The sequence below is a fragment of the Prionailurus viverrinus genome, chromosome E2 (genome assembly GCF_022837055.1).
Source record: "Prionailurus viverrinus isolate Anna chromosome E2, UM_Priviv_1.0, whole genome shotgun sequence".
In the NCBI taxonomy this organism is placed as follows: Eukaryota; Metazoa; Chordata; class Mammalia; order Carnivora; family Felidae; genus Prionailurus; species Prionailurus viverrinus.
Window position 1 is genome coordinate 3,744,560 of NC_062575.1, and position 139,357 is coordinate 3,883,916.

A 139,357-nucleotide genomic window follows, 5' to 3' on the forward strand; every position below is an offset into this window, starting at 1 on the left:
AAACAAGCAGCCTGTGAGACTTGGGTGAGATACCATTTTCAAGAGATAGAGATCTTGTTTCTAAAGCCACAAGACCCACATGATTCTGTTCCCAATTACAACCTGTGGGGCTTTCCCCCACACCACAGGAAATTCTGAGACACCCACTGGGCATCCCATAATTCAACTTAATTCTGACATTATCTCCCTGGAGATAATGTCAGATCCCATAGGTTAGGAGCTCAGTCCTATGCGACCACCCCCACTTCAGATGCCAATCACAAGCCCTTGCTGTCACCTGTGCTTCTGACGGAATGGCTATAAATCAGAAGTTCCCAGAACTCCTTCCTTGGGTTCACTTAATTTGCTAGAATGGCTTATAGAACTCAGGAAATCAGTTTACCCACTATATCACTGGTTTATTCTAAAGGATGAAATCAGGGACAGCCAAATGGGAGAGATAAATAAGGCCCAGGTGCCATATCCTTGTGCCCTGCTCTACCAGTACCTCCTTGTGCTTCCCAACCTGGATTCTCTCCTTTTGGGTTCTTATGGAGGCTTCATTACATAGGCATGATTGATTGAACCTTTGGCCATTGGTGATTGATTCAATCTCCAGCCCCTCTCCTCTCCTTGGAGGTAGTCCAAAAGTTATCTCTTTGACATAACTTCAGGAGTGGTCAAAAGGGGGTTGTTAGGAATATTAAAACATCTTTGTCATTCATATAACTCAGGAAATTCCAAGGGATTTAGGAGCTCTGTGCCAGGAACAGGAATGAAGACCATATATATAGTTCTTACTATAAATCACAATATCACAAGCCACATGTTAAGGAAAAGGGCGGATAGTATCCAAAGAATTTGAGGAGCTATGTCAGGGACAGAGAGAGTCGACATTATGTAAAAAGAATGTCAGCAGGTAGAAATTCAGGGTGGACTCTTCTAGAAAAAAGATGCTTCTAGAAGCACAGGGTCAAGCCACCTTGAAGAGAGAGAGGGCTTAAAACCAAGGGCTGGATTCATGCAGGGAGCATAGGGAGCATAACTATCTCACCTGCCTCAGGTACAGGCTGCATATAATGATTTCCTTCCATATGGAAAGGGTTGGGAGAGAAACCTGCCTATGCCACCTCAGCCAGGTGCTCAATCTCAGCATCAACAGCCATATTCATTTGCATGGTATGTACCCTCAGTGTGATGTGGTGAAAATGTCACTGTGCTTCTGTGGTCTCCCTCACAGTGATCCAATGACCCCAGCAACTTCCAGACAACTTCCAATATTGGGACATTCTGCAAAATACCTGACCGGCACTCCTTAAAACTTCCACATCCAAGGGGAACCTAAGCAGACATGATAACTCTATGCAGCGTGGGATAGGATCCTGGGACAGATGGACTCTGGATAAAAGCTAAGGAAATCTAAATAAACTGCGGACTTCAGTGCATGCTACGTTATCCATATTGATTCATTAATAGGAAGAAAAGTCCGTACTAATGGAAGATGTTAACAGCAGGGGAGAGTGGGTGACAGGTCTATGGGAATGCCTTTGTCTTATCTTCTCAACTTTTCTGTAAACCCAAACTGTTCTAAAAGTAAAGCCTTTGAAAGAATAAGAAAGAAACAACACCCAAGGGCTGGAGACGCTGGATGTGTCCTCACCTGTCACCACCAGCTCCAGGGTTTTGCTGTGCTCCGATAATTTGTACTCTTTTCTATATTGGCACTGATAATGCCCTGCAGTGTTGGTATTCATGTGGCTAATGAGGAATTCAGCCTTCTCCTGAAATCCCAATTTCTTCTCTACCACCTCAAATGTGGGGTTTCTCAGGATTTCCAGTTGGTACAAGTAAGACTCAGGAGTCCCCCAACACAGGATCTTCACAGACTCATTCCAGGGAATCACAGAACCAGGTGTGGCAGATATAATAGGAATGGGAAAATACCCTGGAAGAAAATAGAGCCCAGAGTTAGGTGCCGGCCATGGAGAAACTATAGTGCTTTTCTTCTCTGTGGGGGAAATGCAAATAAGTTAAGGTCTGAAAGACCCAGGATTCCTTTCTTTTTAAAATCTTTTCTTTTTTTTTTTTTGGCATATTTCAATTGTAGTAAAATATATATAACATAAAATTCACCATTTCAATAATTAATTTTTTTTTTATTTTAGAGAAAGTGAGAGCACGAGTGGGGCAGAGGGGCAGAGCAGAGAGAAAGAGAATCTCAAGGAGGCTTCATGCTCATCATGGAGCCCAACCCGGGGCTCAATCCCATGACCCTTGGATCATGACCTGAGCTGAAATCGAGTCAGCTGTTCAATGCACGGGGCCACCCAGGTGCCCCTCGACCATTTTTTAAGTGTACAGTTCAATGGAATTAATTACATTCATCATATTGCACAACCATGACCTCTATTTTCAGAATTTTTTCATGACTCCAAACAGAAACTCTGTAACTATTAGGCAATAACTCCCCATTCCTCTTTCCACATCTGATCTACTTCCTGTCTATGAATTTGCCCATTTAAGGTACCCCGTATCAAATACAGTATTTGTTTTTCCATGTCTGGTGTATTGCACTTATCATAATATCTTCGAGGTTCATGCATGTGTACCACGTGTCAGAATACCCTTCTTTTTGATGGCTAAGTCATATTCCCTTGTATGTGTAGACCACATTTTGATTATCCACTCATGCCAATGAAGATTTGGATTGTTTCTATCTTTTGCTATTGTGAATAATGCTGCTGTGACCATTGGTGTACAAATCTCTGTTCAAGTTCCTGTTTTCAATTCCTTTGGTTGTATATGTAGGAGTGGAATTGCTAGATCACATGATAATTCTGTTTAGCCTTTTGAGGAACTGAACCCCTTCCTTTTCACATGTTCATTTTCTTTTTGAGGTGAAGTTCACATAACATACAATTAACCATTTTTAAAGTGTATGATTCTGTGGCATTTGGCGCATTCACAATGTTGTCCAATCATCACCTCCATCTTCTTGCATTTTTATCACCCCAAAGGAGACCCTGTATACACCAAGAGGTCACTCCCCACTCTACCTTCCCACAGCCCTTAGCAACCACTAGTCTGCCACAAAGTCTGTTTGGTGTTCCGTTGCCATGGCAACCCTCATGAACAACTCCAACCCTGCTGGTTCCTTTATCAAGATGTATCATCTCTTTTAGATCTGATAGTGGTGTGCTCAACTGCAGCTCTGTGAGGAGGTGTGGGGGGTGGAGGGTAGAAAGGGGATTTGCCATTCTCATGAGGATTGCTGTGAAGGAAGACCAACTTGCTACAGGTGGCTGTGGAAGGTGTTGACTGTATTTACCAAAAATTGCAGGACTTCCTTTTATTTAATAGTATTCGCTCACCAATACCTCCATGCTTTTGTTCTTCCAAAACAGATGAAGAGATCATGGATATCTCCATTAATGCAGATACAATGTTTATTTAATATAATGACCTAAACCAGTGGTTCTCAACAGGAGGCAATTTTGCCTCCCAGGGGACAATTCAGTAATGCCTAGGGACATTTTTGGTTGTCACATGGGGGCAGAAGGACTGTTGGCATCTTCTGGGTAAAGGCCAGGGATCTTACAATGCACAGGACTTCCCTCCAAACAACACCTGCTCCCAACTGTCAATAGGACTGAGGTTGGGAAACCCTGACCTAAACAACCTGGTTAAGACCTTTAGGGGAATGATAATATGGGAAGTGTCAGGTACTACTTTTAAAAATAGACAAGTGTTCGGGGCGCCTGGGTGGCGCAGTCGGTTAAGTGTCCGACTTCAGCCAGGTCACGATCTCGCGGTCCGTGAGTTCGACCCCCGCGTCGGGCTCTGGGCTGATGGCTCAGAGCCTGGAGCCTGTTTCCGATTCTGTGTCTCCCTCTCTCTCTGCCCCTCCCCCGTTCATGCTCTGTCTCTCTCTGTGCCAAAAATAAATAAACGTTGAAAAAAAATTAAAAAAAAAATAGACAAGTGTAGGGCCACCTGGGTGGTTCAGTTGGTTGAGCCTCCGACTTCAGCTCAGGTCACGATCTCGCAGTCTGTGAGTTCAAGCCCTGTGTCGGGCTCTGTGCTGACAGCCCAGAGCCTGGAGGCTTCTGATTCTGTGTCTCCCTGTCTCTCTGCTCCTCTCCCATTGTGCTCTGTTTCTCTCTCAAAAATAAACATTAAAAAAATAGGCAAGTATATAATCACAGGTCATGACATACAGTCTGCAGTACAGAGACACAGATCTTGGAAATCTGATAACAGATGTGAGAGTTCAGCTGATACATGAGGATGAGTAGCCTAGGCGATGTGGACAGACAGGTTAGGAGCATTGTGGATCACAGGAACAACAGGAGAAGGTCCTGGATAATAAAGTACAAATAAGTATGGGACACATGAAAACAAGGTCAGAGTGACTGAGGAGCAGAGACTCGGTGGGAGAATGGAAAATGGGCTTGGGGGAGCAGAAGCAGCCCAGCACAGCTAGGGAGCCACGGCCATGGCCATGTCAGTAGGTTTATCTGAAGTTAGACCCCTGATGGGTTCTATGAAGGTGGTAAACATACTTGTGTTTTAAACACACAAGTAATTCAGACTACAGTCTTTAGAATGAACTGGAAGAGAAAAGACATGGATAGATATGGGATTCCATCCAAGGCAGTAACAGAGGTGACTGAATATACAGTTGTAATTGAGAGCTATTTCATACTAGTACACAGACTGCACAGGAGGGAAGGACTAAGGCAACATCTTGCTGAGTGAAGCAAAGTGGAGAGAGTGGAGAGAATCAGGTTGTGAAAACAAGTAGGTCTGACATAGGAACAGATATTGGGCAATCACTGATGGCTCCCAACTTCCTCACCCTTGCAGTTGTGAACATTCAGTGAAATACATGTCTTAGATATGGAACAGACAGCCTCATGGAAGCAATCACTAAACCCAGGGCTGAGTATGATGCTTTTGAGGGGTCTGGAGAGGGGGGCACAGCAGAGATGGCTTAAATGGGGAATAAAATTGGAATTCATTTGGGCTTTTGACTGTCTTTTCAACCCTTCTGTTCCAAAGTAGAAGGTGTCTGGGAAAGATTTAGGGGAACACTTACCTTCCTGTGCCCAAAGCTTCTGGCTCAGACAGAGCACTGGAAGAGAAAGATTCACAAAAGATCAGTTTTCCAGTTTCAACAGTAGTCCTTGTTCCAATTCATGCTGACTAATGACATGCAGGGTGTCAATTTTTTCCCCCCACAGAAAGGATAGTTTTAAGGTTCATCTTTTAGTTTTACCTCCTAGATTCCAGGCCACAAGGCTCTCATCTATAGGAACTCTGGACCCACCATGGATCTCTAGACAGCATGATGTGGGTTGAACAGGCCCCACAAGCCACTTGGACTTGAGCAGACACAGTTACAGACATCTGAACAAGGCCCAACTCTCTACTAAGGAGGCCAGAATCTCCTTGGCAGCCACTAAAGTCACTGAGTCCTCATAGTAAGAGGACATGGACAGTTTTGGGACATCTTCCCCCCCTGACCCAGTTGCATTACAGGACTCACCGAGACAGAGATGGATGGTGTCTCTGGGGGCCATGATTCTGTCAGAACCTCAGCCCAGTTAGTCTCTTGTTGGGGCACATTAGCAGAATGACAGATCCTCATAAAACAGTAAGATAAATCATCAGGAAGTATGAGGTAAGAGTTCCTTGTCAGAGAATTTCTACATCTATTGCCTCACAAGTAATGGTTCCTTCCTAAAGAACTTAGCTCTGGATAGCTCTTGGGTGGGGTCTGAAGGAGACCAAACGTCCTGTTTAAGTTTCCCATGAGAAGTGAGTGTTTTCCTTGACCAATGTCTGATGGGCTCAAATCCTTATTCAAACCAGATCCCACAACCAAGTGGAAGGCTCTGGGGCAGAATGTAAGATGGTGCCATAGAGACAGAGGTTCTTCTCCATTGGACCATTAGTCAACAGCCATGTGGCCTTGCCTGTTATGGACCCATGTACCTTCTCTGGAATTCAGGGACTGAGTTTATCCACTTGGGCTTGACTAGCAAGAGAGTATACTCTTGCACTGGGATTTTCTCAATGCTAGCATGTAGGGGAATCTTTTCAGGAGCTATTCATCATCTGTAAAGAAAGAAACTCCTATGCCTATACTTATCTGTATATCCATATCTCCATCTATCTATATATCTAGATACAGATCGTGGGGTATATAGATAGTTAGATGTAGACTAGCTGTAGTTAGCTGTAGACTCCTGGCATCACTAATTCTTCAAGGATGGGAAGCCAAATATTCCAAATCAAATTCTCTACCATGTACACTTCATTTTAACTGTAATACATCACTCTTGCCTTTCAATACACCAAGTATCCTGGGCCTCTCCCATCTTTTGGAAGACACCACTGACAGATTTTAAAAATAGTGAAAATGAGTCTTTAAGAGAAGTGACTTTGCCAAAGACACTGCACCTAAGAAAGCATAAAGCAAAATCTAAATGCTAAACCTCCAAAAAATATCCATCTCTGAAGCATATTTTGGACCCTTCAGGGGAGATGCTAGGGTTACTTGGTCACTTCATCCTGGGACAAAATGAACATGACAAACACGTTATATTCCAGTGATAGACAGATAGTGAATTTGCTTATTTGTCTGTAGTAACAGAGCGACAGAAGTCAGAACTTACTCTTTTTTAAAAAATTATTTTATTTTTTAATATGAAATTTATTGTCAAATTGGTTTCCATACAACACCCAGAGTTCATCCCAACAGGTGCCCTCCGCAATAGAACTTACTCTTGAGGGAAATGCGGGACTGAAAAGAGATGAGGGATATGTTTTGAGAAATGGCAAAACCTACTTTTCTTAGTATATTCTGATATGTGAAATATTTGATATTGTATATCAGAGGGTACATGGAAATGTTACTATACACACACACACACACAGAGTCACTGTCTAATAAAACATGGCTTTGTTGCTGTAAAAAATGAGTTTATCTCAGGGTATAACACATTTTCCAGGGGTTCATGGTACATTTTTCAGCTAGTTTTTGGAAATGGTGACCAGCATTGCATCCTAGACAAGGTTTTGGTTTTTTATTTTTTTTTCAACTTTAACATTATTGACAGGGTTAGATAGTGATTCTCTGCTGTGTGTGGGGGGGGGGGGCAGGGAGCACCATCCTGGGCATTGCAGGATGTTGACAACCATCCCTGGCTTCTGTCCACTAGATGCCAGTAGAACCCCCTCCACAGTCGTGACAACTAAAAATGTCTCCAGACACTATTATAACGGTCCATGTGTGGACACAGCCACGTTGCCCCAGCTGAGAACCAGTGTCCTGTGTTGTCTGCTGGCATGTATGGGCTGAGGAACCAGAACTTGCTTTGGGACATTACTGAACTTCATGCATTCCACAGCATCCTTTCCTTGAGGAATTCAGGTTCTACAGAATGTAGACCCCACTTAGGGTCACAGAACCTAGATCATTCCAGTGGGAAGGCCTCTAGAACATCTTTCTAGGCACAAATCCCCAAAACCTTTCTTTAATCTTCTCTTCCCTGGGATCTCAACAGCCAACTTGTGCTCAGAATCAAACTTATCCCTAAACACCTTTTTTTTTTTTTTGCCTCCCAGGTGCCCTGGAAGGAGCTTCTTACTTCTCTACTGAGAAAGAGGACATTGTGGTCTGGGAGAAGGATTCGCCTTCCCATATTCATTCATAACACTGTAAGAGAAGTCACATGGAGACTTAAACTCTTTTCCAAATTCTTGCCTTAACCCTAGCATCCAAGCTGAAACCTTGTGTTCAAACTGAGGTTGTGGAAAACCTCAGTTGTCCATGTGATTGCTATGGGTCCATGCCCCAGTCTCTGGGGAGTTCCAGGTAACTCCTCCATGCCTCCCCTTGTAAATCTCAGTAGGACCTAATACACTTACTTTCCTTCCTTGGCTATTGTACACCTCTGTTGTGCAGAAACCAGGAGCCCCACAGAACAGACCCATGCACGGGTACTGTCTGTTAGGTCCTCTCATCCTTGTTCAGGTCCCTGTACAAACTTTTGATGATAGAGAAAGCTGAACGACTTCCTTTCTCAATAATAGCTTTGGTTTCCCCGCAACATGTGCCGAACAAAAATATCTGACTTCCTGGAAATATTTTTGAGCCAAGCCCAAAGTCTCCCCTGGTTCCAAAACCCAAGTGTGTCTTAAAGCCCATACCTGGACCAATCCCCTAAATCCAAGGTATGATATATGTTTACAGGAGGTGGTTTCACCAGACAGTGGTTGGGTTCAGGGGTCTTCTTTTTGGGGCCCCATCATGGTCAACAAACACGCCATGTTGTGTGACCTTTGACAAGGTACTTAATCTCTTTGAATTTCCCTACTTAGGAAAGTGCAGATAACATGGAGCCCTGATAAATTTTACAGAAAGATTCATTGAAGAAATATATGTGAAACAGATTTTGTTGAAGAGGTGCTCAAAAATGTGAATTCCTGTCATTGCTGCACAGAAACCTGTCATTTTCACTGTTGTTCTCTAACAAGGTTAACTTTGATGCTAGTTCTGAATCCAAAATATTGCTGAGTCTCCCAAACTCTGATGTCTTAATTTCTTGCACTGTTTTGTTTTTTCCAGAATTATCCTGATAGATCCACATCCTGCTACTGGATTTCCTTGATTGAGCCTTGGGGGCAATCGTCTATACTAAATTGAGACATGGGGTACGTGGGACTCCCTAATGTGCCCTGAAGGAGTTAGCTGCAAAGGTGATGGGCGAGAGCCAGACTCCATGCTGGGGACACCAGCCAGGTGCTCTCTGGCCACCAGAGCTTCCAGTATCTCTCACTTGAGGATGCCTGGGCCTGCCCCAGCATGGCTTCCCAGATTCCAGTAAGATTGGGTAAATCTATCTGGATGGTTCTGGAAGGACATAAGAATGTGAGAAATTAAGGCATCAGAGTTTGGGACACTCATCACAACTAGATACATAATTGTGACATAGTCACACAATGGATTCTTACACAGGATGGAAAATAATTTTTCACATGCAAAGATGTGATGAAATATCAAACATATAATGTTGAACGAAAGGTGCCAGCCACAAAAATACATAGTATATGGTTCCATGTAGGTGAAATTCAGTAATAGCTAGGAAGAAAGATGATTAATAGTAGATAGATGGTAGCTTTGTTTATTTGTTTATAGTAGCATAGTAACGGAAGTCAGAACTTACCCACAAAAAGGGGCAAGAAAGTTTTCTGGGGTGTTAAGAATAGTCTACATTTTGGCACAGGTGGTGGTTGCAAAGGTGCAAATGCGTAAAATTCTGTCGAACCACACACGTGAGTACTTTAAGCCAAAATTAAAGCAACAAGTGTTTAAAATGATTATCTGATGATAAATTTATTGGTGATTTTTCTTTTTTCTGTATCTATTTTCCAACTTTTATACAAAAAATGAATGTCTTTTCTGTAATGAGAAAAGACCATCAACATTAAAAAAAAAAAAAAAAACACATCTCTGACCCCCTAGTGTGTTTCACATTTTAGCCTGTGAGAGCAATACAGTTGTTTACCCTGTAAACAATGAAGAACAAAATTATTTACAGTCTTAGCCTGGGGACACATTACTTCACACTATACATCGTGTCTTAATTCATGGGTAAGATATTTGGTCCTGTCACAGGCAAATGGTCTTGGAGAATTCTTAATATCATAATTCTTGATTTTGGCAGTATGTAGATAATTCACTTTAAGGTGGAGTTATATAAATGGTAGCAGTTAAAGATAGCACTAAGTAAGAAGTTGACTCAGCATAATTACAGGGAGGTCTCTATTGACAGGGTCCAATGGAGCCAGACAGCAAGGAAGCCAAAGTCAAAATCAATAGGGATCAGCTCCTACCCTTTACCATAGCAAACCATAGCACAGAGCAGGGCAGAGAACTTAGGGAATAGATGGTAGAGATGAGAATAACAAGGACAACAATCCTACGCATGTTTTCTAGGGAGTCCTGAGGTTTTTATCTCATCTTAGGGTGAGATGAATCTGAAGACATAATTTGTTGTTAGGACGGAGTTGTCAAGCGAGGTTTCAGAAAGAGCTATGGTGTCCATGGGTCTAAAGCCTCCTCAGGGTCTTTCTGGGTGTGCTCAGGCATAGGATTCCAGCCTTGATTGGCCTTACAAATTCCATGTATACACTGGCATCACTCGAGTGTTCCTTGGGCCCCTGGGAAGTGGGGGTGGTTTTTTGCTGTGTGAAAATGCAATGACCCAACTCCGTGTATGTCACCTCCTGTGCGTCTTCTGCTGGAGGATCCTGCATAATGGGAAATGGGAAGGACGGTGTGCACACATTTGTGGGCAGTAGGAGGAAGTGAGACTGCACTGAAGAGGGTGAGCTGAGGAGGACCTACCTCCCTACTCACCATTCTGTCCATCTCAGGCTCTCTGTTCATTATAGCAGCATCTGTAGGGAATAGAAGTCATCAAAAACACATGGAAGGGCATTTCTGGGTCCTCATTTAATAGATACAGATACCCATGCACAGAGGTGCAGTATTTTTTTAAATATAATTTATTGTCAAATTGGCTTACAAAAAATACCCAGTGTTCATCCCAACAAGTGCCGTCCTCAATGCCCATCACCCATTTTCTCCTCTCCTCCACTCCCCCATCCACCCTCAGTTTGTTCTCTGTATTTAAGAGTCTCTTGTGGTTTGCTTCCCTCTCTCTCTGTTTGTAACTATTTTTTCCCCTTCCCTTCCCCCATGGACTTCTGTTAAGTTTCTCAAGATCCACATATGAGTGAAAACATATGATATCTGTCCTTCTCTGACTGACTTATTTCACTCAGCATACACAATGGAATACTACCTGGCAATGAGAAAGAATGAAATCATGCCATTTGCAGCAACATGGATGGAACCAGAGAGGTGCAGTATTGCCTGGAATTACTACCAAAAAGTAGAGTCAGAAATTCTACCTCTGTAGGGGCGCCTGGGTGGCTCAGTCAGTTGAGTGTCCAACTTCAGCTCAGGTCATGGTCTCACATTTCATGACTTTGAACCCAGCATCGGGCTCTGTGCTGACAGCTCAGAGCCTGGAGCCTGCTTCAGATTCTATGTCTCCCTCTGTCTCTGCCCCTCCCCCGCTCATGCTCTATCTCTCTCTGTCTCTCAAAGATCAATAAACGTTAAAAAAAAAAAGAAATTCTACCTCTCGAAAGGTTCACAGACCCATCCCATTAATATCTCCCTATTTCCATTCCATTGATAAGGACGGAGGGCACTGGTGTTCTCTCTAGAAAACCTGACCTCTGTGGCTCCTGCCTTGAACCAGACATCAGCCTGCAAACAGAGAACTCACACCTGAGCACTCTCATCCTAGCTCCCCGCTCTGCTTAGATGGAAACTGGCCTCTTCTTCCCAAGACTCACTCTTTGTGGCATGGCACCAGTGATGAGTGAGGAAAAAAAGAAGGATGGTGAGGAAGATGATGGCCACTAAAGGGCCCAGCCAGAACATGCAAGTGTCTGGGGTTACCTGCAGGAAGATGTGAATCTAAGGAGAAAATCACAGTAGCTCTCCTTTATTGATTGCCTCCCATTTATTGATTGTTGGATAAATGCCTACAGTATCTCTACCTCAACCCTGAATCGAACAACGTTCTTTAACAAAAGAAAGACTAAATTCTTTAACAAAAGAAAAAGTTGAAACCAAAGTCAAAGTAAGTAGAGTTATTTTATGTTGTACAGGCAGGAAATGATAACAAAATGGGTGAGCAAGGGCTGCACAGTGCGATGTGTTTGCTTTGCGTGGTCTCATGAGTCATATATTAGGTTACTGCTCGTCTGATCCTCTCTACCAGCTATTCCTGAACATATTTTGTTGTTGTCCATTCACTGTCCCAACAAAATTTTGGGAATTAAGAGGAAAGTTGACTCTTAATTAAGCACTCTTAATTAAATAGTGCTTGTTCCTGTCTCTAAGATTTGAACTGACTCAAAAGGGTATTGGTATTCACCTCCAAGGGATCTATCATATGTTCACAGATGACTGGACGCAGGGGTGAGGTAGAGGTTTGAGGTGAGCGGAATGGAGTGGGGCAATTTACATCATGTATACAGCACTTTCTCTGTTGCAGAAGCATGTGAAATGCTTTCACGTTTTTGTCCTGACCTCATCCACACAGAGAACCTAAAACGGGGAGATTTAACCTCATTTTATTGTGGATAAAATAGAAGATAAATGAGCTTATCATACAGAAGTGGAAAAATGACTATTTGAAGCCAAGTGCCTTTGTCTTTCTGGTATACTATATTGTTACACTAAGCATCCTCATTTGTACACACTTCCCCCCGCATGATTCCTCTCTCCTGACAAGTATAGGTTTAGTTGCAGTGAAAATTAATTGCACAAAGAAATGAATGAGTCCAAAAGCAAGCAACTAGGAAAAACCAGATCCAACAGAACCTCCTCCAAATGGTTCTACCTCAAGAACATGTCTTGTATTTATCTACTTCATTCATTTGGTGTCTAACTTGGCACCACATTTCACCAGGAGGGTGGCAATTGCATTTTCTGTGGTCTCTTGGCTCCCAGTTATACGCCTTACAACCCATTTTCATATAAGTTACTATTAATCATATATGGATTCCCAGTAGATGCTTAGACGATTTGCAATGGGACTGAACATGTAGCACACATTCCTTGTTCCTACTCAGCTCCTTTATACAATCTGGTTCCTCTCTGTCTCCTTCCATTGATCTTGTCATTCTCTCCACCTCCCCTGCAGCATTTAGACTCTTCCTTGAGCATAAGATTATTCTCACCTTAGTGTCTTCTTGGGTGATAGCTCTGGGATATCTTTCCAACAATCTTCAAAGAATTAAACACTTCTTGTCATTAAGGTCATGACCTAATACTGCCCAAAATTGAGAGAGTCTCTGCCACTCACTCTAAACCATCCACAAAGCACTATCTATCACTTTATTTAAATTTTCATGTATAGTTTCCTCACAACTGATCATTCATCCATTCATGCTCTCATTTTCTGCCCTTCCACTTAAGCTGCAATACCAGCTTACCAAGATGCATTCCCAAGGCATCCTGTTTACTATTGGCAGTAGGCAGAAGAATGCATCCCTCAAAAGTTCCATGTGCTAATTCCCATAACTTGCAATTATGTCATGTTACATGACAAGGAGGAACTATGGTTGCAGATGTAATTAAGGTTGCTAATCCACTGGCTTTAAAATTGAGAGGTTATCCCAGATTATCTGGATGGCCCCAATGTAATCACAAGAGTCCTTAATAGAGAAGGAGATGTGATGAAGGAAGGGGGGGGTCTAAGTGGTTCAATGTGAGTTAGACTTGACCAATCATTGTTGGCTTTGAAGATGGAGGAAAGGGACCATGAGCAGAGGAACATGGGCAGGCTCTAAAAGCTGGAAAGGCAAGGAAATGGATTGTCCCCCAGAGCCTCCAGAAGGCACACAGCCTACTGCCATCTTGGTTTCAGCCTCATGAGACCCATTTCAGAACTATGAACTATAGAACTATGAGATCATTTTATCAACTGTGTTGTTTTGGGGCGCCTGGGTGGCTCAGTTGGTTAAGCGTCCAACTCTTGATTTGGGCTCAGGTCATGATCTCACGGTTTGTGAGTTCAAGCCCCACATTGGTCTCTCTGCTTTCAGTGCAGAGCCCGCTTTGGTCCCTCTGTGTCCCTCTCTCTGCCCCTCCCCTGTTCGTGCTCACTCACTCTCTCACTCTCTCTCTCTCTCCCTCTCTCTCTCTTTCTAAAAAAAAAAAAAAACTGTGTTGTTTTAATGTACTGAGCTTGTGGAAATTTGTTATAGCACCAATAGGAAATGACTACCTATGGCATATCCAGCACATGGACATACATGTGCACTGGAACAGTGCATGAACAAATAAATGAAGGAATCACATGTATGGGTGAGAGACTGGGTTCTGAGTTCTCCCTCACTCTACTAAGCATATCCGTGTTGCATTCAGACAGACAGGAGCTCATTTCTTGGCAAATGGAACTTCTCTAAGCACTACCTACCCCCACCAGCTGTTCTCTTCCTTTCTCTCCTCCAAGATCCCATGAATCTTGTGGGGGGCCGGGCCCCAGTGCCAGGCTGAGACCGGGTCGAGCAAAGGCTCCCTGTCGACTCAGCCAACCTGGTGGTTCCCCCTGCCATTCATGTGGGAGGCCGGGCCCCAGTGCCAGGCTGAGACCGGGTCGAGCAACGGTTCCTTGTTGACTCAGCCAACCCGGTGGTTCCCCCTCCCATTCCCCCACTTTCAAGGGCATACGAAAGCCTTGTCAAGGCTGAGAAAGTTAATTCCTGAAGCCTGTGGTCTGCAGGTGTTGGCAGTAATGCTACCTCCCTTTTTCTACCCCGAGTCAGATAGAAACAAACATGGGAATTGTGTTTTGCTAGCAATCTTATCAACAAGGTCTTGTTGTGACCCGTCTAGAAAATTCACAAGAAACACAGAACTAAATGTTTTGGTTGGCAGCGATTATGTGAAACCTGATTATTCTTAGAATGACCTGATCCATAAGAGTCTTATATTATAAAAGATTATGTATAGCAACAATACAGCCATCACTTGGGCTGTCAGCCCAGGGGACCCTCCTGTTCCCAAACTTTCTCTTCTCTCTTTTTTTCTTACATTCCTCTACCCTCAGGACCCTGATATCGGTGTTTGTTGTGCCGGTCGCAACAGATTCTCATCTCTATTTAGGAATGGGGAAAGAGCAGGTATGGTGTTATTCCTGGCAAGTAGATCAGGTTTATTTTCACTCTCTTCTTTTGGAGGAGGTCTCTGCTGCAGAAAATTAGAGTTTAAGAGTCCTCACTGGCCTCATGCTGACCCCAACCCCTTCTGCCATTGTAGTCTGGGGATCAGAAAGGCATGGTAATGAGCCCAAGATCACAGAGCTGGAAGGTGGCTGAGCCAACACTCAAACCCAAGGCTTCTCTTTGTCTACAAACAAGGATAAAAGAGATCCTTCACTTACCAGTTTTGGAGTTTGGTTCTCTGTATGGAAGGCAACTACTTGACAGGTTTCCTAGAAGACAAGTCAGGAGAGAGGTGGGGATGTGGAGTTGCCCATATTCTACCCACTGAAGCTCATTGCCATCTAACGCTGAGTTCCTGGGAGCTCTTGGGACCCCTCCCCATAATCCCTGGGGACTGAATCCCTGAGACTTCAAGATGCAGAGAGAAAACAGGAGAGGTTGGGGATGAAAGGGGCCTCTACTTAAGAGGAGGTTTCTTCAACGTTTTTTTTTTGTTTGTTTTTAATTTATTTTTGGGACAGAGAGAGACAGAGCATGAACGGGGGAGGGTCAGAGAGAGAGGGAGACACAGAATCGGAAACAGGCTCCAGGCTCCGAGTCATCAGCCCAGAGCCTGAAGCGGGGCTCGAACTCACGGACCGCAAGATGGTGACCTGGCTGAAGTCGGACGCTTAACCGACTGCGCCACCCAGGCGCCCCAAGAGGAGGTTTCTTGATCTTTCCCCAAAGGCACCTGTACCACCTTGGAGATCTCTCTGTGGGTGGGAGGTCAGGAGGGGCTCCTGGGAAATGAGTAGTGGTGAGGGGCCAATGCAAGCTATGATATCCCCAAACTGAGCCCCTTTTCTCCCCCTCCTGGGCCCGCCTTGACCCCTTTCCATCTTCCTCTGTACACAGACCCCCCAGTGTGAGTCTCTGTGCAAGATGCACAGGAGGAGGCTGGAGGTGAGTCCTCAGTCTCTCCTTCCCTGTTTCTTTATCTATGTTTCTCTCTCTCCAGAACTCCTAAGCATCCTCCCATTATCAGTAGGACACCCTTCACATATAGCCTTCAGATATATCCTGAATCACTGGGCACAGAGCAGGTTGTGTGCTTCCTCACCTGTGACAGAAAGGTACAGTGGGTCACTTGGGCCTGACCATTCACAGGGAGAGGAGTTGAAAGAGCCATGGCATATGTAGGTCCCACCCAGGGCTGGTTTTGCGGGACCCAGAAGGAAGTGGGCCCAGGATGCACCATCGTGCCTCTGCCCCTCAGCCAGCTGGTGCCCACGGAGCTGCCCGTCCCTGGGTAGATGGTACACATCAAAGTTGCTCTCTGAGCAGCAGAACAGGGTCATGTTCTCTCCTGAACTCAGCACAGCACCCAGCTGGGCCCAGAGAGAAAGTTTCTTATGTAGACCTGGAGGAAACGGAGGCAGTTCAGTTAGAGAGGCTTTTCCTTGCTCACAGTGTACTTCACACCTGGACTGTGAATTCTCTTTCCCTGTTCCCAGAGCCTAATGTCCACTTTGTCCCCTCGTGTCCACCTCTCTATTTCCTGTTCTTGCCTTCCTCCATCTTTCCCCTTTTTGTGTTGGTTTACTCTCTCTGCCTCTGTGGGATCTGTCGGTTTGATCTGTCTTTTTCTTTCATGAGTCTCTTATTTCATCTTGTCTCTTTCTGCATTATCTATCTATCTATCTATCATCTATCTACCATCTGTTTATTATCTATTATCTATCATCTATCTATCTATCTATCTATCTATCATCTATCTACCTGTCTGTCTCTATTACCACCGTCTTGGTGACTTTCTCTGCTTCTATATCCCTGGTTCTCTTTTGGGATCTCTGTTATCTACCCCACATTACCGTCTTTCTCTATCTTTGTGCTCCCGCTCAGGTCTCTGTCTTTTAGGGCTTTTATCTGTCCCCTCCATCTTTATGTCTACTTCTCTATCCCTTTTTCTTTCTTCTGTTTTATGTGTCACTGAACCAGTGTCTATCAATCTGTCTGTCTGTCTCTCTCTGTCTCCCCTCCATTCTGTGTGTGTGTGTGTGTGTGTGTGTGTGCACATGTACACATTGCATTTCTGTGTCTCTTTATATGAAAGACTTTATATGGCCATTGATGTACATTGACTCTGCTTTCTCTCTGATTGCATCTTTCTGTGGGCTTTGACCTCAGTAATCCTGTAGCATCTCGAGCAACCTTGAACATTGGCCCAAGAAACAGCTTTGGGAACCCATAAAACATACCACATATAGGAGCTAGTGACTGTCTCCTCCACCTGGGACCATAGTATCCAGGGTCACATTGTGGTTCAACTACATGGGATGAAGTCATGTAGGAGGGAATACCACACCTGTGGGTGCCACATGAAGAGAGGACCCATGGCCCATGGGGAATCAGCCTGAGAAAGGCCAACCTGGCCTCAAAACTTGGTCATATACGTGGTATGTCTTTAGGTTCTCCTGGTAGAGAAGAGGGTGTGGAGAATAACTGGAAACCACGTTCTAAACTGTCCCAGGTTTCTGAACAAAGTCAGAGTGGAAGGGCACCTGTCTCTGATGTGAATGTACCCATCTGTGTCCCTTCCTTCACTCTTTGTCTCCACTACTGACTCCCTATTTCTGCCCCTTATCTGTCCTTTATGTTATAACTAATGGTTTGTACTGTCACCCTTCTGTCATTGTCTCTCTAGGTGTAGCTCTTGCCAAGGCTATCTCTCTGCATAAAAACCCATGTGCGTGTCCCTCATCACCACCCGGGGCTTCCAAGTCTTAGAACACCCTGTCTGTATCCCAAAGAGGATGGGAGCAGGACATTCTCACCTGTGATCATGATGTCCAGGAGGTCGCTGGGGGTAGACCACTCATAGAAGGAGTGATTCAGAAAACCGAAGCACCTGTAGGTCCCTGCATGGGCAGCTGTCACAGGACCCATGATGAAGCTAGCATGGGAACCCTCACGATGGGACTGCCCAGGAAGGTGCCAAGGGGCCTTGGATAGCTCCTCACTGTGAAGAACAAAGCTTTCAAACTGGATCTCTGAGCAACAATGCAAGGTCATGTTCCCTTCTGATTTCACCAGGGGACCTGGCTGAGCTGAGAGGGAAAGTTTTCTGTAGACTCCTAAGAACATGGACATTGTAAGTTTACAAAGAGCGACCCTGCCTCACCCCATTCCCTGGGACCCTAAATGAGTGAGGGTGCCCCGTGTCTGTATTTCGCCTCCTTCTTTGTGTCTCTGTGTCTTTTTCTGTCTGCATGTCCCCCTCTGTCTCTGCCCCTCCTTTGCTCTGTTTCTCCATCAGAAGAAACAGCACCAGATTCCATTACCACTGTTCTCATCCTTGACACATTAACTGTTGCCCCTGTTTCCCATAGACCCCTTTTCTGCTTTGTATGGTGGGGGTGGGAGAATGACACTGCAGCCTGCATTTCCAGGCTCTTTTATCAGACCAGTTCCTGCTCTGTTTGATGAGTTGGAATCCCTGGTAGGAGACAGGAATTAAGCAGTAAAGCAGGTACCACAGTAACTCCCAGTGCCTACCAAGCCTGTGCCTAGTGGGGATGGGCACATCTTCTACCATGTCTGTGACTTCTCCAAGGCCCCAGCTTCCACAGAGCAGTTTGGGAACACTCCCCCCAGTATGTCACTGCAGTCTAGTGGTGGCATCAACATCCTGCCCTTACCTATCGCTGGGAGTAGCTTCACTTTCCCTGTTTGGCGTCCTAATTTGTTCCTCACCTAGGTATCTTTATTGATTACCTGTTGTTGCTGTAATAAATTGCTACAAACATAATGGCTCAAAAGAGCACCAATCTGTTGTCTTATAGTTCTGGATGTCAGAAGTCCAACATGGGTCTTATGGGCTGGGATCAAGGACAGCGTGGACAGGACTGTTTCCTTCTGAAGGCTCAAGGGGAGAATCTGCTCCTGTCTTTTCCAGCTCCTAGGAGCTGCCTGTATTCCTTGTCTTATGACCCCTTCCTCCAACGTCAGAGCTAGCAATGGCTGGTGGAGTCTTTTTCATGCTGCATGACTCTGAAGCTCATTCTCCTGCTTCCTTCTACCCTTATAATTACAGTAAGTCCGCCTGGATAATCCAGGATAATCTCTCCATCTCCAGGTCATCGGCTTAATGACCTTCATTCCATATTCAACCTTAATTGGCCTTGGACTATTCATAGATTTGGAGTATTATGGTGTAGACATAATTGGGGGCCATTATTCTGCCCACATACATTAAACGCCCTTGGAGCAGCTCCTATTGTTATAATTGGACCTGACTGACACTCCCACCAGGAAACTCTGAGACTAGGAAGATCAGGACAGGAAATAGTTCCTCTAGAGAAGCACTCTCTGACCTGTGACCACAATCAACAGGGGGTCACTGGGTGGTGACCACACAGAGGAGGAGCCAAGGTAGGATCCATGACATCTTTAAGTTCCTGCATGTGCTGGGGTTACAGGGCCAGCGAGGAAGCTGTCCTGCAACATTATGCTGTGGAGTTCAGGAATGAGGGCACCAGTGACCTTGTATAGTCTGAACATGCCAAACCTGCAATGAGAGTGACACTGAAGAGTCACACATTGTCCTTGAGGAACCACTGGGCTTGGCCAGGCAGACAGGGAGGAGCACAGCACAGGAGGACCACCTGGGGGAGAAGGAAGCACAGCATTGGTCTCCTCTCCCTAAGCTCAGAGGCTCCCCCTCCTTCCATGTCTCTAAGGCTCCTTTCCAATCCAAGGGTGCCCATGCACACAAAGACTCCCCACACCACAGAGACACGGCATCTCTTACAAGTAACCTGTTGACCGAGAATTCTGAGTGAGCACTGAATAGTGGGCTCTTAGTAGGTGTTGATAGTGTGAAGTTTGTTACATAAAAGAAGACAAAGTAGACACTGAAGAGGAGAGTAATGACCTATGTGAATGCCACGTCAGCGAACACATGAGGCATGTTACACGACAGAGCCATGTCAGAACATGCTGGAATTCCAGGGGTTCTGGCATGTGGATTTTGTACCTCTGCCATGGAACAATGTCAGCAGCAGCATGGGGCTCCTACTCTCATGGGCGTGCTGAGAAGCTTTAGTGGCTGTCTTGTCCTCAGACATTCTGTTATTCCTGTCACCTTTTGCATCCCCTGCTCTACAGATGGCTTCTCCCAGACATCTCAGCCCTGAGCAGCAGTGTCTTCCAGATGGCTTTAGAGCATGGCTCAGCCAAGGAGAACAGAGTCTAGGAAGGGTCTCTGGACCAGAACTAAGACTAAGGTTTCCCTGGGCCCCCACTTTCTATTCCACAAGAGATTCTCCCATAAGGCCTCCTGCAGTCAACCCATCACCCAACCTCGTGTGCCATCTGCCCTCCTGTTATAGGTATACTCTTATCCTGAGTGCATGGCAACCCAAGTTTTGGAGGGAAAGACTCACCCACTTGTGCCCAAATCCTTTGGATGAAGAACTCTGGAAAGAAAGACTCATGATAGGTGGTCCATCTCCATAGAAGACTTGGCCTCCCACTCATTCCCCTGCCTGGCCTGAGCCTTACCATCAAGGTCCACCTTGCCTCCAAGGGAGCAGTCTGCTGTGGGGATGCCCAGCCTTCCAGGCCAATATTTCCACCATAGCGTCCCCTCCCTTCCTCCCCTTCCAGGACTTACCAAGACATGCCAGGCTGATGACTATGGGTGGTATGGCACTGCTTCTGCTGAGCGGTGACCCAGCAAAGTTGAGAAGTACACAGGATGCCATGAAATGGGGCCCAGCTCATGTTTATAAGTTGACTGCAATAAGGAAAGGTGATGCATACAGGCTCTTTTTGCTTTGCTTATGGGTGGTGCAGGGCGGGGGGGGGGGGATGGGGTGGGGTGGTTCAGCTTAGGGTAAAGCCAGGCTTCCTGGAAATTGTTCAGAGCTGTTGTGTCGCATCATTTACTGTGGTCAGACTTGAAACACAGACACAATCCCTCATACTCAGAATGACGAAATGATAGTTTTTTTTTTAAAAGTCTAAGCTACAAAACCTTCATATGTAATGTGCAACATTTGTAGTAGATACTATCATAAAAAGAATTAGGGCCCCTGGGTGGCTCAGTCGGTTAAGTGTCCGACTTTGGCTCAGGTCATGATCTCACGGTTCGTGAGTTCTAGCTCCGCGTTGGGCTCTGTGCTGACAGTTCAGAGCCTGGAACCTGCTTCAGATTCTGTGTCTCCCTCTGTCTGTCCCTCCCCTGCTTGCACTCTGTCTCTCACACTGTCTCAAAAATAAATAAACATTAAAATAAAAAAATTTAAAAAAGAATTACACTGTATAAATCAAAATGATGTTCTAAGATGATATTTTTAGTATTGAGCTAATACTTGTCAAAAATTATTTAATTTCCCTGTAGAAGGAATATGCAGTTATTTATTTATTTTTTAAAAAAAATTTTTTTAACGTTTATTTATTTTTGAGACAGAGAGAGACAGAGCATGAATGGGGGAGGGTCAGAGAGAGAGGGAGACACAGAATCCGAAACAGGCTCCAGGCTCTGAGCCATCAGCACAGAGCCCGACGTGGGGCTTGAACTCATGGACTGTGAGATCATGACCTGAGCCGAAGTCGGACACTTAACCGACTGAGCCACCCAGGCGCCCCTGCAGTTATTTAGAGTCATAGAGTTTCACTTTATTAGCAAAGAATAATGCATGTAAATTCTGGATCTTATGGTTTTATCTGAAATTCATCTTATGACCCAGAAATCCAAACTCAGAGATTCATCTATCTGTATCTCTCTGTAAATTTTATATAAATATATAAATATCCATTAACATGATGCTATAGGAAATTCACTTTCTAATAGCCAATTAAGAATGTCAAAAAACTCACCCTAAAACATTTTATGATCAAAAACCCAAAACAGCAACACTCTCCAACTTAAAACAAGAAGGTTGCAATGACCACATAACCTAATCCATCTACATATTTTCCCTTATGCCATCTCCTCCTTTAACTTCATATCTTGATATTTGTTGGAAATACAGTTTTAAGGCACTTACCTCTCCTTGTAAAATATGTAATTGTGAATATGGTTTTAAGGCACTTGTCTCTCTTTGTAAAATATGTAATTGTAATAAATGTAAACATATATATTTTCACACACATACATACATATATGCACCCAAATACATAATTCTTTCAAATTTTTTAAATTACCAGCTTCGCATCTATCTTTTTTGTACTTCAGTTTATATTGCTATGATATACACATAATGATTTTTTTAGCTCTATTTCATTGGATTGCAATATAAGATTTCTTGCATAAATATATCAACATGTATTTATCCATTCTCATTATTATAGACATCTGGCTAACATGGACATCTGGGTAATATGGGTGATATATAGGTATCTGAACAATAATATTCTTCCAGTCCATGAACATGGGATATCTTTCCATGTGTTTTCATCTTCATTTTTTTTCATCAAAGTCTCACAGTTTCCAGAGTACAGCTCTTTCACCTTTTGGGTTAAATTTATTCCCAACTATTTTATTATTTTTATGTCATTGTAAATGTAATTATTTTCTTTTTTTTCCTCTCATCAGTACAGCTTTTATTGAACCTTTAAAATATCACAAAAAAGTCTGAAAAACAATCTGGTATCTTGCTGTTTCTGTAGCTGGACAACTTAGATATTGTTCATCAGCCTGCTGAACTGTTCCTTTTTCAGAAACATAGATATCATCCAAAAATTTTCTGATAATCCTTGTTTCTAACTATTGTGGCTCACTGAATCAAAGCAACTACATTTGATGATGATATTGTCCTTCCTTTCTTATAAGACTATTCTCAGTCTTTCTGTTCTGCTGTGTCACTAAAACTTCCTAAGTGGACTCTACAGTCTCCCAGAGCTGTTTTGTTCACGGCATTTACAATGCCCACAGTTATTGATTGGGGTCTACTGTCTTGTTCTGGGACCTCAGAGAACCTGGTTATTCTGGAGCTCAGAGCATCCCTCTTTCCATAGGTGTGGAGGGTCACATGATCACTGCCATAGAAAGGGACCAGCACATCTGGGACCCTGCTGCAAGGAAAGCCCAGGAAGGAATGGGAGCCTCTCTTCAAGGGGCCCTAATTTTTTTCTCTTCTCCACAAGGAAGGTCAATAAAGGAAGGACTACTGTCTGTGGAGCATAAATTATTTCAAAAGCCTGTCATCGGAGATTTCCTTGTGTCAGAAACTCTCCACCACCAAAATATCATTTCCACTTTTCATGACAACACTGAGGCTGAGGGAATCTACCTCTGTTTTCAAGGTCAAGCCTCCAGTAAGTTTCTCCTGGGAATGGAGTGCAGAGACCCTGTCCCCATATGCCAGCATCCCTGAACACAGCTGCCTGCCCTAAAATTACTGAGACTGAGGGAAAGACAGTCCACAAATGAGCTGGAAGTGATGGTTCAGCTGAGCCAGCTGCTCAGGAAAGTGCTTGGATAGGTCAGAGGGGGAGGTAGTGAGGTGGAACAGGCAGACTCTTAAGGACAGACCTATATGAAGCTCAGGCATTTATATGGTTACCACCATAATGGATTGCATAGGAAGTTTTTCCTTCCATTCTTTATATGGCTGAAGTTAGTCATGCCTGCTTAAATAATAACTGTGGTCTCTTCTTGACATTAAGTATGTGATAGAATAATCCTACATACAGGCTTCTTGATGTTTTCTTTCATTTATTTAATGTGGTGTTTGAAACTGTTGATTTGTGGGGCGCCTGGGTGGCGCAGTTGGTTAAGCGTCCAACTTCAGCCAGGTCACGATCTCGCGGTCCGTGAGTTCGAGCCCCGCGTCGGGCTCTGGGCTGATGGCTCAGAGCCTGGAGCCTGTTTCCGATTCTGTGTCTCCTTCTCTCTCTGCCCCTCCCCCGTTCATGCTCTGTCTCTCTCTGTCCCAAAAATAAATAAACATTGAAACTGTTGATTTGTTTGTATGGTTTTATCTACACTAAATGACACCCTTGTCAATATTCTCATGCATATATCAGCATGCATATGCACACGGTTTCCTCTAGGGCATAGAGTTGTGGGACAGAGCTGTGTCTCTTCCTTTGACCAGGTGAATCTGATCTACTCCCCAAATTGAATGGAACAATTTATACTCCTACCAGTAATGTATTGAAATTCTAAGTACACGGTATTTTCTCCAACAATTGATTTTGCAATTGTGTTCTCTTGCCTCTCATGTGAATGTACTAGGAGTGGAGATTACAATTCACTGAAACTGTGGCATTACACTGAAGTGGTAAATCCAAGGATCTTACAAATAGAAGGAAGCATACGTACATGCTGGGGTTACCAGTGAGGTGTCCCACATCTGGATCACACTCACCTGTGAAGGATGACTGTGTCCATGCTGGGCACACATTGCATTCACATGACATCTTGATGTTGGCCATGAAGGGCGTGTTTACACCGAAGAAATGGGCAAACGCCGTGGGAAGCAGCTTTCTAAAAAACGATTATTTCGTGAACCAGTGTAGCAGCACAGCACCAGGCTGTCACTTCAGACAACCCTGTGCTCAGTCCAACTATGGGTATTTCTGGAAAATACCCCGGGAATCATTGGATGAGGAGCAAAGAGCTTTATGAGTCCAGAGGGAGTTAAGGCATTGGTTTTGGATTTTTCTGTCACAAAGTGGATCTGATTTTCACCCACTTACTCACTTATTAAAACAGATATTTTGTTTGGTGCTGAAGGAATGGAAGTGGACAGCACACATTAGGGAATGTGAAAATTGAAAATAAAGGAAAATGTATCCCAGTAAAGTGGACCAGAACATGACACTGTAGGAAGGTATGAACCTAAACCAGTGTGAGATGTACCCTCCTGTCACAGGGATGAAAAAAGACAGGGTGGCAGTGAAGGGAATCCATCAATGGCAGGAGGGAAAGTACCACAGTTCATGGACGAAGAGTCCTGGCCAGGCAACAGCCCAGACAGTTTCTCAGCGGACAGTTCTGCTGGCAAAGCTGCAGATTTTCTTCCAGAACCCCCTGGACCATTAGGTTCATTCCTAGAGCTCTGCCACACGGAATGGTGGGTTGTCTCCATTTTCTCATTGTGTTTGTCTCCTGGTTGCATCTGGGGTTCTTCTGTGGCTGTGTCGAGGCTGAAATAGCAGAATCCCGAGGACCACCAGGACCAAGCCTGCCACACCCATGCGGATGAGATTCTCCAGCGTGTAATCTTTGGGGTTGGAGGCTAGGAATGAGGACCAAGAGGTTACAGAGGTCAGGGGAGAGCCAAATCACCCCGGATCCTGGATGCCCACCAAAGTCACCCACCTCCCCTTGATAGGACTTTACCCTCCATGCCAGTCCCAAAACTGAGATTTTCTTCTACTCACCAATGTGGGGGTCTGACTTGTTTTGGGGTGGGCTGATGGTGTCAGCTGCTACTGTGGGGAAAATAGAAGCAGATGCTCAGGAGCCTGAGACCACTGTCCAGCCTGTCTTCTGACTCTGTGTTCTATATCCCTCATTTCCTCATTACATAGTTTTTATACAGTTCCTGAACAACCCCTTCTCTGCAGTAATGGGGTTTCCTTTGGCATACTCATTGGATTTCTTCCATCTCCATGTCTTCTTTGAATTCAGACTTTGCTTATGAGTCACTCTGGAGTAGATGCTACCTGTGCCCTAGGAGTTCAGGGTTGGGGAGAAAAATATCCTCCCAACACGGAAATAATTGTGTCCTTATATGTCCCCTGTTCAGTCTGGGATACAAAACCCCCTGTGCTCATGTCCCCACAGCTGAGAGTTCCCATTTATTCAACAGCCAAGGATCCAGCATCCATGGATGAGGGGTTGGTATCAGGGGCTCCTGAAAGTTAGGAGCACAGAGGGACTGGATATTCCGGGGCAGGGTCTCCTTCCCTCCATCTCAGCCAGCTCCCATCTTTCTGGGACTGCATTTTAATCTGTACCTGGAACTTTACATCCTCATGTGCTTCCATTAATTCATTTTTCATATAATTAGAAATGCCCACACTGGTTGATAGATATACACATAGATAGGTGCACACATCTATACAAAACACATTAGTATGTATTTCCTAAAGGTGATGTTCATTTACTGGGTCACATAAACACCATTATTCCTTGCTTGTGTGTGGGTCTAGGCAGGGAGATCCTATTGTGAAAAGCTATTGAATGAAGAGTATGGCCATGAGGATGAATATCTGTAGATATATATATATATATATATATATATATATTATATATTCATAGATCATTTGTATATACATATATAACCATATATATTTATATTAACAGAAATAGATATATGAATACATAATCACGTGTATTTGTATGGATATATAGATCTTCCTGTCTAGAGAAAGGGAGAGACAGAGAGGTGTGGTCTGTCTGTTCCTCAACAGAACTCCAGTCATGTCTGTGGCCTGGGGCAGGAAGACTGACAGGAACACCTGGTCTCAGGCTTGGTGAATGGAGACAATTCAGGGAGGCATGCCCATAATGGGAGGCTCCATCATCATCTTGGTGTTTTGGGACAAACTCTAGAAATCTGGTGATGTTTCCAGTAAGGATAGCTAATCATTTTATTTACATTGTCAAAGACAAACTTTGCTCCCACTATCTCACAGGGTCAAACTGAGGAAGTCCCTATGTATGGTTTTCAACTTCAAGGAACAGAAAAGTTCAGTGGAATTATAATATCAAGTGAACACAAAGACAAGGAAATCATGAAAAGCTATTACCTAATTTTAATATGAAAATCAAAATAGCAAAAAAAATAAATAAATAAAGAGAGAGAGACAAAAATTACAGACCCCAAATACTGAAAGTAATGTTGAAAAAGAAACCAAAGTAGGAGGCATCACAATTCTGGACTTCTTGCTGTACTACAAAGCTATAATCAACAAGACCGTATGGTACTGGCACAGAAACAGACACATAGATCAGTTGAACCCAGTAATGGACTGACACATTTATGGCCAACTAATCTTCAACAATATAGGAAAGAGTATCCAATGCAAAAGAGACAGTCTTTTCAGCAAACGGTGCTGGGAAAACTGGACAGCTACATGCAGAAGAATGAAACTGGACCACTTTCTTACACCATACAGATAAATAAATTCAAAATGAATAAAAGACCTAAAGATAAGACAGGAAACCATCAAAATCCCAGAGGAAAACACAGGAAGTAGCCTCTTTGACCTTCACCACAGCAACTTCTTACTAGACATGTCTGGAGGCAAGGGAAACGAAAACAAAAATGAACTGTAAGGACCTCATCAAGATGAAAAGCTTCTGCACAATGAAGGAAGCAGTCAACAAAACTAAAAGGCAACCAATGGACTGGGAGAAGTATTTTCAAATGATATATCATATAAAGAATAGTATCTAAAATCTATAAAGAATGCATCACACTCAATCCCACGAAACCAAATAATCCAGTGAAGAAATGGGCAGAAACCATGAATAGGCAATTTTCCAAAGAAGATATCCAGATGGCTAACAGACACATGAAAAGATCCTCAACATCTCTCATTTCAGAGAAATATAAATCAAAACCAGAATGATAACCACCTCACACCTGTCAGAATTGCTAATGTTAACACCTCAGGAAACAACAGATGTTGGCCAGGATGGGGAGAAGGGGGAACCCTTTACACTGCTGGTGGGAATGCAAACTGTTGTACCCACTCTGGAAAACAGTATGGAGGGTCCTCAAAAAACTAAAAATATAAGTATGTTAGACCCAGAAATTGTAATTGTAGGTGTTATCCAAAGAATAGAAAAATGTTGATTCAAAGGGGCACATGCACTCCAAGGTTTATAGCAGCACTATCAACAATAGCCAAATTATGCAAAAAGCCCAATGTCCATTTTCTGATGAATGGATAAAGAAGATGTGGTGTGTATGTGTGTGTGTGTAGGATACACACACACACACACACACACACACACACACGGAATACTACTCTGTGATGGAAAAGAATAAAATCTTGCCATTTGCAACAATGTGGATGGAGCTAGAGTGTATTATGCTAAGGCTAAATACGTCAGTCAGAGAAAAACAAATATCATATAATTTCACTCACATGTGAAACTTAAGACAGACAACAGATGAACAGAGGGGAAGGGAAGGAAAATAAGATAAAAATAGAGAATGATTTTAAGTGATACATCACTGGGTTCTGCTACTGAAGCCAATACTACATAGTGTGTTAACTAACTTGAATTAAAAAATATTTTTAATGTTTATTTATTTTTGAGAGAGAAGGAGAGACAGAGTGCAAGCAGGGGAGGGGCAGAGAGAGGGGGAGAGACAGAATCCAGAGCACGTTCCAGGCTCTGAGCCATCAGCACAGAGCCCAATGTGGGGCTCACACCCACGAACCACGAGATCATGACCTGTGCTGAATTTGGACACTCAACTGAATGAGCCACCCAGGTGCCCCAATAAATAAATTAATTAGAAAAAAAAAACAGCAATGGGAAGTCAGAGAGTGCATAATGAGTTAACGGCACATAAAAATATGCCCAAACCAATAGCTCCCTTAGGTATACTTAACTATTATTCAGACAACTTACTTTGTGGTATTAAAGTAGTTAACCAATTCTTAAAACAAGCTATGAATTGACACCATTTTTACGAATAAGGTTGAAAAGCTTTGAACCTGGTATCAGGTGTGCACCCAGTGGCAGTGAGGCCCCCAGGTAAGCATAAGGGGCAGCAGAGCAGAGCCCACAGGTATAGAGACTTCCCTCTAGGGGAGAGTCCATGGGGCCTGACACCACAGTTCAGATTCTGATATGGAGGCATCAGGAAGAGAGTAGGAGGCCTCTGTCTACTCGGGATCCTTCACCCACCCCTCACCCACACCCTACCTCTCATCTCTGCTGAGACTGAAGGATGGGGGAGCCTGGGTGGAGATCCCTGCTCTTTCCAACCTCTCCTGGGCTGGACCCTACTTTACAGAGTCCCCTGAACCCTTTATTTGTCACTGTCAGGTTTTCCTGAGGGTTGGGCCCTGAGCTGATGGAGTCAGTAAGGACAGGGTTGGGGACCCCTCACCTGAGACCTGGAGCTCCAGGGTCACTGGGTGTGACAACAGGTAGGGGGAGGTGCTGTATGAGCCGTAGCACCTGTAGGTCCCCCCCTGGGCTGAGGTCACAGGATTCATGGAGAATTTGGCCTGGTAATGCCCATCTCGGTACTCTGATCTAAGACACAGGGGGGGATCGGGTGCCCCCTCCTTGGACAGAAGGAAAGTGTCCACAGAGCTCCAGGACTGACACAGCAGGGTCACATTCTCTCCTGAGGCCACCATGGGTCCTGGCTGCACTGAGAGGGAGGGTGTGGAGGGGAGCTGTCCTGGAGAGAGGAAGGCAGGTGAGGGGCTGTCCATCCTTGCTCTGAACTGAGTCTGCCTGTCTGTCCTCTGAGTCTCTCCCCTTCCCCATCCCCTATCTCTCTGTCTCTCTCCCTCCCTGGGGACCCCACACCCCTGATCCCAGCCACCACCACCTGGGACACCCCCAGCAGGGCCTGTGCAGAGTCGGCGGCCCTGACTGAACCCGTGTCCCCTCACCTGTGACCAGGATGTCCAGGGGGTCCCTGGGGGCCGACCACTCGGAGGAGAGGTTGTGTCCACCATAGCATGTGTACCGGCCCCCGTGGGAGCCGCTCACTGGGCCCAGGGGGAAGTCGGCCCCCGAGAACCCAGCCTGGGGCTGCAGGCTAAGGTGCTGGGGAAGGTCACGTGCCGCCTCCTTGTATAGAGAGAATCTGTCATAGCCGACATCAGAGCGACACTGGAAGGTCAGCCTCTGTCCAGGGGTCAAGAAAGGGCTCTGCTGGGTCAGGAGGGAGGGCTTCCTGGACACACTTGGGAGACAACCAGTCGTGGATTGAGGAGCAGATTCTCCCCAAACGTCTCTTCTCCTATCCTGGCCCCCAGGTCTCAGTATCTCTCACATTCTGTCTCTCTGACCTGTGAGATCCCCATGTCTCCTCCCCCCACCCTCTGATCTGGGGCCCCCCTGGGAGCAAAGCCTCCATAACCTGTCTGGTGGTCAAAACACGGATGCAACAAAAATCAGACTCCCTCACCTGAGACCAGGAGCTCCAGGGCGTCACTGGGGTGTGACAACAGGTAGGGGAAGTTGCTATATGAGCCGTAGCACCTGTAGGTCCCCCCCTGGGCTGAGGTCACAGGATTCATGGAGAATTTGGCCTGGTAATGTCCAGCTCGGTACTTTGATCTAAGACGCAGGGGAGGGTCGGCTGCTCCCTCCTTGGACAGAAAGAAAGTATTCACAGAGCTCCAGGACTGACACAGCAGGGTCACATTCTCTCCTGAGGCCACCATGGGTCCTGGCTGCACTGAGAGGGAGGGTGTGTAGGAGAGCTGTCCTAGAGAGAGGAAGGCAGGTGAGGGGCTATCCATCCTTGCTCTGAACTGAGTCTGTCTGTCTGTCCTCTGAGTCTCTCCCCTTCCCCGTCCCGTCTGTCTCTCTGTCTCTGTCCCTCCCTGGGGACCCCACACCCCTGATCCCAGCCACCACCACCTGGGACACTCCCAGCAGGGCCTGTGCAGAGTCGGGGGCCCTGACTGAACCCGTGTCCCCTCACCTGTGACCAGGATGTCCAGGGGGTCACTGGGGGCCGACCACTCGGAGGAGAGGTTGTGTCCACCATAGCATGTGTACCGGCCCCCGTGGGAGCCGCTCACTGGGCCCAGGGGGAAGTCGGCCCCCGAGAGCCCAGCCTGGGGCTGCAGGCTAAGGTGCTGGGGAAGGTCACGTGCCGCCTCCTTGTATAGAGCGAATCTGTCATAGCCGACGTCAGAGCGACACTGGAGGGTCAGCCTCTGTCCAGGGGTCACGACGGGGCTCCGCTGGGTCAGGAGGGAGGGCTTCCTGGACATACCTGGGAGACAACCAGTCGTGGATTGAGGAGCAGATTGTCCCCAAAACTCTCTTCTCCTGTCCTGACCCCCAGGTCTCAGTGTCTCTCACATTCTGTGTCTCTGACCTGTGAGATCCCTATGATCCCCTCACCCCACCCTCTGATCTGGGGCTCCCCTGGGAGCAGAGCCTCCATAACCTGTCTGGTGGTCAAAACACAGATGCAACAAAAATCAGACTCCCTCACCTGAGACCAGCAGTTCTAGGGGGTCACTGGGGTGTGACCACACCTGGGGAGTGTTGTTGAAATAGCCATGGCATCTGAACGTCCACCTGGCGCTGGGGGTCACAGGGCCCACAGGAAACAGGGCCTGGAACCGTCCACTGGTGGGTTGCTGGGAGTCCAGGGTCCAGGCGGGTCTGGGTTCTCCTTCCTTCATCAGGACGAACCTATGGAATCCCATCCATGAGGCACACTGGAGGGTCACCTTCCCTCCTGAGGTCACGACGGGGCTGGGCAGGGCTGAGAGACGGGGTTTGCCATGGAATCCTAGGAGAGGAGGGGGCATGTTAAATGGGGCTCAGATTCCACCCCCCACAATACCCCCAGGGCTGGACTGTGAGAGGGAGATGCTCTGGGAGCAGACCCCCTCCCTGAAGGCAGAGCCTGGGGCGGGGACCCTGAGGGGGCTCGCACCTGTCACCACCAGCTCCAGGGGGTCACTGCGCTCTGACAAGCCAGCGGGGCTCCGATAGGAACAGTGATACCGTCCTGCATGTCTATCTGTCATGTGTGTGATGGAGAACTTGGCCGTGTTCCCAGGCTTCTTTGGGAAATGAACATCCCGAAGCCCTAATCTTCCCTCTTCATCCAGAAGGAACACTTGGGACTCCTGAGTCCCCTGACAGCAGATGGTCACAGGTGCCCCCCAGGGGACCACAAGGCCTGGCTCAGCCCAGATGGTGGGTTTGGGGAGGGTCCCTGGAAGGAAACAGGGCAAAATCACAAGACCTTCCCCACCCCCAGTTCTCAGCTCAGACCCAATCCCCCAGACGTCCCCTCTCCATCCGCCCAGAACTGCTGTTCTCCATTTGCAGCTGCCTGGTAGGTGACCCCTGTCTCCAGCGAGGAGGAGACATGCTCCTAGGGACCCCTAGGGACACACTTACCTGCCTGCCCTCGGGTCCTGGGGCCCACACTCATCCCTGGAAGAGAGTTCCTGTGAGAGGATGGCCCCAAATCCTGAGCAGAACCCCTCCTCCCCATGAGCCTCCTGTGCCTGGGGTCTCTGAAACCCCAGGGCCTGGCTGAGACTGTGGGTCCCTCCCAGACTAGGGCATCCCCTCCCCTCCTGAGATCTCACCGAGGAGAAGCAGGGCTGTGAGGGTGGGGGTCATGGCGTCTCCTGCCTCTGTCTCTGGTTGTGCAGATGGAGGGATCTCAGTGCCCTCAGGACAGACAGAAGCACAGGGTGTGGCCACTTGGGGGCTGGTCCGCCTGGTCATGGGGTTGTCACGTCAGCAGCCCCACAGGAAGGAGAACAGCCTGTCCCCAGGGGGTGGCTCTGGTGTCCATGAAGGTGCAGTAAGTGGACCCCGAGTTTTCCTGAGATGCCCTGTCTAGGTGAGGAGACCAGGGCACGTCCTTCCCTCCCAGAGACTCCCCTATGGGTTCTCCGTCATTCTCACCACATCCTGGGGGTGCCACCACACATGGGGTTCCCAGGCTCCGGAGATGCTGTAGGTGACGAGGGTTCTAGATCTTCTGTGGCCTCATGTCAGTGCAGACATACCTGTGGCATTTCTGCATGATTCAGGTCAAGGTCACCATGGCAATGAACACAGAGGAGAAATACAGGGAAATAGGGAAGGAAACACAGCCCTCTCCTGGCCTTAGAGTGTGGGCTTTCTTTCTGTCACAGCCTTCATGGACTTCTCTATTTTCCTGTGTCATCATCCACCTCCACTTCCTGGGAACATGCCCATGAGTCCCTCCTGTCTCTCAGTGCCCCTTGTGTCTGGGGCAGAGTCCTCCTTCCCATTCTGGGGCCCTGCATGCAAGATGTAGGGGACAATGCATGGGTGAGTGCCCTGATCTGGGGGACAAAGCTAATTCTAATGTAAATATTACTCCATCATCTGCTGCTCATGTGACCTTAGCAGAGGGACCTGGTCTGTAGCACTTTGTCCTGAACCCCACTCCTCACAATGGGTGTGGGGTCAGGGGTACCTGGAACATGGCAGAATCAATCATTGTTAGTTTCCCAACCTGAATAAGAGGGGTGTGGTTGGGACAGGAGAGGACCAGGTGTTGGGCCCCACAGTCAGGTTGGACCAGGGATACACCCTCTCTAGAGAACCCATCTGCTTCTAACATGGAGAAATGCTATTTATGATGTTTCTGATGTAGCTGGCATCCGTCAACTGCAAGAAAGGGGAAGCAAACGTTTCTAGAATTGACAGGACCACAAGAGAAAAAGAGGCCAAAGCCAAGTGACCACCAGTCCCTGGGATCCAGGTGGGGGTCATCCAATTTGATTTCTGCCTCTGTGTGGCCAGGAGGGGCAGCCAGGTGTTCACAGGCAGGAAGGGCATGTGCTTTCTGGGTGACTGTGGAAGCTTCATGACCTTCCACCATGTGTGGAGTGGGACCTGACATGTCTCTGCCCACTGATCCAGCCCAAGGTCAGCACTGAGCCATGTTCCCTCTGTCTGTGTGTAAAGTGCTTCCTTCCGTTGGAGCCCCACATGGGTGTCAGTGCATGTGTGAATGTGTGGCTCCCATGGGAGCCATCACTGCCCAAATTTCCCTCATCAGATGCTATGTTGGGAGAGTGGAGGCCACAGGACAAGGTTTCCATGACTATCCACCCCTTACAGCTTCAAGACAGCCCTGGGAGCAACTGTCTCTGGAAATAGGTGTGTGGAGGTGAGTGTACAATATGAATGGACCTCAGACTCTCTATAAGTCATTTATCATAGCCGAGATTATACAACGGCAAGAATATAGGAAACTCATTATGTTATCCATGTTACACATCTGAAAGAGTAGAGAAGAAAACTGAAGTTTTGAAGCCATAACAGAGATTATATTATAGAAGATACATAAATTTAGAAATGCATTAGTGAATACGTTGGAGGTAAAAACCTATAGATCAGCTCTAGCTGTTTTTGGTGGAGACTTTCAGGTTTTCCATGAAGACTATCATGTCATCTGCAAAGTGCAGGATATAAAATCAATCTACAGAAATCAGCTGCATTTCTTTACACCAATAATGAAGCAGCAAAAAGAGATATCAAGGAATTGATCCCATTTAGAAATTGCACCAAAACCCTTAAGATATCTAGAAATGAACCTAAGCAAAGAGATAAAAAGATCTGTTTGCTTAACTATAGAAAGCTTATGAAAAAATTGAAGAGGAAACAAAGAAATAGAAAATTATTCCATGTTCATGGATTGGAAGAACAAATATTGTTAAAATGTTCATACTGCCCAAAGCAATCTACTCATTTAATACAACCCTATCAAAATAATACCAGCATTCTTCACAGAGCTAGAATAAAGAGTTCTAAAATTTGTGTGGAAACAGAAAAAACTCTGAATGGCCAAAGGAATGTTGAAAAAGAAAACCAAACCTGGAGGCATCACAATTCTGGACTTCAAGATGTATTACAAAGCTGTAATCATCAAGACAGTATGGTACTGGCACAAAAAAACAGACACATAGATCAATGGAATGTAATGGAGAGCTCAGAAATGGACCCACAAGTATATGGCCAACTAATTTTGACAAAGCAGGAAAGAATATCCAATGGAAAAAGACAGTTTCTTCAGCAAATGGTGTTAGGACAACTGGACAGCGATGTACAGAAGAATGAACCTGGACCCTTTCTTACCCCATACACAAAAATAGATTGAAAATGGATGAAAGACCTAAATGTGAGACAGGAAACCATCAAAATTCTACAGGAGAAAATAGACAGCAACTTCTTTGACCTAGGATACAGCCACTTCTTATTGAACATTTCTCCAGAGGCAAGGGAAATAAAAGCAAAAATGAACTATTGGGACCTCATCAATATAAAAAGCTTCTGCACAGCAAAGCAAACAATCAACAAAACTAAAAGGCAACCGACAGAATGGAAGAAGAAATTCTCAAATGACATATTGGATAAATGGCTCATATCCAAAATCTGTAAAGAACTTCTCAAACTCAACACCCAAAAAACAAATACTCCAGTGAAGAAATGGGCAGAAGACATGAATAGACACTTCTCCAAAGAAGACATCCAGATGGCCAGCAGACACATGAAAAGATGCTCAACATCACTCATCATCAAGAAAATACAAATCAAAACCACAATGAGATACCATCTCACACCTGTCTGAATGCCTAAAATTAACAACTCAGGAAATAACAAATGTTGTAGAGGATGTGGAGAAAAGGGAACCCTGGTGCACTGCTGGTGGGAATGCAAACCAGTGTGGCCACTCTGGAGAACAGTGTAGAGGTTCCTCAAAAAATTAAAAATATCACTACCCTACAACCCAGCAATTGCATTAATAGGTATTTAATCAAAGGATACAAAAATGCTGATTCAAAGGGGCACATGTACCCCAATGTTTCTAGCAGTACTATCAACAATAGCCAAAGTATGGAAAGACTCCAAATATCCACTGACAGAAGAATGGATAAAGATGTACTCAATGGAATACTACTCAGGGAACAAAAAAAATTAAATCTTGCCATTTGCCACAATGTGGATGGAACTAGAGAGCATTATGCGAAGTGAATTATGTCAGTCCGAGAAAGACAGATATCAAATAATTTCACTCATATGTGAAATTTTAAAAAGACAACAGATGAACATGGCAAAAGGGAAGGAAAAACAAGATAAAAACAGAGGGAGGCAAACCATGAGACTGTTAAAAACCAAGAACAAACTGAAGGTTGCTGGAGGGGAGGTGGGTGGGGTAATGGGCTGAGTGGGTGATGGGTATTAAGAAGGGCACTTTTCAGATGAGCACTGGGTGTCATATGTAAGAGATGAACCACTGGGCTCCTCTCCTGAAACCAAAACGGCACTGTATGTTAATTAACTTGAATTTAACTTAAAAAAAAAAGACTAGATGGAACAGTCTCAAACTATTTTTACCATCATTGAGAAGACACAGATGAAGAGCAGAATATAAAATTGGAAAACAATGTTGAGGCCACTTTGTCAGATGCAATGCACAGACTGAAGTACTTGGGGAACAGGGAGTCTGGTGGATATGGTGAGTTCTGGAAGGAGAGCAGTGGGGAGGATATTGGGCAGCCATCCAAGGGGTCACTGGCTGGGAATTTTGCAGAGATGGAGACAGGAGACTGCTGGTGTGCACAGTATATCCATGACATCTGTGTCTTGATATTTTGTGGTGGAGTTCATAGTGAAATTTCTCAGTTTTTCCTCATTGAGGATGATATTAGTTGCGTGTCTTTTGCATATGGCCTTTATGATCTTGAGGTATGTTCCTTCTACCCCTACTTTCTTTTTTATATATTAAATATAATTTATTGTCAAATTGGTTTCCATACAACACCCAGTGCTCATCCCAACAGGTGCCCTCCTCAATGCCCATCACCCATTTTCCCCTCTCCCCCACCCTCCATCAACTCTCGCTTTGTTCTCAGTATTTAAGAGTCTCTTATGGTTTGCCTCCTTCCCTCTCTGTAACATTTTCCCCCCCTCTTCTGTTAAGTTTCTCAGGATCCACATATGAGTGAAAACATACGTTATCTTTCTCTGCCTGACTTATTTCACTTAGCATAATACCCCCCAGTTCGATCCACATTGCCGCAAATGGCCGGATTTCATTCTTTCTCATTACCAAGTAGTATTCCATTGTATACATAAACCACATCTTCTTTATCCATTTGTCAGTTGATGGGCATTTGGGCTCTTCCCATAATTTGGCTATTGTTGAAAGTGCTGCTATAAACATTGGGGTAGAAGTGCCCCTATGCATCAGAACTCCTATATCCCTTGGGTAAATTCCTAGCAGTGCTATTGCTAGGTCATAGGGTAGATCTATTTTTAATTTTTTGAGGAACCTCCACACTGTTTTCCAGAGGAGCTGCACCAGTTTGCATTCCCACCAACTGTGGAAGAGGGTTCCTGTTTCTCCACATCCTCGCCAACATCTATGGTCTCCTGATTTGTTCATTTTAGCCACTCTGACCAGCGTAAGGTGTTATCTCAGTGTGGTTTTGATTTGTATTTCCCTGATGAGGAGTGACGTTGAGCTTCTTTTCATGTGTCTGTTGGCCATCTGGATGTCTTCTTTAGAAAAGTGTCTATTCATGCCTTCTGTCCATTTCTTCACTGGATTTTTTGTTTTTAAGGTGTGGAGTTTGGTGAGTTCCTTATAGATTTTGGATACTAGCCCCTTATCTGATATGTCATTGGCAAATATCTTTTCCCATTCTGTCCGTTGCCTTTTAGTTTTGTTGATTGTTTCCTTTGCAGTGCAGAAACTTTTTATCTTGATGAGGTCCCAATAGTTCATTTTTGCTTTTAATTCCCTTGCCTTTGGAGATGTGTCGAGTAAGAAATTGCTGCGGCTGAGGTCAAAGAGGTTTTTTCCTGCTTTCTCGTCTATGGTTTTAATGGTTTCCTGTTTCACATTCAGGTCTTTCATCCATTTTGAGTTTATTTTTGTGAATGGTGTAAGAAAGTGGTCTAGTTTCAACCTTCTGCATGTTGCTGTCCAGTTCTCCCAGCACCATTTGTTAGAGAGACTGTCTTTTTTCCATTGGATACTCTTTCCTGCTTTGTCAAAGATTAGTTGGCCATATATTTGTGGGTCCAATTCTGGGGTCTCTATTTTCTTTTTTTTTTTTTTTTTTCAACGTTTATTTATTTTTGGGACAGAGAGAGACAGAGCATGAATGGGGGAGGGGCAGAGAAAGATGGAGACACAGAATCGGAAACAGGCTCCAGTCTCCGAGCCATCAGCCCAGAGCCTGACGCGGGGCTCGAACTCACGGACCGCGAGATCGTGACCTGGCTGAAGTCGGACGCTTAACCGACTGCGCCACCCAGGCGCCCCTCTGGGGTCTCTATTTTATTCCATTGGTCTATGTGTCTGTTTTTGTGCCAACACCATACTGTCTTCATGATTACAGCTTTGTAGTAGAGGCTAAAGTCTGGGATTGTGATTTCTCCCACTTTGGTTTTCTTCTTCAATATTACTTTGGTGGGGCACCTGTGTGGCTCAGTTGGTTGAGGATCTGACTTCGGCTCAGGTCATGATCTCGCTGTCTGTGAGTTCGAGCATCAGGCTCTGTGCTGACAGCTCAGAGCCTGGGGCCTGTTTCAGATTCTGTGTCTCCCTCTCTCTCTGCCCCTCCCCCACTCATGCTCTGTCTGTCTCTCTGCAAAAATAAATAAACATTAAAAACTTTTTAAATTTAATAATACTTTAGCTCTTCGGGGTCTTTTGTAATTCCATACAAATTTTAGGATCGCTTGTTCTAGCTTTGAGAAGAATGCTGGTGCAATTTTGATTGCTATTGCATTGAATGCCACACACTTCCAAAACTCAAAGGGAAGAAATAGAAAATTTGAACAGATGCATAACCAGTGAAGAAATGGAATCAGTTATCAAAAATCTCCCAACAAATAAGTCCTGGACCAGATGGCTTCCCTGGGGAATTCTACTAGACATTTAAAGCAGAGATAATACCTATCCTTCTCAGGCTGTTCCAAAAAATAGAAAGGGAAGGAAAGCTTCCAGACTCATACTATGAGGCCAGCATTACTTTGATTCCCAAACCAGACAGAGATCCAGCAAAGAAAGAGAACTACAGACCAATATCCCTGATGAATACAGATGCAAAAATTCTCAACAAGATACTAGCAAATCGAATTCAACACCATATAAAAGGAATTATTCACCATGATCAAGCGGGATTCATTTCTGGGCTGCAGGGTTGCTTCAATATTCTCACATCAATCAATGTGATACATCACATTAATAAAAGAAAAGATAAGAACCATATGATCCTGTCAATTGATGCAGAAAAAGCATTTGACAAAATACAGCATCCTTTCTTAATAAAAACCCTCGAGAAAGTTGAGATAGAAGGAACATAGAAGGAACATCATAAAAGCCATTTATGAAAAGCCCACAGCTAATATCATCCTCAATGGGGAAAAACTGAGAGCTTTCCCCCTGAGATCAGGAACACAACAGGGATGTCCACTGTCACTGCTGTTGCTTAACATACTGTTGGAAGTGCTAGCATCAGCAAACAGACAAGAAAAGGAAATCAAAGGCATCAAAATTGGCAAAGATGAAGTCAAACTTTCACCTTTTGCAGACGACATGATACTGCACATGGGAAACCTGACAGACTTCACCAAAAGTCTGCTAGAACTGATACATGAATTGAGCAAAGTCGTAGGGTAGAAAATTAATGTAAATAAATCAGTTGCATTTTTATACACCAATAATAAAGCAACGGAAAGAGAAATAAAGAAACCAATCCCATTCACAATTGCATTAAGAACCATAAAATACCTAAGAATAAACCTAAACAAAGATGTAAAAGATCTGTATGCTGAAAACTATAGAAAGCTTATGAAGGAAATTGAAGAAAATACAAAGAAATGGACAAACACTCCATGATCATGGATTAGAAGAATAAATATTATTAAAATGTCAATAAAATATTTTTAAAGGCAGAAGAGGAAAAATAGAAGAACAAACAAAAGAGGGGACAAACAAAAATAAAATGGGAAATCTAATAACAATCTTATCAGGAATTACACTATATGTAAATGATCTAAATACAACACTTAAAAGACAAAGATTTTAAGATGGGCTTAAGAAAAACAACTATATTAGTTTTGCTCCCCAATATAAACACTGGGAGAGGGACAAAACATAAGAGACTCTTAGATATGGAGAATAAACAGAGGGTTACTGGAGGGGTTGTGGGATGGGGGGATGGGTTAAATGAATAAGAGGCATTAAGGAATCTACTCCTGAAATCATTGTTCCACTATATGCTAACTAACTTGGATGTAAATTAAAAAAAATTAAAGATGAAAAAAAGAAAAACAACTATAAGCAAAACTCTATTTGCAGTCTATAAGAAATTCACTTCAAATATAATGGTGTAAATGGGTGAAAAGCAAAAGAATGAACAATGTGGATGAATCTTGAAAACATTGTGCTAAGTAAAAAATCCAGACACAAAAAGTCGCATATTGTATGATTCCACTTAGATGTACTAAGTAGACAAAGTCACAGACATAGGAATTGGAACAGAGATTGACAAGGGCTGGTGGCAAAGGGACATGGGAGTAATTATTTAATGTGTAGGGAGTTTCCATTTGGTATAATAACAGTGTTCTAGAAATGGATAGTGGTGATGATTATCTAAGATGGTAAATATACTTCATGCCACTGAATTATATGCTTTAGTGATGGTTAAAATGGTGAATTTTATGTAATGTAACCACATGAAAAGGTAGAAGAGGGGTGCCTGGGTGGCTCAATTAGTTGAGCATCTAACTTTAGCTCAGGTCATGATTTCACAGTTCAAGTGAGTTCAAGTCCCACATCGTGGTCTGTGCTGACAGTGCAGAGCCTGGAGCCTGCTTCAGATTCTGTGTTTCCTTCTCTCTCTCTCTGTCCCTCCCCCACTCACACACTATTTCTCTCTCTCAAAAAATAAATAAAAACATAAAAAAGTAGAAGAATGAAAAATGTACTATGCAAACAATCAAAAGAAAATTTAAGTGGTTGTATTAGTTTCTAATTGCTGTTGTCATAAATGACCACAAACTTGGTATCTTAAGATAACACAGATTTATTATAATTCTGGAGGTCAGAAGTAAATAATCAGTCTCACCAGTATAAAGAAATAGGGGGGCATCCACCTACTCTATCTTCATCCAGAACTGGAACTCTGAATGCAACTGATTTCTAAATATTGACCATGTATCCAGTAAATCTGGAATTAAAAAAAAAAATTTAGTTAACATACAGTGCAATCTTGTTTTCAGGAGAATTTAGTGATTCATCACCTACGTACAACACCCAGTGGTCATCCCAACAAGTGTCCTCCTTAATACCCATCACCCATCTAGCCCATCCCCCACCCACCTCCCTCCATCAACCCTGTTTGTTCTCTAAAGAGTCTTAATGGTTTGTTTCCCTCTCTTCTCTCTCCCCCCTCTACTTCCTATATGTTCATCTGTTTTCTTTCTTAAATTTCACATATGAGGGAAATCATATGATATTTGTCTTCTCTGATTGCCTTATTTCACTTAGCATAATGCATTCTAACTCCATCCATGTCACTGCAAATGGCAAGGAAACTTTTTAATTTGGATAATACATCTTTATATTATTTTTTATCTTCTGTGCACACACCTGTATAATCTTGAAGCAATACAATTATTATTCTTATCCATTTCAGTGCTTATCACTTTGTTTTGCTTCATTTAATTGGTTGGTACCTCCAATTAAATAAATTCAATGCCATGCTGAATACAAATGGTCATAGGAAACATACTTGCATCATTTCCAATCAGAGAGAGGACTTCAAGTTCTCACCTTTAAAAATGATTGGCTAAGTGGTGATTGCTAAATATGCCTCTGTAAGTTCTAAGAAACAACCTTTTATATCTGATTAGTTTTTATTTTCATGATGAATTGTTGGTGTATTTTATCAAAAGCTTTGTCTGCACCTGTTGAGATTTCATTTTTTAATTTTTAACTAAAGTACAATCATCTACATTGACATATTAGGTTCAGGTGAACAGTACAGTGATTCAACAATTACATGCATTATGAAATGCTCACTATATGAAGTGTAGTTATTTAGTGTCAGAAACAAAATTATTACAATATTATTGACTATATTCCCTATGCTGTATTTTTAATCCCTGTGGCTCGTTTATTTTATAGCTCAAAGTTTATGCCTTTTAAGCTCTTTCATTTGCTTCACCCATCCCCACCCTCTTCCCCTCTGGCAACCACTAGTTTGTGAGATGGTCTTTTTTTTTTAACTTATTCTGTTAATGTATTGTATTATATTGATTGATTTTTAATACTTTAAGCTACTCTGTTCTTCCTCTCCCCTGCAAAATCCAGTATGGTCATGATGTATTGTTCTTTTTATATACTGCTGAATCTTATTTGTGAATGTTTTGTTTAGAGATTTACATCTAAGTTTATGAGAGACATCGTTCCGTGCCTTTCCCATTCTATAAATTCCTTTCCAGGCTTTGGTGTCAATATTTTCCTAGCCTGATAAAATATTACTTCCTTTTTTATTATTATTCTCAAGAAAGGCTTGTGTAATTCTGGTGTGTGTGTGTGTGTTTTGTAAGTGTTTGGAGGAAATTGCCAATGAAGCCTCCTCAACAGACACATGTATATATTACAAGATGATTATCACTATGGCATTAGCTAACACTTCCATCCCATAACATAGCTGCCTTTTTTATATGATGAGAACATCTTAGATATACTCTCTTTGCCACATTCAAGATGATACAGTATAGCTATGGTCACCATGCTGTACATTAGATCCCCAGAATGTATAATCTTAGAACTAACTATATTATCTCTTAATCTTATACCTATAACCTTGACCAACACTTCACCATTTCTGCACCCCCAGACCTGACAGCCACCATTCTGCTCTCCTTTTCTGTCAGTTTCCTCACACTTCAGTTGGGGGGTGATTTTTGATCACAGAGTCAATGCATTTAATGTATACATAAGGTGATACATATTTTCTACTTATCCTTCATCATTTTGGAAACTTGTATTTTTGGGGATTGTGTTCATTTCATCTACATTTTCTAATATATTGGCATACAATCGATCATCATGTTCTATTACTGATTTAAAGTCTGTAGGATGTGATGCCCTCCTGAAAATGATAATGGGTGCCCCCCACTCTTGGCCATTTTGACTAGGATTTATAAATGTGATTAATGTTTTAAAAAATGAACATTTTGGGGCGCCTGGGTGGCGCAGTCGGTTAAGCGTCCGACTTCAGCCAGGTCACGATCTCGCGGTCCGTGAGTTCGAGCCCCGCGTCGGGCTCTGTGCTGATGGCTCAGAGCCTGGAGCCTGTTTCCGATTCTGTGTCTCCCTCTCTCTCTGCCCCTCCCCCGTTCATGCTCTGTCTCTTTCTGTCCCAAAAATAAATAAAAACGTTGAAAAAAAAATTTAAAAAAAAATGAACATTTTGGGCTTTATTGATTCTTCTTTATTTTTTGTTCGTCCTCATTAGTAGCTACTCTTATCGCTATAATTTCCTTCCTTCTACCTTCATTTGGAATAATTTGCTTCTTTCCTCCTCTAAATTCTTGGTATGATAACTTGGATCATTGACTTTTTAGGCTTTTTTCTTTTCCTTTCTTCTTCTTCTTAAAAAATTACACCCAAGTTAGTTAACATATAGTGTAAAAATGATTTCGGGAATAGAATTTAGTGATTCATCACTTACATATAACACCCAGTGCTCATCCCAACAAGTGTCCTCCTTAATGTCCCTTGCCCATTTAGCCCCCCACCTCCTCCCCTCCAGCAACCCTCAGTATTTAAGAGTCTCTTATGGTTTGTCCCCCTCCCTGTTTATTATTATTTTTGCTTCCCTTCCTTTATGTTCATCTGTTTTGTATCTTAAAATTCCACATCAGTGAAATAATATATTTGTCTTTCTCTGACTGACTTAGGTCGCTTAGCATAATACCCACCAGTTCCATCCACATAGTTGCAAATGGCAAGATTTCATTCTTTTTTGATTTCCAAGTAATACTCCATTTTATACACACACACACACACACACACACACACACACACCCCACATCTTCTTTACCCATTCATCTATCAATGGACGTTTGGGCTCTTTACATACTTTGGCTATTGTTGATAGTGCTGCTGTAAACATTGGGGTGCATGTGTCCCTTTGAAACAGCATACCCCTGTCCCTTGGCTAAATACCTAACTAGTACAATTGCTGAGTCCTAGGTTAGTTCTATTTTTAGTTTTTTGAGGAACCACCATACTGTTTTCCAGAGTGGCTGCACCAGTTTGCATTCCCACCAGCAGTGCAAAAGAGATCCTTTTTCTCTGCATCCTCGCCAACATCTCTTGTTGCCTGAGTTGTTAATTTTAGGCTTTTTTTTTTTCTAATATATTCATTCCTGGTTGTTAACTTTCCTGCGCCATAGGTCTGATGTGTAACGTTTGCATTATCATTCAGCGTAAGCATTTTCCCATTTCCATTTTGGGTTTCTCATTTCGCTCACGGATTATCGAGAAGTCTGTTGCTTTTTTTCCAAAATGTAGGGACTCTAGCTATCTTTGATGGCAGAATCCGGTCACTCCCAGAGGGTCCCAGGAGTTCTTACTGGTCTATGTTAGGAGTCCAAGCTGGCTGGGGCCATTAGGCGGCCTCTGTGGGCAGCTCCTGCGCCTCCTGGGGCCCCCACGGTCCCCTCCCTGGAGTGTGGGCTGTGGGCCCTTCCTGGGCTAGCGGATGGCCAGAGCAGCATACACGCTGGGCTCTGCTGGAGGCTCCCCGGCTTGGGAGGAATGGGGTGCACTCGTCTCCCGTCTGAGCGTCAAGCGGTTCAGCTGGGCGTAGGTCACATCTGGGGGGGCGTCAGATGCGGCAGCCTGCAGTGGGCGGAGGGAGAGGGGAGGTGTGTGGTTGGGGTGGGGCGAGCCTGGGAGCCTGGAGAAGAGAGGACCCACCTGACTGTCCATCTGCCTGTCTTCCTCTGCTTGTTTGTCTTCTGTGTCCGGCAATCCCCCCCACAGGGGGGAAGGAGAAGTGGCCGGTCCCCGACTGAGTCTTGATCTTGAGTGGCTCACCTGGGCATACGTCGTTCCTTGGGGGTCTCCATTCTCCGCGTCCTGCTGGAGACAGACAGTGAGGGGGAGATTCGTCTCCTTGATTCCACTCGACAGCCTCGGTGAGTTTTCCACACTGTTGCCAGAGCGATGCTTTCGAACTTTTAGGCAGCTTAGGTCAATCTCCTGGTGGACTCCTCAGGGACTTCCTGAGCCTTGGGGCATCTGGGTGCTTCCTACGGCTCTGAATCTGTTCCTGACACTGTTTCTTGCTCATTTGGCTCCAACCACATGGCCGTCACCCCCACCTTCCTGAAAACGCATGTTGCTGCCTAAGGACCTTGGCGCCAGCTACCCCCACCTCCTGCCTTATTTTCCCCAGCCACACTTTGCACTCTAGGACACTGCCCACTTCCTCGTATACGGTCTGTCGCCCACAAGGTGAGCTCGCCGAGCGTGGGTCAGGTTTGCTCACTGTCGTGCCTGCAGCACTAGGTGGGGCCTGGTAAACGGTGGGCTCTCCGTGCACATTTGCCGGGCAAATGAACGAATGGGGCCTAGAGACCTGCGGGTGATTCCTTTCTTCACGCACCCTCTTGAGACCTGGGCGAGCACCCCAACAACCGGAAGTCCGACGGCGGGTGAGGACCAGTCAAGGGGGGCATGTGGGAGGTCCCGCGAGGTCACGGCAAGAGGCCCCGGGGTGCCCAAGGAGGGAGAGGGCACCCGTGGAACACCGCCATGACCGGGTGGTGTGAGGACACAGGAGTGTCCGTTGGTTTACGTTTGGCACCAGGAGGGCCCTTGGGGTCTACATGGGAGCAGGGGTCTCACCCGCTGGTCCAGCTCCACCCCCTCCTCGGGCTGTGCGTCTTGCACGGCGGCATCTGCTGGGGCAGAAAGGGGGGCGTGTCTCTTGGCAAGGTCCCCTGGGCTCACACCCCACCCCGCGGTCCAGGGGCTCCAGTGGCGGGTGAGGGGCCGAGGCCACACGTGCAGGAACGCCGTCCTCAATCCCAGCCACCAGCCCCTCCCAGCCCCCACCCTCCGGGGCGGCCCCACTCCTCTCACAGAGGGTCTCCTCCTGGGTGGCGGCAGCTGGCCCGGAGCTGGGGAGGAGATGGGGTGTTAGGGGGCATAGACGGGCAGGCGGGTGGGGGCCCGGGGGTCTGCGGGCACGAGTTACCTGTCCTGCAGGCCTCTGTCCTGGGGCTCTGGGTCTGCGGCCCCTGCAGGAAGTTGGGAATCAGCCTCCCCCTGGGCTGGGAGGTTACGACCCCCGCCACGTGATCCCAGAGGAAAGGAACCCTTCACACATATTGCCCGTGTTTCAACATCTCCCGAGACGGAAGAGAAGAAAACACCTTCAACTGGCACATGGGTGCCGACCTTCGGTGTTTTCTTTCTAGCCTCTCCGACGTGAGACTCTGCAGAAGTGTCTTTCCACGCTGGCCTTTCCCGCGTCTGGTTTCCCTCTGGCTGGGGCCCTGAGCCACTCTCCATCCACCCGCGGGAGAGGCACCACCCCCTGGGGCTGGTCACCCCCGTCCCTTCTCACCCGGCTTCCTGCCTTTGCCCTGACGCCGGCGACGGACGAGGAGGACGACGAGGAGGCAGAGCAGCAGGACGAAGGCCCCCGCGGCCCCGATGAGGACGTACAGGTACCGGTTGGGACCTTGGGCAGAGCCACACCGTGAAGGAGCCAGTGATGCCATTTAACTGGGCGCCTGCTGTGTGCCAGGCACGTGCTGGGCTCTGGGCATTCACCTCTGACCCTGTCAAGGGTCACGCAGCAGGGGACTGCCGCCCCCCCCCCCCCCTCCACAGACAGGAAAGTGAGGCACAGGGAGGCTGATCACGTGTCCCAGGTGGCCCAGCGTGGAGGCGGCAGGGCTGGGACTGGAACCCGGGCTGTGGGTTCCCTGCGCTCTCCTCATGCTGACCCCCCAGGCCGACACCAGCTTGGGGCTCTGGGCTCCTCATCTGCAGGCGGGTCTGTCCCAGCGTCTTCGTCTGGGGCCGAGGGTCCTTCCAGATTCCCCTCACTACCTGAAGGCCCCCAGCCATTGTCCTCCCGCCCCTCCCCCTCCAGGGTCATCCTCACCGCTGCAGAGGGCCAGGTCCCCATAGAATCCCGACCCGGAGGGGCTTCCCTGTGAGCCCTCCTCTCCCCCCGGACGGGGCCGGAGCCACGGCCAGAACTGAGGGGAAATCTAATCTGGGCCACGACTCTCTCCTTTACACCTGGGGAAACTGAGGCCCAGGCAGGGGAGGGGCGTGTCCAAGCCAGTGTCTCCAGAGGTGCCTGAACTGACGGTGTAGCCAACCCCTGCTCCCATGGACCCACCCGCCTCCTCCTGACAGAGACCTTCACTTGCCCGCAGAGGCTCCTGGGGTCGGGGAGGGTGGGGGGTGGGCAGAGGGGGCTGCCTCTTCCCCAGCTGGGCCCCCACCCTCTCCCTCTGCCATGACCACCCCAGCCCTCCTCCCCCTGGCCTCAGAGCCCCTGGAGCCTGGTGGCCGCCCTGGCATCTCTGAAACACGGGAAGGAAAGCCCTGGGCAGAAGCCACTGTGACTCACCAGCTGTTGAGCTGGGATCTGTGGCTGGGGGGCTGGACTCTCCAGAGGATCCTGGGGGGAAAGACGGTAGTAGAGGAGGGGGCTGGAGTTTCCCTTCAAGACCCTGTCTCTGCTCACAGTCCTCTCCCTCACGTGCCCTGCGGCCCCCAGGGCCCTCCTCCTCCACCTGGAGAATTGTGGTGACGGGGACAAGGAAAAGGGCAGGGAGGGAGGGGCGTGTTTCCCTCCTGTGCTCTGAGGGGCGGACCCCTCGGGTGACACTTCCCCTGAGCCCCTTCCATTCTGTCTCAGCCCAGGGCTCTCTTGGGCGCAGGGCCCTGAAGACAACATTGGGACACAGAGGGGACAGGGCTGGGGCCCCTCACCTGAGACCTGGAGCTCCAGGGGGTCACTGGGGTGTGACAACAGGTAGGGGAAGGTGCTGTATGAGCCGTAGCACCTGTAGGTCCCCCCCTGGGCTGAGGTCACAGGACTCATGGAGAATTTGGCCTGGTAATGCCCAGCTCGGTACTTTGATCTAAGACGCAGGGGAGGGTCGGCTGCCCCCTCCTTGGACAGAAGGAAAGTGTCCACAAAGCTCCAGGACTGACACAGCAGGATCACGTTCTCTCCTGAGGCCACCGTGGGTCCTGGCTGCACTGAGAGGGAGGGTGTGGAGGGGAGCTGTCCTGGAGAGAGGAAGGCAGGTGAGGGGCTGTCCATCCTTGCTCTGAACTGAGTCTGCCTGTCTGTCCTCTGAGTCTCTCCCCTTCCCCGTCCCGTCTGTCTCTCTGTCTCTGTCCCTCCCTGGGGACCCCACACCCCTGATCCCAGCCTCCACCACCTGGGACACCCCCAGCAGGGCCTGTGCAGAGTCGGGGGCCCTGACTGAACCCGTGTCCCCTCACCTGTGACCAGGATGTCCAGGGGGTCACTGGGGGCCGACCACTCGGAGGAGAGGTTGTGTCCACCATAGCATGTGTACCGGCCCCCGTGGGAGCCGCTCACTGGGCCCAGGGGGAAGTCGGCCCCCGAGAGCCCAGCCTGGGGCTGCAGGCTAAGGTGCTGGGGAAGGTCACGTGCCGCCTCCTTGTATAGAGCGAATCTGTCATAGCCGACGTCAGAGCGACACTGGAGGGTCAGCCTCTGTCCAGGGGTCACAACGGGGCTCTGCTGGGTCAGGAGGGAAGGCTTCCTGGACATACCTGGGAGACAACCAGTCGTGGATTGAGGAGCAGATTCTCCCCAAACCTCTCTTCTCCTGTCCTGACCCCCAGGTCTCAGTGTCTCTCACATTCTGGGTCTCTGACCTGTGAGATCCCTATGATCCCCTCACCCCACCCTCTGATCTGGGGCTCCCCTGGGAGCAGAGCCTCCATAACCTGTCTGGTGGTCAAAACACGGATGCAACAAAAATCAGACTCCCTCACCTGAGACCAGCAGTTCTAGGGGGTCACTGGGGTGTGACCACACCTGGGGAGTGTTGTTGAAATAGCCATGGCATCTGAACGTCCACCTGGCGCTGGGGGTCACAGGGCCCACAGGAAACAGGGCCTGGAACTGTCCACTGGTGGGTTGCTGGGAGTCCAGTGTCCAGGCGGGTCTGGGTTCTCCTTCCTTCATCAGGACGAACCTATGGAATCCTGTCCGTGAGGTGCACTGGAGGGTCACCTTCCCTCCTGAGGTCACCATGGGGTTGGGCAGGGCTGAGAGAGTGGGTTTGGCCTGGAAACCTAGGAGAGGAGGAAGGGACACGTTAAATAGGACCCAGATCCCCCCACAGTATCCCCAGGGCTGGACTGTGAGAGGGAGATGCTCTGGGAGCAGACCCCCTCCCTGAGGGCAGAGCCTGGGGCGGGGACCCTGAGGGGGCTCGCACCTGTCACCACCAGCTCCAGGGGGTCACTGCGCTCTGACAATCCAGCGGGGCTCCGATAGGAACAGTGATATCGGCCTGCATACTGCTCTGTCATGTATATGATGGAGAACTTGGCTTTGTTCCCAGGCTCCAGTGGCTTCTGTCTGTCCCAGGGCACTGGGTGTCCGTCTTTATTCAGATAGAACTCCACGGCCTCCAGGGTCCCCTGACACCAAATGGTCACAGCACTATCCCAAGGGACCACAGAGCCTGGCTCAGCCCAGATGGAGGGTGTGGGGAGGGTCCCTGTAAGGAAACAGAGGCTGTATCACAAGACCTTCCCCACCCTCAGTTCTTAGCTCAGCCCCAAACCCCCAGACGTCCCCTCTCCATCTGCCCAGAACTGCTGTCCTCCATTCCCAGCTGCCTGGTGGGTGACCCCTGTCCCCAGTGAGGAGGTGGGATGGAACACGTGGGGACACACTCACCTGCCTGAGCTCGGGTCCTGGGTCCCACACTCAGCCCTGGAAAAGAGTTCCTGTGAGAGGGTTGCCCCAAATCCTGAGCAGAACCCCTCCTTCCCACGAGCTTCCTGTGCTTGGGGTCTCTAACAGCCCAGGGCCTGGCTGTGATGCAGGTTCCTCCCAGACTAGGGCGTCCTCTCCCCTCCTGAGATCTCACCGAGGAGAAGCAGGGTCGTTAGGGTGGGGGTCATGATGTCTCCTGCCTCTGTCCCTGTTGTGCAGATGGAGGGACCTTGGTGCTTGGAGGACAGACAGAAGCACAGGGTGTGGCCACTCGGAGGCTGGTCTGCCTGGTCATGGGGTTGTCACATCAGCAGCCAGGCAGGAAGGGGAACAGCCTGGCTGTCATTTCCCCAGGGTTGAGGCTGGAGAAGGCAGCCGGCTTTGCAGATATTTTGACCACATCCGAGGCCTCACCTGATCCATAAACTGTTGTCTGCCTGGCCTGCTACCCCCTCGTGACCCAAGCTTCAACACGTATTTGTTAAGTATTTGCAATGTATCTGGCCCAGAAATACATCAGTGGACAGGACTGATTCAAACTAGTTTGCAGAGCTCAGACTACCAAAACAAAACCCCCAGACTAGGGGCGCCTGGGTGGCGCAGTCGGTTGAGCGTCCGACTTCGGCCAGGTCACGATCTCGCGGTCCGGGAGTTCGAGCCCCGCGTCGGGCTCTGGGCTGATGGCTCGGAGCCTGGAGCCTGTTTCCGATTCTGTGTCTCCCTCTCTCTCTGCCCCGCCCCCGTTCATGCTCTGTCTCTCTCTGTCCCAAAAATAAATAAACGTTGAAAAAAAAAAAATTAAAAAAAAAAAAAAAAAAAAAAAAAAAAACCAAAACCCCCAGACTAAAAAAGAAACATAATTTAAAACGGAGTATCTGGTGTATTATTTTCCTGTTGTGTTGTTACCATAACCAGTCACTACAAGCTAGTGGGTAAAACTGTGAAGATTTACAATGGTACAGTTTTGGAGGGTTGAAGTCCAAAATGGACACACCTGAGCTAAAATCTGGGGGTCCTCAGGCTGTGCTCCTAATTTTTTTAATGTATATTTTTGAGAGAGAGAGAGAGAGCAGAGGAGGGGCAGAGAAAGAGGGAGACACAGAATTGGAAGCAGGCTCCAGGCTCTGAGCTGTCAGCACAGAACCCGACGCGGGGCTCGAACCCACGGACTGCAAGATCATGACCTGAGCCAAAGTCGGACGCCCAACCGACTGTGTTCCTTCTAGAGGCCCCAGGAGTGAATCCATTCACATCTTCCCTGCCATCTTCAGGACATCACATCACTCCACCTGCTCTGGGGTCACTTCTTTGGCTCTGACCCCCTGCCTCCTTCTACTCATTAGGACCTTTATGACGACCCATGTCCAGACATTCTGTGTCTACTGGAGTCCAGGAGCACCCCAGAAGGTCTTTCACAAAGGAGACTAGTTCTCTACAGAAATGGCATAGTGTGGTTCCAAAATCTCTAATATCTATGCCCTCCTTCATCCATATAGTTCTCTGCTGAAGGATGTTGACCTCATCTGCCACAGGTGCTCCAAACCCCACTGCATGTCTTGAGTCATGCAACTCAGGCCAGGGCCCACTGCAAGGGTTTCTCTTGTTTCTCACCACTCAAAGCCAACAGCCTCTCAAGACACTCAGTAAGTGGGTGGAGGTCGCAAGCCCAGGGAGCTATATGTTGTCTCCACGTTCCCAAGTTGGCCCACTAGGGAGTGAATTTTTGTCTCCTTAGCAGGAGGATGAGACAGAGCAATGAGTTTTCACCTTGGGTGGGGTATCTCAACATGCCTCAGGCAGCTGTGCTCCTAGAGATTTCACCGAGGCAGCAGGAACCTGAGATTTGAGGAGATTTCTTTCCCACACTCTTACAAAGCACCTAGAAGAGTTGCAACTCCCTGTTTCACATATCCAATCAGCATGGTGCGTTCCTGTGTGATGTCTTGTGTAATGGAGGGGCAGTCACGGTCCCCACAGCCTTGATAACACAGGGCTGGAGACATAACGTGGCCCCGAATGTGGACAGTGACAGCATATAACTGGCCCTGACAGCTAACCGCATACTGAACCTGATGGCTTTTACAGAAAGAGCCAAGAAAATAAACCCACCAATCAGGAGCTGCACAGCAGGTGCCAAGGGGATTGGTGGGTTTTTTCTATGGGTCTTCAGATGGAGTAGAAGTGGAAACTGGAATGACCTGACACACAAGAGCCTGCTTCTCCAAGGCCCGTCTATGCCTTCCCTGAAAACCAAGTAGGCAAGTTGAGTGGGGATGTCTGAGACACCTACCTCTGTATCTTTTTGAGTCCTCGATAGCAGTGCAAATCTGTGCAATCTCTTCAAGAGTGCAGAATTACTGGGGTCCCTGGGTGGCTCAGGTGGTTGAGTGTCTGATTTCAGCTCAGGTCATGATCTCACAGTTCATGAGTTCGAGCCCCACGTTGGGCTCACTGCTGTCAGCCTGTCAGCACAGAGCCCGCTTCAGATCCTCTGCCCCTCCCCTGCTTGTGCTTTCCCCCCAAAAATAAATAAATACTTTTTTTAAAAGAGTGCAGAATTACCTTCGTTCCACTATTTCGGTAGGGAGACGTGTTTCCAGAGCCTTCCACATGGCCTTTCCTTTGCCAAATCTCTTACTCCACGTGTCAGAAAACCACTGCCCGTTGTTGAGGATATCTGTGCCACCTAAAGATTCCAGAACTAGAAAACTAACTACAAGGGTGGGTTCAGGGACCCACTAATCACACCTCCTCTTTATGCCTTTACTCTCACTGGCCCACTCAGACATCAGTAGTTTGGGGGTCTCCAGAAGTAACTGAATATTTATAACCAAATGGTAAGGTCAACAATGCATTTTTAGGAAAAAAAAAATCCGCAGGAGACTAGAGGTTACTATTTTACTAGTAAAGAAGGCAATGGCATTGTTCTTAAGTGAGGGGAGACAAAATGCTCAGAAACCGAAAAGCCTGCACACAGGGCATGGCGATACCGTCCGCTCTCAACTTCCAACACACGTTCCAAAACGTGAATGTGCATGAGGCGCGGGTCCTAACTTCCTCCTCTCTGGAGAAACAGATTCTCCTGGAAAGAGCTCTTCATCCCCATTTCTCCTACGCAGAAATTCTTACTCTGTTACTTCCCATTTCAGGGTAGATACCAGATCTGAATCTGCCTCTCTTGGTGAGTCTCCACTCCTATCTCGGCCTAACTGTCTCCTGAATCCCTCCCCGCTAGGCTCCCCTTCACCTACAGATCCAATATAATCTCACCTGGTGTCTAGGACTTTCATGGAAGTGACTAATTTTGCACTTCAAACCGGTTTTATGCTATTCACACATAGATTGTCTCTCTCTGCCTCGTAAATAATTGTCCCTGACAGGGTAGGGGGTGCATTTCAGAATTTGTTATAATGACTCTGTAGACAAACAAAAGGAATTCAGCAACAAATTGCCCCGTGGAAATCTTGGTTTTTAAATTTTTGGTAATCTTTATTTATTTTTGAGAGAGAGAGAGAGACAGAGCACGAGTAGAGGAGAGTCAGAGAGAGGGAGTCACAGAAGCCGAAGCAGGGTCCAGGCTCCGAGCTGTCAGCACAGAGCCTGACGCAAGGCTCGAACCCACAGACTGTGGACTGTGAGATCGTGACCTGAGCCGAAGTGGGATGCTTAACCCACTGAGCCACACAGGCGCCCCACCCCACCCCCGCCACGGAATTCTAAGCCACATCTTCTCAGTGCTGAATCATCAGCAGACCTCACACTGTGCTCCAGCACGTGAAAGATAATACGTGAACGTTTATATAGCAAACACATTATTAATGCTTGGATAATATTTGCTTAGTTGATCGCCAATGCTTAGTTTAAGACTATTTGTGAATGAATAGTAAATTGGTAACACACCACCAAGAAGATAAATTTGAGGGGAATTTTAAAGTAGAATTCAAGGGGGCGCCTGGGTGGCTCAGTCAGTTAAGCGTCTGACTTCGGCTCAGGTCACAATCTCACGGTTTGTGGGTTCGAGCCCCACATCAGGCTCTGTGCTGACAGCTCGGAGCCTGGAGCCTGCTTTGGATTCTATGTCTCCCTCTCTGTCTGCACTCCCCCTGTTCATGCTCTGTCTCTCTGGGTCTCTTAAAAATAAATAAAAATGTTAAAAAAAAATATATAAAGTGGAATTCAAGGCTCATTCTAAAAGTACAAAGTGATATCATAAATATGACTCACTTTCCTTCCCCACAGAGTACAGCAGTGAGTTTCACAACCTCAGTGACTTTCCTGCCGCCCCGGGCTGTGTGGAGGGGCCAGGGGACAGAGCCTGGAAGGCCACGCTGAGCAAGAGGGTGCGTGAGTAGGCATCATTACCCTCCGCCTCTGTCCACATTTTGACACTGAAATTTTACAGGAAGCAGAACAGCTATTTCCCCATTTGTCAGTCCCTACAGTGGTCCCAAATGTGATGTGGACTTCTCCTTTCTCAGGTAACCATTTCTACCTGTCATAAGCACACAGTTGTGCATTGCAGGCGCTGTCCAAATGTGCCACCAAGTGAAGAGTGCCCGGAGCCAGGTTCGGAGCTGGACAGTCAGAAGGTTTGTGGTTCCTGCCCAGGTGACCGGCTCCCCCGCACTTTGGTGGCAGACATTGAGTACCTTTCCTCGCAGCTGCTGGTCATGGCTGGGGTGGTGAGTGGAGAAGACTGAGGGCTGATGAGAAGGGGTAGGCTCTGCAGAGGAAGAAACCATGGCGCACACAAAAGAATTAGTTTGTCCGACGGCACCTCACATTTAGATTCGGGCTGTACATTTTGGGGTGGAGTACCACTCCAGCGACATTGTCCTCATTTTTTCTTAGTGGGGATTTTTGCTTTCGGAACTTGCTTAACTTTGGCACCCCCCAGGTTTGTCCACAGTGACGCTGCCATTAGCCCTTTGTAATCAGTCACTGATTTGTGGGGAGCTAGTTTGAGACTAGGTACATATCATATTCCCCCATGAAATTTCCACCAGCTGATTCTGTCAGCCACTGACCATCATGCTGAAGCAAATGCCTTCTCTTCTCCCAGAGGTATTCATTTTTATATAAATAATATTGTGGCTTTCACTGTTTTTAAATGCCTATGAAACATAGCTGGAGCTCCTGGTATTTCTTTCTTTTTAAAAATGTGTATTTATTTATTTTTGAGAGAGACCCCAAGCAGGGTAGGGGCAGTGAGAGAGAGAGAGAGAGAGAGAGAGAGAGAGAGAGGGAGAGAGGGGAACCCAAGCAGGTTCTACACTGTCAGCACAGAACCTGATGTGGGGCTTGAACTCATGAACCATGCATGAGATCATGACCTGAGTCAAAATCAAGAGTCGGCCACTTAATGGACTGAGCCACCCAGGGGCCGCTCCTAATATTCCACAATAAGCAGCGGCATCTGGGCTTTCTGATTCCCCCATATCTTCATATTGATATCTGATGTTCTTACAGCACCATTTTTTCTTCTCTTTACTAGTATGTTCTTTTCATTTAACAGTTCACCCTAAAATCCGCTTTATGTAAAGATAACTTTCTTGCAAAAGGGTGAAATTGGACCACTTTCTTAACACCATGCACAAAAATACACTCAAAATGGATTAAAGACCTCATTGTGAGACCTGAAACCATAAAAATCCTAGAAGAGAATGCAAGCAGTCATTTCTCTAAAATTGGCCATAAGAACATTTTTCTAGCTATGTCTCCTCAGGCAAGAGGAAAATTAAATCGTTGGGACCACATCACAGTAACAAGCTCTCATAGCAAAAGAAACCATCAACAAAATAAAAAGGCAACCTACTGAATGGGAAAAGATATTTGCAAATAATGTATCTGATAAAGGGTTAATATCCAAGCTATATAAACAAACTGAGGGCTGATGGGGGGTGGGAGGGGGGGGGGGGGTTAGGTATTGAGGAGGGCACCTTTTGGGATGAGCACTGGGTGTTGTATGGAAACCAATTTGACAATAAATTTCATATATTGGGAAAAAAAAATAATTTACACAATTCAACACCAAAAACACAAATAATCTGATTAAAATGGGCAGAAGACATGGGTAGACACTTTTCCAAAGACGACATCCAGATGGCCAACCGACACATGAAAATGCTCCACGTCACTCATCATCAGGGAAACACAGATCCAAACCACAATGAGATACCACCTCACACGGCTAAAATCAACAACACAAGAAACAACAAACGTTGGCGACGATGCAGAGAAAAAGGAATCCTCACGCACTGTTGGTGGGAAGGCAAACTCGTGCAGTCACGTGAAAAACAGTATGGAGGTTCCTCAAAAAGTTAAAATACAATTACCATATGATCCAGTGATTCCGCTCCTGGGTATCTGCCCAAAGAAAATAAAAACACTAATTTGAAAAGACATATTCATCCCTATGTTTACTGCAGCATTATCTACAAAGGCCAAGATATGGAAGCAACCCAATCATGGATAAGGAAGCTGTGATGTGTACATAGACAGATACACACAATGGGATGTTAGCCATGAAAAGGATGAAATCTTACCATTTGCCACAACATGGTTGGACCTAGAGTGTATTGTGCAAAGTAAAATAGAGAAAGCCAAATGCCATATGCTTTCACGTATATGCAGAATCAAAAAAAAAAAAAAAAAAAAAAAAAGAAATGAATAAGCAAACAGACAAAAAGCAGAATCAGATCTATAAATACAGAAAACAAACTGGTGGTTGCCAGAGGGGAAGGGAATGGGGGTGGGGGGTGGGTAAAAGGGGTGAAGGGGAGAGGGAGGCACAGGCTTCCAGCTGTGGAACGAGTAAGTCATAGAATAAAAGGTACCACGTAGGGAATCTGGTCAATGATGTTGTGATGGCATCATGTGGTGACAGAGGGCAGCTACACTTGTGATGAACACAGCCTATCATACAGAGGAGTTGAATCACTCTCCTGTGCACCTGACACTAATGTAACGTTCTGGGTCAACTATACTCTAAAAAAAAAAAAAAGAAGATAATTTTCTGTTGTCTTTTACCTTTTCAGTTTATCTAGCTCGATTTCCCACTAGTTCACCAGTACAAATAATGCTTCAATTAGTAACCTTGGGATATATCTTCTCATATTTTGGAGGGCATTTCCTGGGCAAAAGCGTAATTTGCCTATGGTGTTTTGGTAAATAATGACAATTTCCCCTAAATGTGAACTGTCCAATTTCTTTTTCCACAAAAAGGCAATCCCTTTATTTTAAGGAAATTGGTATTTCCCAAAGATATAGAACTTTTCCCAAAGATATGAACCTATAGAATCTGGGTTCAATTTTGCATTCCTACCAACAATATGAAAGCATTTCTGTTCATTCTCAGATTTGTAAAACCAAGTTGGCAAGTTTCTATTTTTTGCCAAATAGAAAAAAATAACATTTCGGCTTAGTTTAAATTTGCATTTTTTATAGAAGTAAATCTGAACAGACTTTTGTGTTAAAGTGCCATTTTCTTTTTTTTTTAATTTTTGTGCTGTAAAAGAGTGTTCATTTTCATGGAAAATATTAAAATTAATTTGGAAAAGAATAGAGCACAGGCATTGGATTATTCCTTTTGTTGTTGTGAAATATTCTGAATATTTGTTTTTATTATTTATTTTTAAGTTATTTTTATTTTTATTCTGGTATTTTTAAAAATTCCATAATAGTTAACATACAGTGTTATACTAGTCTCAGGTATACAATATAGTGATTCAACACTACTATACATTACCCAGTGCTCATCATAGTAAGTGTCATTTTAATCTTTTTTATTAATTTCCTATTCACATAGTTTGCCATGTGTCTATTTTTCTTCAATAATTGACATCTATATCTATAATGTTCATATACATGTGTATGCATATACATATAAATATATGCAGCATCTTTGATATATGTTATAGATATTTGATTTTCCACCTATGTTTTGACTTTTTCTTATTTTGTGTGTCATGAAAAGAAGTTTATTTTAATTAAAAAGTTTTTTTAATGTTTATTTATTTTTGAGAGAGACAGAGACGGAGCACAAGCAGGGGAGGGGCAGAGAGAGAGGGAGACACAGAATCTGAAGCAGGCTCCGGCCTCTGAGCTGTCAGCACACAGCCCGATGCGGGGCTTGAACCCACAAGCCGTGAGATCATGACCTGAGCCGAAGTCAGACGCTTAACCGACTGAGCCACCCAGGTGCCCTAAGATATGTTTATTTTTATGTAGCTGTATTTCCATTATTTTCTTGGCACTACATCTGCATTTTGAGTTATATTTTATTTTTTTTAATATTTCTTTTTTATTTTTCTCAGCTTTATTGAGAATTGGCATATAACTGAATTACATCTCGAAAGTCATGTTTACTTCACATGCCTTTGTGGGTCATTTGTTCACCTATTTTATGTTTAGGGTTTTTTTTTTATGTTTGTTATTTATTTTGAAAAGAGAGAAAGAGGGGTTGCCTGGGTGGCGCAGTCGGTTGAGCGTCCGACTTCAGCCAGGTCACGATCTCGCGGTCCGTGAGTTCGAGCCCCGCGTCGGGCTCTGGGCTGATGGCTCAGAGCCTGGAGCCTGTTTCCGATTCTGTGTCTCCCTCTCTCTCTGCCCCTCCCCCGTTCATGCTCTGTCTCTCTCTGTCCCAAAAATAAATAAACGTTGAAAAAAAAAATTTAAAAAAAAATTTAAAAAAAAAAAAAAAAAGAAAGAGAGAAAGAGATTGAGAGAAAGTACGTGAGCACGGGAGAGGCAGAGAGGGAGAGAGAGAATCCCAAGCAGGCTCTGTGCTGTCAGCGTGCAGCCCACACGACCCTGGAATCATGACCGGAACAGAAATCAAGAGTCTGATGCTTCATCGACTGAGACACCCAGGCGCCCCCTAGTTTGCATTTAGATCTCTGTTTTATCTGGAGTTTAATCTGTGTACCGTGCAGACCTATGGGTCTAATTTCATTCCTTTCTGCCCAATCCCATCTTTGCCCCAGTGAGTTGATATACCATCTCGTTAGTATCTATCACATACTAAATTTCCATATGCCCTGGAGTCTACATCTGAACTTTATATCACGTTGCTTTTTTCTGTCTATTACTGTGTCGACAGCAACTTGTTTTAATCACGTGGTCACTTTGGTTGAGCCAGCCCACTCCTACGTCCATACCTGCACTTTGCTTTTTTTCCTAGCTCTTCTTCCATTTTCGTTTATCTGTGTGAACTTTCGTATCAACTTGCTTAGTTTGAGGAGAGCTCCTGGGTATATTTTGGGGACTCAGTCACATTTATAAATTCGCTTACAGAGAACTCACACCCTTACCACGCCCAGTCATTCCATCCAGTGATAAAGACACGTCTCTCTTTTTGTGCAAGTCAATTTTTGGTACCATTCAGAAATGTCTGAAAGGTATATATTTGTGTGTGCTTCAAGTTATGCACATGGCGTAAAACATCCATTCCTTAGAATTTTCTTATCTTGCTGTCATTGGTCTTTAGGGTAAAGTTGGGATTTATTTGTGTGTATGAAAGCTGTTGGTTCCTACAAATTAATTTCATAACAGCTAACACATTTGATATTTTTTACTGCTGGGTGACTTTCACCATCGGGTCTCTAGAGCTTTCCAGGTCACTTCACTTCTAGCTGTGCACTCTCGCTCAATATCTTGCCCTCCTCACCCACATCCTTGCTGTCCAATTCCCTGAGAATTACGCACTCAAATTCTCCCTGCTCCTCAAATTCTTCAAAGAACTGGCTCATCCCGCCTTTCCAACTCTGTTTTCCACCTGATATCCCCACCAGAGTAGAACCACCATAATTCATGTGAGGGCAAGGTCTTGCAATGCAAAAAATTTCAGTAAAAAAAAAAAAAAAAAAAAAAAAAAACAAGAAAAAATGGCTAGAGTCCATTCTAAGTGTTTTAATACCCACCCCCTTGGTTTTTGTTGGCAACCAGCCTGGTTTCCGGGCTCATAGAATGCAATGAAAAATTTGTGGAAATGCAAGAATCGTAAATATATGTCTAATCTGGACAGTGATGTTGCAAAATAGGAATCCAAAAGTACAAAATAGTAAGAAATGATAGGAATACGTGCTTTCTTTCTCTCTCTTTTTTTTTAAGTAATCTCTACACCCAACGTGGGGCTCAAACTTATGACCTCAAGATTGAGAGTCACATGCTCCTCCACCTGAGCCAGCCAGGTGCCCTGTGAAAGTTTCTTTAAGAGCTGACAGAACCCAATAACATGCTGAGGCAGGAGGCCCTTTGGGTATGACCCTTTCTTTACCTTGGCCTTCCAGAAAATTCTTAGCCAGATGAACATGGGTTCCAACGGGGATAGCCTCAAATGATGTGGTATTGTGGTCTGTTCCAGGCTACCGTTCAGCTCTATTCTCCCTAAAGGATGATGGGAATTTCCCATTTCAGAACCGAAACAGAAGTTGGAGGGGAAAGAGGAAGCAGAGCTCAAAACAAAAATGAAATAAATTCTATCTTTGGGTTCAGAAGGCTGTGGAAATCGAGGGTTTAGCTTTCTAGGATTATGGGAGCAAATTCCAACGTCTTTGGTGAAATGACTGGGTCTCTGAAGACATTCAAAGTAAAGGGAACAATTGACCAGTGAGCTCAGTGCAGCCTGAGGTGACTGTTTATGAACCCCGAAAAGTGGAAATGCCCTCAATACTCATCTTTCAGTGAAGATATGGTCAAGACAGCTCTGGATAGAGACAACCTCCAGCCAGTTAAAACCAGAATTAAGGACATTTAAGCATCTGGGAAGAAACACACCATACTGAGCAAAGAAGTGAGGGAACAGAAAGGGATGTGTATTTATGGGTCGTCTCAATTTTGCATTACTCCCATGGAGAGAAAAGACTAGCAACAAATACCAGGATTAACACAGGTCGGTTTGAATTGTAGGATTATCAGGTTTTTATTTCTTCTTCCTACTTTTCTGTGATTCCTGAGTGTTCTGTGATGAACGAACTGTTTATACAATAATAATAAGATACAAATGTATCAATAAAAAAAGGAAATTTGTAGAAGGTCCAGGAGTCCAATGAGCAGACACTGCATGAAATCCCCTGAATTTACATGTTAAAGCAGCCCTATTTCATTTCCCTCTGCTTGACTGCTGACTTCATATTAGATCTGCAGGTTTTAGAAGCATGTCCATGGGTACCCCATCCCAAGGATACTCATGAATCTTCACATTTGGTGTGGGGACTTCCTCTGAAGCAATGTCAACCCCAATCCCTAGCTGGGGAGAACCTTGAAGCAATAGGGGCTGGGAGCCCATAAATATATTCCCAAGTGTCTCATCATTTGGAAGGAAAACTCTGGATGGTATTCTGTTCTCTCTTGGAGATGCTGATAAAGTCTGGTCCACACGACCTACTGTAGCAACCTTAGGAAAGAATCCCTAATTCGGGAACCCCTCTCCCCATCTCATTCTTTCTTTCTTTCTTATTTACTTATTTTTAAATGTTTGTTTATTTTTTTGAGAGAGAGAAAGAGAGTGTGTGTGAGAGGGAAGCACAGAACCTGAAGCAGGTTCCAGGCTCTGACCTATCAGCACAGGGCCTGACATGGGGCTCGAACCCACGAACCATGAGATCATGACCTGAGCTGAAGTTGTACGTTTAACTGACTAAGCCATTCAGGTGCCCCATCATCCTTGATGCCAAAGAAACTACCTGCACTAACATATTTGCCTTAGGCGCTGCTTTTAGAATCACTAACACTAATTCAAGAACTAGAAAATTCCATGAGGTTTCTCCCCCCAGTGACATGACTGCTTCTCTAATTGCTCAAGATTCCTCACCATAACTAGCCCAAGACGTCTTCTTACTGATTTATTCACCCATTCACCATTCAGTAAGTCTTACTCCTGTTCATTTCAGAAATAGCGAAACATGGGGTGCCTGGGTGGCGCAGTCGGTTAAGCGTCCGACTTCAGCCAGGTCACGATCTCGCGGTCCGTGAGTTCGAGCCCCGCGTCAGGCTCAGGGCTGATGGCTCGGAGCCTGGAGCCTGTTTCCAATTCTGTGTCTCCCTCTCTCTCTAACCCTCCCCCATTCATGTTCTGTCTCTCTCTGTCTCAAAAATAAATAAACGTAAAAAAAAAAAAAATTAAAAAAAAAAGAAATAGCGAAACATGTCAACCCACAGCCACCAAATGAAGAGATAATGTTGAGCAAAATGGATATATTCTCTGCCCTCATGGAAGATCTAGCGTCACTGAGAAAGCCCAATTAATAAAACAATTACACGAATAAGTCTAATGTAGGAACCAGGATTAGTCCCATGGTGGAAAGTTTTAAAGCAACAGGACAACATAAGGTAAAGAGATAACCTGTTTTATGGATTCCAGATTGAAGGTGACGAGGGAAAATTATTTAAGTTACAGCTAAATGCCAAGCATGAATTGATATTATAGGAATTAAGTGACGTTAAGAGGAAGAAGAAAGCTCATCACAAGTGCCCTCCTCAGTACCCATTACCCACCTAGCCCATCCCCCACCCACTTCCCTCCATCAACTCTGTTTGTTCTCTATCCTGAAGTGTCTCTTGTGAAGTTGGGGTGGGGGGGGGGGGGAGGACGGCAAGATGGCGGAACAGCATGGAAGGTTTTTGTGCAACCCTGAAATACAGCCAGATCAACGCTGAACCATCCTGCACACCTAGAAAACTGATCTGAGGATTAACACAACAATCTGCACAGCCTGAATCACAGAATTCAGCAGGTACATGGCGCGGAGAGCTGAACTGGGGGAGAAAGTCACCCAGGGCAGGGAGCTGTTTGTGCTTCCGGAGAGAGGACGGAGTCCGGGGAGAGTACAGGACGCTTCCCCCCACCCCCAACGCCCGAAAGCGGCTGGAGAGAAAAGAAAGTTCATGCAAGGGACTGAACAAAAAAGGGAGAAAGGAGAAGGAGAGGGTTTAAATTCCATTAAACTCTGTAAACAGGGGGAGCGCAGAGTCCAAATTTCCGCAGCTGCATACCTGGTGGAGCTCTGATGGGAGGGGCGAATCCCCAGGCGCAGAGAGCGAGCGAGGTCCTCGGGCCACACGGGAGGCGGTTCCCCTTCTGGGAGGAATCCCAAAGGGCAAAGGTCTCAGCGGATCCTGGAAAACAACCACATTCGCTGGTGCTGGAACAAGGCGTTGGGGGGTGAAGCCTGGCGCCAGATGTGAGTTGTGATTTTCCAGAATCCCCGAAATGCTGCTGCTACACGCCCGCATGAACTTTTTCTGGGGCGGGCTGGCACCGGGCTGCGGTCTATGGTCGTTGGCAGCAGCACAGTCTGGAGAACGTTCCCGGGGCGGCCGGCAGGTGAGACCCTCCCGCAGAAGGTCTGAGCGGGGACAAAGCCGCAGTCCCTCAGAAGTGACCGGCGGGAAACAGCCGCGTCTGAGATAAAATTCAGGAGGGAGGAGCTGCCTGGCAACCTGACAGCTTGCTCAGGGACAGTGTGGAAGCAGGGAGTGGAGGGAAGCCGGACACAGAGGATGAGCGCGCGATTGCTGGCCGGAGAGAACAGAGTTCTGATACAAGAGACCCGCTACCTGGGTGACGCCATTTTTGCCCCTCCGCCCATGCGCACACACGCCTAGGTGCGCCGCAACATCTACCCCAGTAAGCTAAGCAGCGCCATCTAGTGGAGAACCGAGGCGTTACACGAAGCCCCGCCCAACTGCCAACTGCGCTCTTCAGGAACAACACGAGTCTTTCCACCTGCTTAGTTTATGGACTACAAAGTGCTTCATAGTTCAACGTCTAGGGGAAACTGATGTAATTTCAATCGTATTTCAGTCTGTTTGCTGGTCCATCTATTCAATTTTTTTTCTTTTCTTATTCTTCAATACAGAAAGAGAAAAAATTTATTTTTATTTTCCACTTCTACTAAAAATATTTTTCTTTAATTTTTTTCTACTATGTTTTTTACTCTTTTGTAAATTTTTCAAATTCTATTTTTTTACTTCCATCATTTCATTTTATTCTCTTTCATTGTATTCATTTTTTTAAATTTTCAAACATTTTCCTTTTTTCTTTTCCTTTTTTAATATTAAATATAATTTATTGTCAAATTGGTTTCCATACAACACCCAGTGCTCATCCCAATAGGTGCCCTCCTCAGTGCCCATCACCCACTTTCCCCTCTCCCTCACCCCCCATCAACCCTCAGTTTGTCCTCAGTACTTAAGAGTCTCTTATGCCTCCCTCCCTCCCTGTAACTTTTTTTTCCTCTTCCCCTCCACCATGGTCTTCCTTTAAGTTTCTCAGGATCCACATATGAGTGAAAACATATGGTATCTGCCTTCCTCTGCCTGACTTATTTCACTTAGCATAATACCCCCCAGTTCCATCCACGTTGCTGCAAATGGCCAGATTTCATTCTTTCTCGTTGCCAAGAAAAAATTTGTTTTGAAGAACCTCCACTGTACCCCAATGTTTATAGCAGCACTTTCAACAATAGCCAAATTATGGAAAGAACCTAAATGCCCATCAACTGACAAATGGATAAAGAAGATGTGGTTTATATATACAGTGGAATACTACTTTGCAATGAGAAAGAATGAAATCTGGCCATTTGCAGCAATGTGGATGGAACTGGGGGGTATTATACTAAGTGAAATAAGTCAGGCAGAGAAAGACAGATACCATATGTTTTCACTCATGTGTGGATCCTGAGAAACTTAACAGAAGACCATGGGGAAGGGGAAGGGGGTAGGGGAAAAAAGTTACAGAGAGGGAGGGACGCAAACCATAAGAGACTCTTAAATACTGGGAACAGGGGCACCTGGGTGGCTCAGTCGGTTAAGCATCCAACTTAAGCTCAGGCCATGATCTCGCGGTCTGTGAGTTTGAGCCCCGCATAGGGCTCTGTGCTAACAGCTCAGAGCCTGGAGCCTGCTTCAGATTCTGTGTCTCCCTCTCTCTCTGTTCCTCCCCTGCTCATGGTCTCTCTCTCTCTCTCTCTCTCTCTCTCTCAAAAATAAACATTAAAAAAATATTGAGAAAAAACTGAGGGTTGATGCGGGGTGAGGGAGAGGGGAAAGTGGGTGATGGGCATTGAGGAGAGCACCTGTTGGGTAAGCACTGGAAACCAATTTGACAAAAAATTATATTTTTTTATATTATAATTCAGGGGTCTGTCCACCAAGAAGATCTACCAATTTTAAACATTTATGCTCCAAATGTGACAGCACCCAAATATATAAATCAATTGATCACAAACGTAAAGAAACTCATTGATAATAATACCATAATGGTAGGGGGCTTCAATATCCCACTTACAGAAATGGACAGATCATCTAAACAGAAAATCAACAAGGAAACAATGGCTTTGAAAGACACACTGGACTGGATGGACGTAACAGATATATTGAGAACATTTCATCCTAAAGCAACGGAATACACATTCTTCTCCAGTGCATATGGAACAGTCTCCAAATTGATCACATACAAATAAGCCCTCAACAAGTACAAAAAGATCGAGATTATACCATGCATATTTTCAGACCACAACGCTATGAAACTCGAAATCAACCACAAGAAAAAATGTGGAAAGATAACAAATACTTGGAGACTAATGACCATCTTACTAAAGAATGAATGGGATAACCAAGAAGTTAAAGAGGAAATTAAAAAGCACATAGACGCCAATGAAAATGATAACACTGCAGCCCAAAACCTCTGAGATGCAGCAAAGGCAGTCATGAGTGAAATATATAGCAATCCAGGCCTTCCTAAAGAAGGAAGAAAGGTCTCAGGTACACAACCTAACCTTACACCTTAAAGAGCTGGAGAAAGAACAGAAAATAAAGCCCAACACAGGCAGAAGACAGGAAATAATAAAGATCAGAGCAGAGATCAATGCTATTAAAAAAACCAACAACAGTAGAACAGATCAATGAAACCAGAAGCTAGTTCTTTGAAAGAATTAAGAAAATTGATAAATCCCTAGCTAGTTTGATCAAAAAGAAAAAAGGAAGGACCCAAATAAATAAAATCAAGAATGAAAGAGGAGAGATCACAACCAACACAGCAGAAATAAAAACAGTAATGAGAGAATATTATGAGCAATTATATGCCAATAAAATGGGCAATCTGGAAAAAAATGGACAAATTCCTAGAAACATATAAACTACCAAAACTGAAACAGGAAGAAACAGAAAATTTGAACAGACCCATAACCAGGAAAGAAATTGAATTAGTAATCAAAAATCTCCCAAAAAACAAGAGTCCAGAGCCAGATGGCTTTCCAGGGTAATTCTACCAAACATTTAAGGAAGAGTTAACACCTATTCTCTAGAAGCTGTTCAAAAAAATAGAAATGGAAGGAAAACTTCCAAAGTCTTTCTATGAAGCCAGAATTACCTTGATTCCAAAACCAGACAGAGACCCCACTAAAAAGGAGAACTATAGACCAGTTTCCCTGATGCAACATGGATGCAAAAATCCTCAACAAGATATTAGCCAACTGGGTCCAACAATACATTAAAAAAATTACTCACCACAACCAAGTGGGATTTATATGTCAGATGCAGGACTGGTTCAATATCCGCAAAACAATCAATGTGATTCATCACATCAATAAAAGAAAGGACAAGAACCATATGATCCTCTCAATAGATGCAGAGAAAGCATTTGACAAAATACAGCATCCTTTCTTGATAAAAAAAACCCTCAAGAAAGAAGGATCATACCTCAAGATCATAAAAGCCATATAGGAAAGACCCACTGCTAATATCTTCCTCAATGGGGAAAAACTGAGAGCTTTCCCCCCTGGGATCAGGAAGAAGACAGGGATGTCCGCTCTCACCACTGTTATTCAGCATAGTATTGGAAATCTTAGCCTCTGCAATCAGACAACACAAAGAAATAAAAGGCATCCAAATCAGCCAGGAGGAAGTCAAACTTTCACTCTTTGCAGATGACATGATACTCTTTATGGAAAAGCCAAAAGATTACACACACACACACACACACACACACACACACAAAACCCTGCTAGAATGGATCCATGAATTCAGCAATGTTGCAGGATATAAAATCAATGCACAGAAACTGGTTGCATTCCTATACACCAGTAATGAAGCAACAGAAAGAGAAATCAAGGCATCGATACCATTTACAATTGCACCAAAAACCATAAAATACCTAGGAATAAATCCAACCAAAGAGTGAAAAATCTATACACTGAAAACTATAGAAAGGTAATGAAAGAAATTGAAGAAGACACAAAAAAATGGAAAAAGATTCCATGCTCCTGGATAGGAAGAACAAATATTGTTAAAATGCCAATACTATCCCAAGCAATCTACATATTCAATGCAATCCCTATCAAAATAACACCATCATTCTTCACAGAGCTAGAACAAACAATCCTAAAATTTGTATGGAACTAGAAAAGACTCTGAATGGCCAAAGGAATGTTGAAAAAGAAAACCAAACCTGGAGGCATCACAATTCTGGACTTCAAGATGTATTACAAAGCTGTAATCATCAAAGACAGTATGGTACTGGCACAAAAAACAGACACATAGATCAATGGAATGGAATGGAGAGCCCAGAAATGGACCCACAAGTATATGGCCAACTAATTTTGACAAAGCAGGAAAGAATATCCAATGGAAAAAGACAGTCTCTTCAGCAAGTAGTGCTGGGAAAACTGGACAGCGACATGCAGAAGAATGAACCTGGACCACTTTCTTACACCATACACAAAAATAAACTCAAATGGCCTTTGATCTTGGCCGCAGCAACTTCTTACTCAACACGTCTCCAGAGGCAAGGGAAACAAAACCAAAAAGGAACTACTGGGACCTCGTCAAAATAAAGCTTCTGCAGAGCAAAGGAAACAATCAGCAAAACTGAAAGGCAACCGACAGAATGGGAGAAGATATTTGCAAATGACATATCAGATAAAGGGTTAGTATCCAAAATCTATAGAGAGCTTACCAAACTCAACACCCAAAAAACAAATAGTCCACTGAAGAAATGGGCAAAAGACATGAATAGACACTTCTCCAAAGAAGACATCCAGATGACCAACCAACATATGAAAAAAATGCTCAACATCACTCATCATCCGGGAAATACAAATCAAACCACAACGAGAGGGGTGCCTGGGTGGCTCAGTTGGTTAAGCATCCAACTTCGGCTCAGGTCATGATCTCACAGTTCACAAGTTTGAGCCCCCCATTGGGGTCTGTGTTGACAGCTGAAAGCCTGGAGCCCAATTTGGATTCTGTGTATGTCTCTCTCTCTGCCCCTCTCCCAGTCACACTCTGTCTCTCTCTCTCTCTTTCAAAAATAAATAAACATTTAAAAGAAATTTTTTTTAAGCTTGGGACACTTAGCAAGGTCACCTCCTTGCTGGGAAGTGATTATCATTTCAACTGTAAATACAGAGACAGTGTCTGCATGGGGGTTCGACATGATCTCAGAAAAACATGTGTGGGATGTTCAGATTACTGAAGGCTATTCATAGCTATTGGCAGTGATGGATCAATTGAGAGAAAGATGAAGAGAGAGAGAGGTCCAGCGGCCCCACAGGCAGAGCAAGTTACATGAAGAAGTGGCCCAGATGCACACGGTCTCCACTCCTGCTACACTATCTGTCTCACAGCCTGCACTTATGCTCGTGGGGTGCTCCGTATGATCAGCTTACAGAGGACGGGAAAGCTTGGACATGTTTAACGATGGTCTTGCACAATATGCGTGCAGCACCTGAAAGTGGATGTTGCGCCACTGTAGCCCCTCCCTGGGACACCCCTGAAGGACATGGTGAAGGAAATCCTCCCAGTGGACAGAATTTTGAGCAGTGCATGTGGTTGTCCACTGTGCTTGGAAAGGGAAATGACCAGAAATAGGATTATATACCAATTCGTGGGCTGTGGCCAATGGTTTGGCTGGATGGTCGGGCACTTGGAAGCAACACAATTAGGAAATTGGTGACAAAGAAGCCTAGGGAAGAAGTAGGGGCAAAGAAAAAAGACCATGAAGATAATTGTGTCCCATCTGAATGCTCACAAAAGAGTGACCTCAGTGGAGGAGAATTTTGATAATCACGTGGATGGGATGCCCCGTTCTGTGGATACCAGTCAGCCTCTTTCCCCAGCCACCCCTGTCATTGGGTGCATGAACAAAGTGGCCACAGTGGCAGGAATGAGGGTTGTGCATGGGCTCAGGAACAGGGACTGACACTCAATAAAGCTGACCTGGTTTTGGTCATTGCTGAGTGCCCAATCTGCCAGCAGCAGAGACCAACACTGATAGGGAATCATTCCTCAGGGTGATCAGCCAGCCACCTGGTGGCAAGATGATTGCACTGAGACTCTCCCGTCATGGAAGGGGCTGTATTTTGTCCTTACTTCAGTAGACCCTTACTCTGGATTCAAATTTACCTTCCATGCACACAATGCTTCTGTCGAAACTACCATTGGTGGGCTTACAGAATGTCTTGACTGCTATCATGCTATCCTTGCATCTGACCAAGGAACTCACTTCACAGTCAAAGAGGTGAGGCAATGGCCTCATGCTCGAGGACCATAGGAGAAGGGAAGGAAAAATAAGATAAAAACAGAGAGGGAGGGAAACCATAAGAGACTCTTAAGTACAGAGAACAAACTGAGGGTTTATGAGGGTGGGGGCTTGGGGTGGAGAAAATGGGAGATGGGCATTGAGGAGGGCACTTGTTGGGATGAGCAGTGGGTGTTGTATGTATGTGATGAATCACGGGAATCTACTCCCAAAGCCAAGACTACATTGTGTACACTGTATGTTAGCTAACATGACAATAAATTACTAAAAAAAAAAAAAAAAAGACTATTAACTCCAGCAATAGTAAAAAGCTGTGCAATAAAGAGGAAAAAAAGGAATTCACTGGTCTTACCATGTTCCCCACCATCCTGAAGCACCTGGCTTGATAGAATGCTGGAAAGGCCTTTGAAGATTCAGCTACGGCATCAGCTAAATGGCAATACATCACAGGGCTGAGACATTGTTTTCCAGGACGCTGTACATGCTCTGAATCAGTGTCTAATGTATGGTTCTGTTTCTCCAGTAGCCAGGATTCAAGACTCCAGCAATCGAGGGCTACAAATGGGAATGACACTATTATTCCTAGTGACACACTAGCTAAACTGTTCCTTCCTGTCTTATGCTTTCCTTCCTGTGACCTTACGCTTTGCTGGCCTAGAGCTCTTATTCCAAATGCGTCCACTAGGAGATGCAACCATGATTCTATTGACCTGGAAGCGAAGAATGCCTCCAGGCCACTTTGGGCTCCTCCTGCCTCTGAATCCACAGGCACAGAAAGGACTTATTGATTACCAATGGGAGACTGGATTGCTGCTCTGTTGTGACAGAGGTGAGAAAGAGTATGTCTGGAACACAGCAGATCCCTTAGGGTGTCTCTTAGTACCACCTGCCCTGTGAATAAGATCAATGAGAAATCACAACAATTTAATCCAGACAGGACTACTAAACAGCCCAGTCCCTTCAGCAGGGTAGATTTGAATCATCATACCAGGCAAAGAACCACAACCAGCTGAAGTGTTTACCCAGGACAAAGAAAATATGGAATGGGTGGTGGAAAAGGTAGTTATAGATACCAGCTATGACCACGTGACCAGTTACAGACATGAAGCCTGCAATTGTCATTAGCATTTCCTCCTAATTTTATTTTAAATTATATTATTATATTATATTATATCTTTATAAGTATCTTTGTTTTCTGTTTTCTTCCCTCTCCTGTCTCTTAGCATCTAACATAAAATGTATTAGTTTATATCATTGTATTTATTTAAGTACTATCAACTTTACGCCATAGTAATGAGCTATGAGATACAAGGAAAAGAGTGAATATCACCCAAGGACTTTGATCCTATTCTGAGGAAAGGATTGGTGTGTTTCCAGCTGTATGAAGGGTGGTTGCATCATATCGGGTGGAAGTATGACCTCATCATCATGTTTATCTGGAGATTAATTATAGTTTGAGATGCATATGGGTGGCAAGTTGACAAAGGGCTTTGTGATAGTTAATTTTGTGTGTCAACTTAGCTGGGCCCATGGTCGGATGTGTAGTAAAACATTATTCTGGATGTTTCTGTGAGGGTGTTTTTGGATGCTTTAACATTTATTTGGTAAGTTTCCATCGAATGATGAATGGATAAAGAAAATGTGGTGTATATACCCAATGGAATATTACTCAGCCATCAAAAAGAATGAAATCTTGCCATTTGCAACAACATGGGTGGAGCTAGAAAGCATTATGCTAAGTAAAATATGTCAGTGAGAAAGAGACAAATACCATATGATTTCACTCATATGTGGAATTCAAGAAACAAAACAGATGAACATAGGGGAAGGGGGGCAATGAGAGAGGGAAGCAGACCATAAGAGACTCTTAACAGTAGAGAAGAAACTGAGGGTTAATAGATGGAGGTGGGTGGGAGATGGGCTGGATGAGTGATGGGGATTAAGGAGGGTACTTTTGATGAGCTCTGGGTGTTGTATGGAAGTGATGAGTCACTGAATTCCACTCCTGAAACCAATTTTACCATATATGTTATCTAACTAAAATTTAAATAAAAACTTAAAATTAAAAAAAATTTTATTTGATGAACTTTGAGTAAAGCAGGTTGCTCTCCATAATGTGAGTGGGTCTCATCCAATCAGTTAATAGAACAAAAACTGATCTCCTCTGAGCAAGAAGGAATTTTGCCAGTGGACAGCCTTTGGACCTGAACATCAGCCTTCCTGAGTCTCCAGCCCGCCAGCCCACCCTTCACATTGTGGACTTACTAGCCTCCATAATGGCATAAGCCAATTCCTTATAATAAAGCTGTTTATATATATACACACATCTTATTTGGTTCTGTTTCTGGGACAAACTCTGACTGATAACAGTGGGAACAGGGCTTCCTTTTGAGATGATGAAAACACCCTGAAACTAATTAGAGGTGACAGCTGCACAAGATTGTGAATGTACCAAATGCCACCGAATTGTACACTTTTAAATGGTTAACGGTCAATTCTATACTATATGAACTTTCTTGCAACAGGAAGAAACAGCTATGATGTAATTAATGTTTGTAAAGCAGGAAGAACAGCCTTGACACTTTATGGGTGCGTGTACTCAGATTGTACACGTATCCAGAAAAGACAACATTGCGACCAAAGTCCAGAGTACTTTCTTTATTGCTGTCTCTCTGCCTGCCCCAGTGTAGACTAGAAATTATGTTCCCCAGACGACAGCATTCTGTGGTCAATGTGATCCGCATCTACATGTTGAGCTTTCCTCTCTCCTGCAAAATTCTGTCTCCTTCTTTGGGTGTCCCCAGCACCCTGGACCTGTGTATAAGCACCCTCCCTATTTCACCCATCAGGACCCAACCTCCCGTGGGTGGGTTCTGTCTTTGCTGTCCATGGTGCTGATCGGGACTTCCCTATTCGGTACGTTTCAGCACCATGGCCAGAATCTATGGGGGGGCGGTGCACAAATTTGCCATATTCTGATACCTCGGTTGGCAAGCTTGGCTTACTGAGCCCTTATCTTTGGTCCTCCTATATAGTCTCCACGAAGGAGTCAAATAAAAATATTCAGTCAGAACTTAAGAGTAAGTTGCAAAAATACAGGGGGATGTCAGTATTTGACATTAACTCAGACCCCCTTGGCAATCCGTGCATCCTGAACAGAGACAGAATTCAGAAGCTCAGAATGTTAGCCCCACACTCAGCATTAATGTTACCTTAAGCTCATTACCGCAGAAGATCCCTTACCAGACCAAGTTCAGGGTACCGACTTTTGAGCATGGCCAAAGGATAACAGACTTGGGGGTACGGCAAACTGGTTAACAGACTTGGGGGTACGGCAAACTGGTTTCAAAACATAGAGCTGCCTCTTGCTAGCTGTGTCCTTGGGAATATCATTTCACCTCTCTGAGGCTCCCTCTGCTTTTCTGTAAGATGGGTGCCTGCTTCGCAGGAATGTTCAGAAGGTTGATTGATGGTCAGAGATTGTTATACTCTGCCTTTCACAGGAGACAAGAAGTTCAGCTAAGTGGGAAAGATCTGGAGCCGGGTAGCCTGGGATTTGACCGTAGGTCTGTCTCATTAACTACATGACTTAGGGAGGGTCACCCCCATGCCTCTGTGTTGTCATGTATACAATGAGGATAATGCTAGGATCTATTTCACAGGGTTTTGGTAAGAAACTAAACAGTTTTATATGTGGTGTGTGGAGTAAGGTGCCTGACATAGAGTTAGCTCTCATGCAGGAATGAGAGTTGTTATCATCAGCATCATCATCATCATCATCATCATCACCCTAGTCATTATGTGCCAAGACACAGCCTGATAAACTGCCTGTGTTCAGGAATGACGGATGCTCTTTGATAGATTACTGTTAGAACCGCTGACAACTGATACAGGTAAAGACACTGAGGCCAAGAGCTGAAAGTGACCAGCCTGGGGTCACATGGGCAAGAGTTGGTGGAAATGGGGCCCGAAGCCAAGCCTGTATGATGCCAGTGAATGGGCTTTTACCACAATCCCACCTGCTCAGCAAGGCAGGAAGGATCTGAGGAATCCCCTCTACCACTCCAGAGGCTCAGAGTACTTGGCCAGGAGTTTGGCCCTTCCCTCCTGCCTCAGATGTTCCACTGGTACCAGAAGAGTTGCTCCTGCAGTGGAATCCCAGGACCTTTCCCTGGGTGGGGCAGAGGAGTAAGGAATTGTACATGGTCTTAGCTGCATGGGAGATACAGGCACTGGGAGATGGCTCAGTGGGAAGGAGGAAGGAGCTGAGACTCATGACAGGGCACTCCAGAGACAGAACAAGGCTGTCCTGGGAAGCAGGCAGACTGGTTGCAGACCACTCCTGGTGCCATGGTTTCTCCTGGGGCTCCCTCTGCTGGCATGGTCCTCACCCCGTCTCTTCTGCCTCCCTTTCTGTCTCCATCTTTGTGGGGCCTCTTCTCTCTGATATAGATTTCTCTCTTTCTCTTTATGTGTGTTTCTGTCTTTCTGTCTCTGTCTCTGTCTCTCTCTCATTCTCTCTCTGTCTCTCCTCTCTGGGCCTCTCTCCTCTCCCTCTGAACCTAGATAGGGGTGTTTCAAAGTCCTTTTGGGTGCTGGAAATCCCTTCTGGTGGCAAAACCCGACCTTGGGCTACCCTGCACCTCAACCTCCCCTGTTCACATCCCTGAGCCGGTGGAGAAACCCCCATAGCTCGTGCATTGGCCACTGCACCCTTATGGCCTCTGACTCCCCTGGCCTCCATTTCCTCATGTGCTGCTCAGAGCCTGGAGCCTGCTTTCAAATTCTGCATCTCCCTCTCTCTCTGCCCCTCCCCCCTCTCAAAAATAGACATTAAATTTTTTTTTCATTAAGTAAAATTAAGTAAATTTTAAATTTCAGTTCTTCAGTTCCACTAGCCACATTTCAAGAGCTCAGCAGCCACACATGGCTACCATATTGTATAATGCAGATAATAGGACATTCCCATCATTCCAGAAAGTTCTGTTGGACAGATCCCTGTCTTCCTTGCTCCTGGGGGTCTTCTCCATCGTAGAACATACCCTCTCTTGTATTTTCCATCACTCCTTCCCTGTCAGGGTCAGCCTGCCTGAATTAAAATCCCACCTGCACACCTTAACAGCTACATTAGCTAAGTTACCTAAAAATTAAAATTAATTTAAAAATGAATTTTAAAACACCTTTCTGTTGTGTGCCTCAGTTTCCTTATTTGTAATATGAGGATAATAATATCAACCTCCACCACCCACCAAACACACAATGCTATTGCAAGAATTAAATGAGGTTACATACAGAGAGGGCTTAGAGCAGTTTCCAGAAGATTCTAAGCACTCGATAGATGTTAGCTGCTGTTATTATTATTATCGTTGTTGTTGTTGTACATCATTTTCAAAATGCAGAAGGGGCGCCTGGGTGGCGCAGTCGGTTAAGCGTCCGACTTCAGCCAGGTCACGATCTCGCGGTCCGTGAGTTCGAGCCCCGCGTCAGGCTCTGGGCTGATGGCTCGGAGCCTGGAGCCTGTTTCTGATTCTGTGTCTCCCTCTCTCTCTGCCCCTCCCCCGTTCATGCTCTGTCTCTCTCTGTCCCAAAAATAAATAAACGTTGAAAAAAAAAAAATTAAAAAAAAAAAAAATGCAGAAATAAGCTCAAGCCTCCTTTTGAAATATGTATGTAGGGGCACTTGCCTGGCTCAGTCAGTAAAGCATGAGATGCTTAATCTCCAGGTCATGAGTTCAAGCCCCACATTGGGCATAGAGATTACTTTTAAAAACAAAGTAAAATAGAGGCGCCTGGTGGTTCAGCCGGTTAAGCCTCTGACTCATGATTTCAGCTCAGGTCATGATCTTGCAGTTCATGAGTTCGAGCCCCACGTCAGGCTCTGTACTGACAGCTCAGAACCTGGAGCCTGCTTCATATTCTGTCTGTCTGTCTGTCTCTCTCTCTCTCCCCCTCCCCTGCTCATCCTCTGTCTCTCAAAAATAAATAAACGTCAAAAAAATTCTTTTCAGTGTTTTCTTTGAGCACCATCTCGATCAGCAGTACTCAACAAGAGACAATATCCCCCCTACAGGGGACATTTGAGGGGAGGCAGGGGTGTTACTGGTATCTAGTGGGTGGGGGCCAGAGGATGGGGCTGCACATCCCACATGCACAGGACAGCCCACCCGTGACAAAGAATGATCTGGCTCCAAATGGCATAGGACGAAGGTGGAAAATGCTGGTCTATGTGTTTGCAAGAACCCAGACCATTTGGGAAGTGTACACCCCAAATTAATTTCAGGGGATACACAAGATGGAGACTGGATTGGAGAATGCCATCGAAACCTTATTAGTTGAGGTCTATTTCTCGATCTTTACAAACAGGATGTGTTCATGTATTGTTCATGTAACTAAAAACTACATTAACAACAAAACAAAATAGTAGCAAATGTATCCAAAGCAACCAAAGAAACAATACTCTTTTTCTGACCCCTATCTGACTCTTATCTCTCCTCCGTTCCTGTCACTGCCAGACTCCTGGGGTCTGCACCTCCTCTCTGCCTCCTCCCCCACCCAGGGCAATCTGGCTTCCATTGCCAGCCCCCCAGCTGCTCACCCAGGCCATTATCAGGTCTCTGGGTTGTTACTGAATCCAGTGAATCTTCTTATCACGTTGGCCTGCTTTTGAGACTGCGGTGAGAGACTGTCTGACTTCCCTGAGCTTCTGGATCCCATCTCTCTCCCCCTCTTCCTCTGGCTGCTGCCAGGACCTTGTCCAAGCAAGTTTCTTTCCTTCTTGCTAGCCCTCCAATGTCACACTTCTCGGATGCTTTGTCCCAAGCCTCTGCTCTTCCTGCACTTCACCCCAGAACCAGCTACACAATCGGGGTGGGGTGTGCATTGCAAATGAAAATGTGGGGTCCCTTGTTCAAAATTGTTAATAATTTCAAGATAGTCACAGGAGATTATTAAACCAAGTGCACAGCACTTCTGAGCACAGGGCCCCAAGCGAGTGTGCAGGTCAGTGGCCCATAAACTCACCTTGCTTCCTGCTTTCCTGGGTACAACCCCCAGCCTGTCTCACTCCCACCCCCTTTTCTCCACCTTGATGATGGCCTCATCATCCCCCAGGACCTGCTTTCTGAGGGTTGTTGAGGTAGACAAAATGCACTTCTCAAGATGTCCAGGCATGAATGCCCGAAACTCACGAATATGTTGATCACAGAGCAAAGGGACTTTGCAGATACGATTAAAGTAACTTACAGACCTTAAAATAGATTATCCTGGTGTGATGGTGAATCTTGTGTCCACTTGGCCAGTCCACAGCACCTGGTTATTTAGTCAAGCACTAACCCAGGTGTTGCTATGGAAACATTTTGTAGATGTGGTTAAATGTCTACAGTCACTTTACTCTAAGTAAAGGAGAGAACATGGCGGGGGGAGGGGTCTCTTCCAATCAGTTGAGCAAAATAAAGGTTTCTCTGAGGGAAAAGGAATTCTGCTCCATCTTCTCCTGACCGACAGAGCTTCCAGTCAGTCCTGTGGATTTGTGTCCTGCCAGCCCTACAAGCACAAAACCCAATTCCTTGCAACAAATCATATATATATGGTGTATATATATATATATATATATATAGTAAATAATCATATATATATTGTAACTAATCATATATATATGCAACTAATATATATATATATTGAAACTAATCATATATATATTGCAACTAATCATATATATATGCAACTAATATATATATATATATAGCAACTAATCATATATATATGATTTGTTAACCGTATTCCCTAGTAATCAGTAGAAATTAATATTTTATATATATCTTAACTATGTAGGTATCTTAATTATATATCTTCTTTGTTTGGTTTGGATACATTTGCTACTATTTTGTTTTCAATGTAATTTTTAGTTACACAACAATACATGAACACATCCTATTTGTAGAGAGAGAAGTAAACTTTGACTAGTAAGGTTTTGATGACCTTCTCCAATCCAATCTCCATCTCACGTATCCCTGTATATCTTAGTACGTGTGTGTATGTACATACACGTAGGTTATGTCCTGGTTCCCTGGAGAACCCTGACTGATACACCTGTGTTACCCAGGTAGGCCCATCTAATCACATGAGCCCTTAGAAGCAGAGAACTTTCTGTGGCCAGAGGCAGGAGAGAGATGAAGAGAATGGGGAATCCAAGAGATTTGAAGCCTAAGAGGGATTCAACTCACTGCCGCCAGAGGGGAGCTTCATGGAAAGCATGAGGAGGCAGACAGCTTCTAGGAGCAGACCAGGCCCCAGCTGACAGCTAGTCAGAGCCAGGAACCTCAGTCCTATGGCCACAAGAAACTGAATTCAGCCAATACCTTGAAAGAGCTTGGAAGAAGATCGCCATATCGACATCTTGATTTCAGCCCTGAGAGGCCTAAGGACCCACCCGGACTCTGACCTACAGACATCGTGGAATAAAAAAATGTGGTGGTTGGCACAAAAACAGACACATAGACCAATGGAATAGAATAGAAACCCCAGAACTAGACCCACAAACGTATGGCCAACTCATCTTTGACAAAGCAGGAAAGAACATCCAAAGGAAAAAAGACAGTCTCTTTAACAAATGGTGCTGGGAGAACTGGACAGCAACATGCAGAAGGTTGAAACTAGACCACTTTCTCACACCATTCACAAAAATAAACTCAAAATGGATAAAGGACCTGAATGTGAGACAGGAAACCATCAAAACCCTAGAGGAGAAAGCAGGAAAAGACCTCTCTGACCTCAGCCGTAGCAATTTCTTACTCAAAACATCCCCAAAGGCAAGGGAATTAAAAGCAAAAATGAATTACTGGGACCTTATGAAGATAAAAAGCTTCTGCACAGCAAAGGAAACAACCAACAAAACTAAAAGGCAACCAAAGGAATGGAAAAAGATATTTGCGAATGACATATCGGACAAAGGGCTAGTATCCAAAATCTATAAAGAGCTCACCAAACTCCACACCCGAAAAACAAATAACCCAGTGAAGAAATGGGCAGAAAACATGAATAGACACTTCTCTAAAGAAGACATCCGGATGGCCAACAGGCACATGAAAAGATGCTCAACGTTGCTCCTTATCAGGGAAATACAAATCAAAACCACACTCAGGTATCACCTCACGCCAGTCAGAGTGGCCAAAATGAACAAATCAGGAGACTATAGATGCTGGAGAGGATGTGGAGAAACGGGAACCCTCTTGCACTGTTGGTGGGAATGCAAACCGGTGCAGCCGCTCTGGAAAACAGTGTGGAGGTTCCTCAAAAAATTAAAAATAGACCTACCCTATGACCCAGCAATAGCACTGCTAGGAATTTACCCAAAGGATACAGGAGTACTGATGCATAGGGGCACTTGTACCCCAATGTTTATAGCAGCACTCTCAACAATAGCCAAATTGTGGAAAGAGCCTAAATGTCCATCAACTGATGAACGGATAAAGAAATTGTGGTTTATATACACAATGGAGTACTACGTGGCAATGAGAAAGAATGAAATATGGCCCTTTGTAGCAACGTGGATGGAACTGGAGAGTGTGATGCTAAGTGAAATAAGCCATACAGAGAAAGACAGATACCATATGTTTTCACTCTTACGTGGATCCTGAGAAACTTAACAGAAACCCATGGGGGAGGGGAAGGAAAAAAAAAAAAAAAGGTTAGAGTGGGAGAGAGCCAAAGCATAAGAGACTCTTAAAAACTGAGAACAAACTGAGGGTTGATGGGGGGTGGGAGGGAGGGGAGGGTGGGGGATGGGTATTGAGGAGGGCACCTTTTGGGATGAGCACTGGGTGTTGTATGGAAACCAATTTGACAATAAATTTCATATATTGGAAAAATTAAAAAAATTTTAAAAATGCGGTGGTTGTCAACCATATAGGTTGTGGAGATTCTTTCCACCATCAATGGAAAAACAATACTCTCATCCTTGCTTCTCTCTCTCCTGCAAATCCCTTTTGGTTCTCAAGTCCAAGTGAACCTGCCTGAATCCCTTTGCGTTGTAATTTCCTCTCCATTCTTGTGGCCCTGGCTCCAACTCAGGTCCCTCTCCAGGGTCCCTGCACCCAGCCTCACAGCTTCCTGGCCAGGGCCGGGAAAAGGACACTGCCAAAAAAAAAAAAAAATTAAGGAAACATCAAAGATTCAGTAACCAAGGTTGACAACGCTGTAACACAACAAACGAATAAATGCGACAAAAAGGATCAATAACACATCCGTGATGAACAAAATATCAAAAACTTAAATGAAGATGGGATCAGAGTGACTGATTTTTTTCCTTTTGTCCCGGGACCCCAAAAAGCTTTCCACCAGCCTGATCCTGTCTTTCCTTGAAGTTTTGACTTTTTTTTTTTGTTCATTTTATACATCCATTTTCAAAATAGGGCATTAAAATGTTCTTTTATGTTAGACAAAATGTGGTCTATCTGTGCCATGGAATATCATTCAGCCATAAAATGAATTAAGCACCAACACATGCTACAGCGTGGATGAACCTTGAGGACACTATGCTCAGTGAGAGAAGTGGAACACAGAAGGCCACATAGCATAGGATTCAGTGTCTGTGAGACGTCCTGAACAAGCAAATCCAGAGAGACAGAAAGCACACTGGTGGCTGTAGGAGCTGCAGGTGGGGAAATAGGGAGGGACTGGCTTAGGGACAAGGGGCTTCCTTTAGAGGGTGATGAAAATGGTTTGGAGCTGGACAGAGGTGGTGGTTGTGTAACACTGGGGATGTACCAGACATCACTTTTAAATAGTTCCTTTAATGTGGTGTGGATTTAACGCCAAAAAAAGTGTTTGCTAAAAATCTATATTTAATTATATTATTTATCTTGGTTACTGAGTTTTGTGTAAACCACCCCCCCATCCACCCTAAATCCAGCCTAAAATGCTGGATTTGAAATGCAGCATTCCTCTTGTGAATCCCAGAGGGAACTTTCTTCTTTCTTTCTTTCTTTCTTTTATTTTTTTTAAGCAGGGCAAAGGGACGGGGAGCTTTAAGGACTGCAATTTTATTTTATTTATTTTTAAGTTTATTTCTTTTGAGAGAGAGAGCATAAAAATTGGGAAAGACAGAGAGAGAGGGAGAGAGAATCCCAAGCAGGCTCTGAGCTGTCAGCACAGAGCCACACGCCGCCGGGCTCAAACTCACAAACTGTGAGATCATGACCTGAGCCAAAGAGGGATGCTTAACGGACTGAGCCACCCGGCGCCCACCCTCCAGGAACTTTCTTTTTTTTTTTTAAATTTTTTTAACGTTTATTTATTTTTTTTTGAGACAAAGAGAGACAAAGCATGAACAGGGGAGGGTCAGAGAGAGGGAGACACAGAATCTGAAACAGGCTCCAGGCTCTGAGCTGTCAGCACAGAGCCCGACGCGGGGCTCGAACTCACGGACCGCGAGATCATGACCTGAACCGAAGTCGGCCGCTTAACCAACTGAGCCACCCAGGCACCCCCCTCCAGGAACTTTCTAATCCCTGGATCCGACCCTGCTATCCTATCCTGGGGTACCCCTTCAGTACCCCAGGCTCCAGGACAAAAATCTAAGATCCCAGTGGCTTTTGAGCTGATCTCTGCATTTTAGAGAGTGCTTTTTGCCTGTGGTCCTCCTCTGCTCACCTGGGCTCCCAGCCTGCTCTGAGTCTTCTTCCTCTTCTCCTCGGCTCTACAACCGGCCCCTCCTTGGAGGCTTTGTTCAAGCTTCACTTCCTTGTTACCTGTGAGATTGACTCTCCTCGCCAGCCCCAGCTCACAACTAAGACAGCCTCCTCCCTGGGCCTCCTCCCAACCAGCCTCCTCTCTGGGGACTCCACTCTCCTGGGAAGGCCCTCACTCGTGTGCCTCCTGGGGGGGATCTTCCCAACATTCAAATCTGAGTCTCCTCTTGTCACCAAAAGGTGCAAATGCTCAGAGTCATGGAATGATCTTTCCATGAGCAGTGTCAGGCAGGGACATTCGCCCAGGAAACTCTCCAAAGCAGGGTCAGAGCTGCTCCTGCGGGCTCAGGGACCTTGTCTGTTTCATTCTCTCACATTCTCTTTCCCTCTCCCTCCCTCTCCCTCCCTCTCTCCTGCCCTCCCTCTACACACACACACACACACACACACACACACACACACACACACCACAGACACTCCTCCAACAGCTGCAATCTGGAAGAAATTACTCTTCTAAACAGCCAGACTTCCCCAGTTTCAGGAAATTCCAAGCTGGGCAGGAGGAGGGGCTGGGCTGGGAGGGGGGCGCGCCCTGTCCATCCCCCCACCCCTTCTGCGTGTCCTCTGTGCGCACCCGGTCCGGCCCAGGCCCGCCCCCACACTCAGCCCGGAGGCTTCTGCTCTTCCACCACCGCTTTCCAGTCCTTTAAATCCTAGAGGCAAAACTTTCGGGGGATAAGGAAGGCGGGGAGGGGCCTGGGCCTTAACCCTCTCTGCCCCGGAGGGACTGGGCTGGACTGGGCAGTGACTTCGCGGCCCGTTTGGGCTCCTACCATGGCCCCCCGAGAGGGGCTGACACTTCGGTCCCCGGTGCAGGTAAGAAGGGACCCGAGGCCAGGGCCTGCCAGGGGTGGGGGCCCGGACTCCTTGGGTCTGAGGCAGGGAGGGTCGGCGGCCTGGACCCCAGGGTCCGAGGGGGGGCGGGGGTGGGACCTGGGACTCCTGGGTCTGAGGAGTGTGAGAGGTAGGAGGCAGGACCCCTGGAACCTGAGAGGGGAGGGGTCCTGAGGAGGAGGACGCCTGGGTCCTGGACCCCCCCTCCAGGTCCCGCATGACACTTTGCCAGGTGTGATCCGCCCGGAGGAAAAAGGAAGAAGGAGCGGACTTGGGACTCGGAGGCAGAGGCGGGCTCCGAACCAAGGAGAGGGGCGTCCCAGTCGGAGCCCGAGAGCGCGCCTGCCCCACTCCGCGAGGGCCACGAGGTAAGGGGCAGCGGGGAGCCGGGGTCCCGGGGCCCCGGCTCAGGTCCGGGGGGCACGCGGGACGAGACGCGCGAAGGGACCGCAGGCGGCAGCCACGTGGCCCCAGCAAGCGCGGCGAGCCCAAGGCGTGGGGGGGGGGGGGGTGTCTCCCACCCGCGGACCCGGCCCCGCCTCGGCCCCACCCGCCTGGCCACCTCTCCCCCAGAGCCGAGAACCGGTCGGGCCGGGTCTGGAGCGGGCGGTTATTTCCGTCTTGGCGGGGCTGGGGCTGGAGGGGACGGAGGTGAACCAGCTGTGCCCTCCTCTCCTGCAGCTGCAGCTGCGGGCCTGCAGGGGCGCAGGGAGGCGGGAGGAGGGCGGCCCGGCCGAGTCGCGGGGCCAGGGCCCCCGGGCTCCCACCCTTGCGCCAGCACTCCGCCAAACAACAGCGCTCTGTACGAGCCTTGGCCGGCTGACGGAGTTTTTCCGAGCATGATCTCATTGTGTCGAGCACTCAGCTCTGCTAGAAGGAGACTAGAGCCTTCTATTTAAGAGGACACCGAGGCTGGAGCCACTTACCCGAGGCCCTCAGAGCTAGCACCAAGAGGCCGCGCTCGAAAACGGTTTCTAATTCATTGCGCTCAGTCTGGAATGGAAAAAAAAAAAAAAAAAAAAAAAAAGCAAAGCAAACAGATATGGTCAAGGGTGCAGGAAATCCCGGGACTTTGGAGCATCTCCGGACGTTGTTTTTTCCATGGGGATAACACACCCACCCGCCCCATCCAAAGGGGTCTGTGGGCAACAGGGTGGCCAGCTTTAGACTCTCAAGTTTAGACTCTGCCTGGTGTCCAAACCGAGCCCCCCACATTTGTTGCCCTGTGACTCCGGGCAAGTTACTCCCTCTCTCTGTGCCTCAGCCACCACATCTGTAAAATAAGGGTCCCCCCCCCCTCACTGGGTTGTTCTGAGGATTGAATGAGTTTGTTTATTTGAGTAAACCATTTAGGCCCCCACCTGGCCCAGAATAAGGACTTAGGAAATACAATATCAGCATCATGAATATACTTTTCAAGTACGCCTAGCAAACAGGCTTTCTGACTCCCATTTTTCAGTGGAGTAAACTGAGATTTAAGGTTGAGGAAGGTAGTTCAGGGTCCCACGGAAAGGTGTGTTTGGCCAGGCACTGGGAAAATGGTGGTAACGTGGCCTGGGAGAGCCACAGAAGGGTGGCATGAGGGACAAGCTAGGGCGTGGGCAGGGCGAAGAGCCAGCGGCTGAGAGCTGCCCAGGGAGGGGTCAGTTCAAGAGGCAGCAGGCAGTGGAAGTGGTAAGTCTGGGCTCCGGAGTCCCACAGAGCTGGTTTTGTGACCTTGGGCAAGTGTGTCCTTCTCTGGGACTTGGGAGAATGATCTAAGGTGGCCACTGAACATTTATTAAACTTCTGCTTTGGCTGTGTGTGCTGGGTCCTGTGCCCAGACTTTATTGGCAACATCTCACCAGTTCTTGCAAAGGGACTGTGACATGTTATGGGATCACCCTATGTCCCTAGGTTCCTTTTTTTTTTTTTTTTTTTTTTTTTTTTTTTTTTTTTTTTCAGGAGGAAATGAGGTCAGAAAGGTTAAGTAACCTGCCTAAGGCCACACACACCACACAGCCAGACCGAAACCTGGGCGGTTGGCTGAGCTGTGATCTTTTTTTTTTTTTTTTTTTTAAATTTTTGAGACAGAGACAGAGACAGAGAGCCTGAGTGGGAGAGAGGCAGAAAGAGAGGGAGACAGAGAATCTGAAGCAGGCCCCAGGCTCCGAACTGTCAGCTCAGAGCCCGACACAGGGCTTGAACCCACCAACCACGAGATCATGACCCCAGCCGAAGTCGGGCGCTCAACTGACGGAGCCACCCAGGCGCCCCCATTCGGTGTTCTTTTCACCTGCAGCTCACTCCACAGTAATGATGGGCACCTACTAGCTCTGGGAGCAGATTTTTTTAATTTTACACTGTGGGTTGAAATTCATTAATGAGAAAAAGTCAGCGTTTAAAACAAATAAAATAGATTAGGATTGAAAACATCTGAGTGCCTTAGCTTGTAAGTCTTGTTTCATCCAATGTTTGTTCCCTTTTATTGGGGGAGTGGTGGGGAGGAAAGGCCATTACGTGCCGGGTTATAATTAGAATATATTTACTCATCTAGGTGAGGTCAGAGGAGTTTGAGAAACACTGCAGAGGTGATAAAATCAAGACTGGTTTTTCCAGGGAAATAAACGTAAAGTGTGTGTGTGTGTGTGTGTGCGCGCGCGCGCGCTGCGCGCGACGTGCGTGTGTGTTTGGGTGGGGTAAAGGACAATCCTCAGAACACATCCAGCCATGGTTATTTTAAATCCTTTTAGCTTTAATTTTTCTCTGCATTTTCAGTGATGTTTCCCAGAGTGCTAGTTACTGAAAGAATAGTGCTGACTGCTTTACCTTCTTCATAGGGTTTTATCAAATCTAAATTGTGTTCTAGTTACTTGGGGGGACACATCCTCCTCCCCACCCCACCCCCCCAACAACTGGCACCACCAATTGGCTGGCACTATTACAAGTACAGTTTTCTTTAATTGAGGTTTTTCTACATGCCCTTCAAGGAAGGTGGTGTTATTTTATCCATTTTTTTTAATGTTTTTTATTTATTTTTGAAGGAGAGACAGAGCATGAGCGGGGGAGGAGCAGAGACAGAGGGAGACATAGAATTTGAAGCAGGCTCCAGGCTCTGAGCTGTCAGCACAGAGCCTGATGCGGGGCTCAAACTCACGAACTGTGAGATCATGACCTGAGCTGAAGTCGGACGCTTAACTGACTGAGCCACCCAGGCACCCCTTATCCATTTCATAGAGAGGAAACAGACATAGAGAAATCACATAATTTATCCCACTCATACAGCTGGCAAAGGGTGGTGCTTCAATTCAAACAGAAAGGCGATTTTTTATGATGATGATAACAGTGACTGTTAAAACAAAAGTACAAGGTCATCAAAGCCCCTCCCAAAAGTTCCATAAAAACAGCCAGGTTCCAGGATGTGGGCAAAGGTTGGCAGGCATTTCCAGGTACCATAGAGCCCAGGGGAGCCACGAGGTAGTAACACAGCTATTCCTGTAGTGCACAAGCAGCCAGCTTCAGATTTGCGCTGTTCTTGCTCATTTTTAGAGAAATTTGCAAAAAGTAAGACATTGTATTGTCTCTTTCGGAATCAAATACTCATGATAAAATGCTGTGCAAGTATACAGATTCCCAGGCCCACCTTAGACCTAAATTTGAGTTTCCAGGCAGGCCTGCATTGGGACTTGCTTGTGCCCTAGGCAAAGGTCTCGTGGACATATATTAATTTATATTTTATAGCTGTGTTGGTGTAAAGGCAAATCTTTCCCACACGTTTTAAAATATATTAAAACATTTTAACATTCTCTTAGGCCTCTCCAAGTGTGGTGGGTCCCAGGCACTGTGCCTGCGTCCCTCCCCTCCATGGACAAAGTCATCCCGCCTTCAGGGAAGGGGCCTGGGAATCTCTGTCGGGCAGAAGCCGGAGTTTCTCCGTCAAGTTTAGGAAACACTCGGAAGAGTCGGTGAAGCACCGTTGCCTGGCCTGTAGGGAGACTCGAATATTAGTAATTAGTGGAATTAGCATGGCGTGGTGGTCGCGGGCCAACCTCCATTGGGGTCTGCGACCTCGGGCCTCCGGGAGCCGCTGTTTCCCCACCTGTCAAACGGAAGTAATCCCTCCTTTGAACCGCTCGCTGCCTTAGGCCCAGGGTGGGAACGCGGCCTCGCTCGCTCACTCGCTCCCGGAGGAGGCAGCGCTGACCCGGCCCTACCCCGCAGATGCCGGTGCTGAAGCAGCTGGGCCCCGCGCAGCCCAAGAAGCGGCCGGAGCGCGGCGCCCTCTCCATCTCCGCGCCGCTCGGCGACTTCCGGCACACGCTGCACGTGGGGCGCGGTGGCGACGCCTTCGGGGACACTTCGTTCCTGAGCCGTCACGGCGGCGGGCCGCCGCCCGAGCCCCGGGCGCCGCCCGCCGGGGCCCCGCGCTCCGCGCCGCCGCCCGCGGTGCCGCAGCCCCCGCCGCCGGTCCTCCGCACGCCCGCGCCCGCCGACCCGCTGCTGTCCTTCCACCTGGATTTAGGCCCCTCCATGCTGGACGCGGTGCTGGGCGTCATGGACGCGGAGCGCCCGGGGGCCGCTGCCGCCAAGCCCGACTTGGACCCCAGCTCCGGGGCACAGCACCCCAGGGCCCGCTGCCACCCCAGCGCGGACCTCGAGAGGGACGACGTCATCGGCCTGTAGGCACCCCTGTTCCTGATGCTTTTACCATCTGGCACCCCACTTCTTTATACATAAATGGCTAAGGTCTCTGCCCCGGGTTCTGCCTGTTTATTTTGCACGTAGGAAGGGAACATGGCGGGGAAGCAGGGGTGTCCGCGATGGGGTCCCGGCGCCTTTAAGGGCCAAGTGTGTCACCTCGACCTCTATTCCCGCAAAGACTGGACCGAAGTCGAGGTCGGATGATTGCCCTGGTGAGATGTGGCCCCTTTAACAGAGGAGAGGCGTGGTTAGACGGTGCCCCTTTTAGGGGCGGTGTCCCCACGTGTGGGCTTTCACAGCCTCATTCATTCATCAATTTTGACGGAGGGCCTGGCCTGACTTGCTCCGGGGAGCAACCTGATTCACTCCAGGAGGGGGCCGCTGACTCGCTCCCGGAGGGGGGATGGGGCACCTGACTTGCGGCCGGGCCGGCGTGACTCGCTGCCCGGAGGCTGCTGAGTCGCTCCCGGGGGGCCACCTGACTCGCTCCAGAGGACCAAGTGCAGTCCCGCGTCTCCAGTGAACCCCCTGGGGAAGCTGCCCTTTATCCTGTGAGTGACCGCACAGGTAAGTGTCCGGGAAGAGGCTGGGTCCTGGTGGAGGAGAGACCCTCCCAGCCCCAGATGCGTCGGCTCGAGGGCGACAGCGGCGTCCCATGTCACAGCTACCTAGTTTGAGCCTGCCGGGGTCCAGTTGTCCCGCTGCAGGCGGGAGTGGCCAGAGCTGGTCGGGGCAACACCTGAAACTCTTAGGCGAAGGGTGGAACCTAGGCAACCCCCCCCCCCTCCCCGAGGGCCCCTGAGGGGGCGGGACCTGCATACAAATCACCAGGCGGGGGCGGAGCCAGACTCTCTAAGAACTTAGAAGAGGCGGAGCTGTACACGCAGACGCTGCGGAGGGCGAAGCCGGGCACCCTGGGGCCCCAGAGGGGGCGGGGTCGCACCGGTAAATCTTTTGGGCTGAGGCCGCAGAGGGAGGAGGATCCGGTTCCTTGAGGGCACTGACGGAGGCCGGCACCCAGGAGGCGGTGCCGAGCGTGAAACCCTTTGGAGCGGGGAGCGGGCCACACACGTGAATCGCTGGTCCGCGGAGGAGGCGGGGGCCAGACTGCCTGAGGGCACCTCCGTGGAGAACTGTCCGCCAGGCCCGGGATCGGAGGCTCCGCGAGCGAGCGTGCGCCGTTCCCGGGGCGGCGGGGGCGGGAGACGTCACGGCCGGGCCTGCGGCGGCCCGCAGACGCTCTCGGCGCACTCCGCTCCCATGGCGGCCGAGCCCGAGTCGCCGCCGTCGGCCTGCCGCTTCTTCCTGGAGGGCCGCTGCCGCTTCGGCGCCCGCTGCCGCCAGCCCCACCCCGGGGCGCCGGCCTCGGCACAGCCTAGCCGCGAGGCCGAGGCCGGGGCCAAAAAACCGCCACTGCGCACGGCCGCGGCCGTCATCCAGCGCATCCGCTGGGACCCGCGCCTCGATCCGGCCGACTTCTCTGTGGGCTACGCCGACCGCTTCCTGGGCGTGCGCGAGGAGCCCTTCTGCGCCTTCTGCTGGGACGAGCCGCTGGCGGCGCTGGGACCCGGCGTGCTGGCTGTGCCGCAGCACCGGGTGCGCTACTTCCGCTTCCGGGGCCGCCTCGTGTGGGACCGCGCCTCGCGTACAGACCACGTCTTCGGCTCGGGCTTGGCGGCCGGTCGCGGGCCCACCATCCTGGACGCGCTCGACAGCGGGGGCGCGCACGACGGTGAGGATGCCCATGTCGGCGAAGACGCCCACGGGCCCCAGGACGTGCACGATGGCGAGGACGCGCGTGCCCGCGAAGACGCCCGTGCCCGCGAAGACGCCCCTGAGGCTGGGGATACGCGTGACAGCGAGGATGCCCATGTCGCCGAAGACAACGCCCATGGGCCCCAGGACGCGCATGAAGGTGAGGATGCCCATGTCTGCGAAGATGCCCACGGGGCCCGAGACGCGAGTGACAGCGAGGATGCCCACGGGCCCCAGGACGCGTATGATGGCGAGGACGCGCGTGACAGCGAGGATGCCCACGTCGGCGAAGACACCCACGGGGCCCAGGACGCACACAGCGAAAAGGATGCGCTCGGCGGCGTAGGTGCCGCCCCTGCCAACATCCGAGTGGAAGAGCACAGAGCACCCCACTGGACAGAACTAGAAGTGGGGCGGAGGCCAGCCACCGCAGCCAGGACCACGGAGCCACGGGGCGGGAAGGAGCAGGCCCAGGCTGCCCCGGGAAGGCCCGCGGGAGATTTCCTGGAAACCGAAGCAGAGTGGGGTCCTGGCGCCTGGCCCTCGGACTGCGGAGAGGCCGCTGGGGCCAGGGCCGCGGGGCCTCGCCAGCCCCGCCCCACGCATTTTGTGGCTCTCATGGTGACTGACCCTGGGCTGCAGGCGAGTGTAGCCAGGGCCCAAGAGGAGCTGGTCCGAGCCACGCCCTCGTGCGCCGCATTCATGGTACCCGCGGGCGCGCTGCACCTGACACTGGCCCTCCTGAGGCTAGCAGGCCCTGGGGAGGTAGCCGCGGCCCTCGGTGCACTGAGACGTGCGCTCTCGGCTCCAGGGCTTCAGGCACCCCCGCAGGTGAGGTTTAGGCGCCTGCTTCTCCTGAGGCACCATGTACTCTGTGCCCCTCCCTACCCCTCCCTGGAAAATATGGCCCAAGTGCTGAGACAGAGGCTAGAGGCAGAGGGGCTCAGAGTAGTTCAGCCCCTAGGCGGGCTACACCCCCACCTCACCTTGGCCAAGGTGCCCCAAGGTTCTCAAGTCTGCCTCCCCGAGCCCAAGTTCATCCCTGGACAGGAGCTAGGGAGCCAGCCCCTGGGGAAGCTCTGGTTGTGCCGCGTGGGCAGGGCAGGAGATACCTACCAGCCCCTGGCTGAGATGCCCCTGAGGTGACCGCCCCTGCTCAGACCTCTGGGGGAGGCAGATCTCCACCCTAAAGAACAGAAGACCCAGTCCACGCAGGAAGGGACAAAGTGCTCTCTCTCTCTCTCTCTCTCTTTAATTTTGGTTTCTCTCAAGCTTCCAAATGGTGCTCAGTGATCCAAGGAAAAGAATGAAGGAAGGAGAAGGGAGGGGAGAGGGAAGGGAGGGGAGGCAGAGGAGGAACATCTGGAAAAAAAGCAGCCTGACAGTCCAGCTGTTTGCAAACTCATTGCACATCCTCCAGTTACATGGCAGAAGAGGGGGGAGGGCCAAAAAGAAAAAAGGGGAGGAAGAAAAATAACTTAAATAAACACACACAAAAAGAAAAGAGAAGGAAACATGACGTGAGCTGGTGATCCATGAAGGCAGGGAGGGAGGGAGGGAGGGAGGGTAACCGTTTTACCTGTGCTGAACCAAAGAAGGGTGGGGAGCAGGAGGAGGAGGGAGGGAAGGAAAAAAAAACCAGAAGAAACACTGGGGTGGAGGGAGGAGGGACACGGAGACAACTTAATACAACTGCAGACGAGGCGGCCCGGCCGAGGTCCCGCGATGATGGCCTCCGGAGTCCTCAGTGTGCAGTGGCGGCGTGGACGTGGCGGCGGCTTGGCGGCGGCATTTCTGGCGTGGGGGGCTGAGGGTGGGGCACAGTCTCTACGCGGCTCCCCTAGCCCCAAACACTGAGGCCCCGGAGGGCTGGGCAACAAGAGTCTGTGGTGAGGCGGGCGGGGGGCAGGAGGCGGGCTGGTGTGCTGGTGCCCCCGCCACAGGCGGGCACGGGCGGAGCGGCCTGTCTTCTTCCGGCCCCCCCGGCATGGGATGGGCCAGGGTGCCAGGTCGGTACCGGAGTACAAGCTCGAGAGAGAGAGAGAGAAAACACTGAGACAGCATTAGTAGAGGTGCAGGTGGACACAGAGCAGCCTACAGACCATGCCCCCGGCCCTCCGCTGTCCCACCCCCTCCTCCCCCAGTCCCGTCCCTCTGAGACAAAAAATAAAAATGTAGAAAAAAATCTCTGTACAGACTCCCCGGTGGGAAAACGGGGACAGGGATGACGGCTCTTCCTGGAGCCCGCTCCCCGTGAATTAATTTACAACCCAAGTCCATGGCTCAAAAACAAAACGGCAAAGGCGGCGCTGGGGAGCCACAGCCCTGCCCCCACCCCGCCCCCATCCGCGCTGGTGCTCAGAAGGCTGATAGCTGCGCCAGGCTGAGGCGGCAGTCGATGCTGGCGTTGTCCGGGCCCGTGTAGGCCAGGCCCAGGGGCTCTAGGAAGGCCCGGCAGGCGGCCTCGCCCTCGAAGGCCAGCTCGGCCTGCAGGTAGGAGACTGGCAGCGCAGGGCGGAAGCTACGGAGACAAGAGGAGAATGTGATGAGGCGGGCGGCGGGCAGGGGAGGGCCCCACGAGCAGGGAGTGGGCGCCCCCCCTTCGGGCACCCAAAGGGCTTCCTCGGCACATTACCTGCTGACCTCTCATCACCACCCCCGCCCGACCTCCCCACCTCCAGGGGCTTGGGGGGGCCCGGGGCAGGGGTGGTGGCCCCAGCCCCAGTTGTGCCCCCCTTCACCCTCACTTACCTGTACGGGGGGACCCAGGAGAGGGGATGGGAGGGAAGGGCCCAGCTGGCTCCTCCGCTGCTCAAGGGCCTGAGCAGGCCCTCAGAAGAGGGCCCACTTTGGCCCAAGGGCAGGGGCCAGGCAGAGGGAGTGACCCGAGGGCACGGGCATGGGCACGGGTGGGAGGTCTGACAGCTATTCTGGGGAACCCGCCCTGCCTGGGTCTAAGTGCCTCGGGAACCCTGGGCACAGGGTCAGCCCCCACTACACCCTTGCACACTGGCAACAGTCACTTGCAGTTGCGCACAAGAGACTTGGCACGTTCCAGAAAACGGCTGTGAACTGGCTGTGCTCGCTCCCAGAAACCGTGTCACCCCTACCCTTTACAAACACACACGAACGAACCCGGAGCTCCAAATCGCACAGGGAGCAAGCGGCAGAGAGGACAGATGCCTCACGCCCATGCCGCATGGTGGCCCTTGATAGCCACGGGGGGCATGAGATGGCCTATTTCTCCCCACATCTGAGCTGGCCTCCCGCACGCCCTGCCAGGACTTGGTTCTGGAGGCTCTGGGAGGGAGGGACGTGTCTGCCAGGGAGTAAGGAAGGGGTGAGAGAGAGCGTCTGGCCAGTGAGAGGCCAGGACCCCTGCTCCCAGGCCCAGCCTGCCCGCATGACACCCTGGGAACGGCTGTCCCGCTGCAGAGGGCAGACGGAGGGACAGCCCCCGGGGCCTCCAGACGTACCACCTCCCCATCACCCCTGGGTACGCAACCGTGTCCTGTGTTTCCTGCCGCCTCCGTGTCTCTGCCCCACGTCCTTGTCTCTCCTTCTGTGGCCTCTGCCCTGGCTCCGCTCTGCCTCAAATCTTCTGGACCCGAACTGGATCCCGGAATGTGTGCATCTCCTAATTTCAGGGTGACTGTGTCTCCTCATTTCCACACCATCCCTGTGGCTACGCTAATGGATGTGGCCCCTTGGACCTACCAACCTCTGACCAAGGGTTTTCAACCCTGGCAAGACTGACACTGGGGCCGGGTAATTCTCCGTCATGGGGCATCCTGGGCACTACAAGAGGCTCTACCCACTAGACACCAGTAGCACCCCCTAGTTGTGACAACAACAAGTGTCTCCTGATCTGGCCCCATGTCGCCCAGAGGCATCTCCGCGCCCTGACCACAGGTTCCCCAGCACGAGCACGCACGCGCACACACACGGCACCAGTGACATCTATTGAACAGAGAACCGCCCTGACCTGGCTTGCCCCCGAATCACACGGGTCTCCCTAAACGCTCTGCACTCTTTAAGGAGCTCAGAAACAAACGGAGTCTCGTCCCATTAGATCAGAGGCTACCAAGAGCAGGGCCGTCCTTCCTAGTCTGTCTCTACCGAGTGGGAGCTCAGTGACGGGAGAGCCTTCAAAGGTGAACAGAGACCTCGGAGGAAGGAAACCAAGAGCCCAGAGCAAGAAGACAAACCAGGGTCCGGGGTGACGTGAGCAGGAGAAACAGAGACTCAGAGGGGTGCAGAGGGCGCCCTGGAGCAGCGAGACAGAGTGGGGGACACAGGAGACGCAGAGGGCGAACTGAGTGAAGGGAAGCAGGAGGGACTGGGGAGCAGAGCGTATGTGGAAAGAAGAGACGGGCAGAGAGGACCACAGGCCCGGGGATGGGAGCCCAGGAGGGTGCGGAGGGCAGAGGGGAGAAGGGGTGGGCGGCGGCGGGGCCGGCAGAGAAGAGGGGGCAGGGAGGGAACCCAGCTTCACATACGTTTTGATCATCGCCTTGAGGGCAGCTCTGCGCTCCCGGTCTGCAAACTTGTCCACCAGGTACCCGGACATGCAGGGTGCGTGAGAGTAGAGCCGGAAGAAGCGGTGGTAGTTGCCCAGAGCCCAGGCTGCCCTCAGTGCCAAGGCGTGGGCCACGCAAGGGTCTGCCTTCAGTTCCCGAGTCAGGTACGCCAGCTCCGTGGTGATGTCTGGGGCCCGAGACAAACGGGGTCAGCAGCACCCAACCCTGGGGGCCTGGGGCCAGCCCGACCTGCAGGCGGCGCCTCCCACCTCCTGAGTTCTTGGTGAAGATGTAGTAGAGGACCCGGTAGGCAGTGAACTCGCCCACGTTGCCGGGTAGGTTCTCGGCGTACAGCGACTTGAGCTGCGTCTGGCACTGGTTGAACTCCTCGTGATCGCCCTGGAGCCCCGCGCGCGGAGAACGAGAAAGAGAGTGAGGCCAGGACAGGGAGCCCCAAAGAGCCCGAGAGGGCCCCGGCACCCCACTCACCTTCTCCAAGGCGATGCGGGCGTGCGTCTCATACACCTCCACCGTGAACTCTGTCCGCACGCCTTGCACCTAGAACAGCAGGGGGGAGCGGTGAGGCCAGGGCAGGCCAGGACTCACCACGGCAAGGCCCTCCCAGCAACCCCCTCACCGTCAGGTCCTGCCGAATCGACTTCATCTGCTCGCAGGCAAAGGCGTAGTCCTGTTTCTCTTTCCAGTGGGACTTGACCATGCACAGTGACTTTTTCAAAACCTGGGAAGGGATCCAAATTAAGGCTCAGTGTGCTTTTAGCAAGGTGAGCAAGGCTATAACTAACACCCGTTACTTCTTTTTTTTTTTTTTAAAGTTTATTCATTTTTGAAAGACAGAGAGAGGCAAAGCACAGGCAGGGGTGGGGTGGAGAGAAAGGGGGACACAGAACCCAGAGCAGGCTCCAGGCTGTCAGCACCAGAGCCCGATGCGGGGCTTGAACTCACAAACCGCGAGATCGTGACCCAAGCCAAATTCAGACGCTCAACCGACTGGGCCACCCAGGCGCCCCACCCATTACAATTTCTTAAACTCCGTGTATAAGAAAAAAAGTGCAACATCAAAGCCACTTAGCATCTTGCTACCAACTTCATAAGGAACCCAAAACACTCGGCAAGAGTGCCAGCTCGCGAGCCCCAGCCGCCCACATCAGCGTGTACCCTGGGCACAGGGTCAGCCACGCTGCCGCTGCCCAGCAGAGAGCACAGTGGCATGATCACCCGTCTCCCAAAGCGCTGGCCTGGGGAGGCGGCTTCCCTCCCCCTGCCTCCTCAACAGGAGACGGCTGCTCAGAGCCGAGGAAGTCTCCCGAGGAGGCCACGTGACCGGGACCCAGGCTCCAGAGCACGTCCCTGCGCAGCCACAGGCTCCTGCCGCCACCCACGGCCCCCCTTCCCAGGCACTTACTGCCACAGGGCGCACAGTGGACGGGTCAGGAGCACAGGTGAGGCGCAGGTAGTGCTTGGTGATGTCAGGGCAGGTGCCCACGATCTGTAGCTCCTGCCAGTCGGGGTCCGCGCCGCTACTCTCCAGGCTGCCCATGTGCAGCACCAGGGGCTCGAGGCGCAGGCGGCGGGAGTGTCCGTGCTGGAAGCGGGCAGCCCGCTTCTGCTTCTTCAGCTCACGCTCAGGGTCCTCGCACTCCAGCGCAGCCATCTTTTTCCGGCTGCGCTTGGTGGGAGCCAGGTCATGCCTGGGAGAGAGGTCACGAGTGAATGCGGCCGAGGTCACCGGCTGCCTCGCCCGATACTCCCCAAGAACACAGCCCTCTTCCTCCCAGGAACCCGGATCTTGGCGCCGCACCCCCCCCCCCCCCCCCGCCACCTGACCCAAGTCTCACCTCTTCCCACGCTGCGCCCTGCCTCGGCCTCGATCCATGTGGGCCCCCCGACCTCCTCGGCCCTTAGGGGGTGGGTTCCGGCGACCCACAGGGTGACACTCATTCCCTGAGTAAGAACTGTCTGAATCCGAGTGGGAGTCACTGCACAGAAGCAGCAAGAAGGTGAGGCCTGAAACGGCTGCTTCCCCCCAAGCCCCGAGCCCCGCCCCCCATCCCCAAGTCCTCGCACCTTCTGCGGAAGTGGCGGGTGGGGGACCGGGAGGAGGAACGGGAGCGCGAGTCCGTGCTGGAGGAGGAGCTGTTGTCCTTCATGAAGACATTGCGGTTGCCAAACTTGGCGAAGCTGCTGCCCCGGGCTCGGCCAGCACCCCCAGCCCCCGGTGTCCCTCGCTGGGACTGGGCACCCCCGCCCCTTGTCGCTGAGCCTGCCCCCCTGGGAGGATGTAGGCTGCTAGGGGCCTCCCACCGCTTCTTCTTGGGACTCTCAGCCACAGGCTCCCGGGTCAGCCTGAGGATATAGCAGGGCAGGGCATCACCAACCCAGTGCCCCCACCGTCCCCAGCATCTGCCGGCCACCCCAGGGACACACCAGCTCAGGCGGGAAAGGAACTTACCCAGGCGACTCAGCTAACACACTGCAAAACCAGGAGGCAAACCCCAGGCTTCCTCTGTCTAGAGAGTGCTCTCCGCTGCTGAGCACCAGACGCCCGGGAGCCCGCAGGACCTCCCTCCCACCCAGGATCTCATCCCCAGCAGCGCCTGCGCCTCAGCTCTCCCCTCCTGGCCTTCCACCCCGGGGTCCGACCTCCCGGCTCATTCTCAGGGCTCCGGGGACCCAGGTCTGCGGGTCTCCGTTCCAGCACCCAGAACCGCCCTTAGCCGCACCCCCTGCCCGGACTGACCCGGGCAGGGGCTCCCGGCTCCAGTCGATGGTGTAGGCGGAGCCGTCCTGCAGCCGGGCCTGCAGCAGCTCCTTGAGCAGCTTCTCGGTCCGGTCCTTGTCCTCCTCCGACTCGCAGGCAGTGAAGCAGCGCTCCACATACTCCTTCATGTCCTGCGGCCAATCGTCAGGCTTCCCGGACAGGCTCCCCCTGGGAAGGGGCACACGTGGGGCTCAGCCAGGCAGCACCCCACAGCGCGACAGACTCCGTCATCGCCGCCGCTTGCAGAGCTGACACGTGCCAGACACGGTTCGAGTGCCTTCTCTCCCCTCTCATTTCCCGCTCGCAGCAGCCAAGAGGGAAGGAGGACCCCACCCCATTTCTGGAGGGGCCGACGGAGTCTGGGTGCAGAGCGCACCGCCGGACCAGAGGCGAGGGAGCGGGGACAGCAGCGAGGAGGCGGCCCTCACCGGTGGTTCTGGGCTTTTTCCGGGTTCGGCTGGGGGCCGAAGCTGCCGTGCTGACCCTCTGAGGTGGAGCTGAAGCTCTGGCTGGTGACCGCAAAGGGCCGTTTCTGAATGTTGAATTTGAGACCGCCAGTCCCAGGGGCTGCTGTGGGGACCGCAAAAGCGGAGTTAGGCCTCACCCCGGCCCACCTCAGACCGCCCCAGCCCCAGGAACGGGAGGCGCCCAGCTCCGGGTCACCTGCACCCAAAGCCTAGGGGTGCCCAACAGCCCAGGACGGACCAGCACACCATGCACCCCATGCCTACTTCTGGACCCCGCGGGCTCTCCTAAGTCTACCGCTGACTTACGCTTCATCCGGTTCCACAGCTGTTGGCCCTTCTTGGGCTTGGCAGGCTCAGAGTAGGTGTGTGGCCCATAGGCCTGGCCGGAGGCGGGCCCTGCCTGGCTGTGCTGTGTGGCAGGGGCTGTTCCAGGCTGGGGGCCGCTGTTCAGAGTATGAGCCCCGTGCGGGGTGTTGGAGGGCTGAGGGGGCTGGGCTGCCGGCAGCTGCTGAGGGGGTGCCTGGTAGGACATGCTTTCTTCCATGCCGGGGACTGGGGGCTGGCGGAGGAAGCAGGCACTGAGGGCGGGAGCAGAGGCCTCTGTGCCGGCCCTCACACTGCCCTGCACGATCACAGCACCACTCAGCCCTCAACCCTGTGCCACGACCCTCCCGCACCTCGCTGTCCCGAGCCCGCAGACAGCTGACAAGGCTCAGGCTCAGACCCGGAGCTGCTCTCCTCCGGCCCCCAGCTGTTGAATGGCAGCAGTAGGCATTAAACCCTGCAGCCCACCGCCACGTGAGCACTGGCCCAACAGCGCATCACCCGGTGGTTCCTGTCTGAGCATATCCCGCATGCCAGTCAAAGCACAGAAGTGATTACACACACTCATGGGAGCTCTGTGAGGAAATGACAGGCCTGGCAGAGATGCAGAGGTATCATGTGGCTCGTAACGACACCACCGGAGGGGGAGCTGGGGTTCTGGGCCAGGCCCACGCACCTCCCCGGCACCAGCTCCACACTCCCCACCGCACGCTAAACGCCAAGGCCAGAGTGCGGATGTGGCTGTGCAGGTATGTGTGCACGCGCTGGGCGGAAATCGGGAAGACGGGCCGCCACGCTGCACACTGCTCCCGCCACCGCCCCAGCACCCGGCCCCAGGCCCCAGGCCGTGCCCAAGCCCTAGACCCTCCCTTTCAAAAGCTACACTCTGCCCTCCTCGTTATCAGATGAGGAGTTGCCCAGCAGGAGAGAAGGCAGGGGGCGGGTGGCTTAAATGATGCAGGTGTGCCCACTGCTCGCCCGCTCAGAAAAACTGTACTCCCCTTCCTCAACATTCCGAGGAGCCGGGTACGGGCATTACCTGGTTCAGAGTCCCCTGGTGCTGGGGTGCCGATGGCTGCTGGGGGGTGGCGGAGCCATAGGAGCTGGCCACGCCGTACTGGGAGGGGGAGCCGTAGCTCTGGTACATGCTCTGCAAAGGCACGGAAAGAAGGGTCAGCGCAGGCGCGGTGCCGTCCCTGTCATCCTGCCCGCTGGGGAGCCACACGCAATCTGTGATGCCCCACTCCCCCTTTCTATTTCTTCCTTTCCGCTGCATAAATGCACCCAATTCTCTTAAAGAAAACTAAAATAAAATGGGAACCTCGATCGATCCCATTCCATTATAGAAAATATTTACTGACCACCGACTTTTCTAAGCACAACAGAGCCCCCTCAAAAGAGTAAATAAATAAAAAACCATGCTCTAACGAAGCCCGCGCTCAAAACAGGTGCAGTCATCATAGGCAAATACGTAGCGTGTCCAGCAGGAAGCACCATGAAAGAAAAAAAGGCCCAGGGAAGATGTGGGGCAGGGGTGGGTGGAACTGCTCTAACTACTCAAGTCTGCCAGAGGACGGGGCTCTGCGAGGCACGACCTGGGCAGCCCTCGGCAAGGCGAGGACGCAGACAGGCACGGGAACGGGGGAAGAGAGCGAAAACAGAGCACAGGTGCACGTCGAGCGTGAAAGACCTAGGAGGTCTCTGCGCAGCAGTGGAATGAGCGTGGGACGGAAGCGGCCAGGAGCAGGGGAGCCAGGTCCCAGGAGGCACCCTGAACTTGATCTTGTGGGCAACAGGCCAGCGGAAGATTTTCCAGAATTTGTCGTTGCTGGCTTCGGGCCGCCGGCTGGCCCCGGGCCCCGTCCCGACACCTCTCCCGCACCCCAGCGCGGCACCTGCCCCGCCGGGCCGGGCACTCACCATGGGGTAGTAGTAGCTGTAAGGGTAGGCGTAGTTATACTGCTGGTACCACTGGTAGTACTGCTGCTGCTGCAGAGCCGAGGCTTCTGCCTGTGACACGTACTGGGGAGAGGGACACACGCCGTGAGCATCGGCAGCAAGGGCCCACAGGCCCTGCGGCCCCCCAAAAGGAGCCCGGACGACAGCGGTTAAGAGCGAAGGAGCGACACCGGGTCCGCCTCTCTCCAGAGAGCCACGGCCCCTGCCAATGATCGTGGGTCACCTCGGAGACCCCGGACACATTCCCCTCTTCAGGCTGGATCCCCTGGGACGAGGACCGTGAGGTGCCCTAAGCTCTCCAAGCAGAACACACTTTGCCCCCCTCACCTGAAGGCTCCCAGGACATCTTCGGGGCACCCTGTCCTCGTGATACCAGAGAATACCAAGCGTGTCCCTCCCCTAGCAACCCCCCCACAGGCTACCCAGGCACTGTGTGCCTCCTCACTTGTGCGCTGGCCACGGGCCCGTTGCTGCTGGCCTTGGTGGAGCTGCCGGCAGCTCCTGCTTTGCTGATGCTGGCCAGAGCCTGGCGGGCCTTCTCCCACTCCGGGTTCTCATGCATAGGAGTCTCCATGCCATTCTCTCTGCCTGCCCCGGCCACCATGCTGTACTGAGAGGACCTGCAAGAGAAGGGACACTGGTCGTCTCTCTTTTCCCTGTGCACGGTGGGCAAGGTGGAGGCAGGCACATACCCGGGCTTGAGTCCTAGATCTCCCTCGCACCACCTACTGGAGCCAAGGTTTTTTTTAATCCAGAATATACTTTCATCGTAATACGCCGACACCTAGTTTCTGCGTCACACCTTTCTGTGAGAGATAGATTAGAGACCCGAGGCGCTACAGGTGCCTACCACACAACAGTTCTTACAAATCAAACAAAAAGATTACCAGTACCCACAAAAGTTAACATAGCATCTGGTGCCTAGTAGGCATAAATGTTTCATTGGTCAGTTCTGGCTGACACCTCCCCAGCCAGCAAGTCATGATCATGCTGTTTTGGAAAAGACCAGGTATTAGCGGAAACACACAAGTATTTGAGGCGTTGGAGTCTGCCCCTTAATCACAGCTCACTGAATGAATTCTTGCAGTTTTATGAAATAAGCACCGTACTGTGAATTTAAAACAGTGCTCAGAGAGGTGAAGACCCGACCCTCTCCACCCTGCAACCCAATGCTTCCCTGACCCTGGTGGCCAGAAGAGGCCCTTATCCCCACTCCACCACACTGTGTGCGCTGCCGTCCCTGAGGACAACACTGGCTCTTGCTTCCTCTCGCCCTCCCCTCTGGCCTCCGCCCCTCCAGCCACACTAACCAATCCGTGCTACGTTGATCACCCACGTTGGCCGCCATCTGGACCTTGGGGCATAAGGGGTGGACCTCAGGAGCCAGACTGCTTTTTCACCGTCTATGAGAAAAAGAGGAGTTAGAGAGACTTGCGAAGACGCAAGAAACAAGTCACAAAGTGGGGGACTGGAGGAGCCGGGCTCACAAGGAGCCCGGCACAAAAGGAGTGTGTGAGAAGTTAGGAGAGAATTCTGGGTGTGGAATCAAAGGGCTTCTGTGTGAGGGGAAGATCTCCACCACCCTGCAGTGTTCTGGCTGGAAAATGAAGGATTTGAAAACAGGGAAGTCTGAAGAAATTTCCCAAAGGGAAAGAGGAGTGGCTGAAACCCACATGGGAAAAGGGAAGATTCGAGGGAAACCCTGAGACGGAAGAAAGGTCCAGCGGGCGGGGTGGGGGGCCTCGGGTAAGGGCTGAAAAGAAATCCAGAGAGGAAGACAGCTTCTGAGAAGCAGCAGAAGAAAAAGGATGCTTGGAAAAACAAAGTCTACATAACTCTGCAGGCTGCAAACAGGGAAGCATCTATGGGAACCTAGAGAGAACTCCAGAGAACAGATGGAAAAAAAATATCTGAGAGAAAGGGGGCTTCTGTAAGTTACTCCAAGAAACAGGGAGAAGTGGAGGATGCCCACGATGGTGGGGGGTGGGGAGGGGGGCGCTAAAACGAAGGAACGTGTTCTCAGAAGGCTTTCAGGGAGCCTGAAGTCAGAGAAGTCCCCAAGGTCAGAGGACAAGCCTATATAAGCGGTTCCTAACAGCGGCCAGAAGAGGCGATCCCCTGTTGCGGTCTGGAGAGAAAGCTTTGGAGATGCCTGAAAACGTCCAAAACGTCTTCAGGAAACTAAGACTGGAGTAGAAAAGACTGCAAGAAAGTGAAGGGGGTGCCTTGGGGGCAAAACTCGAGGGGCTGAGAAGTATAGGGGGCTCAAAGGCAAGTCTCCGCTGGAGAACCCCACAGTCCCACAAGAAGGGAGGGGACAGGAACAGCAATCTGGAGTTGGAAGAAGCCCTAAGAAAAATCTGAAAGAGGAAAGAGATTGGGCGGCGGGGGGAGGGGCAGGAGGTGATGAGTGGGGACAGTGAGCGGGCACAGCGAATGAGGGGGGCCCGAGACAGAAAGGAGGGTGGAACTAAGCCCTGGGGTTGGGGAGGGAGGCTCGGAGGGTCCTGGGCTGGTCTGAGCGGCACCGGCCACGAGGGGCACCTGGCCATCCCGCAGGCCCGGAGGGGGCTAAGGCGTCAGGTGAAGAAAGAGCCCGTCCAGATCCCGGCGACCGGCTCCAGAGCCACTGCCCCGGCCGTGCCGCGCGTGCGCACCGCGTCTCCGGGGGTGGGGGGGGGGGGGGGGGAGAAGGTGCCGGGACCGCGCGTCGCCCGGGGCAACGCCATCCTCCCGGTGGAACCGCCCGGTCAATGGGGATTGAGGGAGGGGGGCGCTCGGGGCCCAGAAATTCCGAGGGCGGGGGCGGGGAGCCGAGGCCGACCGCGCAAGCGCCAGGGTGCGCAAGCGCAGTGGCCTCCCGGGCCCGCCACACCCTGTCGTCGCTCGCGCGCGGCGTCCGTTGGTGCGACGGCCGACCTAGGCCTCAGGACCCGCTGGGTGGAGGGCCGGAAGGAAACGCCGTCCCCGCCCGACCGCCCACCGCTCTCCACACCCACCTCAGCAGTTTGTCCCCTAGAATCGTCAGCAGCGGCCCAAGGCGACAGCGACACGGCCGCAGAACTGCTCGCGACCCGGCTGGTTCTTGTCTTCCTTGGGCTTCGACGTTCTGACCGCAGCGTCCTGACGTCACACGGAGGCCTCGCCCCACCTCCCTCGACACAGCACAGCCAATGGGCGCCTCGAGCTTGACTTGAGCCCGCCCCCCGCTTGCGCAAGGACGCGTGGGCGTTTAAGGCAAGCCGGAAGACTAGGGTGGGGACGGTGGCCCCGAGGGGACACGCCCGGCGGGGTCGGCCGGCGTTGTGCCGGCACACGCAACCGTGTCTTGGCTCAGTGAGTGGTAGCCGCCGTTGTTTCCAGACACAGAGTAGCGTGAGGAGGGATGTGAGACTACCTGCCGTACAGCTGTGGAAGCCCGGGGCAGAGAATGGTGAAGTCGAAGAAAGGGGGTGAGAACAGCCTCCGGGAAAGGGAGCTTCCCTACTGCATGAAACTGCCAGGCGCCCCCGGCCGAGAACGCCTGCAAACGCACGGAGGCGGGCGACGGGAAAGGCCTGGGGACCACCGCGGGAGCACGGGGAGAGCAGGTGGCCGCGGCGGAGTAAACGCGTGCGGGGTCCTGGACTAAGCTGATGGGTCTGTACAGGCGGGCAGGTGGCACACCCTGGAAGGGCAGTGGTGCCACGCTGGGAAATGTGGACCTGGCAGGTAGCAGGGTGCCCTTTGTTTCCATCCTGGATCCTGACCGGTGGCACGATCCAGTCCGGCTCAGGGGCCGCTCAATGTACGCATAGTAGGCAATAGAATAATTATTTCAGAAGCCGTTTCCTTCCCGTGTTTTACTATTAGAAACTTTTCTGTTGATGACTGCGTATCATTTTAATTAGCACAGTTGATCTTTTTCTGTCTTCTCTCTTTAAAAGGAAAACTTTGTTTTAGGTTAATTTGGGGTGTACAAAAAGTTGCAAAGATAATTCAGAGTTCTGTGTATCCTACACCCGTTTTCCCTTAATGCTGTTATCTCGCATTATTGTAGTATATTTGCGAAACCAAGAAACCAACATTGGCACGTTACTGTTAACTAAACTGCAGCTTTATTTGATTTTTACTTTTTCCACTAATGTGTTCTTTATGTGCTAGGGTCTAATCTAAGAGCACCCCATTGCCTTTAGCATCCCTTTGCTCTTTTTACTTTTGAGAGCAAGAGTGAGAGCGTGCATACTTGTAGGGAAGGAGGGGCAGAGAGAGGGAGAGAGAGAATCCCAAGCAGACCCTGAGTTGTCAGCGCAGAGCCCCTTGCCGGGCTTGATGACACGAACTGTGAGATTGTGACTTGAGCCGAAATCAAGAGTCAGACACTTAACTGACTGAGCCACCAGGCGCCCCTAGCATCCCTTTACTTTTAACGGTTATATTTAAGGTGGGTTTCTTCCTTCCTTTCCTTTTCTTTCTTTCTGCCGATAGGTTTCTTGTACATAGCTTATAGTTGGGTCTTTTTTACCCAAGTGAACAATCTCTGCCTTTTAAAAGAAGTGTTTGTAACGACACTTTTAGCAAGATTACTGGTATGCTTGCCTTTATACCTGTCGTCTTGCTATGGGGTTTCTATTTGTCCCATCTTTGTTTCCCTCTTCCCCTTTTGTGGCCTTCTTCTGGTTTGAGATTTTTCTTTTTTTAATAGGCTTTTTTAGAGCAGTTTTAGGTGGGGCCTTTGGGAGGTGTTCTGTCTCAGTCCCCCTTCACTGTTCTGTGGTCAGACTCTGATGACCATGGGCTGTGGTGATTTCGGGACTCACCTGGGTGTTTTCCGTGTCAGGGATCACTCTCCTTTGCCTGATGCTGAGTCTTGAGCCCTGTTGTTGTACATATTTTGTCTGGCCTTTTGGTTGTTTCAGGAAGGAAAGAAAACCTAGTCCCTGTTCCTCCCTCTTGGTTGGAAGTGAAAGTCCTTCTATGTATGATTTTTAAAATAAAAGTACATTTATCTTTTGTAAAGGTTAGACAAAATGTCCTCCTTTCTTGGTTAAAGCTCCCGGGTTACACATCACTCCTGGACCTGTTGGCAGAAAATCAGGCGGCCTGAATCTCAGGCTACTTTTGGAATCTGCAACCCATCAGGGGGCGTTTCAGCTTGCAGGCAAGGACTCACGGTCACCAGAGGGCGGTGTTTGAGGTCAAAGCAGCCTGAGGAGCTGCGGGCAGGCCCCAGGGTCAGCCAGCTCAGCTGCAGTCAAGAGGAGAAAGTGAGTCAACACTTAGGGCCCCCAAAGCTCCTTCACTGGAAGTTGCGGTCAGTTTCTGCTTCCCAGCTTCAGGCCAGTCCACCCTGAAAGCTTCCTTGAACATTCCTTGCAGTGCACAAGATGGAAACTATTAGCAAGACTGGTCGCCTAAGGCAGGCCCTATGCTGTCTGACACCTGGCACTCTGGGCCAACAGGCCCTGACCTGAGACCCTCGGGTATGTGTTTTGAGCTTTAAGGATTTTTCATGGTTTCGAGAGGCAACGTGATCTGTGTCCCACACAATGCCTGGTACCCTCACTACCCTGCACGGCATTTGGAAGTAACCCCATCAGTGTTTCTGGAGGGTAGAGATGAACATTCACACAGGCAGGGGGACTAGTCTGTTTTTGCCGCCCGGTGAGTTAAGGGAGTTCAGGGAGACTTGTGGTCCGGGAGAGCTTTGAATTTTGGAATCGCAGAGGAGGGCCTGGGGACCTGTCATATGTCCCCCGCTATGATGGGTGAGGCAGCTGAGCCCCAACAGGTCAAGTGACTGACCACAGCCATCTGATGGTAAGTAAGCAGCAGGCAAGGCCCTTAATCACAGCCTGCACATTTGTCCTCTGTGCTGCCACCGCCTGTCACACCCAGCTCCGTTCTCTCCTTTCTTAGGCCTTCCCTAAAGTCCCGAACCCAGCCAAGGGCTGTTGTGTTCCGGAGAGCCCTGCCATACGGTTATTTATTGGACTGGCCCTCTTTCTGTGGCCTTCAGCTCCGAATTTAGCCAGAAGCCAAAGTTTTGTTGCAGCAGACAACCCTTAACATACGTCCCTAGATTTAGATGCCTCTGCTCTCCTTCTGTGAAGTGAACCCCCAAAGCAGGCCTGCCTGGTCAGAGGGTCTCCACTGTTTTGATTTGATCACCCGTGAGCAGACTGTTGTCACTGGATGGCGATTCCCAGTGTCAGGAGCCGCGGGTTGAGTGCCCGCACCTCCACAGCCCTGCCATCAGGGAATCTTCACGCTGACTCCATGTTAGCGTCGCTAACACGGGCTGGAAAACCGATCCTGCTTGTTTGCAAATCACACTTCCTAATTATTAGGGTTTGAACATCTTTTTGTCTGTTCACCGGTGTTGAGATGTTCATTTTAGTTGCTTATTTTCAAGTCAAATTGTCTTTTTCTTAGTCTGTGGAAGCTTTGCAGATTTATGTAGTAATAATAACACATTTCTTTGCCATATGTGTTAAAATGACTTTTCCCTAGACTACTAATTTGCCTCTTGGCTTTATGGTTTGTTTGGTTTTTTTTAGTTCCACAGTTTGTCAAATAAATTACCTTTTCCTTTCTAGCTTTAGAGGATCTTGCTGAAAATCCTCCCCTTCCAACCAAGGTATACCAGATACAAAATCTCCTACTTACTCTTTAAAATATTTCTGCCCCTTCCCTTGTCTACATTTAGATTTTCACCTGTCTTGTACGTAGGATGTTTTCTTCCGGGTGGGGGGCCACCGTGTTCGCAGATCTTTGAAAGCAAGCAGCCCCTTCACTCTGACTTGACGTCTGTCTTCTGTCCTATACATATACTCTAAGATCTATTTCTGGGTGGTCTGGTCCATTCCAGGGATGTCTGCCTCTTCCTGGGTCAGGACCTGGGTCCTGCTTTTAGAATCAGGCAAAAAAGTTGTTATCGTCATTATTACTATTTAAAATAACAATACCTCTGGAACCGCCACAGAGCCTGGACGGAAACAGAAGTGCCCGGCAGCCGGGCTGCCGTGAGGGGGTCCCTGGGCCCCAGCTGGGAGGCCAGATCAGGGAGGAGAGAAATAAGGACCCAGCTGCTTGTAAAATAAAGTTTTCCCTTTTATTTCAAATCAACCCATTCCCAAGTTAGTGCCGCAAGTGGAGGTCACGGCCCTAAGCCCCCTGGGGCATGGCAGGGGCCGGGCACTTGTGTCCCTGCAAGGATGGGCCCGTTGGCCAAGGGTGAAGGGTGCGGGGCTAGCTGGCCATCCCTGCCTGCCAGCCCCAGGCCCCGGCCTGCCGCCTCGGTAGGGGCGTGTAGTAGAGGTGCTGTTAGTGGTGAGAGCCCGGTCAGGCTGGGTCAGTGGGATCTTCTCCGGCCGCCAGGGAAGGAACCGCAGGGAGAGGCAGACACAGGGGCCCGATGCAGACGGCAGGGCCGCCCTGGTCCCCAGAGTGAGGGACAGGAGAGCAGCGGCAGCTCCGGGAACCGGGGTGTCGCTCTCTGGAAGCTCACCGGGGTGGGGGTCATGGGCTCCGGTCCGGCGTGGAGGAGGGGCTCAGATGGATGACTGCCACTGCACAAAGCGCTTGGATTCCTGCAGGGAGATTGGGGACAGGGCACGGAGGGGGTCTAGCGCCGTGGTGCAGGCCCCCAGCCCCTCCCCCAGACCAGCGGGTCCTCTACCTGAGGGTTGAAAGGGTCGTCATCATCTGTGTCATCATAGTCGTCACTGAGTGGCAGAGAGGCAGGATGGGGGCTCCATGAGGAGGCTGACCCCCAACACCAGCCGCGGCCCAGGGGTCGTCCCCCCACCACCACTCCTGGGACCACGCCCCCTCCCCTCCTGACCTGGGCGGGAAGAGGGCCCAGGCGCGGGGCAGGCTGCACAAGGCGGTGGCTAGGGCCCCCGCGGACAGGAGGGAGAAGAGCAGCAGGAGGAGCAGGCCTTCCAGGGCATCCTCACACAGGCCCCGAAGGGCAGCGCCGTAGTCCTGGGGTGGGCGGGGGAGGGTGTCAGCGGGCAGCGCCCCTCCCCCAGGTCCCCCCCACACACACACACACAGTGTGCACGGCTCAGACCGCCCACCTGGCTGTGCCCTGATGGGCAAGTCACTTGACCTCTCTGTGCCTCGGTTTCCTCCCCTGTCACCTGGACTCAGTCTAAGCACCCTGGAGGTGCTCTAAGCACAGTCATTGTACCTGGAGGTATAAACCCAAATCGTGGCCTCCTCTCCACTGCACCCCCAGCCGCCACACCAGCTCAGCCTTGGTCTAGTGTGGGGCTGTCCCGTGCACTGGAGGATGTTGGACAGCCTCTCTGGGCTCTATCCACTGGATGCCAGTAGCAGCCCCTCCCCGGTTGTGACAACCCAGACATGTCTCTGTGCACCCCCAAACGTCCCCTGGGGGCAGGATCTCTGGCTCAGAACCTCGCTAAGAAGAGCCACGGACTCAGAATGGCACCTTGCACGCAGTGAGGTCATTTCAGGTCACAGGAAGCCAAGAGGGGACCGGAAGGCAGTGCTGGGCCCTGGCAGCAGTGGGGACGGATCCTGGCAGGAAGGCACGTGCCCGCTCGAGGCCCCGGAGCCATCTGAGGGCTGCTGTGGCCTGTGCGGGGAGGGGGTGTGAGGGGCGGAGGCTAGGAGCAGCCCGGGCCCCCTGCAGGCGAGGCGTGGAACTGGACTTTAATCCGTGTGCAGGGGAGTCGCTGAAGGGTTTTAGTGGAGAAAGAACTTGATCGGATTGTGTGTGAGGCTCAGCCAGCTGTTAGCTGTTTCGGGGAGGACAGATGGGGGGTGGGGGGGACAAGCAGGGGGACAGGGGAAATACTGTGTGGCCACTGGGTGGGAGGTGAGGAGGGTGACCAGGGTACAGCAGGTGGAGTGAGTCGTGCTCAGAGCCCGGGTGGGTTTCAGAGGAAGGGCCAGCAGAACTTGCCTGGGGAATGGCTGCGGGAGGTAATGGCTTGCTGACAGACAGCAAGAAGGATGCTTCTAGAAGGTTTCTGGCTTGAGTCCTTGGCTGGCGGGCAGGGGTGCCTGGTACTGAGCCAGTGTGTCACAAGGGAGGGGCCCGTCAGGGTGGTGGGGCCTTCTGTTTTTACTGTATCAGGCACCTACCCTCCTCATAGCCCTGCAAGGCAGAGATCAGCTCCCCCTCACACTGCTGCCTTTTGCAGTGGCAGAAAGTTGAAGCCCAGAGAGGGCAAGCCACTTGCCCAGAGTCACACAGCCTGGAAGGGGCAGAGCTGGGATTGGAGCCCGGTCTCTGAGGCTCCAGACCCACCCTCCTGGCACTTTATCCCTGATGTCAATCCTGATTTTAGTATGTGGGGACCCTAGAGCCTAGAGAGGGGAAACTGAGGCCGAGGGTCACATGGCACACCAGTGGAAGGTGAGACTCTGACCCACCCTTCTCCCTCCCTTCCTTCCCTCTGTCCACAATGAACCTTGGGAAGCGCAGTCCAGCCCAGTGTTGGCCTGGACCAGAGAGTGAGCGATCTGTGGGGCCCAGTTTGCCCTTCCATGGAAAGTCGGGGTGCTTTCTAGGATTTTGCAGCTCAGGTGCTCAGCAACCCTGAGTATTGCTTCATTGTGTCCCCCATGGCCCCCTTGTTAGAGTGCCAACCTCCGAAGCTTTGGGGACAGTGGGAGCTATGGAAGGGATGTGATCACAGCAAGGGCCTGTTCAGATCCCTGACAGGGTCTCCAGAACAAAGGCAGGATGCCCACTTAGATTTGGGTTTCGGATGCCCGACAGCAAAAAATTTTAGTACAAGCACCTTCCCAACACAGCATGGGACATACCTAACAGTAAAGAGGTTATTTGTTTGGTACATCTGGCAGCCCTGTTGAGGGCCCATGAGGGGGCACACCACAAGGGCCGAGGAGGCACGTGTCCACCAGGGGACAAGAGGCCTGAGCTGCAGTGGGCCCTTGGGATGGGGGTGGGGCGAGGAAATGAGGTCATGACACCGGGTGACTGCCTGCCTGGCTGTGGAGGCTCACAGAGAGAGGGGAACGAGGCCTCTGGGACCCAGCCCTCTGCCCCTCATCTTCCAATGCGTTAGGTGGGGCCAGGACAGCATTTCCTTCCGACCGACAGCGTGACGAATGAGGGCTCAGGGAGCTACCAGCGGTAACGCACACAGCAAAGCCCCGCGCGTGTGGGGAGGACGGCGGTCCCGCGCAGGAAAGCAGGTGTCCTCTCCCTCCTTTCACCGGGGAGGGAAACCGGGGTTCAGGGGTGCTCCCCTGCCAGTGGCCAAAGCGGCCTGAGTCTGCAGGAAACCAGGCATTCTTTCTCTGGGGTGCCCTGCCCACCCCTGCTGCCTCAGTATGATGAGACCACCCCCCCGCCAAGAGCTTTACAGCTGCTGACCCCCTGCAACCTCGGTTTTATAAGCGAGGAAACTGAGGCACAGAGTAGGTAGTGACTTGCCTGAGGTCAGGAGCCAGGACTGGACCCCAGGCATGTCTAGCTCCAGAATTCCCTAACCAGCACAGGCTCGAGGAGGAAGGCAGGGAGCAAGGGAGGGGTGGGGCGAGCGGGGAGGAGGAATACAGATGATAGATGGGTGATAGGTAGGTAGGTAGAGAACAGCTATATGGCAGATAAGTAATAGAGATAAACTTAAGGATTTCTCAGGGTCGGTGGGAGAAAGACCGGAGGGCTCCCTGGAAGAAGAATTTGGACAAAGGGACAGGGCTCACCTTGTGCAGGCCGCGACAGTGCAGCAGAGCCACCAACTGGTGGAAGTTTCCTTCTGTGACATTGAGCGTCTCCTCCAAGGACAGCAGAGGCTTCTGCACGGGAGTGGAGTGTTACCCCACGCACTCCTCAGGCCGCGCGGTCCCCCGGGCTCCGCCCCTCTGGACAGACCCCGCCCACAGGCCGCGAGCCCCCACCCGCCGCCCCGCCTCCTTCCCCTGGGAGCGGCCTGCGCACCTGCGCATCAGGGAACTGGGGGACAGCTTCTCGCTCCAGGCCCTGCAGCTGGGAGTGGATGTTGGCCAGAGCCCGCTGGGACAGAGTCAGCCTCTGCGGGAAGACAGAGGGAGGACCGGGTAGTCCGCGCCCCCAGCCCGCTCTGCATCCTGGCGACTGCATCCCCCCCCAGAACCTGCAGTCCAGGCCCCAGCCCGCCCTCCTCCGCCCGGCTCCCTTGCCCGCACCCCTAACCTGTTGAAAGGGGTTGGAGACTGCCTGGTTGCAGAGGAAATAATAGTTCAGGATGTCTGAAGCGGGAGGGAAAGAGGGGGGAGGCCATGAGCCTGGGTCCCCAGCGCCTCCCTAGGGCAAAGGTGGGAAGGGGCAGGGCCCTGTCTTTCCACCCTCAGGGCCAGGGGCGTCTCCCCAGCTCAGGACCCTCCTGTGGTCCCAGAGGCCTGGCATTCAGGGACAGGCTAACACACCCTCCCTTCTCCAGCCACAGTCAGAAACACGCGGCTCTCCACACTCCCCTGGAACCAGATCTTCTGCAGTCCCGTCCTTGTCTAAGGTGCACTCCCATTTCCTCCCATTCCTGGGGAGGCGGGCCCAACCCCTCCTTCGGTCTCCCCTCTCCAGCTTCTGTATCCCTCTCTTTTCCAGCCCATCAGGAGAGGTGTCGAGAGCTTCTGAGACTGAGCCCCCAACCCCACCCCAGGCGGGACTGGGCACAGAGGCCTGAGGACCCAGGGCCTGCGCTGGGTTGATGGGATCACCTGAATCGAGCCCAGTCTCCTCCTCGGTCAGGTTCAGGATGTAGGTGTCAGGACTGGAGCAGAAGTCACTAAGGCCCTGACAGAAGCATCAGGAAAAAGGGCTCAGACCAGAAACTTTTCTAGTTCCTCACTCGCACAGAACTCAGTGTCTGGATAACAGCCCAGCCCCCAGCCCTGGGAAGCCAGGAGTCCAGGCCCCCAGGCCCTCCTCCCCCAGGCTCAGGGGTCCTGGCCCCCAGCCCCTCCTCCCTCAGACCCAGGAGTCTGGGCCCCCAGCCCCCCCTCCCTTAGAACACACGTATCCAAGGCTCTAGCTTCCAGCCCTCAGGATCTAGACCTCAGAACCTGGGATCCTGGCCCCAAGTCCCTCCTCTCAGCGTCTGCCCCGGGATGCAGTAGCCAAGGCTGCTAGCCCCACGTCCCAGGGCCCAGGGGCCTGGCCCGCAGCACTCACCACAGCTGTAGCCGCCTCCAGGCCCATGGAGCCCCAGCTCAGGACAAGAACTAGGAGACTCATCACTGCCATCCTATAAAGGGGGGGACTCATCACGGTCCATCCCATCACAGCCCCCCTTCCCTACCACCCTCTGGAGCCTGGAGGGGCAGAAGTAGGGGCAGAGAAACTGGGCGGGGGTGGGGAGTGCAGGTTGTAGATCTGTGGTTGTTGACGTCAAGCTGAACAACTTCAGCTTGCTTCCCCGGGGGTGAGGGCGGAAGACAGTGAGAAGGGCCCTGGGCTGGCAAGCCAGCACCCCAGATCCCAGCCCGGCTCTGCCCCTGCCTTGCACCGGGATTCTGGGAGAGCTACCGCCTGCTTCTGGGCTCTTTCCTGGCTTTGAGTTCACAGGAGCCCAGCAAGCCGCAAACGTGCCTCCCAGGTTTGAGCATAGCTTGGTCAGCCTCCTGCTCTGTCCAGACTCCTCCCCTGAGGAGCGGGGACATAGCCAAGGCTGAAACTGCAGCCTGAGTTTTCTCTAGGGATGGGGTCTGGGCGCGAGGGTTAGCACTGGAGGGTGGTCACCGTCCGGAAGCCTCAGGGGGAGCCCGCATGGGACAGTGGCACTTCTTGCCCAAGGTGGGCGTGGAGACCGGGGAGCCCCAGCAGGGCCCCCAGAGGCAGGGAGGAAGCAAGGGCCCCCCTGAGTGGCATAGGCTGGCCTGAGTCGAACACCAGCTCCAGCATTCCCTGGCTGTGCAGCCCTGAGCAGGAGGCCCAAACTCTCCGAGCCCCAGTCCCCCCTGTGTCAAATGGGGAGAAGGAAAGCATTTCCTCACAGGGTCAGCCTGCAGGTTCCAGAAGAGAGCTGGCCGTATTTAACGAGCCGTTAAATTACACAGTGGTACTGAGATTCCCGTGAGCCACACAATGGCCACGCAGCCTCGGATGTGGCTGCCTTCTGCCTCGGTCCCTCCTCTGCACGTCGGGTGCCTGAGGGGCCCCTTGTTCACAGGTGGTTGTGTGTGCACGGCCCTCAGCAGAAGTCAGCAATCACCCCCTTCCTGAGCACGACCGTTACGGGCTTTTGTCTAGGATTTGGAGCACCCGCGTGGCCTCGAATCCTGCGTTTCCAGGTCTGCCCTGTGCCTCCCGGGCTGCTCCAGGCCTGGTTTCTCTGCACGCGCTGGCCCAGCCCAGGACCCTCGGGGGCAAGCCTGTGGGATGGGGGCACGAAAGCAGTACGAGGCTGGGAAGGACAGCAGCGGTCCCTCTCGCAAGAGCGCCGTGGGGTGGAAAGAGGTCCCCTCGTGCTGTGACGTGAGCCCGCCTGCCACGAGGGCGCCCACTCTTACACGATCACCAGCCACTTGCTCTGCTTTGCCAGGCCCAGGAGCGTGAAGAGACAGACCAGCAGCTCCAGCAGCAGCAGGAGGACGTAGGCCAGCCACCTGGAGAAGGAACAGAGTGAGACAAATCCAGCCTTCAGCACCCCGGCTCCCAGGCCAGGACTTGGCACAGGGGGACGGCTCCCCAACATTCATACCCTGCTCTGCCTGACCATGCGGCCCCCCGCCCAGCCACCAGGCCCCCGGGCTGCAGCCGGCTCATCATGAAATGGATGCGCTGGGAGGCGGGCCGCCGTAGCCCTTCAGGGCTCAGGTGCCAGGGCCGGGGCGCCTGGACCCGTTCCGGATGGCAGCGAGCAGAAGCCCGCTAACAGGCACAAGTGATTGGCCTCCTGGAGCCCCACCTGCCTCCCCAGGCTGCAGGGTGAAGTGAGTCATTCCCAGGCGCGCTGAGTGTCACACTGCACGGCCTGGGGCTCGGGGCCAGCCTCTCTCTGCCTCCTAGCTGCACGCAACCCTTGTCTCTGGAACTTTGCCTCCTGTGCCTCGGTTTCCCCGCCTGTACCACGGGGGGAGAACAACAGCACCTACTCCAAGAGCTTGTCGCAAGGCTAGTGGGAGAGCACTTAGAAGGGTGCCAAGGGCGCCTGGGTGGCTCAGTCGGTTGAGCGTCCGACTTCGGCTCGGGTCATGATCTCACAGTCTGTGAGTTCGAGCCCCGCGTCAGGCTCTGTGCTGATGGCTCAGAGCCTGGAGCCTGCTTCCGATTCTGTGTCTCCCTCTCTCTCTGCCCCTTCCTGGCTCATGCTCTGTCTCTCTCTGTCTCAAAAATAAATAAAAACATTTTTTGGGGCGCCTGGGTGGCGCAGTCGGTTAAGCGTCTGACTTCAGCCAGGTCACGATCTCGCGGTCTGTGAGTTCGAGCCCCGCGTCAGGCTCTGGGCTGATGGCTCAGAGCCTGGAGCCTGCTTCTGATTCTGTGTCTCCCTCTCTCTCTGCCCCTCCCCCGTTCATGCTCTGTCTCTCTGTCCCCAAAATAAATAAACGTTGAAAAAAAAAAATTAAAAAAAAAATTTAATAAATAAATAAATAATAAATAAATAAATAAATAAATAAATAAATAAAATAAAAATAAAAATAAAAAAATAATAATAATAAAAAAAGAAGGGTTCCAAGCACGTGGACACACTTAAATACGAGCTCGAACCCTAGCCAGGGAACTTCAAGTGTTACTTACTTAGGTCTCAGTGACTGATTCACTCTGATGGAGCACGGCCCCAGAGCGCGCTCAGCGCACGGCATCGCTCGCAATGCTCCCCACGCGGCGCCAGAGCGCGCTCAGCGCACCGCATCGCTTGCAGTCCTCCCCACGCGGCCCGAGAGCGCACTCAGCGCACGGCATCGCTCGCGATGCTCCCCACGCGGCCCCAGAGCGCGCTCAGCGCACGACACCTCTCACAGTCCTCCCCACGCGGCCCGAGAGCGCACTCAGCGCACGGCATCGCTCGCGATGCTCCCCACGCGGCCCCAGAGCGCGCTCAGCGCACGACACCTCTCGCAGTCCTCCCCACGCGGCCCGAGAGCGCACTCAGCGCACGGCATCACTCGCGATGCTCCCCACGCGGCCCCAGAGCGCGCTCAGCGCACGACACCTCTCGCAGTCCTCCCCACGCGGCCCGAGAGCGCACTCAGCGCACGGCATCGCTCGCGATGCTCCCCACGCGGCCCCAGAGCGCGCTCAGCGCACGACACCTCTCGCAGTCCTCCCCACGCGGCCCGAGAGCGCACTCAGCGCACGGCATCGCTCGCACTGCTCCCCACGCGGCTGTGCCCAGTCTGCGGCCCCAGAGTGGCAGGGACCCTCCTTCCCAGGGAAGGAGCTGGGCCGCGTGGCCCAGTAGACCTCCACGCTTTCGCTGCCAGTGTCCCCACGGCACACGGCGCACAGCACACCGCACGCACACACCGCACATGCGCGCGGCACATGCACACGGCAGCTCACTCTCACTTCCGTCAGGGGCAGCCCAGCCTCCTGCCCTAGTTGTGTGCTGTGAACTCCTGCTCTCAGCCTCCAGGAACTCTGCCAGGAAGCTCTCCCTCCAGGGGCCCCGGTTCTCTTGCAGGAAACTGGCCACCTTCGTTGAGGGACGACTCCCAAGTGCCAGGCACTCTCATGTTGGTGCATCCAGATGTTTCCTGTTGGTGGTGGGCCTGCCTCACCCCGGTGGAGTTCTGCACAGCTACCAGAACCCCTGGAAGGGGGCTGAGGCCTGGTACGTGCGGCCTCTGGGCTCAGCCACAAAGCAGAAGCTGTCCTCACGGGGACCCAGACCCGTCTGACGGCCCGTGGGCCATCCTCGTCACGGGCCGCTTCAGTCCTAGTCTGCCTCCACCTTCTCCGTGTGGCCTTCCCAGGCCTCCCCTGCAGCCCCCAGCCCCTGCCAGCCTCTGGACCCAGCCCACCCCTCTCTCCTGCTCAATTTTCTCCCGAGCTCCCCCCACCCACCACCTTGGAGAAAATGTTTTACTCGTGTGTGTTCCTTATTGGCCCCCTTACTGGAAGACGGGCAGGAGTTGCCGTCTGTCTTCACAAAAACTGACATCTCACAGACAACCGTACAGAACGAGCTGGTCGTGCTGAAAGCACTTAACGGATACGGACGCGTCTGATCCTCAACAATCCCACGAGGGGAACGCTATCCATTATTCCCGTTTTACAGATTGGGACACTGAGGCACAGAACTCGTGAGGAACTTGTCACACGGTTAGGGGATGGCCCTCTGGCTTTAGAGCTCCCGTTCCCAATCACTCGGGTATGTCTCTCTTGCACGCCAGAAGGTGCTAAACAAACGTGTGTTGAGTGGATACACGTGTCAGATGGGTGGATGACCAAGAAGAGTAGAGCCAGTCTGGGCGTGAGTGGACGAAGCCTTGGGGGTGAGGGGGGTGTGGGGCGACTCGGTCCAGCTGTGTCACAGGGTGTCTCCACCTGGGCACTACTGACACTTGACAAAGGCCATCCCTTGCTGCAGGGACCGTCCTGTGCACTGTAGGACGCGTCTCTGGTCTCTGCCTACCAGGGGCCGGTAGCTCCCCGTCCCCCAGGGGTGACCACCAAGCACGTCTCCCAACATTGCCTGATGTGCTCTGGAGGCACAACCACCCAGGCTGAAGGAGCGGTCACCCACCTGTACTCCTCCACGAAGGACACATCTTCGGCCACTTGCAGGGGGCTCAAGGGCACTCCCCGCCAGAAGGCCAGCCCCTGCAGCTGCTGGGTCACGGCCTCCGCCTGCCGCCGAGCGCCCCGGGCCGCAGCCACCAGTTCCGTGCGCTGTGCGAGCACCTCCTCCAGGCTGGTCAGCTCTGTCCTCACTGCCTCACCCAGCCTCTCCACTGTCTCCAACACCTGTGTGCAGGGGTGAGTCTGGGGTCAGGGGAGGGTCTTCTTTGGGGAGGCCAGGGTTGGGGGACAGAGTTGTGAGGGTGAAGCAGAGGTGAGCGGTGGCAGGTGTCTGAGATCTAGGGGCTAGGACATCTGTGGAATGAGGAAAGGACGGAGGGGTACAGTTCTGCGGCCTCCATCAGGAACCCTGGGTGGTCAGTGGCTTGGGTCCCCGGTAGAGACCAAGTGTGAAGGGGGGGGGGGGTCTAGGTTCGAGCCCCACGGTCCAGATCTGGGTTAAGGTCCCGGTGGCAGTCAGGGATGGGGGTCCAGGTGTCCAGTCTGAGGTCCACAAGTTGCAACCTGAACTTCTGAGTCTGGGGCCCAGGGTTTCAGGGATGGGTGCTGGGCTCTGAGTGTGGGTCCAGTTTCTCCGGGAGGTGGCCCTCTGTGCCTCGGGGGATCGGTCTGGCCGCTGCCTGGCCCCTCACCAGGTGGTCTATGGCGCTGAGCGTGTGGTTGGCATGAAGCAGGGCCGAGCTGAGCTGGGACACCCCATCGCTGGTCTCGCTGTTGCCATAGAAACCGATGCCAATGCCGGCGCTGAGAGGGGAGGGACGGGAAATCACAACCTGTCCTGGGACCCTGGGGGCCGCGTCCCCCCCACCTCCTCACACACCCAATCCTGGCTCCCACCCCCACCCCATTGGTCCAGCCCGTCGTGGGAAAGGAACGTCTCCAGCCTGGCCCCCACCGGTTGCCAAGGTAACGGGAAGCCCCCCCCTCCCCCGCCCCCGGGGACGTCATTGTGATGCTAATGGTGGGTGGAGGGGGGGGGGACAGATTTAACCCGAACCTCACTGGAGCGGAACTCCCCGCACGCCCAGCCCCAGGAGAACCCCCCCCCCCCCCACCGCCGGCCCCACACCCATTCCTCATCCTTCCCTCAAGCATCCCCGACAGGAGCACCTGTCTCTTCGGGGTCCCCGCCGTCCCCTCCCTGCCTGCTGGGGGATCCTAGCAGTGCAGGGCCCCAGCTCTCATCTCCTGGGGGACCCCAGCCTGGAGCTCCCGCCTTCCCCCACCCCCGGGGACCCAAGCGTCTGGCCAGCTGGGAGCGAAGCAAGGGAATGTGGGGCCGATGGGCCAGAAGCCTGAGCCCCCGCCCCTCCGCGGCCAGCACACAGAGCTCCATTGTGGGGTCTGAATGCGGGTCCGTCCCTCCCCCCACCGCCCCCGGAGTGTCCCTCCGCGGAGGGGCCGGCCGGACTGGGCGGAGGGAGGCGGGCGCCCGCACGGTTCCCAGCCCCGACTACCGGGCCCCACCCCCAGCCCTGGGATCCCACGCCCGCCCCGGCGCGCCCCCTCCCCCCCATTGTTGGAGGGCAGACAAAGCTGCTCTTGTTCCCGGGCCGCGGGGGCCGGCCGTGTCTCTCCCCCACGGGGCCTTTGTCCACCGTTCCTGTACACCCCCACTCAAGAGAGCCCGAGGAGGAAGCATTTTGGATATAGGACGCCCAGCCCCCCTCCCCCACAGACACCCCCAAACACATTCTGCTGGTTCCTGCAGCGAGGGGGTGCGGTAGAGCCCAGCCCGCCCCCCCCCCCCCCCCCCCCCGCCAGCGGGTCCAGTCCTGGGGAACAGGGCGACTGTCCTGCGCTGGTGGGGGTGTGGCCTGCTGGCCAAGGCTGTGCTTAGAGCTGGCTCCTGCTGAACAGTGGGTCGTCAAGTCCTCCTTTCCTCTCCCCCCACCCCCACCCTGGGGGTCACAGAAAAAGGCAGGGCCTTGAAAAGTTACTTTCCGCCTCTCCCTGAGACTTGGCCTTTCCAACCTGGGTGTGAGTACCCTGAATCCAGGCGGGTTACTGTGGGAAGGAGTTAGACCCGCTCAGGTCTGGGCCGCGGGGTCTGCTCTGGGATTCTGAATATTCCTACGATGTCTGTCTGCCTGACTAGAACATCATCAGCCCCATGAGGGCAAGAATCTTGTCTGGCCAGTTGGGTCTCTCCTGGCATACAGTAGATCCCCAGGAAATAGTTGCAGAATGAATGAATGAATGAATGAATGAATGAATGAATGAAGAGTTCATGAATGACATCACCAGTCACCATTTACTGAGTACCACTGTGAGCCAGGCACTGTACATGCTCTCATTTAATCTTACCATAACTAGCAGGTGGGCTTTGCTATAGCGTCCATTTTAGAGATGTGGAAACTGAGACCTAGAGAGATTATATCCCCTAGCTGCACAGCTATTCGGTGACAAGGCCACCAAGCCCGAGCTCTTAACCCCTGCCTCCTCCTGCAGGGCTGGCTGTCCTTGGGAGGTCACTCCTCGTCTCGAAACTCAGTTTCTCTGTCCATGCAACGGGAGCTGTTTTCCTGAGTCAAGGCTGAGGTGGGATGCTAGGACACCCTCCGGAAGACTGAGTGCGAGCATGGGGAGCCCCGTCCCCACTTCCCCACCCGCCCTGGGGCCCCATTACCAGCCGACGAGAAGGGCAGCGATACAGCTCCAGGTGACACAGCCTCCCCCGGGTGGGGGGCTCTTGGCCCCAGGGGGCTCGGGGGGCCGGCAGCAGCAAAAGCGGATGAGGTAGACAGCAATGAAAATGAGGCTCAGGCCCAAGCCTAGGCCCGCCAAGGCCGCCACCAGCAACAGGGCCTGGGGAAGGGGGAGACAGGAGGCCTCAGAGGGGCTGGAGGTCCTGGACGTGGGGGATTCCAGTGGAGGTGGAAGGCAGCCCCGGCTAGATTGGGGGTCAAGCCCAGCCTGTGGTTCTCAGTCTGTAGGGAAAGGTGGGGTCCCCAGCTCCTCCCAGGCGGGCAGCTGAGTCAGCGGAGGCCCAAATCCTGGGTTCCAGTTCCGCTCTGCGTGTGACCTTCCCCTCTCTGAGACTGTCCCTCCTCACCCCCACTAGGCGGTTGGAATAGAGCCTCTCCTAGGACCTGCTGGGACCTGTCTCCAGAACCGAGTGGGATCAGGGGGTGGACGGGGGCGCCTGTTCCTGGAGATGTGTGCGCGAGGTTGGGGGTGGGCAGCCTGCCTCTCCCCTCCTCCTTGCTGCTCCTCCCCACTCACCGCTCGCTCTCTCCCCTGCTGCTGAGCTCTGCACACCCACCGCACTGTGAGTCTGTCACCCAGGGACTCACAGGGAGGGGGGCGTGACAGCCTCCACGGCAGTGAGAGCGTGTGCAAGGCTCAGAGACGGAGGCTTGGGACAGAGACAGAGAGAGAACCAAAGGCAGGGACAGAACAGGCGTATGCAGTTGGAAAAGTCTTGCGGCACAACCGGGCTCTCCACAGGGCAGGATTTCACAGCGGGTGCCATGCACTCCTGTCCTCTTCTGCACGCCCAGAACGGGGCAGGGCGTTACCTGGAGCCACACAGCACAGTAGGGACAACATGGGGAACAGAACCAGACCTCCAGGCTCCCTGATGCCATTTGTCCCTGCTTTTGTCCCTGCAGGGTGGCGTGTGGGGTGTGTGACACAAGCGTGTGGTTTATTTGCGTGTCTGGCTGTGAAACTGGGTGTTTTATCTTTGACTGAGTTTGTCTACCATGAGATACACCTGACTCTGTGTGTGTGTGTGTGTGTGTGTGTGTGTGTGTGTGTGTGTGTGTGAGAGAGAGAGAGAGAGAGGGGGGGGCAAGAATATATGTGAAAGTGGGCGAGAAAGTATGTGTATACAAGTGAGCTTGGGGTGTATGAGTGACTGAGGGAATTGTGAGTGTGTATGTCTATGTGACTGTGTGAGTATGGGGCATGTGTGAGTGTGTAAGTGAGGGCAGGAACGTGCGTGTGAGTGTGTGTATGTACATGTGACTATGTGGGTGTGTGTGAGTGTCTCTTCCAGCCTGGTGGCACCCAGCGCCTGACTTTTTCCAGCCGTGCCCACAGTGGTATCTCCCTGGGGGGCAGTGTCCCCTCCCGGGCCGTGTGACTTTGTGCGTGTCCCAGACCTGTCGCCCTGTCGATGACGGGGGCGGAGTGAGCCTCTCCGAGAGCCTCCGGCAGTGACTGGGACCCGGCCAGCTACTGGTGCTTGGCTGTGTGGGCAGGTCTCCCCGGCCGTGAGGGGGCGTCGGTGACCGGCACTGGAGGTCGTGGTTGTGTAAGCGTGAGGCTGTGGGCAAGGGGGTTGGCGGTCCCCATTTGGTGGGGAGAGGGCGGCGCGGAGTGGCAGGGAGGAGCTGCTCCCGGCTGGCACAGCCATGACCCAAATAGCTCACAATACAGCACACATCCCCCTCTCTGCTTTTCTGGGACCCCCCCACCCCTAAGCTCTCCAATCCCCAGCCCTCTATCCCAGGAGCTCCCCCTGCACAGATCCGAGGGGCCTAGACCCTCCAGGCAGGGCCCGGGACCCTTAGCTCCACCCTGACCCCCCAGCTCCACCCCACCCCCCCACCCCGCCCCCGACACACGCACTCCCCCCACCCCGTCCCCGGCCAAGCCTTGCTTCTCATTAATCTCAAAGCCAAGGACTTGAATTAAACTGGGTCAGGGGACAGTTCTTTCTCCCCCTTTCTGGAGCTGACCCAGGCTGGGCCCCCTTCCCTAGGGACCACCGCCTGTCAGGTTCCCACCCAGCCCCACCCTCCGGACCCATTTCTGTCATCCTCTGGTCCCCAAAAGGAACCTCCTCTTCACCCCCACCCCCACACACCCCAGCGCGCTGGACACCCCCCCACACACACACCCCGGAATGTACATACAGGCTGCAAGCTTCCTCTGCCAGGACCGCCAGCTAAGTCCCCCATCCTTGGCCCTGAACCCCTCACGCCCCTTCCCCATTTCAGGTCTCAATCCCGTCCTGGATGGAGGCACCCCGGCCTTCTTCCTCCCCACCGCGATCGATCGGTTCCTGTCTCTCCCAAGTCGTACCTTACCTGGGACACATTCACCTGGACTGCCCCGACCCTATCAGGGGAGGGGTCATCTTTTAGGACACGGAGAGTGGACCTGTCTCCCTGGTGGCCCTGGAGGCTCGCTTCCCAGACAGCTCCCGAAACCCTGGGGTCCCTTCCCTGTGGAACTGAGGGGTCCAGGCCCCGGGCCCTCCCTCACTTAAGGAGCCAGGGCTCCGGCCCCCAGCGCCCGTCCCAGGGGAACCTCCAGGTAGGGGAGCCTCACGTCCTGCTCTTTCAGATACCCCGAAGTCCGGGCCCGGCTCCCACCTGCGGAGAACACAGGACTCTGCCACCCAGCCCCCTCCTCCCTCGGGACCCCTCAGCTCTGCCCACCCTCCGCGCCCCCGCCCCCAGGACCCCCGCGCCCGCTCCCACCTGCTGGTATTCTTGCTCTTGGGGCGCGAAGCCGCTGGGTACCGGGCGGAGCTGGAAGTCGGCGCGGGGCAGCTGGTGGAGCAAATGCACCCAAGCCGAGGGTCGGTAGCCTGGGGGCGCCCCCATAGCCCCCGGGGAGGGCGCAGCGGGACGAATGCCGGGGCTGCGGGAGCCTCGACAGCGGAGTGGGGCGCGGGCGGAGCGGGGTCTGGCGGGGCTCAGGGGAGCGGAGCAGGGGGAGGGAGAGGGTGGGGGGCGGAGATTGGGGGAGGAGGGGGGAGGCGCGGGCCAGGCGGGGACCGTGCTGCCCCTGGTGGCTGCCGGGGGGACTGCGGCGCCGCAAGCGGGCCCCCAGCGCTCCGCCCCTCGGTGAAGGCTCCCACCCGTGGCGGGCGCAGGTACCACTCGGTCTGGCGACGGCCTTGTCCGAATGAGGCCGCTCATACTGTGATCTCACCCTGCAGCGGCAGAAAGATGCCTTTATCTCTAGGAAGAATTTTTAGGTCTGTGCAAAGGTCGCTAAGTATTTGCACAGCATTTTCCAAACGGCGGTCAATTGCACCCATAAAAAAACCTTCATTTCTGTGTGTGAGGGTACTCTGGCTTATCAAGGATGCCATGTGGATAGAAGCCCCGCGTTTGTAAGTCTGTACAAGAGCACATCTTCTGTCAACAAACCTTCCTATGTGTGCAGACCACTCTAGAAGGTACGCCTGCATACCAGTGTTAAGGACCCCTCCTACCCCTAGATAGAAGAACCCGGCTCATCTCTCCAGGGACCCCCTCCCATCCTTATAAGAATGCCTGACAGGTGTTTAAGAACCTGTCCAAGCTCATTAAGGATTACTTCAATGTACATAAGGATTTCCCACTCCCCCTATTCCTTGCCATTCACTTTACAGTTTATAAAGTATTTTTCCAGGCACTCTCGATGTTGAGTCTCACAGGAACCCACTGATGCCACACCAGTAAGTTGGGAAGTAGAGACCCTTGGAGGGGACCCAGCCACTTTGACATTACTGTCCGGGCAGTCACTGTTGTAGCTAAAACTAAGGTTCCCAGAAATTGCCCCAGAGAACCTCCCACCCTTGTAGAGCTAGGCTAGACTTTGCCACGTGGGGTCCCCACCCCTGGCCTCCCCTGCAAGGACTGAGATGGGCAGGAGGAAAAAGGGGAGGTTAGTACCCCACCTAGAATTCTCATCCCAATATTGTGCCCCAGATTGGTGAGAAAAGGCTGGGGATAGGTAGTTACCCATTCCATTACTCAGAGAAAAATAATGATTAATGCTGGGGATGATAGTGATGGTGATGATGGTGGTGATGGTGATGATGATGGTGACGGTGATTATGGTAATAGTGATGATGATGGTGGTGGTGGTGATGATGGTGGTGATGATGGTGATGATGATGGTGGTGATGATGATGGTGGTGGTGATGATGATGGTGGTGGTGATGATGATGGTGATGATAATGATGATGGTGGTCATGGTGGTGGTGGTGATGATGATGGTGGTGATGGTGATGATGGTGGTGGTGATGATGGTGGTGATTGTGATGATGGTGGTGGTGATAATGATGATGGTGGTCATGGTGGTGATGGTGATGGTGATGCTGATGGTGGTGATGATGGTGATGATGATGGTAGTGCTGATGCTGATGGTGGTGATGATGGTGGTGGTGATGATGGTGGTGGTGATGATGGTGGTGGTGATGATGGTGGCAATGATGATGGTGGTGATAATGATGATGGTGGTCATGGTGGTGGTGGTGGTGATGATGCTGATGGTGGTGATGATGGTGATGATGATGATGGTGATAGTGATGATGGTGATAGTGATAGTGGTGATGGTGATTATGATGATGGTGGTGGTGATGATGGTGATGATGATGGTGGTGATGGTGGTGGTGGTGATGACGGTGATAGTGATGATGATGTTAATGGTGATGGTGATCATAGTGATGGTGATGATGATGGTGAAGGTGATTATGGTGATAGTGATGATGATGGTGGTGGTGGTGGTGTTGATGGTTATGGTGATGGTGCTGATGGGAATGACAGGATAATGATGGTGATGGTGATGATGTTGATGGTGGTGGTGATGATGAATACAGAAGAGTGAAGGTAGTTGCCCTCATCACACACACACTCATCATCACTGCCCTGGTCTTCTCCAGCCCACCTGCAAGTCCAAATCCAGTGGCTGGAGTCATGTCCTCCACTGTCCCCAACCAGACAGGCTGCATAGGACCTGGAGACAATGACATTCCTGAGATGAGAAGCCATGAGTTGTGCTAAGTGACCCCAGGCTAGTGATTTCTGATCTTGGAGTCTCTGTTTCCCTGTCTGTAAAATGAGCTGAAAGAGGTGAGATTAGCCTGTCCTAAAAGCCCTTATCGGATAATCTATATCATATCCACAGCCAATGTTTATGGAACCAGCAGAACTTGCTAAAGGAGAGAAGAATTTCAAATTCCTAATGTGTGTAGTTGGGCATGTGTAAGTGTGGGTGGAGTGAGGTGGTCACTGTGAGTCAGCGACTCAAGAGCACTCAGTGGCTCCCTATTGCCCATCCGATCAAGTCAAATAAACACCCTAAGTCCTGCTTTCATGTCTCCCACCATCTGGCCTTGTGTCCACCCTCCCCATATAGGTCATATTTGAGGGTAGACGCTTTCCAACTCGTGGGACCTCAGCCACACTGACAAATACGTTTTACAACGTGATCCGGCACACGCACACGTGTGTATACACTTCCGAAGTGAAAGTTTCATAAACAAAACTGACCTCCGCTAAGCACATTGCTCTCCAACATGCTCCATGTTTATTCTGTTTCAGAAATAAAACTCTGGTCACAATCTCCTAAATTTTTCATGACTGGCTAATGGGTCTTGACTTGCAATCGAAACACACACACACACACACACACATACACACACACACACACAGGTACATACCTCTCCCTTTCACTCCCCTCAGAAAGAGGTTTGTTGGGGTGCCTTGGTGGCTCAGTTGGTTAGGCGTCCGACTTCAGCTCAGGTCATGATCTCACAGTCCGTGAGTTCCAGCCCCATGTCGGGCTCTGTGCTGACAGCTCAGAGCCTGGAGCCTGCTTCCCATTCTGTGTCTTCCTCTCTCTCTGCCCTTCCTCTGCTCACATTCTCTCTCTCTCTCACACACACAAATAAACATTAAACAAAATTTTTTAAAGAAAAGAAAAAGGTTTGTTGACTCAATCTCCCTCTTTCTCCCTGTGGCTCTTTCTCTTGTGGTCTGTCTGTCTCTCTCACATATGGTTTGGGTCCCATAACGGTTCACATTCTTCAGGGGATTGCTTCTAGTCTTTACTGGTTAAGCCCAAAGCATCCATCCCAGTCAGGGCTTGGGTGCCTGAGAACCGCCCCCCCTCCACCCCCCGCAAGTGGGGGAGGGCTCAGAGTACATGGTTGTTTCTATCTAGTGTCAGTCAATGCCTGCCATCTGGGAAGAGGGGCACAACACTGCCAGATGTTTCAAATTTCCAGGAGAAGACAGAAACGTGGATATTTTTAAAAGCAAAATCCCTCAGCTCTTAAATGTTAAAACTAATTCAAATACAAAAAAAAAAAATACTGTGTGGGCCAAATAAAACCTGTCTGTGGGTTGGAGCTGGCTGATTTCTAAGCTCTGGTCTAGCCACACGCTCAGCAGCACCAGAGAGCGGAGAAGGGGGCCCACGAAGGGGCTGCGGAGGAGTAGACCAGACAGGCAGGAAGGGGGCCAGAGAGAGGCAGCAATGCCACCTTCTCCAGGAAGGCCTCCTGATTGATCTACCTCCCTTGATAGAAGACCAGAGCAGGGCCTGGCTAACCTCTCCACCCAGGACCTAAACTCTTACACTCCCCGGCTTAACAAGGTGGTTGAGTGTAACACAAGAGTCCTTTCACGTGGTGTTCTAGAACAGACAGGACCAACCTGCAGGACCAACAGTAATCAGAGTAAGGCTTACCTCTGAGGAGGTGGGGGCAGGGCTGACTGGGAAGGGGCTGAAGTGAAGGCACTGTTCGGTATCTTGATAAGGCTTTGGGTTTCACAGGGATCTGTGTTTGTGGTCCTCTTAAGATTCGTGCATTTCAGGGGCGCCTGGGTGGCGCAGTCGGTTAAGCGTCCGACTTCAGCCAGGTCACGATCTCGCGGTCCGTGAGTTCGAGCCCCGCGTCGGGCTCTGGGCTGATGGCTCGGAGCCTGGAGCCTGTTTCCGATTCTGTGTCTCCCTCTCTCTCTGCCCCTCCCCCGTTCATGCTCTGTCTCTCTGTGTCCCAAAAATAAATAAACGTTGAAAAAATAAATAAATAAATAAAAATTAAAAAAAAAAAGATTCGTGTATTTCACTGCAAATGTTACCTCAAAAGAAAATAAGCACTCTAGCCAATGACACGTATTGCTTAAGTATTGGGGAGGTGGGGGGGGGGCAGGGGCGGGGGGAGCATGTAGCAGGTCTTCAGTGTCCCTTCAAATGGATCAAAAAAGAAAATAAGAGGGGTGCCTGGGTGGCTCGGTTGGTTAAGCCGTCCACCTTCGGCTCAGGTCATGATCTCATGGTTTGTGGGTTCGAGCCCCATATAGGGTTCTGTGCTGACAGCTCAGAGCCTGGATCGGATTCTGTGTCTCCCTCTGTCCCCTCCCCTCTCTCAAAAAATAAGTATTAAAAAAATGTAAAAAAAAAAAGATGGATTGACACAGGGACAGATACGTAATAAAGCAAAAATATTAACAGTAGAATCTACATAGTCACCATAATATTTCTTATTTTGTCCAGCTGTACTGAGATATAATTGATACAGAACACTGTGTAGGTTTAAGGTGCACAACATAACGATTTGACATATGTATATATTACAAAACGATTATCACATAAGGTTAGTTAGCACATCCATGAGCTTACATAGTTACGTTTTGTATGTGTGTGTGGTGAGAGCTTTCATAATCTGCTCTCTTGACAACTTTCTTTCATTTTTTTTAACTTTTTAAATGTTTATTTATTTTTTGAGAGAGAACGAGCAGGGGAGGGGCAGAGAGAGAGGGAGACACAGAATCCGAAGTAGGTTCCAGGTTCCGAGCTGTCAGCTCAGAGCCCCACAAGAGGCTTGAACTCACGGACCGTGACATCATGACCTGAGCCGAAGTCGGACGCTTAACCCACTGAGCCACCCAGGCGCCCCTTGACAACTTTCAACTATACAATATGCTGTTGCTAATTATAGTCAATGCTGTACATTAGATCCCCAGCACTTAAATCTTGTAAGTACAAAGTTTGTACCCTTTGATCACTTTCACTCATCCCCCCACCCCCACCCCACCCCAAGGACTAATCTGTTGTATCTATGAGTTTGGTGTTTTTGAGTCTACATGTGAATAAGAGCATGTGGTATTTGTCTTTCTCTGCCTGACTTATTTCATTTAGCATAACGCCCTCAAGGTCCATCCATGTTGTCATAGATGGAGGATTTCTTCCATTTTTATGGTTGGATAATATTCCATGTTGCATATATACATCACATATACTCAGATATCTCTGAGTTAGTGGTTTTGTTTTCTTCTGGTAAATACCAAGAATGGGGTTGCTGAATTATAGGTATTCCTGTTTAATTTTTTGAGGAACCTCCATACTGTCTTCCAGAGCAGGTGCACCGATTTACATTCCCACCAACCGTGCAAGGGTTCCCTTTTCTCCACATCTTCACCAACATTTATCTCTAGGGTGTTTTTTTTTTTTTTAATTTTAGCCATTCTTAGCTCACTGTGGTTTTGATTTGCATTTCCCTGATGATGAGCGATGTTGATGCCCTGTTGGCCATCTGGATGTCTTCTCTGGAAAATTATCTATTCAGAGTCTTTGCCCATCTTATAATTGGGCTATTTGGGGTTTTTTCCTCCCCACTGGAATATTTTTTCAACATTTTTATGTTTGAAAATTTTCATAGCAAAATATTGAGAAGAAAGGAGCAGGGCTCTAATTAGAGCAACAGAATAGATGATGCAGTATTGGATCACAACCCAAAAATGAAGTAAATATCCCTAAGTCCAAAACGGTATAAATGATAAAGTAATAAATGCAATAAACAGGAGAGAAAAGACAGCTCTCCCATGCAGAATAATAACAAATAACTTATGCTGCTATCCTACCCTCAGGGAGGTGGAGGAAAACTCCCTCCTCTTCAAGGTTGGGTTGAGCATAAGGACTTCTTTCTAGAGGGAACAGCATGACAATTGGAGGAAGAGAGTAACTTTGTAGTCCCGAGGCCTCACAAACACTGCCTCCCAGGGATTAGGACCAGCTCCAGCCATGGTAAGTCATGTTGATTAAGCCCTCCATATGGGGTGATGAAAACGGTATTTCCCCGTGTCACTACTCTAATTATGAGAAAAAAATCCGACAGTCCCCAGTTGAGGCACATTCTACAAAACACCTGGCTGGTGTTCCTCAAAACCAGAAGACTTTGAGAAACCATCAGAGCCAAGAGGAGCATAAAGAGATATGATGACAAATAGAATGTGTCCCCCTGGACGGGATCCAGGCTCAGAAGGACACGGTAAAAACTAAGAAGATCCTTCCTAATAAAACGCGGACGTCCATTAACAATGATGCCTCGACATTGGCTCATCAGCCGTGACACACGTACCATAGCCATGAGTGATGCTAACACCAGGGGAAACCGGGTGAAGGGGGTACAGGAACTCTCTGTACCAGCCTGTGACTTTTCTGTAAACTTAAAACTATTCTAAAATAAAAATTTTACTTAAAAAAATTCAAATGAAAAAAAAAGATAGGATAGTAAAAAAAAAAAAAAAAAGGTTTGGGCTCACTGGCGTGAACAGGAAACAGCTTTATTCTTTCTCACCCAGCCTTCACACACCATCTGCCTGAGTCTCCTTTCCCTCCCCCACGGCTATATCTGGAGCAGATCTTCCAAATTTTCTTGCCATTTTGGGGTTTTCCAACTGTCCCAATTTCAACGGGTCAATAGTCCAGCCTAACTCAGTACCAAAACATCCATTTGGCGTCCAAAGTCACTCCCTGTCTCCTGGGGGAGGCCTGAGCTAAGACCTCCCACAGCCCAAGGGCAGGGATGGGGGCTGGGGTCACTTTGTCTGCTCTCCTCTTTAAATGTAAAGGCTTCCTTTTAAAAGAGGGAAGCCACCTCCCCTTTCCCTCCGCCCACCAAGAGTTTCTGCTTCCCTTCTTCAGAGTCAAATTATTGCCGCCATGGGCGTTCTTAAGCTAAAGACCACCAGGAACGCCCTTGGAATCGAACATGTTGGATTTGTTACTCACGGCAGTGAAAGAGAATGCACGTTGTGAGCTAATAGGTTACACACACCGGGTAGCAGGCTGCTCTGGGCTGCACTGTGTCCCCGCTAAATTCTTGTGTTGACGTCCTACCCCCCTCATACCTCAGAAGTGCCTGTCTCTGGAGACAGATACACCTCCTCTCTAAGGAGGTGATTATGTTACATGAGGTCATATGGTGGGTCCTAATCCAATATGCCTGATGCCCTTGTAAGAAGTGGAGATTAAGACGCAGACACAGAGGGACGACCAGTGAGGACACGGGAAGGAGGTGGCTCCGATTCTGACACCGATTCTGATGTGGCTTTTTTTCCCCCCACACCACCGGAGCAGCTCTCCGATACCAGCTGGGCATCTTAAAATTCAAGTCAATTCTAGGGCGCCTGGGTGGCTCAGTCGGTTAAGCATCCGACTTCGGCTCAGGTCACGATCTCATGGTCTGTGAGTTCGAGCCCCGCGTCAGGCTCTGGGCTGATGGCTCAGAGCCTGGAGCCTGCTTCTGATTCTGTGTCTCCCTCTCTCTCTGCCTCTCCCCCGTTCATGCTCTGTCTCTCTCTGTCTCAAAAATAAATAAACGTTAAAAAAAATTTTAAAAAAATTTCAAGTCAATTCTGACATCTATCTGGAGGCAGCATCAGATCCCACGGGCTAAAGGCTCAGTCCCACAAGACCACCCCCCCACCGCCCAGCTCAGATTCCAGTCACAGCACCAGGCTGTCACCGGCCTCCTGACCCACCAGCTATACAGATCCTGGTTCCTGCACCGCATTCCCCACCCCTCCTCTGAGCTGACTAATTTGCTCGAGTGGCTCACCGAGCTCAGAGAAACATTACACCAGTCTACTGTGACAGGACGTGACTCAGGGACAGCCAGCTGGGAGAGGTGCACAGGGCTAGGGGCCGGGCACGGTCGGGCACATCACTCTCCCCACATCTTCACGTGGTCACCCACCTGGAAGCTCTCCAAATCCTGTCCTTTGGGGTTTTTATGGAGGCCTCGTTGCACAGGCAGGCTTGATTTAATCACTGGCCGTTGGCGATTAAACTCTGTCTCTAGGAGGGCACAGAGGTCACCTCTCTGAAATAACATCACACCTTTCTGGCTTTCATCACCTGGGAACTAGAAGGGCTTCAGGAGTTCTGTGCCAGGGATGCAGGTGAAGACCCAATACGTGTTTCTTATTATAAATCGCAATATCCCAACAGCAATCTACGAGCCAAGAAGAGAGCTGCTTCAGAAGACAGCAGCTCTACCAACGCCTTGATCTTGGATTTCCCGCCTCCAGCACTAGGAGAAAATAAATTTGTCACGGGAACCCCTCATCTGTGGTGCTTGGTCACGGCCGCCGGAGCAGGCGAACACAGAGGGTGCTGGAAAGAAGGTCTCGCGGGGAAGGGCGCCTGGGTGGCTCGGTCGATTAAGCGTCCGACTTCGGCTCAGGTCATGATCTCACGGTCCGTGAGTTCAAGCCCCGTGTCGGGCTCTGTGCTGACAGCTCAGAGCCTGGAGCCTGTTTCAGATTCTGTGTCTCCCTCTCTCTCTGCCCCTCCCCTGCTCGTGCTCTGGCTCTCTCGGTCTCAAAAATAAGTAAACGTTAAAAAAAATATTTAAAAAAAAAGGTCTCGCGGGGATTCCCGTGTACTGGGTCATTTTTGAGCAGGGTCAAAGGAAGAGAGAACTTCCTCCGGATTTGGATGTGGTGAGGAGGTGGGGGCTATTCTGTGAGACTGTTTGCATGGCCGGGACGTCCTGGCCGGGCTGAGAGTCCACACCGTAAGTCCTGGGCTCCTGTTTCCCTGTCTCGGCGGGAAGCAGCCTGCCAGCCAGGTCCCCGCTCTCATCACCTCCTCCTGTCCCTCCCAGACCAGAGACAGCTTCTGGACCCAGCACGCCTGCAGAGATGATATGTGTTAGCTCCAGGCTCAGCCCAGAACTCTAGCCTGTGCACCTGCAGCAGGGTCCAGCCTGGTCCTGGGATCCCCTGCCTGTCCAAAGATGCCAGCAGGTGACCCTGACACTGGTGGCTTCCACAGTGTCAGACGAGGCTCCTGCTGTGCACCTGTGGTGCCAGCAAGGGCAGTCCAGCCAGCTGCTCACCTGAACACCCAGGCTTCAGGGACACCATGCTCCAGCTCAGTCCCCTGGAGGCACTGAGATGCTTTAAAATATAGGTTTTGTTACGATTCAGGTACAGCAAGGCCAACAGATCTGAGAATGTGGCTCGGTACAGTCGCAGATCCCAGGAGGAGGGCCAGCACGTTCTAGTGTCCCTTCCTCTTCCTGTAGGGGCACTGATCCCATCCTGGGGGCCCCACCCTCACGGCCTCGGCTAATCCTAATGACTTCCGAAAGGCCTCACTTTCAAACGGCATCACATGTGGGGGGGGTATGGTTTCCACGTATGACATTTCGGGGGCGGGGGGGACACACATTCCATCCATCATACCCGACAAGAAGAAATACACACCTCAGTCTGCAAAGTACACGTCAAAGAACGCCACCCTCTGTGAGTCTCGCCTCAAAAGTGGGGCCCGGCCCCACAGAGGGGCAGAGAGAGAGAGGGAAACACGGAATCTGAAGCAGGCTCCAGGCTCCGAGCTGTCAGCACAGAGCCCGATGCAGGGCTTGAACCCACGAACCGTGAGATCGTGACCTGAGCTGAAGTCGGATGCTTAACCGACTGAGCCCCCCAGGCGCCCCAGAAAATCTCCTCTTTCTTAAAGCCAGCTTAATTGGGGGGCGCCTGGGTGATGACAGGCATCACCAACACATCCGACCTTCCTCGTGCCCTTTAACACACTTCTAAATACTCTCCTCTGAGAAGGGTTTCCCAATCTCCCAGAAAAACCACCACCCAGCTCTCTGGAGCTTTGCATACAGGTCGGGGCTTTGTGGTGGTGGTTGTTTTGTTTTTTACTGTTTTGAATTTTTTTAATTAAAAAATGTTTTAGGGGTGCCTGAATGGGCTCAGCTGGTTAAGCGTCTGATCTCGGCTCAGGTCATGATCTCACAGTTTGTGCGTTCGAACCCCACGTCGGGCTCTGTGCTGACAGCTCAGGGCCTGCTTGGGATTTTCTCTCTCCCTCCCTCTCTGCCCCTCCCCTCACACTCTGTCTCTCCCTCTCTCTCAAAAATAAACATTAAAAAGAAATTACGGGGCACCTGGGTGGCTCAGTCGGTTAAGCATCCGACTTCGGCTCAGGTCACGATCTCGCGGTTTGTGAGTTCGAGCCCCGCGTCGGGCTCTGGGCTGACGGCTCAGAGCCTGGAGCCTGCTTCCATTCTGTGTCTCCCTCTCTCTCTGCTCCTCCCCTGCTCACACTCTGTCTCTCCCTCTCTCTCTCTCTCTCTCAAAAATAATAAACATTAAAAATGTTTTAATTGCGATGAAATACACACTACCTAAAAGTTACCATCTTAGCCGTTTTAAAGTGTGCAATTCGGTGGCATTAAGTCTATTCACAATGGTATGCAACCAATTTCCAGAAATTGGTGCAAAACTGAAACCCTGCACCCATTAAATGATTCCCATGCTCCCTCCCCCAACCCCTGGCACGGGCCATCCTACCTGCTGTCTGCATGAAGTTGACTCCTGGGCGCCTCCTACCTGTGGAATCGAATACTAATGTCTTCTGGGACTGGCTTACCGCGCTCAGCGTAATGTCTCCAGGTTCCTGCCTGTTGAAGCACGCGCCAGAATTTGCTTCCTTGAGGCCGAATGATATTCGGTGGTGCGCATGCGCCGCGTTTGGCCTCTTCGTGCACCGCGTTTGACCCCGGGCTGTTGTGAACCGGGTCCACCTGCTGGAGACCCGCCCTCAGCTGTTTCCGGTCTGTGCCCAGGAGTGGAATCACCTGTGCTAGTTTGGTTTTTGTTTGTGTTTTCTACTTCTTATCGTGAAGCACTTTTTAGATGTACAGAACAGTTGCAAAGACAGCACCGAGTTCCCGTGCACCCCTCCCGCCCGGTTCCCTGATGTTAACGCCTGACATCGCCGGGGAACGTGGTCATGGTCACAACCGAGGGCCCAGCATTGGCGCAGGAGCATTAAATAAACCACAATCTGTATCCGAATGTCTCGGTTTCCATTAATGTCCTCCCGACCGTGACAGTCCTCACTCCTTAGTTTTCATGACCTTGGCAGCTTTGAGCAGCAGGGATTTTGCACAACCTCCCTAGTTTGGTTTTGTCTGATTTTTTTTTTTTTTCATAATTGGACTGAGATTGTGGATTTGGGGGGAAGAAAACCAGAGAGGTGATGTGCCCTTCTCATGACACGGCGTGTTTTTCCCTGATGCCTTTTTTTTTTTTTAAGGTTTTATTTCTTTTTGAGAGAGAGTGTGTGCAAGCAGGGGAGGGGCAGAGGGAGAGGGGGACAGAGGATCCGAAGCGCTGTGCCCAGCTGATAGCACACAGCCCAATGCGGGGCTCGAACCCATGAATCATGAGATCATGACCTGAGCCAGAGTTGGATGCTCAACCAACTGAGCCACCCAGGCATCCCTCCCTGCTGCTTTTTTTTAATTTTCTGGTGGTAAGGGGGACCTCAGTGTATAGCACTACCTGGGGTATAACCAGAGCACCATTTTATTTGGTATGATGAGGAAATATTTGAGGAAATGATACAAGACGGTACCTGAAAGATGACAAGAAGCTATAGGGAGAGAGTTTCAGGCAGGAGTAACAGCAGGTGCAAAGGCCCTGAGGCAGAGAGAAACTTGGGACTGAAGGAACTGAGAAAAACAGCAGATGTGTGTGTGCATGTAGGGGGGTGGCTGGAGTGAGCAAAAGAGGCAGTGTGCCAGAGGCAGAGGCTGGCGGGGCTGCGGGCAGGGGCTCCTCCTGCAGAGTCTGAAGTCTAGAAGAGCTTAGAGCTTCTTTTCAGGCGACAGAGCCGCTGGCAGGTTCTAAGTACTAAGTAACCCTGGGCAGGACAGTGAGTCCGCAAATGGAGTTTGACCGGACGAGGTGTGCCCGCCCAGACACTGTAGGTGTGTTTAGCTCTAGTAGTGTGCTAAAATTAAACCATCTTCTTTTTTTTAATGTTTATTTTTGAGAGAAAGAGAGACGGAGTGTGAGCAGAGGAGGGGCAGAGGGAGAGGGAGATACAGAATGAAGCAGGCTCTTCCGATTCTGTGTCTCCCTCTCTCTCTGCCCCTCCCCCGTTCATGCTCTGTCTCTGTCTCAAAAATAAACGTTAAAAAAAAAAAAAAAAAAAAAAAAAAAAAGAATGAAGCAGGCTCCAGGCTCTGAGCTATCAGCATGGAGCCCGACATGGGGCTCAAACTCACGATCTGCGAGATCAGGGGACCTGAGCCGAAGTCGGATGCTTAACCGACTGAGCCACCCAGGCGCCCCTAAACCATTTTCTTTATGGCATCACAGGCACATAGGGATTGACCTATGTGACCACCAACTCAGCACAGGTCAGCATAACCCCCAGGGATTGACCACCCACTCAGCACAGGTCAGCATAACCTCCAGACTGCTGTGGTCCCTTCCGAGCTATACCTGCCGGACAGGTGTGCCTCACCTGTGCTGGCAGAAAAGGAACTTTCAAGGACTTCTCTCTCTCTCTCTGTCTCTCTTTTCCTTTCCTTTGCTTTCACTTTTGCACTTGCTGCCTTTTCTACGGGTGCGAGGCTGCTTGGCCTGAAACCTTCCCCAGGAGACTGAGCAGGAAAATAAAATCGGGGCTGGTCTGGTGAAGGAAGGGGACACCCCCGATCCACAGTGCGGCCCTCCTCTTCCCCCTCGGGGTAAGTTTTAAAAGGAGGGCACTACTGTTTCAGAATCTGTGTCTCCCTCTCTCTGCCCCTCCCCCGTTCATGCTCTGTCTCTCTCTGTCTCAAAAATAAACGTTAAAAAAAATTAAAAAATAAAAGGGGAGCACTTTTGCCAGCCAGCCCTCCAGACGGCCGGGTTCAGATCTCAGACCTGCCGTTTTCCAGCTTTGTGACCCTGAGACTCTGGAATATCCATCGCCTAAAATGGAGATATAAGCATTCTCACCCCATAAGGCACCACGAATAAATCAAGGTGTGCGGGGGTGGGGAGGTTACATCTTGTGTGGCATAGTAAATGCTCAGAAAGCAGTAACTCTCGCTTTGTTTAATGAGGTGAAATTCACAAACATAAAGTTACCCTCTGAAGTGTATGATTCAATGACACTTAGCACATTCACTGTCACCTACTTCCACAACATTTTATCACCCCGAAAGGAGACCCCACGCCCAGAAGCTGCCACAACCCATTTCCCGTGCCTTCCAGCCCTTGGTGACTGTAACCTGTTTGCATGGATTGCCTGTTCTGGACACTTTGTGTTTTTTTAAATTTTTATTTATTTATTTTTTTAACGTTTATTTATTTATTTTTAAACATTTTTTTAGTTTTTTTTTAACATTTATTTATTTTTGAGACAGAGAGAGTCAGAGCATGAACAGGGGAGAGTCAGAGAGAGAGGGAGACACAGAATCCGAAACAGGCTCCAGGCTCTGAGCTGTCAGCACAGAGCCCGACGCGGGGCTCGAACTCACGGACTGCGAGATCATGACCTGAGCTGAAGTTGGACGCTTAACCAACTGAGCCACCCAGGCGCCCCAACGTTTATTTATTTTTGAGACAGGGAGAGACAGAGCATGAACAGGGGAGGGTCAGAGAGAGGGAGACACAGAATCTGAAGCAGGCTCCAAGCTCCGAGCTGTCAGCCCAGAGCCCGATGCGGGGCTCGAACTCACAGACCACAAGATCATGACCTGAGCCGAAGTCAGCTGCTTAACCGACTGAGCCACCCAGGGGCCCCCCTGGACACTTTGTTTAAATGGAATCGCACACCCTGAGGCCTTTTGTGTCTGGCTCCTTTAACGGAGCATGAGATTTCCATAAGGCTCTTTTTCTTAAAGTTTTCATTTAAATTCCAGTTAGTTAGGGGCTCCTGGGTGGCTCAGTCAGTTAAGTGTCTGACTTCGGCTCAGGTCATGATCTCACGATTCGTGGGTTCGAGCCCCGCATTGGGCTCTGGGCTGACAGCTCGGAGCCTGGAGCCTGCTTCAGGTTCTGTGTCTCCCTCTCCCTCTCTCTGACCCTCCCCTATTCATGCTCTCTCTCTGTATCAAAAATAAATAAACATAAAAAAAATTTTAAAAAAAATTAAAAAAAAAAAAGGGGGCTCCTGGGTGGCTCGGTCTGTTAAGCATCCGACTTCGGCTCAGGTCATGATCTCAAGGTTGGTGGGTTCGAGCCCCGCGCCAGGCTCTGGGCTGACAGCTCGGAGCCTGGAGCCTGCTTCAGATTCTGTGTCTCCCTCTCTCTCTGTCCCTCCCCTGTTCATGCTCTGTCTCTCTCTGTCTCAAAAATAAATAAACGTTAAAAAAAATTAAATTCCAGTTACTTGACATACAGTGTAGTATTAGTTTCAGGTGCACAATATGTCACACATCACCTGGTGCTCATCACTGGACAAGGGCCCTCCTTCACCCCCACCCCCCGTATTTAACCCAGCCCCCCACCCACCTCCCATCTGGCAACCATCAGTGTGTTGGCTATAGCTCACAGTCTGTTTCTTGCTTTGCATCAAGCAAATATTTCTCCTTTTCAAATTGTGGTAAAATGAACACACCCTAACATTTACCATTTGAACCATTTCAAAGCCTGGTGTCATCAAATGCATTCGTGTAGTGGGGCGGCCACCGCCTCCATCCAGAACCTTTTCACCTTCTGAAACTGAAACTGTCAGTTAAACACCAATTCCCCACACCTCTCCCCCAGTCCCCGGTAGGCAACCCCCATGTTTCTGGGAAAACAGCTGTATTCTGTGTCTTGATAGGGCTTGGGTGTCTAATTGTCCAAACTCAGCGACTAGCATATTTAAGACCTGTGCATTTCACGTGCAAATTTTATTTTACTTTATTTTTTTTTAATGTTTATTTTTTTTAATTTTTTTTTTAACATTTATTTATTTTTGAGACAGAGAGAGACAGAGCATGAATGGGGGAGGGTCAGAGAGAGGGAGACACAGAATCTGAAGCAGGCTCCAGGCTCTGAGCCATCAGCACAGAGCTCAATGCAGGGCTCCAACCCATGGACTGCGAGATCATGACCTGAGCCGAAGTCGGACGCTTAACCAACTGAGCCACCCAGGCGCCCCAGTGTTTATTTATTTTTGAGACAGAGAAAGACAGAGAGCGAACGGGGGAGGGTCAGAGAGAGGGAGACACAGAATCTGAAGCAGGCTCCAGGCTCCGAGCCATCAGCACAGAGCTCAATGCAGGGCTCCAACCCACGGACTGCGAGATCAAGACCTGAGCCGAAGTCAGATGCTTCACTGACTGAGCTACTCAGGCGCCCCTCGCGTGCAAATTTTAACATGAAAGAAAAAGAAAGGCACTCCAAGCCAAGCTGGAGCCTTAGGCAATAAGGTGCTTGGTGAAGTACCCAAAGGGAAGCATACTAATGTTGGCAACTTACTCTGAAACCCACCCCAAACACCCAGCCTGGTTTGGTGGGCAGCTAGGTGATAAACCAGGTGGAGGAAGTTGTCAGAGGTTGAACGTAAGTGTCGTGTATGTGGGTATTCACTGTAAAAATGCTTTCAACTCTTCCGTATGTTTTGAACATTTCTCTCCTGGGGCGCCTGGGTGGCTCCCATTCTGTGTCTCCCTCTCTCTCTGCCCCTCCCCTGCTCATGCTCTGTCTCTCTCAAAAATAAATAAATAGGGGCGCCTGGGTGGCGCAGTCGGTTAGGCATCCGACTTCAGCCAGGTCACGATCTCACGGTCCGTGAGTTCGAGCCCCGTGTCGGGCTCTGGGCTGATGGCTCAGAGCCTGGAGCCTGTTTCCGATTCTGTGTCTCCCTCTCTCTCTGCCCCTCCCCCATTCGTGCTCTGTCTCTCTCAGTCTTAAAAATAAATAAACATTAAAAAAAATTAAAAAAAATAAATAAAATAAAATAAAAATAAATACAAACATTAAAAAAAATTAAAAATAAAAAAAATGAACATTTCTCATAATAAAATGTTGGAGCTGGGGCGCCCGGGTGGCTCAGTCGGTTGAGCGTCCAGCTTCGGCTCAGGCCATGATCTCGCGGTTCGTGAGTTCAAGCCCCGCGTCGGGCTCTGTGCTGACGGCTGGGAGCCTGGAGCCCGCTTGGGATTCTGTGTCTCCTCCTCTCTCTCTGCCCCTCCCCCGCTATCTCTCTCCTCTCTCTCTCTCTCTTTTTATCTCAAAAATAAATACTAAAAAAAAATTTCTTTTTTAAATGTTGGAGAAAAACTCTCCATCTGTAACAATTTTCTCCCTTATAGGTTCCTGAGTGTCTTTTAGCAGCAAGAGGCTTTGGGCACCTGGCAGAAAGTGGGTGGGAAGAGAGGGGTTATTTAAGGAATCACCTTGATTGGTCTGCTTGGTGACGTAGGATACATTTGTCATTTTCGGCTGTCTGCACAGGGACCCTTTCCCTACGCGGCAAGAAGTGAGGTCTGTTCTGCCTTCCTCCAGGGAGGTCCGGGTGCTCGCTGCCCCCATCATCTGATCTTGTGTCTCTGACTTCCCCCGCCCCCCAAGTGATTCTTCCACACCGGCTGGAGCCCTACGCTTCCATTCTGACACCAGCTGCCCAGAGGCAGAGTCAGATCCCACAGGTGAGGGCTCAGCCCCCCAGGACGGCCCCTCCCCACCCCCCAGAGGCTGATCCAAATCCAGGTTATCTATCTACTTCTGTCCACTACAGATCAGGGGTTCCCGTGACCCTCCTTGAATGTGATGAATCCATTTGCAAGAGCAGCCTCAAGAGAACTCAGAACATTTGACTTACCAGATCACCCGTTTGTTAAACTGAATACAGCTCGGGACACACGGCCAGGCACGGGGACGGCGCCCTCTCCCCTCACCTGTCAAGCTAAGGTTGTTTTTCTCTCTGGCGAGGCATTAACATCGAGACAGTATAGGGAGTAGCTGGACTTTAGGCTATGATGGGATCGCCCTTCTCTGGTAAACTGGTGGAGACTGTTAGGAGTTTCATCATTTGTTTTTTGTCCTTTCCTGTTTCGGGGTAGCTGGGAGTGTCCAAGGAATGTCACAAATGTCCCACCTCGGGGATGGAGGGGAGGGCCAGCTTGCGTCGTGCCCTCCGGCTGCCTCATGCTCCCTCAACAGTCTTGGCGATGTATTCCCTTTCTGCACAATCACTGGTACTTGTTGCCAACTAACCTTGATGAGGGAGCATCGGGCAAGCTGACAGGCCACCCACACCTCCCCCCAACCAGGTGGGATTTGTGATATTCCTCGGGGCGCTCCTGGCCGCCCAAGAACAAAGGAAAGGGGAAAACCAATGGCTAACTGATAGAGATCACAGTCCTTCAGGACGTGGGTCTCCATCATCCCTTCACAGTGTGATGTGGGCAACAAAGGCAGAAGGAAATGCCAGATAGAAGCAAACTTCCTTGTAACCTGCAGCCCGTTACAAACACTTGAGGCCTGCGGAGTAAAACATCTCTCCAGGAACTCCCTACGTCTCAATGCTAATGCTTTGCAAGAGGGCAAACAACCTTAGCTTTTGACAATAGCTAAGGCTTCCAGTAGTATCCTGTGGGCCTTCTTTAGCATGTGAAAGTCTCACTGGAAACTTCCCCCGGACTTTACCTCCCCCAGTCTCTCCTCCTGGTCCCCGGGCAGCTCTTCCTGCCCACGGGTCCTGTCCCCGTGCTTTAGTAAAGTCACTTTTTTGCTCCCCAAAGACGTCTTCAAGAATTCTTTCTTGGCCATCGGCTCCAGACTCCAAGAGCCCCACTATCACCCCCCAAAAAGCTCATCACCCTAAGTGTGTACACAGCTACTTTCATTCGCTGGCCAGTGTCGTGGTCCCTTGGGCTGCGGGAGCAAAATCCCACCGACTGGGTGTCTTGCCAACAGCAGACGTGCATTCCTCACGGTGCTGGAGGCTGGAAACCCAAGATCAAGGCTCCAGCAATTCGGTGTCTGGAGGGGGGCTCTCGGCCTTGTGAAGAAACCAGGAAGAGGTGCCTCGCCAGAATCCAACTCTCAGGCTTCCCTGCCTCTAGAACCGTGAGAAGTGGTCGTGGTTTAGGCCACCCGGTCTGTGGTGCTGTTGTTACAGCAGCCAAACTAAGACCGGGCTGGATGGTCCTTTGCTGTGGGGGCTGTCCTTGGCCGCCACCTGCTGGACGCCAGGAGTAACCCTCTCTCCCCACCCCGAGTTGTCACCATTAAAAATGTCCCCAGCCATCTCCTGACGTCTGTATTTGGGACTCTTCCATTATTACTGCTGATTCCATGACTCCACCATAATCATGCAGCTGGCTCTGGGAGCCCTTCGTGCAATTATCCAGCTGGTTTCTGAGACTACGCAGTGATTTCTTAGCTCATTCCAGTGACTGTACATCCTTCAGTGACTCTGCATAATTATGGCCAATTCCTAGAACACTGCCATAATATCTGGCCTTGTATAGAAATCCAGTCATAATTACCCAGACAATTTGCTGATTTTCTTTATTATGTAGGGTGCTGTTGTGGCCTCCAGTATCTCAGTCCCTTTTCTGGATACCAGGGACATAGATGGGATTCTGATTCTATCTGGTCCTCAAAGAGCTCATAGGCTGTTGGGAGGAGAGAAGTTAAGACACTGTACCACCCGGAGAAATGGTGTAGCCAGCACAGAACTTGGTGGGACTGTAGAGGGAAGACATCAGGGCCTCCCGTACAGCTGGGTAGTTTGTGCACTGCAC

General features: G+C 50.2%; 8 protein-coding genes across 52 annotated transcripts in view; 2 read left to right on the top strand and 6 right to left on the bottom strand.

Annotated features, from left to right (window-relative positions):
- The window catches only part of FCAR (Fc alpha receptor), a 9,976-nt gene extending 4,351 nt beyond the window's left edge, over nt 1-5,625 (bottom strand). For both annotated transcript variants that reach the window (XM_047836411.1, XM_047836410.1), the window contains exons 1-3: nt 5,528-5,625; nt 5,078-5,113; nt 1,640-1,924 (exon numbers count right to left, since the gene is read on the bottom strand). In XM_047836411.1, the coding sequence (XP_047692367.1) occupies nt 1,640-1,924; nt 5,078-5,113; nt 5,528-5,561 (355 nt within the window). In that variant the 5' untranslated portion in view covers nt 5,562-5,625. The remainder of the gene's footprint in view (nt 1-1,639; nt 1,925-5,077; nt 5,114-5,527) is intronic.
- A 4,465-nt stretch (nt 5,626-10,090) lies between these two features.
- On the bottom strand, nt 10,091-20,600 carry LOC125153344 (killer cell immunoglobulin-like receptor 3DL3). Its single transcript, XM_047836412.1, is given in 10 exon segments — nt 10,091-10,299; nt 10,397-10,449; nt 11,419-11,494; nt 11,496-11,524; nt 15,021-15,071; nt 15,905-16,204; nt 17,619-17,918; nt 19,158-19,448; nt 20,229-20,261; nt 20,459-20,600. Coding segments are annotated over 10 exon segments (1,425 nt in total). The 5' UTR covers nt 20,550-20,600; the 3' UTR covers nt 10,091-10,098.
- Nucleotides 20,601-23,649: 3,049 nt separating this feature from the next.
- LOC125152952 (leukocyte immunoglobulin-like receptor subfamily A member 6) lies at nt 23,650-34,148 on the bottom strand. Of its 10 annotated transcripts, none has more exons than XM_047835660.1 (10): nt 32,402-34,148; nt 32,077-32,210; nt 31,883-31,918; nt 31,410-31,694; nt 30,960-31,262; nt 30,438-30,734; nt 29,916-30,218; nt 28,878-29,177; nt 25,180-25,227; nt 23,650-25,034 (listed from the first exon to the last, which is right to left on the bottom strand). In XM_047835660.1, exons 1-10 carry the CDS (start codon nt 32,425-32,427, stop codon nt 24,889-24,891), a joined length of 1,878 nt encoding a protein of 625 aa, XP_047691616.1. In that variant the 5' UTR covers nt 32,428-34,148; the 3' UTR covers nt 23,650-24,888. The 10 variants fall into 10 exon arrangements, 8 of the variants coding, with proteins under 8 accessions (XP_047691616.1, XP_047691615.1, XP_047691617.1 ...); XM_047835659.1 differs by having other exon boundaries at nt 25,180-25,230; XR_007147371.1 differs by lacking the exon at nt 28,878-29,177 and adding an exon at nt 29,395-29,632 and having other exon boundaries at nt 24,972-25,034.
- A 6,407-nt stretch (nt 34,149-40,555) lies between these two features.
- LOC125152948 (leukocyte immunoglobulin-like receptor subfamily B member 3) lies at nt 40,556-80,755 on the bottom strand. Of its 31 annotated transcripts, none has more exons than XM_047835641.1 (18): nt 80,720-80,755; nt 62,524-62,646; nt 59,807-59,916; nt 55,866-55,896; nt 54,023-54,253; nt 52,093-52,231; nt 51,640-51,773; nt 49,492-49,527; nt 49,025-49,309; nt 48,576-48,878; nt 48,054-48,350; nt 47,532-47,834; nt 47,167-47,217; nt 46,144-46,260; nt 45,772-45,814; nt 45,657-45,694; nt 45,420-45,475; nt 43,905-44,651 (listed from the first exon to the last, which is right to left on the bottom strand). In XM_047835641.1, the coding sequence occupies exons 3-18, from the start codon at nt 59,840-59,842 to the stop codon at nt 44,262-44,264; spliced, it is 2,490 nt and encodes an 829-aa protein (XP_047691597.1). In that variant the 5' UTR covers nt 59,843-59,916; nt 62,524-62,646; nt 80,720-80,755; the 3' UTR covers nt 43,905-44,261. The 31 variants fall into 31 exon arrangements, 29 of the variants coding, with proteins under 29 accessions (XP_047691597.1, XP_047691596.1, XP_047691607.1 ...); XM_047835640.1 differs by lacking the exon at nt 80,720-80,755 and adding an exon at nt 63,088-63,134; XR_007147368.1 differs by lacking the exons at nt 59,807-59,916; nt 80,720-80,755 and adding an exon at nt 40,556-40,719 and having other exon boundaries at nt 44,141-44,651; nt 62,524-63,104.
- Nucleotides 80,756-81,237: 482 nt separating this feature from the next.
- Nucleotides 81,238-86,381, top strand: CDC42EP5 (CDC42 effector protein 5). 2 transcript variants are annotated; one of them, XM_047835673.1, is made up of 3 exons: nt 81,238-81,633; nt 81,884-82,019; nt 85,776-86,381. In XM_047835673.1, exon 3 carries the CDS (start codon nt 85,852-85,854, stop codon nt 86,311-86,313), a length of 462 nt encoding a protein of 153 aa, XP_047691629.1. In that variant the 5' UTR covers nt 81,238-81,633; nt 81,884-82,019; nt 85,776-85,851; the 3' UTR covers nt 86,314-86,381. The 2 variants fall into 2 exon arrangements, with proteins under 2 accessions (XP_047691629.1, XP_047691628.1); XM_047835672.1 differs by having other exon boundaries at nt 81,244-81,633; nt 85,852-86,381.
- Nucleotides 86,382-87,227: 846 nt separating this feature from the next.
- On the top strand, nt 87,228-89,558 carry LENG9 (leukocyte receptor cluster member 9). Its single transcript, XM_047835668.1, has one exon. It carries the CDS (start codon nt 87,592-87,594, stop codon nt 89,230-89,232), a length of 1,641 nt encoding a protein of 546 aa, XP_047691624.1. The 5' UTR covers nt 87,228-87,591; the 3' UTR covers nt 89,233-89,558.
- On the bottom strand, nt 89,317-101,281 carry LENG8 (leukocyte receptor cluster member 8). Of its 2 annotated transcripts, XM_047835657.1 has the most exons (16): nt 101,135-101,281; nt 99,446-99,538; nt 98,581-98,755; nt 98,097-98,198; nt 97,216-97,326; nt 96,159-96,411; nt 95,814-95,955; nt 95,365-95,553; nt 94,692-94,970; nt 94,463-94,603; nt 94,030-94,315; nt 93,244-93,345; nt 93,096-93,164; nt 92,876-93,005; nt 92,586-92,793; nt 89,317-90,607 (listed from the first exon to the last, which is right to left on the bottom strand). In XM_047835657.1, exons 2-16 carry the CDS (start codon nt 99,481-99,483, stop codon nt 90,445-90,447), a joined length of 2,388 nt encoding a protein of 795 aa, XP_047691613.1. In that variant the 5' UTR covers nt 99,484-99,538; nt 101,135-101,281; the 3' UTR covers nt 89,317-90,444. The 2 variants fall into 2 exon arrangements, with proteins under 2 accessions (XP_047691613.1, XP_047691612.1); XM_047835656.1 differs by having other exon boundaries at nt 90,465-92,793.
- A 3,933-nt stretch (nt 101,282-105,214) lies between these two features.
- TTYH1 (tweety family member 1) lies at nt 105,215-120,515 on the bottom strand. 3 transcript variants are annotated; one of them, XM_047835669.1, is made up of 13 exons: nt 120,285-120,515; nt 117,479-117,657; nt 115,482-115,593; nt 114,794-115,014; nt 111,612-111,707; nt 110,275-110,347; nt 109,821-109,896; nt 109,297-109,352; nt 109,063-109,155; nt 108,828-108,920; nt 105,961-106,103; nt 105,796-105,841; nt 105,215-105,706 (listed from the first exon to the last, which is right to left on the bottom strand). In XM_047835669.1, exons 1-13 carry the CDS (start codon nt 120,408-120,410, stop codon nt 105,668-105,670), a joined length of 1,353 nt encoding a protein of 450 aa, XP_047691625.1. In that variant the 5' UTR covers nt 120,411-120,515; the 3' UTR covers nt 105,215-105,667. The 3 variants fall into 3 exon arrangements, with proteins under 3 accessions (XP_047691625.1, XP_047691627.1, XP_047691626.1); XM_047835671.1 differs by lacking the exon at nt 105,796-105,841; XM_047835670.1 differs by lacking the exons at nt 105,215-105,706; nt 105,796-105,841 and adding an exon at nt 106,576-106,722 and having other exon boundaries at nt 105,969-106,103.
- Nucleotides 120,516-139,357: the final 18,842 nt, after the last annotated feature.

Bases quoted from the DNA above. Each gene is read 5' to 3' on its own strand.
- CDC42EP5 (XM_047835673.1), top strand. From the start codon at position 85,852: ATGCCGGTGCTGAAGCAGCTGGGCCCCGCGCAGCCCAAGAAGCGGCCG.
- TTYH1 (XM_047835671.1), bottom strand. From the start codon at position 120,410: ATGGGGGCGCCCCCAGGCTACCGACCCTCGGCTTGGGTGCATTTGCTC. The intron at 117,658-120,284 runs GTGGGAGCGGGC...CCCCTTCCCCAG, and splicing joins AAGAGCAAGAATACCAGCAG to GCCCTGTTGCTGGTGGCGGC. The intron at 115,594-117,478 runs GTAATGGGGCCC...CTCCCCTCTCAG, and splicing joins GCTGCCCTTCTCGTCGGCTG to CGCCGGCATTGGCATCGGTT.
- LENG9 (XM_047835668.1), top strand. From the start codon at position 87,592: ATGGCGGCCGAGCCCGAGTCGCCGCCGTCGGCCTGCCGCTTCTTCCTG.
- LOC125152948 (XM_047835625.1), bottom strand. From the start codon at position 62,763: ATGCGGGCGTGTAGCAGCAGCATTTCGGGGATTCTGGAAAATCACAAC. The intron at 49,310-49,491 runs GTGAGTGTGTCC...GTTTCCTTACAG, and splicing joins CAGGACCCGAGCTCAGGCAG to GGACCCTCCCCACACCCTCC. The intron at 46,261-47,166 runs GTGAGTCACAGT...GCTCTGCCCAAG, and splicing joins AGATCCCAGCTCAACAGCTG to GTCCCAACCGGTACCTGTAC.
- LOC125152952 (XM_047835659.1), bottom strand. From the start codon at position 32,427: ATGTGTGGTGGCACCCCCAGGATGTG. The intron at 31,919-32,076 runs GTGAGATCTCAG...ACTCTCTTCCAG, and splicing joins CACAGCCCTGCTTCTCCTCG to GGATGAGTGTGGGCCCCAGG. The intron at 30,735-30,959 runs GTGAGGGAGTCT...GTTGTCTCCCAG, and splicing joins CCTAGAACTGCTGGTCTCAG to GTATGTCCAGGAAGCCCTCC.
- LENG8 (XM_047835656.1), bottom strand. From the start codon at position 99,483: ATGGCGGCCAACGTGGGTGATCAACGTAGCACGGATTG. The intron at 96,412-97,215 runs GTAATGCCCGTA...TTCCTCCGCCAG, and splicing joins ACCAGGGGACTCTGAACCAG to CCCCCAGTCCCCGGCATGGA. The intron at 94,971-95,364 runs GTCAGTCCGGGC...CTATATCCTCAG, and splicing joins AGCCGGGAGCCCCTGCCCGG to GCTGACCCGGGAGCCTGTGG.